General features: G+C 46.6%; 3 protein-coding genes across 3 annotated transcripts in view; all 3 read right to left on the minus strand.

The window, feature by feature from the left end:
• Positions 1–8,795: 8,795 nt before the first annotated feature.
• LOC129708903 (ras-related protein Rab-7L1-like) lies at positions 8,796–32,140 on the minus strand. Its single transcript, XM_055654956.1, has 5 exons — positions 31,903–32,140; positions 20,413–20,484; positions 15,556–15,737; positions 12,157–12,278; positions 8,796–11,204 (listed from the first exon to the last, which is right to left on the minus strand). Exons 1-5 carry the CDS (start codon positions 32,021–32,023, stop codon positions 11,087–11,089), a joined length of 615 nt encoding a protein of 204 aa, XP_055510931.1. The 5' UTR covers positions 32,024–32,140; the 3' UTR covers positions 8,796–11,086.
• A 13,870-nt stretch (positions 32,141–46,010) lies between these two features.
• Positions 46,011–84,333, minus strand: LOC129708904 (solute carrier family 41 member 1-like). The gene is made up of 11 exons (XM_055654957.1): positions 84,318–84,333; positions 82,551–83,302; positions 65,025–65,132; positions 61,746–61,817; positions 59,535–59,679; positions 56,822–56,968; positions 55,428–55,575; positions 52,210–52,289; positions 49,754–49,888; positions 47,745–47,893; positions 46,011–46,215 (listed from the first exon to the last, which is right to left on the minus strand). The coding sequence occupies exons 2-11, from the start codon at positions 82,962–82,964 to the stop codon at positions 46,030–46,032; spliced, it is 1,584 nt and encodes a 527-aa protein (XP_055510932.1). The 5' UTR covers positions 82,965–83,302; positions 84,318–84,333; the 3' UTR covers positions 46,011–46,029.
• Positions 84,334–121,136: 36,803 nt separating this feature from the next.
• The window catches only part of LOC129708905 (N-fatty-acyl-amino acid synthase/hydrolase PM20D1-like), a 68,804-nt gene continuing 45,761 nt past the window's right edge, over positions 121,137–144,179 (minus strand). The window contains exons 7-12 of the mRNA XM_055654959.1: positions 141,235–141,296; positions 139,354–139,432; positions 129,065–129,136; positions 127,156–127,321; positions 122,895–122,994; positions 121,137–122,397 (exon numbers count right to left, since the gene is read on the minus strand). Of these exons, the coding sequence (XP_055510934.1) occupies positions 122,307–122,397; positions 122,895–122,994; positions 127,156–127,321; positions 129,065–129,136; positions 139,354–139,432; positions 141,235–141,296 (570 nt within the window). The 3' untranslated portion in view covers positions 121,137–122,306. The remainder of the gene's footprint in view (positions 122,398–122,894; positions 122,995–127,155; positions 127,322–129,064; positions 129,137–139,353; positions 139,433–141,234; positions 141,297–144,179) is intronic.

Consider the following 144,179-nt stretch of genomic DNA (forward strand, 5'->3'; position numbering starts at 1 on the left):
TTTAGATGCATCAATCCCACAACTAATTCAATTACTTTAAGATGACATTACCATTGCCTTTTTTTCATGAAAAATAAACGTGAGGATACCAATCTGAAATGTTGCCTGTTCATTTCCCTCCACAGATGCAACCTAATCCATTGAGTTCCTCTAGCACTTTATGTTTTGCTCAAGATTCCTGCATCTGCAGTCTCTTGTACTCATATTTTAGTCGTTTGGTTGTAATGTTCCGATCAATTTGTGCCCTTTTATTGATGGCCATCATTTTCCACTTTTTTCGCCCGCAATGGTACAAAAACAAAATCGAGAGAAATTCAAGCATGCTTGGTTTTTAAGGATTGACAGCTGTATTACTCATACATTTGTTAGAAAAATCTCCATAATTATGGTTTCAGAGACTAGAGTCTTTCTTTAGACAGACAATAATAAATAAGTCAATGTGGTCATGTCATATAAACTGTGTTGGAAGATACAAATAGTGTTATTCGCGCATTGCGTGAATGGATCCAATGTACTCTTTGACAGCGGGGCCGAAACTTAATTGAACAGGTTTGCACAGATGTGAGCCCAGTACAAATCGTCTGCACAAGACAAGAATACAGTTTTGCCATCAGGCATAAATCCGTAAACAGGGCACTTGCAAGCTGGCTAGATAATGTAACTGCACACTTACATGTTGAACTGCAGGGTCTGCAACAGCTGAAATAAATAATGAAACTCTGGAACAGATGTACATAGGATCGAGTGATATCTTAAATCAGATGCGATTGCCAAATATTAATTCAGTTTTCATAACAATCAGGTTGAACACTACTCAGGACTCCCTGATGTTGCAGCGGCCTGACCCCGACAACAGGCCTGCTTCGCCTGCCGTACAACTGGGAACCTTGCCTGAAGTCCTGAGTTGCTATATTTAAGAGGGAGTTAGATGTGGCCCTTGTGGCTAAAGGGATCAGGGGGTATGGAGAGAAGGCAGGGATGGGATACCGAGTTGGATGATCAGCCATGATCATATTGGATGGCGGTGCAGGCTCGAAGGGCCGAATGGCCTACTCCTGCACATATTTTCTATGTTTTCGAAACCAGTCTCCTGCTCGTCCCCGAAAACTGAGAAGCAGAGGGTGGAGGTAGTCAATGATGGCGGCTGATGTTGGATAATGGGGCTGAAGATCCAGGACCTTACCTTCCACCCCCTCAAGGTCAGCTGCAGGAGGCATCACACCCCTCCCCCCGCCCCCCCAAACGAGGCACGAGGGCTGAAGGTGACCGGGCGAGGAGAGGGACGACAGTTCTTGGGATTAATCTGATGGAGGCGACAGCTGCAACGGGCCTCTTTCCCCGATGAAGCTACAGCAGCAGCGAAACTGGAGAATTGTCATCCAGTCGGGAAGAGTTCGGTAAGCGGACTCCACGAGCTGAAGCAAAAATAACCAAAGACGAAGCGTTAGATGCTGAGAGAGCAGCTCCCCTGCAAGTACCACCTGCCCAAGGCAGTGGTCAACTGGCCAGATAAGGCAGGAGGAGGAATGGGAATCGAGTTGGAAGATGTCGGATTGTGATCATCCGACCATTGACAGGATGAATGATGTCGGTGGGAAAAATGCATCTCTATTTTCCTTCTATTAATATTATGGTAATTTATCTAAGTTTTGCCCCGCCGGATAAAGGCTGCGGAGAACAAGGGGGCAACGACAGGCCCAGCAGCCAAAGAGTACAAAGACCTGTCGGCTGCCGAGAATGAAGACCCAACGGTCAGGAGCGGCGTGGAAGCTCTGAAGACTGGAGAGTCAAGGGGGGCAGCAACAAACACGAGGAGTGGACCGGTCGGAGAGGGACCGGGGTATTATCTCCAGTGCCTTCAAGAACGACTGCAGGAGGCGCCTCCCTGCCCCAGAAACATAGAGATGGTCGGTGGAGGAGAGAGACGTTGGGTCGGGCTTATCTGGATCAAGGGCGGTCCACGATTTCAAACACGTGGACTGGACTTTGCACTTTGGACTATTTGTGTTTTCTTTTTGTTTTACGTTAAGCGGAGTCAAAATTGTGGCAACTGCATTTGTGGTTGTGCAAAATAATTTGATTGTGCCGTGCATAGGTGATGACAAAGAACCAATGAACCATTTATGGCCAACTGCAGCTGGGACTGTGAACTAGTGCAAAACCTGGTGACTCTTGCTTATGGTCTCACTGGGCTGTTTCTGTAGATTCTGTACATAATCTGGGATTGTGTAGACAATAGACAATAGGTGCAGGTGCAGGGCATTTGGCCCTTCGAGCCAGCACCGCCATTCAATATGATCATGGCTGATCATCCACAATCATCCACAACCCCGTTCCTGCCTTCTCCGCATATCCCTTGACTCCTCTATCTTTAAGAGCTCTATCTAGTTCTCTCTTGAAAGCATCCAGAGAACCGGCCTCTATCATAAATATATGTATATGGGTGATTACGTAAATAAGGGTACCTACCTGTGACATGTGTGGCCAAATTTGAAAGTTATTAAATCATAATGAAAGGTAGACAAAATGCTGGAGAAACTCAGCGGGTGAGGCAGCACCTATGGAGTGAAGGATTAGGTGATGTTTCGGGTTGAGACCCTTCTTCAGATGGTAGCATTTTTGTCTACCTTCAATTTTTCCAGCATCTGCAGTTCTTTCTTCAACAAATCATAATGAAATATCACAACATTAAAAATGGGCCTATCAATGATCTTTTTGAGCTAATTTGTGATCAAAATTTGACCAAAATTGAATATTTGGGGAAAAAACAAGAAAACATTCATACATTTTTTTAATATACATAAATGAGAAAGAATATCGTAACCTTTCATCAAATTCGATGTTAATTTACCCAAAATGTACCCGGAAACAAGAGCATCTATGTAGACAGGAACGTACTTTCCACGAGACATGGCGTTACCTGGAACCTGATCATTTTCTTCGATTCACTTCTCTACAGTACACACACATTACAACGACATAGCACCAAGCAATGAAAGTTTCATGGAATCTTATAACCCTGTCCCACGGTACAAGTTCATTCCAAGAGCTCTCCCGAGTTTAAAAAACATCAAACTCGTGGTAAGCATGGAGAATGAACGTAGCGGGTATGTCGGAGCTCGGGGATGTCTCTTAGCCCTAACGACAGGTACTCGGGAAGACTCGCTAACAGCAGGTAAGCACGGGAAGACTCGTGAAGATTTTTCAACATGATGAAAAATATCCACGAGGGCCCCAAATACCGACGAGTGGCCATTACCGTAAATCTCCGAGTTCGAATCAGGGCAAACTCGGGAGAGCTCTTGGAATGAACTTGTACTATGGGACAGGGGTTTAGACAAATTAATAAAAATTATAGTAAACAAGCAACATTCACTAAAAAAAGAACTAAAAAGTGCAGAAAAATGTTGGCTTACCAATAAGAACACGCAAAGAACAGTGTTATTCAGAGAAGAGCGTATCCACAACGTGACCAATTGGACAAAGTCAAATTTATTCCTCACATGCATCCGAAGGTGCAGTGAAATGAATTTGCCAGCAGCGATACACTTAAAAAAAAAACACACAATACACAATAGAATTTAACACAAACATCCACCACAGCATTCTTCACTGTGGTGGAAGGCAACAAGGACACTGTCTCTTATACTGATTTCTAAGCGCCGTTACAAAATGTCCGCACGTAACCCACCACGAGGCACGAGATGCATCATGGTCATCATTACAATCGCGTTTGGATTTTATTTTTATTTATTTATTTTTTTTAAAATCGCGACGAGTGCATAAAAATAATTTATAGCATTGACGACGTCAAACAACGGAATGATACGTCAATAAAAATATTAAGTATTTCAATGGAAAGCTTAAACAAGAAATATAAACTAAAGAAACAATAAATATAAAAGCGGTTTCTCTGCATTTAAATCACATTTCACATGTGACCAAAGGGGCACTGCTACTTACGTTGTGCTGCAAAAACCTGGGGCATCAGAAAACCATCTCATCGGGTGAAGAAATGATAAAAATTCTAAGCATAAGGCAGACAAAAATGCTGGAGAAACTCAGCGGGTGAGGCAGCATCTATGGAGCGAAGGAATAGGTGACGATTCGGGTCGAGACCCTTCTTCAGACGGATGGGGGGGGGGGGGGGGGGGGGGCAGGAAGAAACAAAGACAGTGGGCTGTGGGAGAGCTGGGAAGGGGAGGGGAAGGAGGGAGAAAGCAAGGACTACCTGAAATTGAAGAAGTCAATGTTCATACCGCTGGGGTGTAAACTACCCAAGCGAAATATGAGGTGCTGCTCCTCCAATTTGCGGTGGGACTCACTCTGGCCATGGAGGAGGCCCAGGACAGAAAGGTTGTATACGGAATGGGAGGGGGAGGAGTTGAAGTGCTGAGTCACGAGATCGGGTTCGTAAATGCGAACTGTGCGGAGGTGTTGGGTGAAGCGATCGCCAAGCCTGCGCTTGTTCTCACCGATGTAGAGCAGTTGGCACCTAGACCAGCGGATGCAATAGATGAGGTTGGAGGAGGTGCTTTAAAAAAAAAATCATAAGCATAATTTCTGGTATAAATTAGCCTACGCATTTGATGAAATCCTCCTTGGAAAAATGTCACAAAAAAAGACAAGAAAACACATCTGATATTTTCCCCTGAAAACACACAGGGACACATCCGATATTTTTCTTTGTAAAAAGATTTATTTATTTTTGCTTCATCTCATTATTTTGGCTGTACACCATGATCTATACTACTTAAAGTACAGGATATAAAACAATGGGAATATTACATAAAAAAAGAGGAAAATAACCAGGAAGTTTAGATACATTCATTTTCACTGAGTGCTGTATTTATGGGACCACCCATCTGGCAATAATTCTACTGATCTGTATATAAAAAAGGAATTTCACTATACCTTGGTACACAGAATAATAAAGAAACATTGACCAATCTGCTCGTAGACATCTCATCTTTTATCATGATCTTTTATCTTTTATGCCACAGAAACTTATGAAATCCTCTCCAATAGTATCTTCTGGTGCAGGGCACTGGATGCATGCGAACACCACCATCTCCAGATTCTCCTCAGTCACACACTTGGTATGGCACTTTATTTGTCACGTGTACCGAGGTACAGTGAAATACATTTTTGTATACAGTTCAGTTCAAGTATCACTAGACACAAGCACTTGGATACATCTTAGATAAGCATCTCAGCTACAGTACAAGTGTACAGCAATAGTACAATGAGACAGTAGACAGCGTCGCCAGTTTGGTGCCATGTTCACACATCAACGTTGGGGCAAAGTCCTGACTACTCCCCACATAACATCACTGAGAGAATTGAAGGCAAGTCATCGTCATCTTATGGGAAATTGGGGAGTGAATGGGAATGGAAAAATATATTTTTAGAAAGTAGTGCTGGAACATAAAACACACGTTAATAGTACAGGGCCCACCATCAATTTTCCAGCACCTCCTTTAATCCAGACAAATTTACGATAGTGCACTTGAAATCCCCCCCTGGAATTGCCACCGAAAATGTGGCGCCTAAACCGGGTGAGGCTGCCGATCTCATTAGGACTTCCGTGCCGATCAGTGGATTACATTTTCCCCCTGCGGCCGGGGCTCTGGAACTCTCGTCCCGCTGAGGCCAGCAAATCCGTTCCCATTGCCGACTTCAGAGGCCGAATTTGCGGGCCGGTATCTCGGTTCCTTGGCGGACCGTTCCGGGTACCGTTGGACTCCTCTCGGAGGCTGCGACTTCTGTTGGTCGGGCAACACTTATAATCCGGAAAGGCTCTGAAACCAACGGTGTCAAAAAAAATTGATGGTGGACCCGTATGTAACCCGAATTGAAAATTGCATTTTAATTTTTTTTCATTCTAAAAATAAAAATGGAATCAAAGAACAAAGAAAGAGTGTGACACTGTTGAATGCACTGACACTATGTAGGATGCTTTTTACATGGGTTTTGTTTTGTATATTTATCTATTATGAATAAGTATTATTTCTGAAATTAAATAAAACTCGAATTGAAGAACAACATTTTATTTAAAGAGCAAGGAACAGACATGATAGATTAAATAAAAATGCTCTATTGAATACTCTTTTAACGTACACTTGAGATCTATATTGATGGCTTTCCCACAGCTGTGTAATTCAGCTCATTGCAATATTATATCGCCATTTGAATAAAAGAAACGATCAAAGGAATAATAAAAAAGTAAGCATGGATCGAAACGCGCTTGCTCACTCCTTTGTAGCAAATACAATCATGTTCATACTTATGTTACCAGACTGAAACGTATATCTTCTTGGAAGTTTTGTTTTTAAAAGAAAACATCAGAACTCAAGAGAAACCATGATTCCAGCACTTTTATGAACTGATTCTGGAACAATATGGCCTTTTTTTAATGTGTATGCAGCATATTCATAAACTGTCTTACCCATTTTGATAGTGCATTCACACACTGGGCTTCATTCCAAGATAAGCTTTCAATTTAGTAACTGTTCATTGTGGCCAACATCAGCCTTGCAGCAATTTAACAGGACAGACGACCAACAAATGGTCGCAACTTGTCAACACTTCAAGCAATTAAAAGATGAAATAGCATTCTCCACAGCTGCTGCCTTTTACTTCATTCTTAAAAGATAACTGATATCAAGTCAAGTCAAGTCAAGTTTATTTGTCACATACACATACGAGATGTGCAGTGAAATGAAAGTGGCAATGCTCGCGGACTTTTTGTGCAAAAGACAAACAACAAAACAACCAAACAAATTATAAACACAATCATAACACACATATTCTTTTACATAATAAATAATAGAAGGAAAAACGTTCTGTAGAGTTAGTCCCTGGTGAGAAAGGCGTTTACAGTCCGAATTGCCTCTGGGAAGAAATTTTAATTTATAACCGTTATAATAAAGCACCAAATCCATTTTTAAATGTTGTAATCGTATCAAAAATGTACCTTCATCTGAAGTATCTTCCAAATTTCTTCTCTTACCTGGTAATCTCTTCCAATGACAGGACATGTTAATTTCAGGAATCTGGATGCAAAAAGGCATACTCTGCCCAACGTAGCTATCTGAGAGTGATTAAGGCCCCACTACTAGGTATGTTGACCCAGGAGATATCACCGATATGGGATTGCTTACTCTTCCAATGAATTTGGCAGACTTTGCAGAAACTTTGTAGTTCTCCATTGATCGGAGGTCACGCTGGGCTTTGAAACCAACGATAAATTTCATCATCAATGCAGACACAAGAAACTGCAGATGCTGGAATCTTGAGCAAAGCACTGAAGTGCTGGAGTAACTCGGCAGGTTAGGCAGCATCTGTGGAGGGAATGGACAGACGACGTTTCGAGTCAGGACCCTTCTTCAGAGTGGAGTTCGGTGGAGAAAGCTGGAAAATGATACAGTTGGGAAGGGAGTGGATGGGGAGTTGATCGGCAGGTGGGTGAAATGACCAAGGCTAGATGTGAAAAGGTGACAAAATGGTGTCAGATAAGAAGGTAGGAGTGAAATGTGGAGCTGGAAAAGGGGATATGGGTGAAAGTGTTCAGTGGGGAGGGGAAAGAGGGGAGAGAAAGGGGAATATAGGTGCAGGCGATGAGCATATGGAGGAGGTGACATGAGCAGGGTGGCTAGGAGGAGGTGGAGGGAACGAGAAATGTACCCACCATCACCCTCCCCAAGCTGGCCATTTCACTTTCATCCGCCCTTTCTCTTCACCCATCCCCTTCTACATTCATCCTCCCCCCTGGCCTTATATTTCACTCCCTCCTCTTCTCCTTATCTGAGAAACTTGTCTCCTATTTTGCATCCGTGTCATATGGTTCGAACGGTGTTAAATTTGATTTAAACCACACAGCCAGACTATCTGCCTACTTCCTGTCATCAACTAAATCAGCTTCTTAGTTCATGCTACACCCAGACCCGTCACCTCTAAACTGGGCGCTGGGCGCTACCTCTTACATTCAAAACCCGAAACCCATGGCTTGTGTTCACAATTGCACAAATTTCCATTCCTGCTGGGTTTAAAAAAACTAAAAAAACTGGCCTAACATTAAATCCCAGAAAATTAAAGTCTTAGTTTAAAACTTTTCATTTTTGCTAATCCTTGCAGGGCCTCAACTCCTCCCCATGTCAAATAGCCACTACCTGGTCTCCAGCACATGTCGATTTACTCAAAGCCATTGAATTCACATTGTAAAATCAAAGGTCCCACTTCTTCTGCAGTTGTATAGGGCTCTGGTGAGACCATATCTGGAGTATTGTGTACAGTTTTGGTCTCCTAATTTGAGGAAGGTTATCCTTGTGATTGAAGCAGTGCAGCATAGGTTCACGAGATTGATCCCTGGGATGGCGGGGCTGTCATATGAGGAAAGATTGAAAAGACTAGGCTTGTATTCACTGGAGTTTAGAAGGATGAGGGGTTATTGTATAGAAACATATAAAATTATAAAAGGACTGGACAAGCTAGATGCAGGAAAAATGTTTCCAATGTTGGACCTATTTTCTATGTTTCTATGTCTCATCTTCGAAATGTGTTCCTTTTGCAGCCAAGTACCAAATCTAATGCTCCAAGGGAGTATTTTGGCACGTTAATGCTGCTGCATAAATATGAATGATTAAACTGCATCGATATTTCCTTGCAATTCATTTTTGCATACTATTCGCATACTGCACTTTCTTTCAAAGGAGAATAGCTAGTTTAATTACGGTTTATTAATTAATTTTAAGTTCAATCAAAATCTGCAACTCTTCCCCTGAAAGTTCATAAATTTGAATTAGAATATTTAAAATAAATTTTTATTTTCATACATATATTACATGTATTTGTCACATACAATGTAAAATCGCTACAAACATTTGACACATTTTTTTTGCTTTAAATTCAGTTATCAAAAAATAGGAAGACATTAATACATTTTTGGTCATATAAACGCGCAGTGCTCATGCAGTTTGAGATAAAGTCAGAAGCATTTCATCACTGACAAAGTCCTGAACAACACTATTACCTTGTAACCCCAGCATCGGTCTTTACAGTAACAGTGTTTACGATAAAAAGGGAAAGCTTGAATCAAAGTTTATCTATTGTTTGTCAAGCTGGAAGAGTTACATTCATGTTCAAATCACAAGGTGACCATAAACTGCAATGCTCTGTAACAAACTCCCCAGAGTAACAAACTATATTAGGCAAAATGAGGAAGGCTTGTGTTTGCCAACCTTTATCAAGGCAAATGCTACTCTACGTATGACGCCATTGTTAAGTGCACTCCAAAAAAAAATACTACACAGTCTGACCTCATCAATCTTTTCACACCTACAATAACCCATCTTTAAAGGAATTCCTCACTTCAAATGAAGCATAGCTACAAAACAACCAATAGCTTTTAATCCACGTCACTATTTTGTCACTCTACCCATTTTTTTTCTATTATACCCGCTACAAATGTTGACAGACCTATTTCCAAAGATTCGTTTTGCAGCAATATTTACTAGGAAATTGAAAATAATTTTACAGAGTATCTCAAATTGTGCCTTTGATTACTAAAATAATTCTTAAATGTCACCAAAGACTGCAGACATCAGGGGATATTGTACAATTGACGTACAACAGATCTTTTAGTATTACCTCTCTCTCACTTAAGTTTGGGAAGGGCTGGGAGAGGGGGAGAAGGCTCAAAGTGAATAATGCACATCTTGGCAGAATGACGTGCATGCAAGTGGGAATTTCAAAGATCACAAATTAATAAGCAATCCTTTTAAATACCGAAGTGCAAGGTCATCCCACAAATACCACAACATTTTATTCAAAATACTTAATGGGAGAGCATAAAAGGCATGATGGAAAACATCAGCAGCATTGAATTGTCCAAATTCACTAATACCAACTCACGCTCATATAGCTCGGTCTTTAACAATATATTCAGACTCTGAAAAAAAAAATTAAAGATTTGCAGATTTTCAAACAATATCTATCCTTTGGAATTATGGTGCAAAGCGAAATTTCAGTGCTCTCTATCTTTCAGTGCTGTTTATAAGATGATATACCGATTTCCACCGATACTGATGCCACCAGGCAGACCAGTACAATTAATCACACTTCCTAACAATTGAAAAATCACATTTTAAGTGCATAGGGTAATTACATTAAGATAAGCTGCCATAAACCATGGGATTGAGATGCTTCTTGCTTGAAGCAGCACTTGCATTTATAATTATACAAAAATGAATCCAGCTCGGTTGCAAACAAACGCGCCTCAGAAAAAGTGAACAGATTTGAAAGTGACTCAATGTGCAGGATTTTACCATGTCCATCACGTAGTTAAAGGAAACCAGTTTTCTAACCACTATTGGCCGATTGAAAAATGGACTCAATTAAATTTATTGCCTCATTACACAGTGGTAATAAAAGCTGGTGATAACATTTTAATCAAGTGGCTTGATTAAATCAAGATTTATCAAGTTTCCATGTCGTATATCGGATGTATATCTGCAAAGTCTTGTCCTATTTTAGTTTAACACATGAAGGTGTGGAAACATGAAACACTCAATCTGTACTGTAGGAAATGGGGATAGTAGAGAATGGTCAATTGCTTTGTACAAAATCCCAGAGATATTGGCACAATTATATTGATTTGCATAATGTCAATAGCCATTTACCATTTAAATACAAAACCTTTTAGCAGTTTTTTTTTCTCTTTCCCGAACATGGATCGATCACCGAAGGCAGGAGTTCAAACCATAATTAAAATTTTCTAACAGGAGCAATTCTTACATTAATAATACCGTCTGAGACAATACCTTTGGCAATGCCTGCCGGTGATGCAAACAATTATTCCAATTTTACATCTAAAATAATGTCACCAGGAAACTTTGAACTGAACATCTGGTAGAATGAGTCCACTAAGCAACTCAAAACTCACGTCAAGTCAGTAAAAAAAGTAGTTGGCGTTAACTTTCATGTTGGTTGAATGTTCAGAACTCCTTTGGTAACAAGGAGCAAACCAACTGCACTGGGAGTCTTGCAAGTAACAAATCCTCGCTGATATCGGACATGGATAGATTTTTCAACAGCACCCAGAATTCCAATGTTTTTCACTGGTCGGCACATTCTTAAGGTCAATGTAGTCCCCTTGGCTCTGTGTCAGAGTTCCCAAATTTGACATCAAGCACTTTACCAATACACTGCAACCCCAAATGGAATTTCATGTTATTGTTAAAGGTAACACTCACATCGACATAATAGCATGCAAACTTATGTTTGATTTAGTTTAGAGGTACAGCACAGAAAGAGGCCCTTTGCCCCCCCCACCCCCGAGTCCCCGCCAACCAGTTATCCCAGGACACTAGCACCATTCTACACACACTTGGGATGATTCAGTTTTTACCAAAGCCAATTAATCTACAAACCTGTATGTTTTATGGAACATGGGAGGAAACGCGAGCATCCCGGAGAAATGCCATGTGGTGAAAGGGGAGAACGTACAAACACCACACAGACAGCCCCCGTAGTCAGGATTGAACCTCTATAAGATCCCCCACCATCCTCCTGCGCTCCATGTAATAGAGACCCAGCCCACTCAACCTCTCCCTATAGCTCACACCCTCTAGTCCTGGCAACATCCTCGTAAATCCTTTCTGAACCCTTTCAAGCATGACAATATCTTTCCTATAACACGGTGCCCAGAACTGAACACAATATTCTAAATGCGGTCTCTCTCACCAACGTCTTATACAACTGCAACATGACCTCCCAACTTCTATACTCGATCCTCTGACTGATGAAGGCCAAAATGCCAAAAGCCTTTTTGACCACCTTACCTACCTGCAACTCGACCTTCAAGGAACCATGCACCTGTACTCCTAGATCCCTCTGCTCTACAACACTACCCAGAGGCCTACCACTCATCAGTTAGAGTGCAGTCCTGACCTCCCATCTACCTCATTGGGGACCTTTGAACTATCTTTAATCGGACTTTAATGTTATTTCTTGCTCTAAATGTTGTACCCATTATCCATTACCTGTACACTGTGGAAGGCTTGATGGTATCCATATATAGTCTTTCTTTGACTGGGATAGCATGCAACCACAAGCTTTTCACTGTATACGTGACAATAACAAATTAAACTAAATTACCTCATGGCTTGAGCAACATTCTTGTTTTGTTTCACGGAAGTTTCAAACCAACCAACAAAATGGTTCTCTTTACTGAAGATGTTTATCTCATCTCTGGTGATGGCCCATTCTGATAGGTCACACTGTTTCGAAGAGGAAACAAAAATAAGTTCCATATACAAATTCCATATAAAATACAAATTCAATATTCAAATTACATATAAAATTGCACCCAGAGGAATTACATATAAAATAGGGCAGCACGGTGGTGCAGCGGTAGAGTTGCTGCCTCACGGCGCCAGGAGACCCGGGTTCGATCCCAACTACGGAGTTTGTACATTCTCTCTGTGGGCCGCGTGGGTTTCCTCAGAGATCTTCAGTTTCCTCCCACACTAGTAGGTTAATTTGCATGGTGTGAATGTGAAATTGTCCCTAGTGTGTGTAGGATACTGTTAATGTGTGGGGACCGCTGGTTGCTGCGGACCGAAGGGCCTGTTTCCGCGCTGTATCTCTAAACTAAACCTGCAGTTTTGTGCATTTTTAAACACACATAATGACTATAATTCATGTATAAAATAACTATCGTCAAAGGGAAAAGTAGTCAAGAACAAAGTGACGGTTTAATTTGCTGATGGTTAAAATACCTATTTACAGAGACTGGGAAGGGACAAGTGTAATAAAGTCAAATTCAGTCCCAAAAGTCAAAACCAAAACTCAATTTACCCTGCCTGCAAATCTAAATGCAATTTGACTTTGCTGTATATTTAAAAACCTACCCTGGAAACATTTAAATTGTTGGCAATTTCAGTGCTTATGCTATTTACAATATTAGTCAATGATGAGGAGTTCCTCTCAGTGCAGGTAGCACCATCTGCTGGTTAATTTTTCACAAACCTTCTGCAAACAATCATTGGATTCTTGCCCAAAACACAAAATGCTGGAGTAGGGCACCGCAACTGCTGCTGCCTCACAGCGCTGGAGTCCCCAGTTCAATCCTGACCTTGGTTGCTTTCTATGTGAAGTTCGCAGGTGCACCCTGTAACCGTGTGGGTTTCCTCTGGGATCTGCCGTTTCCTCCCACATCCCAAATATGTGAGGGTTTGTAGGTTAATTGGCCCTCTGTTAATTGCCCACTAGTGTGTAGGGAGTGGATGCCTATTTCCTTAGCTCCATAATGCTGCTGCACCCGCTGAGTTTCTCCAGCATTTTTGTCTACCTACTGATAGAGCTTGTTTCTTTGTCAAAGATATCTTTTTTAAATTTATTTCAAAAATCCAATCGAAATTTTCTGATGTCTAAACAGCTTCAAGAGCAGTTGACCAGATCAATCACATCAAATAAAACACTCAGCTGAGTGCAGGAATGAATGGAAATGAATGTGCAAGAAAGTGATGAAGGTTAATTAGAAACACAAATCTGTACACATTGGAAAAGGTGCCATTGAAAATGTTTTAATGTTGAACCTGGATGATTGCCAAAAGCAGACTAATGGCTCTTGGGTGAATAATCTCCAATTAAAGGATAAGAAAACCACTCATGATATTATAGTTCAGCATTTAAACAACACTTTCTGTTAACATTACACGGTGGTGCAGTGGTGCAGCAGTTGAGCTGCTGCCATACAGCGCCAGAGAACCGGGTTCAATCCTGACCACAGGTGTTGTATGTACATTTTCCCTATGACCGCGTGGATATTCTCACGGTACGCCGGCTTCCTCTCATACTCCAAAGTCTGACAGGCTTGTAGGCTAATTGGCTTTGATAAAATTGTAAATTGTCCCTGATGGTAGTGGTACCATACAGGGTGATCGCTGGTCAACGCGGACTCAGTGAGCCCAAGGGCCTATTTCTGCATTGTTTCTCTAAAGTCTAAAGTTGAATGATTGTGGCAGAACATGACACAGATTCTTTAAATTGAAATACACACATTAACAGGTTATTTAATATTTAATTTAAAGTGGTGGTTTCCACACAATCCCATTGGGGGACAGAGGGTGGTTCCAAAGATTCTAGGGGATTCATGAGGATTTAATAAGTAATTTAGTTAGAAAGTTAAGAAAAAAAGATGAAACACTTTCAACAGTGTTAACTCCCCCAGCCAAAGGGCTGCTGCATACTTTGCAGAGCATAAATCATCTAAAAAGCTTGCAGAGCACTGTTTTAAAGGCCTGGATAACAAGCAGAAAGCTCAAGTTTTAATGAACAAGACATCAATGTTCTCTCTGTTCTGACATTTGTGGAATATCCTATTTTAGTTTAGAGATACAGCACGGAAACAGGCCCCTCGGCCCACCAAGTCTGTGCCGATCAATGATCCCCGCACACTAACACCATCCTACACATGCTACGGACAACTTACACTTTGACCGAAGTCATTTAACCTACAAACCTGTACATCTTTGGAGTGTGGGAGGAAACCAGAGCACCCGGAGAAAACCCACTCAGGTTACGGGGAGAACGTACAAACTCCGTACAGACAAGCACCCATAGTCAGGAACAAACCCGGGTCTCTGGCACCCTTGCCTCCTATCTGATGGTAGAAATTAAAAATCAACTGTATCTGATTTCGGAGTAGTATGCTCAGATGTAACAAGTGCTCTATAATTTACGGAAGATGGATTCTACTATTCTACTAAGTATTCTACTATGATTCTACTAAGTATAATAACAACAATCTGAGAGAAATTGGACTTTTTGTATGCATGATTTTTGAATCTTTGCTACTGTCAGCATGACAGTGCAGATCGGGGAGATATCAAGACAGGATAAATGAAAGGAAGGATGTTATGATTTCATTAATACTCATTGCAAGAAAAACAATTGCTGATTGCATTTTAGTCCAAATTGTTTGCAAGCCTCTTTAATGTCAACATAGTTTATATTACTTAATCATAAGATCAGAACATTTGTGTAGCTACACTATTAGGAACAAAATAACTCACAACCACCACCACAGATTTTCAGACTGATGAGATATTTTTTATAATTTTACTTTATAATTACAACACAAAGGTTGGTAGAACACAATGGCGCAGCGGTAGAGTTGCTGCCTTTCAGCACCAGAGATCTGGGTTCGATCCTGACTATCTGTGCTGTCTGTATGGAGTTTGCATGTTCTCCCTGTGACCGTGTGTGTTTTCTCCGGGTGCTCCGGTTTCCTCCCACACAAGGCGTGCAGCTTTGTAGGTTAATTGGCTTTGATAACATTGTCCATATTGCGTAGGATAGTGTTAGTGTATGGGGTGATCACTGGTTGCCCCGGACTCGGTGGGCCAAAGGGCCTGTGTCTACGTTGTATGTCTGAAGCCCAAAGTAAAGTCTAAAGATAAGCACACTTGGCTTCAGGGTTATTATGCATGAGACTGGCCAATATAAATCTGCTAAAGATACAAATGCGGCAGCATATATACTTCAGATCACCTTGTTTGCCAAGAGAACACATGGCACTGGGCTTCCATCCACCAAAGCAATTTTGTTGTCTAAATCGTGCTTCCACTTGAGGCAGCTGTGGAAGGTTGTTATATCCGTCACATCGAACATGATGATGCACGCCCCAGCATCTCTGTAATATAACCTGGTCATCGACGTAAATCGCTCTTGCCCTAAGAACACGTTAATTATTTATTTACTGAACCGTTTATTTACAATCGTCTCTACATCTACAAAATTGATGACTGAATTTTACCCGGTGATGATTCAGTTGATAAAAATGCAGGAAATTTAAGTACACATTTTTTTTTGCACCAATCCACTTCTAAGAACGTGCTTAGGCACAATTTTATGGTAGGATTAGAGAACCCCTACAACTCATCCATTCTGTTACTAATTGTAATGGATACCAAATTGAAAAATATTCAGTTGTCAAATACTAAACCTTTATCCACCTAGAGGGTGGAGGAGATAAAATGTTCAAGAAGGAACTGCAGATGCTGGAAAATCGAAGGTAGACAAAAATGCCGGAGAAACTCAGCGGGTGCGGCAGAAGAATTTTGGCCCGAAGCTTTGCCTTTTTTTCCGCTCCTGAGTTTCTCCAGCATTTATGTCTACCTTAGAGGGTGGAGGATACAAGGAATGAACTGCCAGAGGAGGTATTGTTTAAGGAAGATCTGCAGATGCTGGTAAATCGAAGGTAGCCACAAAATGCTATAGTAATTCAGCGGGTAATTAAATTAGAGTAATTAAAATTGAATTGAATCTGAATCTGGATGAGGCAGCATCTATGGAGAGAAGCAATTGGCAGTGTTTCGGGTCCAGACTGTTCTTCTGCCAGAGGAGGCAGATGAGGCAGGTACAATAAGCATTTAAAAGACTCTTGCACAGGTACATGGATAGGAGAGGTTTAGAAGGATGTGAGCCAAAACGCAGGCAAATGGGACCAGCTTAGATGGGGAAGAATGGTTGGGATTGAGACGTTGGACCAAAGGACCTCTTTCCACATTGTATAACTCTAGACTATTAATCCGTTACCCTATTTCACAGAGAGGCTTTTCAGTCGGGGTAGAAGTATTTTTCCTTGCCACAACATTCAGAGTGAAATACTACAATTCAATTTTTCAATTATGTTATCTATGCTGCAGAGCAGAATTGTTTAATTATTATTTTTTTTAATAGTCCTGCTCGCTCAATAATGCTTAATTAATAGTCTTTCTTCCATCATGACTGATGACTACAAAACATCCAGTTCCATTTGGAATTTCCCATTTAATGAATGTTTCCACGCTGTATCACTCTATCACTCTATAATGGAGGCATGCAGCAAGACCTGGAAATCATTTAAGTTGGCTGAAAAATGAAAAGTAAGATTTGCACTATACAAATGTCAAATATTAACCATCTCCAATAACATAATTCACAGCAAGTCTCCTTGGGATTCAGTGGCATAACCATGTAGCTTCAATGTTTCTGTGGGTCACCTAATAAATGCGGGCTGATTACATACATTAGGGTAAATGAACAGGTCAAAGGCTGGCTGTACTATAGTAACTTGCCTCAACTTCCCAAACCTTTCCATCATGCCCATGGCAGAAATTGGGAAAGTGGTGGAATATCATCCAAATTCAGTGCAGTTCATAAGTGATAGGAGCAGAATTTATGCCATATGGCCCATGAAGTTTACTCCGCCATTCAATCATGGCTAAAGGGCCTGTCCCACTGTACGAGGTAATTCAAAAGTTCTCCCGAGTTTCCCCTGATTCGAACTCGGAGAATTACGGTAATAGCTGCTCGTAGGTACTCAGGGCTCTCGTGGACATTTTTCAACATGTTGAAAAAACTTCACGAGCTTACCGTGTTTCCCGAGTACTTGCCGTTAGCGTTACGAGCCGCTAAGAGACGTCATGAGCTCCTACGTACCCGCTACGTACATTCTACATATACTTTTGTTGTTTTTTTAATTCGGGAGAGCTCTTGGGTAAACTCGTATAGTGGGACAGGCCCTTAATCTATCTTCTCCTCTTAACCCCATTCTCCTACCTTCTCCTCATAACCCCCGACACCTGTACTAATCAAGAATAAATCTATATCTGCCTTAAAAATACCCAATTACTTAGCCTCTTCAGCCTTCTGTGGCAATGAGTTCCACAGATTTGCTACAATTGCAACAATCGAGGTTCTCACCATCCACGCCAAAGCAGCTGGCCGAGTGGAACTCCATCGACCATTCTTCATGCATCATGTGATTGGCGGGGATGGTGGAATGTTCCATTGTAGCATCGAACAGAAAGATGGTGAGGATGTTGAGGCGAAAGAATCCCACTTCTCTGCAGCCACAATCGTTTTCCTTTCAACATCCTCACCAACTATCTTTCCAATGATACAATTGAATCTTCCTCCATCCCTGCCAATCACGATGCATGAACATTTTTACCACGTTTCTTTTGATTCATGTTCATCCCCTGGTTCTTGACCCTTCCAACTACTGTTTTATTGCTCGCTCTTTCTATTTTCTTCATGATTTTAAATAACTCCATTAGATCCCCTCATAACTTGCTCTGTTCCAAGCTCAACCTCTCCTGTCCAGCCACAGAATTGAAGTCTCCTAATTTAGGAATAATTTTAACAAGCCAGCATGCCTGGAGCATTTTTGTCATTTCAAAAATGGCACCCAGAACCGGACAGAATATTTGTGGCCGAATCAGTATTTTTAGGAAGCTCATTATAAAATGTCCTGTATTTCCACAGCCCAGATTAACATGCAGTCTCTTATCTACTTTCTCAGCCCGCTATGCCTCCTTTAATGAACTAGACATGCACAAACCAGATCTACATTTCATTTGCCATCCATCCATGAGAACTCCACTTTATCAATTGTTACCCTATTCAGAATCTCAACTACATATTTTGCAGAGGCCCCGGCAGTCTCTCATCTTCCCTGCTGAAGAATGATGTACAGTACCAGACTTGGCTCCATCTCCTTTTGTGGTCTCTGACTAATTCCAATTCCTCCCCTACATCACATTTCCTATTCACGTGCCCACTAAATATTTTTAGATATCCTTTTTGTGCGTGTTACCAGCCTTCTCGCATGATCCCTAGTATCTCCTTCTTTTAACTTCTCAGAACCTCCTGTAATCAGCTGTTTTTGTCTGTCTTGTTACGATCCTGTCATGTGAATATCATATATTCTTTCTTCTCTGCTTCATTTTACTTGTTTATTTTATTTTACTCGTTTTTTTTTGTTATCCAAGTTGTTCCAGCTTTAATTTCCATAACTTACTCTCTAATGGGAATGTACCCACATTGTAGCTGAATCTTTAAGGATGTCGTTATTTACATAGAGATTTTATTCCATCCCAATTTACTGAAGCCGGATCATCCGATAGAAATGAGTACTTCCCCAGTTGATTAATCTTACCTTGGAGTGTTCCTGTTTAAGAAAGAACTGCAGATGCTGGAAAAATCGAAGGTAGACAAAAATGCTGGAGAAACTCAGCGGGTGAGGCAGCATGCTACCATGGAGTGTTCCTTATCCATTTCCACATCTATTTGGAACCTCACAATATGACATAAATCAAGTACAAGGATCATGGAGTGGCACAGAGGCGCAGCGGTAGATTTACTGCCTTACTGCACCAGAGATCCGAGTTCGATCCTGACTACGGGTGTTGTCTGTACAGAGTTTTTACGCTCTCCCTGTGACAGCGTGCGTTTTCTCCGGTTTCCTCCCACACTCCGAAGACGTACAGGTTTGTAGGTTAATTGGCTTCAGTGAAGATTGTAAATTGTCCCCAGTGTGTAGGATAGTGCTAGTGTGCAGAGAATGCTGGTCGGCACGGACTCAGTGGGTCGAAAGATCTGTTTTCATGCTGTATCTCCAAACTGAACACACATTGATAATCCATGCACTTAACTTGGTTCATTTCTCAGAATAGAATTCAGGAATGCCACCATTTCTTTGGGCCACAAATGCTTTAATCAAGTTGTTCTATATGTTCTTCAGAAATCCCTTCCCCTCTTAGTTCCTCTTGCATGCTATCCCAGTTTTTATTTGAATCGTTAAAGTAATTTATTTACACTACTCTATGGCTTCATATGTTTTCCATAAGTGAAGAGTTGAGAACAATTGCCCTTCTATAATTAAAATTAATCTAAACTCAGCAATATGGGAGACAGAATAGGTCTGATACCGGACCTCACAGTAGAGGTAAAACATTCCATGACAAAAGTTAGCTATACATCTAAAAGGGAATTATTCGTTAATTAAAAGAAATGACTGAATGTTTGACGTCAGTGAAAATTGCTTGTAATATTGTATATTTTACACAAATTCCAGGCAGCTGGCCTGCATGGAACTTCCATTAAATATATACAAACTTCAAAAAAGTACTCCTTTTAAGTTTTATTTGTTTTTTTAACATTAATTTGAAACCAAATATAATTGCCACTGAGAGCAGCTATGCAAGGATACCAGCAGGTGACTTGTTTCACTTAAAACTATTTCCAAAATAAATTGTGGGATATTCAATGTGCACAATTTTATAAAGAGCATAACCTATTGACATGCTAAAGCGTAACTCAGCGGGACTGCAGAAGTCTCAATCAGAAGAAGGGTCTCGATCCTCAACGTCACCCATTCCTTCTCTCCAGAGATGCTGCCTGTCCCACTGAGTTACTCCAGCATTTTGTGTCCATCTTCGGTGTAAACCAGCATCTGAAGTTCCTTCCCACACATTATTGACATAGTAACATTCGATCAGGAGATCATTTCCATATGTAATAATTGAGTAACAACAACCCATTTGAAATATTTCTGGTTCAGAAACTGAAGTTGGCACTTACCTGCTATGTCCCAAAGCTGAAGTCGAACGGCCTCCGTGTCAGACCACTGTAAAGTTTTCAGAGCAAAGTCCACTGAAATCAATGAACAAAGTATAGTTATCAGTGTTTGTGAAGAGAAAACAAAAGATCTTTACAACAACATTCAATGATTTAGCCAGGATAAAATTAGGATTGCATCTGAACATCATTAGTTATTGTCTATTGAACAACAAAACACCCAGCCGAGAGATTTATTGATCCCCAATGAAGATCTTCCTCAAATCAGATATTTGTTGGCAGAGCATTTTGCAAAATAATGCAGGATGTTGGAAATCTGAAAGTAAAACAAAGTGCAGGATATCTTCAGGTCAGGCAGCATCTGAAGATCGATGACCTATCAACCGACAGCTCCTTGGATAAATGAAATAATCCACAATAAACGGCATTTCGTTTGGACCTCAAGGGGTCCAAATGACAATTAAATTGACTCTTGACTCTCTTGATTTTCCAGGGACTCCGGGTGTATCTTTATTGTCAGAGGGCAGTGCCAAACAATGGCAGTTTGATAGAGACCTTACTTTGCAGAAGTGCAAGGTCTACCCTCAAGTCAACAGGCAAATAATGGGCTGAAGCTCAGAATAAATGTAAAGCCTGTTCACACCGGGGGCAGTAGGGCATTTGGAAATTTTAATCGATTCACTTTTCAGGATGCAGGCACCACTGGCAAGGCAGTATATGTAACCTATATTTAGTTTCCCCCCCTTCCCCAAATATCATGGTTTGCTGTATCACTTCAGATGGGCCTGAAGTCAGAGAGGCCAGACCAGGCAAGAATTGCAGATGTCCTCTCTCAAAGTAGGTTAGAAAACCAGTTGTGTATTCTGATAACTTTGTAGCTATAGTGTTTAAGAAGGAACTGCAGAAGCTGGAAAATCGAAGGTAGACAAAAGTGCTGGAGAAACTCAGCGGGTGCAGCAGCATCTATGGAGCGAAGGAAACAGGCAATGTTTCAGCCCGAAACGTTGCCTATTTCCTTCGCTACATAGATGCTGCTGCACCCGTTGAGTTTCTCCAGCACTTTTGTCTAACTTTGTAGCCCTCACTGCAGACTGTTGAAATTCGAGATTATAAAGCAAATGTAAATTTCATCATCGGATTTAAACTTCGAAAGTTCTCTGTGTTATTCCAGGGTTCTAGATTACTACTGTGGGGCGGCACGGTGGCGCAGCGATAGAGTTGCTGCCTTCTTCTTAGGCTCCCTTCGGTCATGGCTGACCATGGGTGTCTCCAGGGTGCTATTCCCTATATGGAGGATGCCTGTGCGTGACTTTGTTTAACGTGGGGAGACTGGTGCACAGACAGCCACCCCACGGTCCTTGACAGATCTGGGTCAGAATCCAGTGCCGTGGAGTACAAGACGACCGGAGACCCTTTTTGCTGCAGCCTTCATCCGCCTTCCCAGCCGCTGTGACGCTCCACTAAGGTCAGCCATCATCCTCTGCCTGTTCCACCGTTGAGTTCTTGGTTGGATTGCTCTTTGTCAGAGATCTATCCGCCATGGGTGGCCCTACCAGGAGCATAGCTCCAGACGGCATAGCTCTCGGGATCTCAGGTCCACACAAGCTTCTCCACCACGACAAGGTGACAACCCACGGAGCTGCCTTACAGTGCCAGAAATCCGGGTTTGATCCTGGCTATGGGCACTGTCTGTATGGAGTTTGTATGTTCTCCACGTGACTGCGTGGGTTTTCTCTGGGTGCTCGTTTTCCTCCCACACTCCAAAGACGTACAAGTTTGTAGGTTAATTCAGTAAAACTTGTAAATTGTCCCAAAAGTGTCAGACAGTGTTAGTGCATGGCGATCGCTAGTTGGAGCGGATTCGATGGGTCGAAGGGTCTGTTTTCACGATGTATCTGTAAACTACTCTGGTAATTTAACCATTGCGCCATCACTTTAGTTAAGGAGTTATGTCATACTGAATTGAACTGGTTAGGCAGATAAGCCTTACTATGTTATTGTATACTTAATCTGATTCACTGGACAATCGCCAACGATGCACTTTCCAAAGTGCGACACATGAAATATTGTGCTTTTTAAAAAAGATACTCCCATAATAAGCACATAAATCTTGGAGGTGTTATGTAGATATCTCAAGTTGGAGACAATGTAGATATCTCCAATTTTTAAATACACTCAACATTCTGTTTCATAAGTTATGCACCCACCCTCCCCCTAACGATTTTATAAGATCACTCCTCATTCCTCTAAACGCTAAAGAATATCTATTTAAATTTATTTAGCTACAAAATTAAGAAATATGCTTGGCTAAGTTCCAGCGTATTGCACCATTTTCAAATGTTATGTACAAATGTATTTCCACACGAGAAATTGCGCATGGGAAATGATGGGGTGGATTTCTCTCTTTAGCAGACAGACAGACAGACAGACAGACAGACAGACAGACAGACAGACAGACAGACAGACAGACAGACACAAATTGACTGGGTAAAACAAAGGAGATATTAAAGATAGACACAAAATGCTGGAGTAGCTGATTTTACCAGGTATTATCATTGATAATTCCAGGGCGGCACAGTGGTATAGCTGCTATCTCACAGTGCCAGAGATTCGGACCTCGGGTGATGTCCGTGTGGAGTTTGCATGTTCTCCCTGTAACTGTGTGGGTTTCCTCCCGGTGCTCCGGTTTCATCCCACATCCCCAAAGACGTGCGGGTTTGTAGGTTAATTGGCTCTGTACATCGGCCCTAGGGTGTAAGGAGTGGATGAGAAAGTGGGCCTAATGTAGAATTAGTGTGAAGATAGACACAAAAAGCTGGAGTAACTCAGTGGGCCAGGCAGCATCTCTGGAGAAAATGAATAGGTGATGTTTTGGGTCGAGACCCATCCGGGTGGTGCCGTACAATGGCAGCCTCGCCAACAGCCTGTCTCGTCCTTTTCTATCTTTGTTGTTTTTAGTATGTTGTTAACTGTATGTTAATTGTATATTTAGCTTTGTATTATGTGGTTGTGGGAAACTTTTTTTAAATCTCTTTCCTCGACGGAGATGCGATTTTTTTCCCCCTATGTCGTATCTCCATCCACATTTCAGCCTAACATCGAGGAGCAGGCGGCCTCTTGCTGGATCGACTTTGGCAGCTCCAACCGCGGGAGCCCGCGGACTTAACATCGTGGAGCTGGCGGTCCCTTTGTCAGGGATCGACCTCGGGAGCTCCAACTGCGGGAGCTTGTAGACTTAACATCGTGGAGCTCGCGGTCCCTTGGTTAGGGGCCGACTTCGGGAGCTCCAAGCCGCAGGAACTTCCGGAGCTCCAAAACGCACAAGCTTTGATCGCCCCGATGCGGGAGCTTCGATCGCCAACTGCGGGAGCTTTGATCGCCCCGACTACGGATTGTTTGACTGTTCCGTTTGCGGGAGAACAAGGAGGGAAGAAGATAAGACATCATTGCCTTCCATTACAGTGAGGTATGTGGGCGAGCTGCTGTGGTGGATGTTTATGTTAACTTTTAGGTAAGTGTGTGTCTTGTTGCTTTTTTTCTGGAATGTCTATATGGCAAATCTAATTGCACTGTACCAATGGTAAACGTGGCAACAAAAGACCATTGAACCATTGATCTTTGTCTGAAGACCAGTATCTGCAGTTCCTTCCTACACAGAATTAGTGTGAGCAGGTGATCAATGGTCGGCATGGACTCAGTGTGTCGAAGGACTCGTTTTCCATGATATATCACTAAACTAAACTTTAAATACTGTTAAAAGTTTTTTCCTTAAATTAAGGTGCAACAATTCAATTCATTATAGGTCAATTCATTATAGCATTTTCATTATGTAACTAATGTGACCATATTTCACATTTAAAGGAGAACATAAAGACCCTGAGATTTTCAGTTTCAAAATGGCTCATGTCACTACAATACATGGTCAATATTTTGGTTCATGAACAATAATTCTAGATTGAGTTTAAATAAAGCAAACTAATTATTCAAGAAGCTCTTATGTGGGGCGCTGATCCTTGTTGAACAACAGTTTCAGCAGAATAAAATTTAAGTAAGCATACTCATCACACATATAATTCTGCTGTTCATGAGAAACAGTACATTTTTATTTGAAAACATATTCATTCTACCGTGGTGAATTATTAGCTGAAGCAGCTTCGGTTTTTGTTACTCACTGGACATCCTTGGCAATGAACCCACTCATTTCAAATCAGTTTTACTGTTTTTTCAAATGTTAAGGTTTTACCCTTTAATTGTAACCAGTCATTTTTATTAGACTTTACAAATCTCATTGTTGCCTTAACCACATCCTCAATCATTGCCACAACTTGGTGTAATCCATTTTGCTGCCCTCCCCACCATCATTGTTGTTCCATACGCTGATACCTTTTATATGCTTATAACTGAATTACATCTCCTATGACAACAAACATTCCAGACAATTAGTCTCATGGGGCTCATTAATATTTCCCTACACTTCCTGCAAACCTTATTCCCATTGGCACTTGGAAAACAATGTACAGATTAAATTAATATTTGAACATTTCCTTTTGCACAGCTCCTCGCCCACATTTTCACAAGTACGGTCATTAGTGCTTTAATTTCCATCACCAGCTGAAACACATATTATTTCCTTTTAATACACTAAATTATCACAGAAAATGCACCCAAACTTACCGGCACTGATTCTAGACTATACTGCAATATAAATGGTATCATTTACTCCTCCACTTGCCAAGCAAACAATCTGATAATCCCAAAACTGACACTGCTTTAAATTAATAATGGCAATAATGTTTGATATGCTGATGAGGGTTAAATTAGTGGAGAAATGTTTAAATGTTTTCCTGCTAATATTATAAGGAGTGCAGTGCACAATGAAATCTCAATTTTCGGCATAAACTCATACTCATTTGGTTTTCACACACTGCATTGAAACCGGCTATTCAGCCCAACCTGAAAGTAACAACACAAATAGATAGTATGGCAACGGCATATCGGTCGGGGCATTGAGTAAAAATGTCAGGAAGTCATGGTGCAGCATTGTAGAACTTTGGTTCGGCTGCTTTTGGGAGTATTGTGTGCTGTTCTGGTCGCCCAATTACAGAAAGGATGGGGAGAGATTGGATAGGGTGCAGAAGAGGTTTACCAAAAATGCTGCCTGGATTAGAAGGTATACAAGGGGAGGATGGACAAACTGGGATTGTTTTCTCCAGAATGTCAGATGTTGAGAGCAGATCTGATAGAAGTGTAAAAAATTACAATATGCATAGATATGGCAGACAATCACAACATTTTCCCTGGTTGGAAATGTCAAATACTAGAGAGCACAGCAGGGGCGGCACGGTGGAGCAGCGGCAGAGTTGCTGCCTTACAGTGCTTGTAGCACCAGAGACCCGGGTTCAATCCTGACTCCGGGTGCTGACTGTACAGAGTTTGTACGTTCTCCCCGTGACCGCGTGGGTTTTCTCCGAGATCTTTGGTTTCCTCCCGCACTTCAAAGACGTACAGGTTTGTAGGTTAATTGGCATGGTGTATGTGCAAATTGTCCCTAGTGTGTTTAGGATAGTGTTAATGTGCTGGTCAGCGCGGACTTGATGGGCCGAAGAGCATGTTTCCGCGCTGTATATCTCAACTAAACTAAAGCAAAGGCTTAAGGTGAGAGGGGCAAAGTTTAAAGGAGATGTGGGACAAATTTTATTAATAAAACAAAGATGCTTGGAATGTGTGGTCAGATATGGTATGAGTGTTCAAGAGACTTTTAAATAGACACATGGATATGTTCTATGAATGTGGATATGGAAGGATATGGATCACATGACAGAGGAGATAAATTAACTTGAGATCAAGTACAACATACTTCATCTGTCTGATGACCTGACGCCCACGGCCAACACCACAGCACTGGTCAAGAGAGCCCAGCAGCGACTACACCCTCTCCGAAGACTACGTAAAGCAGGTCTCCCCACTACACACCTACGGACTTTTTATAGGGGGACAATCGAGAGCACATTGACCTACGGCATCACTTCCTGGTTCGGGAGTTGCAAGGCGTACGAACGGCACCAACTAGACAGGATTGTGAAGACCGCCAGCAGGATTATTGGTGCTCCACTCCCTTTCCTGCTGGACATATACAGGAAGAGATGTATCAGCAGAGCCATCTCCATCATCAAAGACCTCTACCACCCATCGCATGACATTTTCTCCATCCTGCCATCTGGGAAGAGGTACAGGAGCATTAGCTGCAAAACCAGCAGGATGCTCCTCAGCTTCTTCCCACAGGCTATAAGACTGCTAAATGGACTTTGCCCCCTGCCAAAGTGTCGAGCACCAACCACCAACCTGGACACACTGCAGCAGAACCACTGCTGTGCCGCTGCCGATCGGAACGCCTGTTGAATGTTTAGTAGAGTGTTAAATTTGTTCATGATATATGTATTTTTACTTCTATTTATTTTTAATGCACACTGAATGGACACTGGTTGAGCAACGTTTTTTTGTTTCCTCTGGGTATGTGAATACTCAGGAAATGACAATAAAGATATACAATACAATACATGGACATTGTGGGCTAAAGGACTTGTTCCTGTGCTGTACCGGTCTATGTTCTAACATCTCTGCCAGTGATCACTCTTCCTCATTAATTCCGGTCTATAGCCCTCTCTGCTGCAGCATTTCAAGTAAGAATTTAATTGTTCTATCTGGGACATGTGACAATAACACTCTTGACTACTAATCTGGACAAATGCTGTCAGGACCCAGTCTGAACCACTCTCCCAGGCAATGTATTCCAAGTATGTATTACTCTATGGGCAAAGAAACTCTCCTTTCAAATCTCTTCCGCCTGACCGTAAACCTCATGTCTTCTAGTTTCATCTGATACGAGGAGAGATATCCTGCAGTCTATCCTATCTATTGCCCTCAATTTTATATACCTCAATCCTTTCACTTAACCTCCTCTGCTCCGAGACAGACCTAGCTCCTCTAGTCTCTCCTTATAATTAAACTACTCTTTTCCAGGCAATATCCTGCTGGTGTGCATCTCAGGGTCAAGCTATGAAGTGCAGCACGAGAAGTTTAAACTAAAATATTTTTTCATTAGTGAAGCACAGGAAAATGTTTCACAAAGCAGAGACTTGTACACAAGATTTATTTGGATGATAAGGGCACAAGACAGCCAATGCTGCTTTAAGCTCCTGTTCTTGTAATTTTTCTAAGATGACTGTGAACTATTCAAGAATAATTGTGTTCAACTCTATATTCACAATATACACTCCATACAAAGGATACACAAGGTTAACTAGATAATTGTTAATTTTGCTCCATTCCTACTGACCCAGCAATAACCCGAGGAAAGGTCCTGGACATGAGGATGTAATAGCATCTTAAATTCCTACAGTTCATTTATGATGCTGAAAGGCATTGACACCGAGTTAATTTTCAATATTCCTCTATTTCTTTTTCACACAAAGGGTAGTGGGTGTATGGAACAAGCTGCCAGAGGAAGTAGTTGAGGCAGAGGCTATCCCAACATTTAAGAAACAGATGGACAGGTACACGGATAGGACAGGTGTGGAGGGATATGGACCAAGCATGGGCAGGTGGGACTAGTGTAGCTGGGACACGTTGGCTGGTGTGGGCCGATTTCCACGCTGCATCACTCTTTGACTCTATCTTGCGGGAAAATACCACAAATTTAAAGACAACGCATTAGCCATGGAGTATGGCCCTTTGGCCCAATTTATCCATCCCAACCAAGATGCCCATTTAAGATAATCCCATTTCTCTGTGTCCTAGTATCCTACAGCCATTGTTCTTTTTGATCCTAACTGAACAAGCCTTATCGCACCTCAACAACCAAAGACCATCACCTCTTGCACTATCGCAAACTAGTTTTCTTCTTGATTTTACACCAATGTTGTTTTTGCGGTCTTTCTTCTGTTGTCTTGCATAATTTATGTTCTTGTGTGGTGTCTGAGTGTAGGTGCCGGTGGCGTTACAAGCACAGGCGTCTTTGTTCTCTGAGCAGCACAAAACCACTACTCATAAGCCACCTGAGATTCCATAAAAACAACAGAACGTAGACCATCATCCTCGACCTCGAGGGATAGCCACGACGTTACTGCAAACAAGATTTTCATTGCACCCGTGTCTAACTGTACTTGTACATATGACAATAAATGATTTATATCACTTTCTATGCAGGGGTGTCTTAAAACATAGGGGACAAGTTTATGGAAATAAGTGGGAAGTTTAGAGGGAATCGCAACAATATTTTTTTTCACTTGGAGAATGATCGGAGTCGGGACCATGTGCTAAAGGTTGAGACAGACTCTCATGCATTTCAGTATCTAGATGAGCAATTGAATTACCAAGGTAGACAAAAATGCTGGAGAAACTCAGCGGGTGAGGCAACATCTATGGAGCGAAGGAATAGGTGACGTTTCGGGTTGAGACCCGAAACGTCACCTATTCCCTCGCTTCATAGATGCTGCCTCACCCGCTGAGTTTCTCCAGCATTTTTGTCTACCTTCGATTTTTCCAGCATCTGCAGTTCTTTCTTAAACAATTTAATTTCCAAGGCATAGAAGGCTACAGAAGTGAGCAAAATAGGACGTTATAAATAGGTACTTGTTAATTGGCATACAAACATTCTGTCAAAGGTCCTACTATGCAATTCTACACACTAAATTTGAAGACAAAGTGGTCTAAAATACAAATTTTAATCATAACGTAACATTTACCCAACTAAGATAACTAATGCAAGGTTGGAAAAGTAATTCACATGGAATAGTTTTAAACAGTTGAGGAAAGTCTGTTCCCACTCGAAGAAGTGTTAAAAACTAAACAGACAATTGATTGAGAAAAGACAAGAGAGAGAGATTTTGGTCTTTGAATCAGTCACGTTGATGTTGAATATTATGCATATTTATTGTCATATGCACATACAGTGATCGCATGTACAATGAAATCCTTGTTTGCAGTGGCATCACAGGTGCCTGGACTCAGAAAACACACAACATAAATTGTACTAGAGGGTGGAAGAAATCAATTGAATAATTCTTAAGTGGGAATTGGAAATATATTGGAAAAGGAAATATTTGTAGGGCCCTGGTAAAAAGCATGGTATCAATTATCGGGCAATCACAGGGACAATGGATCAAGTAGGTATCCTCATCATAGAAACATAGAAAATAGGTGCAGGAGTAGGCCATTCGGCCCTTCAAGCCTGCACCGCCATTCAATATGATCATGGCTGATCATCCAACTCAGTATCCTGTACCTGCCTTCTCTCCATACCCCCTGATCCCTTTAGCCACAAGGGCCACATCTAACTCCCTCTTAAATATAGCCAATGAACTGGCCTCAACTACCTTCTGTGGCAGAGAATTCCAGAGATTCACCACTCTCTGTGTGAAAAATGTTTTTTTCATCTCGGTCCTAAAAGACTTCCCCCTTATCCTTAAATCACAGAAACTGACTTTCACTTCACATGGGTATTCTGCAGTGTATTGCTCGTGTATTTATGAACTTCAACTTTTGCACCATAAAACATTATTCATACAGTTTAGAACATGACAACAGTGACTAGGCTTTGAAAGTAATTGATTGCAAAACCCTGGGGAATGTCTAAAATGCACTTGATAAAAGCAAGAATTTGATTTAATTTAAAAGTATTAGTGTATTTTTAGACCCAACAAAGTAATACATGCCTAAATAACAACATCTTGTATATTTTACTTATAAAGATGAAGAAGGCTATTCAGCCCATCATTGCATGCTTCTCAGCCCAATATTCCCACTCTTCCACCAATAACCCCACTTCAATGGCACTTTTCCTTGCAACCATAGCTAAAGCAAAACTTGCCCTTTCTCTTCACCCCTTCCTATCATCCAGGGTCCCAAACTATAATTCCAGGTAAAGCAGTGATTCACTTTCACTTCCTCCAATCTAGTCAACTGCGCTTGCTGTTCACAACATGGTCTCCTCCAGATAGACACAAAATGCTACCGTAAACCAGCAGGACAGGCTGCATCTCTAGTGAACTTAAAAAAAAAAATTAACCCCCCCCCCCCAAATCTTCTGTACATACTCTCTCTGTCAATTCCCATTTACTCACTGACCAGATAACCTTGTTTGCAGCTCAACCCCACAGTCAGTCCGGTTTGACCAGAGGCATCTCATCTCCTCGGCCTCCCTGTAGCTTAAAGGATTGCTTCTCCACCAGTTCTGACAAAAGGGATTTGACCTGAATATTTTTACTGTCACTCTTCCCACATATGCTCCTTCCCACTGAATATTTCTAGCATTTTCTGATTTTATTTAATTTACACCATCTGTGGTTTCCTTTTAAACGTTTCCCTTCGCCTTATTTTCCTATATCCCTGCAATTAATTCTCTCTCACAAATGCCTGTCAGCAAGTACTGTAGCAACGTTTAAGAAACATTTAGACAGGTACATGGATAGGACAAGTTTAGGTGAATATGGGCCAAATGCAGGCAGGTGGGACTAATATGGACAGGCATGTTGGTCGGTGGTGGCAAGTTGGGCCGAAGGGCCTGTTTCCATGCTGCATGACTCTGGTTCTATAACTCCCCTTGTCTGTTTCTTTTTGCTATTAATCCACATAAAGCAGTAACTTAGAAGGCAACATCGATCAGTACAACACAAGAACAGATCCTTTAGCCCACAATATCTGTGCAGAACATGACACCAAGACCAACTCTTATCTGCCTCCACGTAATCCATATGCATATCCATGTGTCTTTCCAAAGTTTGTTAAATTATACAATCATATCTACCTCAACTTCGTCCCCCAGCAGCATGTTCCAGGCAGTCACCACCCTCTGTGTAGATGCTGCCATATGTCCATAGATGCTGCCTCACCAGCTGAGTTTCTCCAGCATTTTTGTCAACCTTGGATATTTCCAGCAAATGCTGTTCTTGCTTGAACAACCCTCGGTGTAAAAATAACTTGCCCACCCCCACATCTTTAAACTTTGCCCCTCTCAGCTTATTGCTCTGCCCCCTAGTATTTGATTTTTCAATGGTGGGGAAAAAGGTTCCGACAATAAGCAATCTACATATCCACACATCTTTTAGATGCGGGAATAAACCGGAGAGCCCTGAAGAAAGCCATGGAGAAAATTACAGACAGCAATCCACCCAACCTCTGACATTAATTGAGCGAGCGTCCCCCAAGTTGAGAGGCAGCAACACAGGCATTAATTCCAAACAAAAAACACTTTCAACTTTTCCCTCCCTTTTCATACAATTATCAATCTAGCAAGATAAATCTATCTTCACCCCACCTCCCACTGCAGAGCTCTATCAGCTCAAAAAAGTTACTTTTAACTCCCACAGCAAACTGGTAACCCCAAAGAGATATTGCTCCTCCATCTATGAGATTAGATCTATATCAACCTAATGAAAGACACTGTACGGATGTGCATGACTTGAGAGTTATATACAAGTATACACCTCCACTTACCTCCCACGGTGGACTTGTAATGTTTGCTGAAGCTGTCGTTGGTGTAACGATGCACAAGGGAGGTCTTGCCCACCGCACTGTCACCGATCACAAGCACCTTGAACAGGTAGTCCTTGGCCATGATGGTCTGGGGAGTGAACGACAGAGGCTCAGGCTCAATGAGGGAGGCAGACACTGAGGAGCAGGGAGGAAGAGAAGGAGGGAGGGAGGTTATGTAGGTTGGCTGCCGAGGAGGGAGGCTCAAGGATGGAGGGAGATTGGTGCACAGAGGAAGGTGGGCGACTTGCTGAAGGGGGGGGTGAATGGAGGGGCAGAGAGGAGAGGGATGGAGCAAGGGAGGTTCACCGAGGGAGGGGGGGGGGGGGTTCACTGGGGAAGGACGGCCACTCGCTGAGGGAGAGGGGGAAAGGTAGGAGGGTCACTCGCTGAGTGGATGGAGGATGGGCAGATGGAGAGGGCACAGAGAACACCCAGTGAGGGGTGAGGGAGTGAGGAGAAGGAAAGCGAGATACTTGATGAGGAAAGGAAGATGGAGGAAGACACACTGGAGGTAAAAAGGAGGGACGAAAACTCGGAGGGAGACTAAGAAGAGGGAGGGCGACCCTCACTGAGGGACGAAGACTCACTGAGGGAGATTGGCCGAGGGAGGGAGGGAGGGAGACTGGCTGAAGGAGGGAGGACAGTAGGAGGGGAGACTCGTTGAGGGAGCGAAGAGGGAGATCCGCTGAAGGACGAGGACTCACTGAGGGAGGGAAAGAAGGGGGAGGACCCTTTGATGGACGAGGACACGCCGAGGGAAGTGGACGCTGAGAGGGAGGGAGGGAGGGGAGGAGGGCGGCCCTCGGTGTGAGGAGAACTCACTGAGGGAGGAGAGACGGGCTGAGGGCGGCCCTCGGTGTGAGGGAGACTGGCTGAGGTAGGAGGGAACGAGGGGCGGCGTCGGTCTCGGCCCCGTGTTCGCCGCCCGCCCGCCCGCCGGGTCACATGACGCCCCCCCAGTGGCAATGCACCCTGGTAGTTGTAGTCAGACCGGACCTGCGCGGCCTAACCCCCCCCCCCACCACACCACGTGACCGGTGCACCACGGGAGTTGTAGTCCGAACGGACCTGCGCGGCCTAACCCCCCCCACCACCACCACACACGTGACCGGTGCACCACAGGAGTTGTAGTCCGACCGCACCTGCGCGGCCTAACCCCCCCCACCCACCACACACGTGACCGGTGCACCCTGGGAGTTGTAGTCCCACTCATATCCGCCCGCCCGACCAAAGCGGGACCATTGACTACACCTCCCAGAATGCAGCTCCCTCGCACAGTGCGCCCCCTGCCTCTCATTGCTGAGGTGACCTGTTGTCTTGTCTAACACATTTCATTGTGTACCCTTGACCCTGTGTTAACCTGCAGATGGCAAAGAAAACTGAACTGAACTGATGATCTCCAGAGATGCCGCCTTTTCCCGCTGAGTTGCTCCAGCTTTTTGTGTCTATCTTTGGTTTAGAAACATAGAAACATAGAAATTAGGTGCAGGAGTAGGCCATTCAGCCCTTCGAGCCTGCACCGCCATTCAATATGATCATGGCTGATCATCCAACTCAGTATCCCGTACCTGCCTTCTCTCCATACCCCCTGATCCCTTTAGCCACAAGGGCCACATCTAACACAGATAGCACAATGGGCTAAGAGTTCGGCTGGCGACCGGAAGGTAGCCGGTTCAAATCCCGCTTGGAGTGCATACTGTTGTGTCCTTGGGCAAGACACTTCACCCACCTTTGCCTGTAATGGAATGTAATTACGGCGGCAGGCGCGGGCACACCGCGACGCCCTGTGTCTCCCTTTCAAGGGAGATGCTAAAAATGCATTTCGTTGTCTCTGTACTGTACACTGACAATGACAATAAATTGAATCATTTCATTTTTCATTTTTTTTAACTCCCTCTTAAATATAGCCAATGAACTGTGGCCTCAACTACCTTATGTGGCAGAGAATTCCAGAGATTCACCACTCTCTGTGTAAAAAATGTTTTTCTCATCTTGGTCCTAAAAGATTTCCCCCTTATCCTTAAACTGTAACCCCTTGTTCTGGACTTCCCCAACATCGGGAACAATCTTCCTGCATCTAGCCTGTCCAACCCCTTAAGAATGTTGTAAGTTTCTATAAGATCCCCCCTCAATCTTCTAAATTCTAGTGAGTACAAGCCGAGTCTATCCAGTCTTTCTTCATATGAAAGTCCTGACATCCCAGGAATCAGTCTGGTGTCTGCCAGCCAGTTCTCTATCCACATCAATACTGAACAATGCTGAATACTTGAACAAACACCTGCAGTTCCTTTTTACACTGTTAATGAATTCCACAGATTCACCACCATTATGTATCTGTACACTGTATACAATGGTTCGTTTGTAATCATGTCTTGTCTTTATGCTGACTGGCTAGCACGCCACAAAAGCTTTTCACACACTGTACCTCGGTACACGTTACAATAAACCAAACTGAACTCTGACTAAAATTCCTCATCTCCTTTCTAAAGGAACGTCCTTTTATTCTGAGGCTGTGGCCTTTGGTCCTAGACTCTCCCACTAGTGGAAACATCCTCTCCACATCCACTCTTTCCACCCTATTCGGTAAGTTTCAATGAGGCCCCACCCTCCTCTTGGGAGATTGAAGGGTGACTTGCTGTCACCCCTATTGCAATGGGTTCTGCGGTGGTTGATAAGACCAATATGAGAACCACAAGCTGCCGCAGTTGGGGCAGGAGATGGCCGATGGGTGGAATGGGAAGTTGCGTACTTTATGTGGTAGTCTATTACTTAGATCTGGTTTCTGTGTGCTCCCAATGCCTGCATTCAAGGCTCTCAAAACCATCCCAATGCTCGTTCTCCACTTTGATGACAAGGGCCAGAGATTCCCAGGTATCTATGAAGGTGGTGCATTTCTTCAAGGCTTTAAGCACACCCTTGAATTTTATCTTTCGTCTGGTTAGCAATCCCTTCTCACGTCTACTCTTGGTTGTGCAACAGGTTGTACAACAAGGTGCGCAGGAGGGAAATGCAGATGCTGGTTATACGCTGAAGAGAGACACACAATGCTGGAGTAACTCAGTGGGACAGGTAGCATCTCTGGAGAGGAGGAATAGGTGACGTTTCGTGTCAGTCACCTCCTTCAGTACAGCAAGGGGCTCTGTGTGGAATGAGGGTAGACGAAAGTGCTGGAGAAACTCAGTGGGTGAGTCAGCATCTATGGAGCAAAGGAAATAGGCAACGTTTCGGGCCGAAACCCTTCTTCAGACTGAAGAAGGGTTCCAGCCCGAAACATTGCCTATTTCACTGAAGAAGGATTTCAGCCCGAAACGTTGCGTATTTCCTTCGCTCCATAGATGCGGCTGCACCCGCTGAGTTTCTCCAACACTTTTGTCTACCTTTGATTTTCCAGCATCGGCAGTTCCTTCTTAAACCCTGTGTGGAATGATTTTCTCCTGGGATATTGCCTCATCCTCTCTTTATATAATTCTACAAATATTAATCAAACTGTAGTATCACTTCAGGCCAGCTCTTCCCTCTGAAAGAGGAACATCGGTAGTGGGGAAACTGCTAGAGTCAGTTATTAAAGATGGGATAGCAGCACATTTAGAAAGTGGTGAAATCATTGGACAAAGTCAGCATGGATTTACGAAAGGTAAATCATGTCTGACGAATCTTATAGAATTTTTCGAGGATGTAACTAGTAGCGTGGATAGGGGAGAACCAGTGGATGTGGTGTATCTGGACTTCCAGAAGGCTTTCGACAAGGTCCCACATAAGAGATTAGTATACAAACTTAAAGCACATGGCATTGGGGGTTCAGTATTGATGTGGATAGAGAACTGGCTGGCAAACAGGAAGCAAAGAGTAGGAGTAAACGGGTCCTTTTCACAATGGCAGGCAGTGACTAGTGGGGTACCGCAAGGCTCAGTACTGGGACCCCAGATATTTACAATATATATTAATGATCTGGATGAGGGAATTGAAGGCAATATCTCCAAGTTTGCGGGTGACACTAAGCTGGGGGGCAGTGTTAGGTGTGAGGAGGATGCTAGGAGACTGCAAGGTGACTTGGATAGGCTGGGTGAGTGGGCAAATGTTTGGCAGATGCAGTTTAATGTGGATAAATGTGAGGTTATCCATTTTGGTGGCAAAAACGGGAAAGCAGATTATTATCTAAACGGTGGCCGATTGGGAAAGGGGGAGATGCAGCGAGACCTGGGTGTCATGGTACACCAGTCATTGAAGGTAGGCATGCAGGTGCAGCAGGCAGTAAAGAAAGCGAATGGCATGTTGGCTTTCATAGCAAGAGGATTTGAGTATAGGAGCAGGGAGGTTCTACTGCAGTTGTATAGGGTCTTGGTGAGACCACACCTGGAGTATTGCGTGCAGTTTTGGTCTACAAATCTGAGGAAGGACATTATTGCCATAGAGGGAGTGCAGAGAAGGTTCACCAGACTGATTCCTGGGATGTCAGGACTGTCTTATGAAGAAAGACTGGATAGACTTGGTTTATACTCTCTAGAGTTTAGGAGATTGAGAGGGGATCTTATAGAAACTTACAAAATTCTTAAGGGGTTGGACAGGCTAGATGCAGGAAGATTGTTCCCGATGTTGGGGAAGTCCAGGACAAGGGGTCACAGCTTAAGGATAAGGGGGAAATCCTTTAAAACCGAGATGAGGAGAACTTTTTTCACACAGAGAGTGGTGAATCTCTGGAACTCTCTGCCACAGAGGGTAGTTGAGGCCAGTTCATTGACTATATTTAAGAGGGAGTTAGATGTGGCCCTTGTGGCCAAGGGGATCAGAGGGTATGGAGAAAAGGCAGGTACGGGATACTGAGTTGGATGATCAGCCATGATCATATTAAATGGCGGTGCAGGCTCGAAGGGCCGAATGGCCTACTCCTGCACCTAATGTTTCTATGTTTCTATGAACCAGGCATGTGAACTAGAAACTCCCAAATAGCAGAATAGGAGAATATTTGTGGAAATCCCATTCTGGAGATTGATCCCGGTGAATTATGGGTTGCCCAAAGAGCAGATGTTCCAAAAATTGAAAATTCAGTAGCTCACAGGTTGGTAACAGTATCACATTATTTTGGTCAATGATTAGATTTTGCCCGAGGCAAATCTAATTGCAACATCATATTTGGCAAGCATACAATGGGCCTGTTTCCCTGTCACATGTCTCCATTTTCACTGACATAAGAAGAGTAGATAATAGTTTTTTTCCCCCTGAGCTTGTTCCAGGCTCCACACCAGACACACTGCATCCTCGCAACCACTCAAAAAGCAAAGGATCGCAGATGCTGGAAATCTGAACAAAAGATACAAATTGCTGGAAATTTGTATTTACTGGCAGGTCACGCTGTGATGAAACATGAAAAACATCAAGCAACTTAAAGATGAAAGTACACAAAAATGCTGGAGAAACTCAGCGGGTGCAGCAGCATCTATGGAGCGAAGGAAATAGGCAACGTTTCGGGCCGAAACGTTGCCTATTTCCTTCCCTCCATAGATGCTGCTGCACCCGCTGAGTTTCTCCAGCATTTTTGTGTACCTTCGATTTTCCAGCATCTGCAGTTCCTGCTTAAAAACTTAAAGATGAACACTGTTCCCCTGGTAGAGCTGCTGCCTCAGATCACTGTGCAAAGTCGGCTGCAGTCAAGTCAAGTTTATTTGTCACATACACATACAAGATATGCAGTGAAATGAAAGTGGCAATGCCTGCGGATTGTGCAAAAACAAAACAGAACAGAACCAGTATTTACATTTTAGAAAAAAAAGACACAACAGTAAATTAGTCCCTGGTGAGATAAGAGTTTACGGTCCTAATGGCCTGTGGGAAGAAACTCCGTCTCATCCTCTCCGTTTTGACAGCGTTTTGACAGCGGAGGCGCTTGCCTGACCGTAGCAGCTGGAACAGTCCGTTGCTGGGGTGGTAGGGGTGATAGGAGTTACCCCCAGGGACACAGAGGCGGTTGGGCGGGCGTGGGTTGGCGGGCTGAGCCTGTCGAGGGCGATGGAAGAGGCCCTGCAGTAGCCCGGGGCTTCAGCTGGATTGGGAGCCGCTGCAGTACATTGAGCATGTGGACTGGTCTTTGGACATTTTGTAAACTGGTGCTATTGATGATATTGATGCAAAATGTTATTGATGCAAAAATAATTTTACTGTACAGTGGACACATGACAATAAAACACCATTGAACCAAGAGACCAAGTTTGAACCTGACCTCCGGTGCTGTCCGTGTGGAGTTTGCATGGCAGAATGGGTTTTCTCTGGGTGCTCCAGTTTCTTCCCACATCTCAAACGTGGGTGAATTTGTAGGTGAGTTTGTTGGCTTCTGTATGTTGAGACGTGGGCGAGTTTGTAGGTTAATTGGCTTCTGTAAATGGCCCTAGTGTGTCGAGAGTAGATGTGAAAGTGATAATAACATAGAACGAGTGTGAATGGGTGATCGATTGTTAGTGGGGACTCGGCGATCCAAAAGGCCAGTTTTCAATCTGTATCTTTAAACTTAAGCTTTCTCCATAGATGCCCCCTGATCTGCTGAGTGCTTCCAGCATTCCTGTTTTTATCTCAGCTGCATGAAGATAGAAGTAACATTGAAACCATATAACCATATAACAAATCATAACAAAAGACACAAAGTGCTGGAGTAACTCAGCTGGTCTGGCAGCATCTCTGGAGGACATGGATGGGCAGCGTTTTAGGTCGGGACCTTTCTTCAGACATAAAGCATTGCCTACCCATATCCTCAAGAGAATTTGCCTGACTCACCGAGTTACTCCAGCACGTTGTGTCTTTTTTTTTTGTGAAGCAGAATCTTGAGTACGAAGGAACTGCAGATGCTGGTTTAAACCGAAGATAGACATCTGACCTGCTGAGTTACTCCAGGGCTTGTGTCCATCTACATAATATTGAGTGTTGTTTAATTTCTGACCATTTAAAAATGTTTCCTTATTCACTTTTCAAATGAAACCTTTTTTTTCACTTCCTCTCGAAGAAATTGACTCGTTGCCAAGGTACTTTCCGCACACTCTCGTCTGGTTAGGATTCAGATGTTACCCTTGCCTCGTGGTATCGCCAGCTGTGTTTGTGGGAAGTCGTGTAAGGGATAGATGATCAAAGTCTTATCTTGTCCAAAACAGACACAGCGTGCTGGAGTAACTCAGCAGGTCAGGCAGCATCTCTGGAGAACATGCTCTCTGGAGTAACATGCATTCATCTCTGAAATAACAAGCTGAGTTACTCCAGCACTTTTTTTGGTATAGACCCAGCATCTGCAGTTCCTTGTATCTTATTTTCCTGTCTGTCACGTTTCATAGACCATAGAACAATATTTGTGCCAAACATGATGCCAAGTTAAACTGATCTTATCATCATCTATATCTCTATTCCATGCCCTTCATTTAAAAGCCTTTAAAAGATTGGAAATGGTTAGTTTACAGCATCTTCAAAGTATAGAACGTTCCATATTTAATTAAAAACTTAAATTTTAAACAATTATCAATCAGATGACAGGCAGCCTGAAATAAACCGTCTTGGGAAGAGTTCTCAACACAAGACATCACCTATCCATGTTCTTCAGAGATGCTGCCTGACCCTCTGAGTTATTCCAGCACTTTGTCCTTTTTTTAAAACAAACCAAGTTGGGGCTACAAAACATATCGCAGCGCCAGAAACCCGGGTTCGATCTCGATCACGGGTGCAGTCTGTACGGAGTTTGCATGTTCTCCATGTGACCTGCGTGGGTTTTCACCGGGTGCTCCGGTTTCCTCCCACACTCCAAAGACGTGCAGGTTTGTAGGGTAATCGGCGTGGTATAAAATGTAAATTGTCCCTAGTGCGAGTAGGATAATGTTAGTGTACGGGGATCGCTGGTCGGCGCGGACTCGGTGGGCCGAGGGGCCCATTTCCTCGCCGTAGCTCTAAACTAAAGTTAAACACAGCAATTTCGACGCCAGAAACATTGTACCAAACGGGAAAATGACAAAGAGAAAATAATCACGAGACAAATGAATCAAAGGGAGTTTGTCATTGTATGACATTTTATTTTAGCAAATACAGAGACCCCAGGATGTTCACAACATCTTGGCAATTTAGAATATAAATATTCATTTTAGACATAATGTGCAGGAAATCGGGGGCAGAAAACGGAACAGAACAGGGTGAGTCCGGACAAATAGCCGTTCACAGTACAAGAATGAGGTTAGGATAAAACACGTCTGGCCTTAATACAAATATTGTTATTAGGATGCACTTTTTTTTTTTGCATTTTAGATCACATTCCACAATAACAAAATTATAATAAGTGCACATTGAAATCCCTACAACTGATCAGTTAAATGCTGATAAACTTGAGTTAATATTAAAACCCACTCCACAATTGCACAGACTTCATTTCAGTCTGGGTGCTTCAACGCTGTTGAGGCAGCAAATTCAACGCAGCCGTTGTGATTTTCTTATCTTCGGCTTGAAAAGCCACGGACAGTAAACCGGGATTATAGAGTGAAGGGCCTGTCCCACTTACGTGATTTTGTTTTCTGCGGCTTGCCGGGCACCTGCCATGGTCGCGACGGGTGGCCGAAAATTTCCAACATGTTGAAAATCCAGCGGCGATCAGAAAAAGGTACGCCTCTTTGGGTGACTGCTCACGACCCATACAGGCGTCACGTGTCAATATGTCGCGGGGGTGAAGCCTGTACGGCCGTGAGTAGTCGCCCAAAGAGTCGTGCCTTTTTCTGATCGCTGCTGGATTTTCAACATGTCGAACATTTTCAACAAACCTGCTGCAACCACGACAGGTGCCGACAAGTTGCCGAAAACAAAATTGTGTAGGTGGGACAGGCCCTTTCGGCTGGTACCTTGCTCCTCTGATATAGCAGTCACAAAGCCAAGGAGAGCAAAATACCCTAAAATAACTCGTAAAATATATTTCTGGTCTTGCCAAATGAAAATAATTAAAATCCTTCATAAAAATCATTTAATCTAGAATGTGCATTTCCACATAGAGATTCAAATTATTTAATACAAATTCATTAACAGTTATCAAAATATTTCTATACGCTACAGGTCGCTCCTTTTAAGTTAGAGCTACTAACAGCGCTCTTCAGGAAGGAGATACTGTTGCCACCATTTTATTTCTATAATTTGTTATTTAGATATGTGAAATGTGCAAATTTCAGTACAATTAATCTGTTCAGAAAATAAGAAAGTGTTACTGTGGTTTAATATATTTGTCCATTTAGTATGAACAGTCCAAATCAAATGGGAATTATGTGAAATGTATGAGCATCAAAACATTGGTTGCAATGATCCAAACTATGGCAAGCTAGCTGAAAGAAATTGCCTGGCATATTCCTTCAAATTTAAAAAAAGACACAAAGTGCTGGAGTAACTCAGCGGTTCAGGCAGCAAAATTTGTAGAGTGCGGATAGGTGACTTTTCGAATCGGGACCTTTCGAGATTGTTATTAAAGGCCCTGACCCGAAACGTCACAGGTCCACATTCTCCGGTGATGCTGCCTGACCTGCTGAGTTACTCCAGCACTTTTAGTGTCTTTCCCTGGTAAACCAACATTTGCAGTTCCTGGTTTCTACAATCTGGTCTTGGCATCTTGTTCACCACAGACATTTCAGGTCGGAATCCTTTTTCTGGTTGAGTTACTCCAGCAGTTTGTGCCTTTTATTTGTAAACCAGCATCTACAGTTCCACGTTTCCACCCTTCTGGAATATTCCTACCATGAGCTCAAGTAGGGTCTGTATCCAAACTGTGGTCTCAGCAATTGGGCAATGTGTTTATCAGTTCAAGGGGAGTGGATACCCAGTGAGAAATATATCCACACAGAGGACTGAGGACCTGCATTAGAAGCTCATGGATGGGATTGTAAGCCACAAGTCAGGTCAGTAACTCAGCGGGTCAGGCAGCATCTGCGGAAGGAAGGGAAAGACGATGTTTCGGGTTGGGGCCCTTCGTCAGAAGGAGGGTCTGAAGAAGGGTGCCCACTTGAAACGTCACCTATCCATTCCCTCCGCAGATTCCCCCTGACCCGCTGTGTCACTCCAGCATGTTGGCTTTTTCACTCAGGATTCCAGCATCTGCAGTTCCTTGCGTCTCTTTCTCTCTCTGCGCCTCGCAGCCTGACAAATGTTTCCAGCAGACAAAATGGACAAGAAGGAACTGCAGATGCCGGTTTACACGATGGACACAAAATGCTGGAGTAACTCCAGCGTCTCTGGAGAAAAGGAATGGGTGACGTTTTGGGTCGCGTCTGAAGAAGGGTTCCGACTCTAAACGTCACCTTGCACCGTATGTTTACAATTTCCTTTGCAGTAATCTTTGGGAGCTACAATAAAACAAAGTGCAATATAGAAAGGTGTCCAAAGGGACTCCAGTTGTACTCCCGCTAAATATATACGTTTCATCAGAGACCGAGATATCGGGATGCATCACAGCTTGGTTTGGGAACGGCTCCGTCCGAGACTGTAAGGACAGGAACGCAGTTTGCAGCCCAGTGGTATGAATATTGATTTCTCTCACTCGGGTAGCCCCGGCAATCACGCTCTCTATATCCGTCCCCCGCCCAAGTCACACCAGCTTCTCATTTTCACCCAACAGCTAACAATGACCCGTTTCCTTTATCATCGTTACATTTTTGCATATCTTTCATTCATTGTTCTTTATCTCTCCACATCACCGTCTATATCTCCCCTGATTTCCCTTATCCCTAGCCAGTCTGAAGAATGGTCTCGACCCGAAACATCACCCATTCCTTCTCTCCGGAGATGCTGCCTGTCCCGCTGAGTTACATCCAGCTTTTTGTGTCTATCTTCCCCTTCCATTGACACAATTTATACCTCACGCTGCCTCAGCAAGGCCAGCAGCATAATCAAGGACCAGTCGCACCCTGGCCACTCTCTCTTCTCCCCTCTCCCATCGGGCAAAATGGTACAGAAGTGTGAAACTGCACACCTCCAGACTCAGGGACAGGTTCTTCCCAGCCGTTGTCAGGCAACTGAACCATCCTACTGCAACCAGAGAGCGGTCCTGAGCTACTAACTATCTCATCCGGGACCCTCGGACTATCCGTTCCCGAAGATTGTTCCCGATGTTGGGGAAGTCCAGAACAAGGGGTCACAGTTTAAGGATAAGGGGGAAATCTTTTAGGACCGAGATGAGAAAAACATTTTTCACACAGAGAGTGGTGAATCTGTGGAATTCTCTTCCACAGAAGGTAGTTGAGGCCAGTTCATTGGCTATATTTAAGAGGGGGTTAGATTTGGCCCTTGTGGCTAAAGGGATCAGGGGGTATGGAGAGAAGGCAGGTACAGGATACCGAGTTGGATGATCAGCCATGATCATATTGAATGGCGGTGCAGGCTCGAAGGGCCGAATGGCCTACTCCTGCACATATTTTCTATGTTTCTATGTTTCTATTTTTCGTCAGGCATTACTGGCTTTACCTTGCACTAAACGTTATTCCCTTATCATGTATCTGAACGCTGTCAATGGCTTGATTGTAATCATGTATGATCTTTCCCCTGGCTGGTTAGCAACTAAAGCTTTTCACTGTACCTCGGTACACATGACATACATGGAACGCATAATCGTTGTCTCTGTACTGTACACTGACAATGACAATTAAATTGAAATTGAATCTGAATCTGAACTGCTTTACAATCTTGACCGTCTCTGATGAAGCATACTTTTTGCTAACTCTAGATCCATGAAGAAACATCTGCCCTTGCAGGTTCAATGATCAAAGGCGTTCAATCCACTGTCATTGGCAAAGAATACGGTTGACTAATGGTTTCAGTTCCTTTCGAAAGTGACAGTCAGTTTGTGGTACAATGTTTTGTGAAAAACATCCCTGTGTGAAAGAAAGTCTAAGAGCTTATAGACAGTTTAAGGAATTTTCTTAAAAGAAAAAGCAGCACTTCGGTCCTTCTTGGTGACAATGTGTTGCGAGACTCTAAGGGAGACGCACATTGAAACTAAATGCGTAGGAAGGAACTGCAGATGCTGGTTTACACCGAAGATAAGACACAAAATGTTGGAGTAACTCAGCGGGACAGGCAGCATCTCTGGATAGAAGGCTCTGAAGAAGGGTCTTGGCCCAAAATGTCACTCATTCCTTCTATCCAGAGATATTGCCTGTCCCGCTGAGTTCCTCCAGCATTTTGTGTCTGTACACACTGAGACCAGTTTGCTGCTGGGTTGAAATTTCAGAAGATCCACGAACCTTGTACAATAACCATCTCAACCTGGGTTAACAGAAAGGTGTACGACACAAATTGGCACTTATGATAAACAGCTGTCAAGTGAAGCAACAATTATTTTCCATGAGCAACTGGCAGCCACATCTGGCTTCAGACAGATGTTCCTGTGTTACTGGGCACTTTTTGGTTTAATGCCAAAATGTTCAGGATAAAATGTATATAGTCCTAAAATTCTACAATGAGACTAGATTAGAGAGTCTAGCCCAGCCAAAGGCATTAAGTGACTTTAAGAGAAATAAGTCTTTGGCGACTGCATTTACCACCACTGTTCGGAGTTGAATTCGCTTTCCTTCACTCAAAGCCTTGCCCTAATTTACCAGGCCACAGCAGTCGATGGCTTTCTACTCTGACACTGATGGGCTGGCAGGAGGAGAGAGAGAGAGAGAGAGAGAGAGAGAGAGAGAGAGAGAGAGAGAGAGAGAGAGAGAGGAGAGAGAGAGAGAGAGAGAGAGAGAGAGAGAGAGAGAGAGAGAGAGAGAGAGAGAGAGAGAGAGAGAGAGAGAGAGAGAGAGAGAGAGAGAGAGAGAGAGAGAGAGAGAGAGAGAGAGAGAGAGAGAGAGAGAGAGGAGAGAGAGAGAGAGAGAGAGAGCGCCAAGGTCCAAAGTGAAGCAGGTGCTCAGAAGAATTTTCCATTCACGCTGCTACAAATTCCTACATCAGATATCGATTCCAAACCATGATTCTAGTGTTACCTACGTCAAATTGATTGATTGAAAAATACAGCACGGAAACAGGCCCTTCGGCCCACCCACTGATCGCCCGTTCACACTAGTTCTACGTTATCCCACTTCCTCATCCACTCCCCAACACACTTGGGGGCAATTTACAGAAGGGCCAATTAACCCACAAGCCCGCACGTCTTTGGGACGTGGGAGGAAACGGGAGCACCCGGAGGAAACCCACGCAGCCATGGGGAGAACGCACAAACGGGCAGCCCCCGAGGTCAGGATCGAACCCGGGTCTCTGGCGCCGTGAGGCTGCGGCTATACCAGCTGCGCCACCGTGCCGCCCTGTGGGTGCCTGAAACACGCTGGCGGGGGTGGGTGGAGGAAGATACGACAGTGATGGTCAGGAACGAACCCGGGTCTCTGGCGCTGCTGGGCAGCGGGTCTGCCCGCTGCACCGCACCCATCTGGTAGGTTCGCACAAAACAAGAGGCAAGGAAAAAAAATTAAGGATATAGGCATTAATCTGTATATCTATATCTAAATCTATAGATATAAATGATACATTAAAGAATCTCACAGTATAGTTGATGCACAATGCTGATCATGCTTCGTGAATTCATTATTGTCCCGTCCATTAAAAAAAAAAGCTTCAAACAGACTTTCTACCCCGTTCCCCCTGATCACCCCCCCTCATCGATTTTCAACGGAGACACAGTGGGTTCCCTTTGGAAGATTGTTCGGTGCATTCCAGTAAAGAAAAAACCCACCACGTACTTCAAGTCCAAATAACAGGTCACATCTCCTCGCACAATAAAACATATTATCCACCGTTAATTTTGAATTAGCAGCTTCCAGTTCTGAAGTCAATGTCCAGTTTACCTTGCTGCAGGGTCCAGTTCCAACGCAGCAGGGAGTCCATTGCGATATCTCTTGATCAAGTAGTGTTTGCAGTGTCTTTAGGTATCTCTGGCGGTGGCTGCAATGGGGCTGCAGGTGAAGCAGCCTCCGCTGTGTAAAGTTTCATCAAACGCTATCTTCATTGAATTGCACTTTAAAAAAATTCTAATCCCCCCGCCCCCTCCTCTCTACATTTTTTTTTTTTAGAGGGGGGGGAGGGGGTAAAATAAGAGGGAGGACTTCTTTTTTTTTTTTCCCCTTAATCGCCGACGTCAGCATCTCGATCTCCGATCAACCAGAGGATGTGGAAGCTGAGGGCGAGGAATCCCGTCCCCAGCAAGTCTCCCAGTGCAGTCAGGTAAGGAATGGAGAAGTTGTCCGGGTCCATGCCTCGTCCCCACATCCAGTGGATCATCCAGTCAGCAACGTACAGCAGGATCAGTACCTGCGTCAGGACAAAAGAATGGAACGCTGTGGCTTTACAAGGCACCGGATCAGACCCCACTTGGAGTATTGTGAAGATGGACACAAAATGCTGGAGTATACTCAAGTACTGGAGAAACTCAGCGGGTGCAGCAGTATCTATGCAGCGAAGGAAATAGGCAACGTTTCGGGCCGAATCCCAAAGGGATTTGGCCCGAAACGTTACCTATTTCCTATGCCCTAGCTTTCATAGAAACATAGAAAATAGGTGCAGGAGTAGGCCATTCGGCCCTTCGAGCCTGCACTGTCATTCAATATGATCATGGCTGATCATCCAACTCAGTATCCTGTACCTGCTTTCTCTCCATACCCCCCTGATCCCTTTAGCCACATCCAACTCCCTCTTAAATATAGCCAATGAACTGTGGCCTCAACTACATTCTGTGGCAGAGAATTCCAGAGATTCACCACTCGCTGTGTAAAAAATGTTTTTCTCATCTCAGTCCTAAAAGATTTCCCCTTTATCCTTAAACTGTGACCCCTTGTTCTGGACTTCCCCAACATCAGGAACAATCTTCCTGCATCTAGCCTGTCCAACCCCTTAAGAATTTTGTAAGTTTCTATAAGATCCCCCCTCAATCTTCTAAATTCTAGCGAGTACAAGCCAAGTCTATCCAGTCTTTCTTCATATGAAAGTCCTGACATCCCAGGAATCAGTCTGGTGAACCTTCTCTGTACTCCCTCTATGGCAAGAATGTCCTTCCTCAGATTAGGAGACCAAAACTGTACGCAATACTCCAGGTGTGGTCTCACCAAGGCCCTGTACAACTGCAGTAGAACCTCCCTGCTCCTATACTCAAATCCTTTTGCTATGAATGCTAACATACCATTCGCTTTCTTCACTGACTGCTGCACCTGCATGCCTACTTACAATGACTGGTGAGAGGCAGCATCTCAGGATAAAAGGAATCGGTGACGATTTGGGTCAAGATCCTTCATCAGACTAAGGTCTGGAGAAGGTTCTCGACCCGAAACGTCACCTATTCCGGTACGGGTGCCAGGGGTTATGGGGCGAGTGGGGTTCAGAGGGAAAGATAGATCGGCCATGATTGAATGGTGGAGTAGACTTGAGGGGCCAAACGGCCTAATTCAGCTCCAATAACAAAGAATAAAATCGCACAACAAAGGACACAGAGTGCCCAAGCGATCACAGGGGGATCGTGCAATCTCCACACAGGCAGCACCCGTGGTCAATGGACAATAGGTGCGGGAGTAGGCCATTCTGCCCTTCGAGCCATTCAATGTGATCAGGACCAGTGTGGTCAGGAACGAGCCCGGGGTCTATGGCTCCCTCTGTGCTGTCTTACTTGTATTGTGTTCAAGTAGTCCAGGAACCCAAAAGTACAATCAAACTATTATAGAACCGAATTATAATAACTCACAACCCAACAGTCTACAGTGGGGTAGTTTGAGGTAACATTAACAGTCCAAATCAGACTCTAATTTGAAGGAAGCCCCCCGAGGCATTTCAAATGTAAATAAGGAACGTACTTGCAGTAGAGCAGCCATCATATAGAAGGCTATAAATATTGGCGTGAGTGTAGTGTGTCCCCCTTGCATGGAGTTGATGATGTACAGAAAGACCAGGTGCCCAGGAACGACGAGAAGAAACAAGACTCGCGATGACCTGGAATTCAAATCTGCGAACGAAAGAAAGAAACAAACCCTTACTCTCTGCAGCTGGCAGTGAGCACAATTCACCATGATGCTTTCATAAAACTAATCGCTGATCAGACGGTGGTAGAGAGTGCAGGGGATAAATTATTGGAGAATGATCTACAAGGTTGGACCAGAGTCAGGGTTTCCAATCCCATTTTGTGGGCGGCATGGCAGTGCAGGGGCCTCACAGCTCCAGATTTGATCCTGACCAGGGGTGCTGTCTGTACGGAGTTTGTACGTTCTCCCTGGGACCGTGTGAGTTTTCTCCGGGTGCTCCGGTTTCCTCCCACACTCCACAAACTGGAAGGTTTGTAGGTTAATTGGCTTCGGTAGAGATTGTAAATTGTCCCTAGTGTGTGTAGGATAGTGTTAGTGTACGGGGATCACTAGTTGGCATGGACTCAGTGGGCTGAAGGGCCCGTTACCTCAGTGTCATCTCTAAAGCAAAACGAGATGAAAATGCCAAACGTAAAGATGGATACATTGCTACAAAAGCCATCATTCGGGTAGGAATTTTATGGCTAATCTAATGAGAAACTACCGTGTGGAGAACTATAGTCCTCACTCTGCATTTTCCCCCTTTGCACGTTCTCCCTGTGACCGCGTGGGTTTCCTCCGGGTGCTCCGATTTCCTCCCACAACCCAAAGACGTGCGGGTTTGTAGGTTAATTGGCCCTCTGTAAGTTGCCCCCAGCGTGTAGCGAGTGGATACCGAAGTGGGATTACATAGAACTAGAGCAACCGTGGTCAGGATCGAACCCGGGTCTCCGGCGCTGTGAGGCAGCAACTCTGTTAGCGTGCCGCACATTATGAAGCGAGGATTTCTATGGAGGAAGCAAAACTATTCACCATCGTCACTTTGTGAAACTAACGGCCATTTTGGGATTTCCCAAAGTTCAACAAGGAAATCCCAAAGTTGCTGTTGCTGCTGCTCCAGTCTGTGATGGGGCCATTACACTGTCACTATTAGTCATGCTTCTCCCCTTGTTCCTCACAGCTCCGAACGGTTCCTCCAGGACCTCTGACCACAGGTCCAGCAACTAACCCATTTAAAAATCGTGTATGTATTTGCACTGTACAAAAATATACATTAAAAAAGTGTGCCCCTATCTATAAAAACACACACACACACGTGCATTCACGCATATAAATGCACTGTATATATATACAAATATGCGTGTATACACACACACAAATATATGTGTTATATATACACTTGTATACACAAATGTGTATATACACACACACACACATAAATATAAATGCATATAAAATATGTATACACACACATATATACATACACACTATATAAACAATATAGACAAAAATGCTGGAAAAACTATGGCAAGGCAGCGTCTATGGACGAAGGAATATGACATATAGGTCGAGACCCTTCCACACTCCAAAACAGACAAATCCACCTTCGATTTTTCCATAGACAGTTCTTGCTAGTGAGAAACTCAGCGGGTGAGGCAAGAAGATCACTGGAAAATATTTGGTTACGTTTCGGGTCGATGTGCAATTTAATTGCTGTGAGGCAACTAACCACACTATAGGTTGTGTTTAAGGAAGGACTGCAGATGCTGGAACAATCAAAGGTAGACAACAATGCTGGTGACATTTCAGGTGGAGACCCCCCCAGCATTTCTGTCCACCTTCGATTTTTCCAGCATTTGCAGTTCTTTCTTAAATAAATAAACGATAATAGTGTAAATTCAAAAAGAATGTCCCCAGGTCTGGAAGTTTGGAGGTTGTGGTGTTTAATAGCCTGACGGTTGTGGGGAAGAAGGTGGGCGTTACAGCTTTCAGGCCGGTCTACATTTACACCAAGGGGTTCTCACCGGGGCTGCAGAAGGTCCGGCAGGGACTGGGGCAGGTCTTGTGCATGTCCCCCGGCGTGGCACCCGGCACGGCAGACAGGTGGAGGTAGGTCGAGATCCTGCTGGCCTGCACCGCCACTAGGTTGCCGCCAACACCTGCGGAGAAACAACAAGAGGCCACACGTCAAACGCAGCACGGCGACACGTTCCCACTCACCCCGTAACTACTGCTTCATCAAAAGCTTCAGCCATTCAAACACTTCATCAAGCTTTGACACAACTCAAGGAACCTTTAAAAATATAACACACTTTGTAGATGGCGTAGTCAGCACAATAGCGCAGTGGTAGAGTTGGGATAATTGGGACACAGCTACCAGCCTTGGAGGGCATCGACCATACACTGCTGGAGAAACTCAGCCGGTGAGGCAACACCTATGGAGCGAAGGTATAGGTGACGTTTTGGGTCGAGAACCTTCCTCAGGAAGGCCGTCAGCATCCACAAAGACTCCTCACACCCTTGCAATCGTCTGTTCGAACTCCTACCTTCCGGCAGACGTTACAAGGCCTTCTACACCTGCACCTTCACCTTCACACTTAGGAACAGCTTCATCCCCAGAGCTATAGCTGCTCTGAACTGGCCCTGCTGAGTGCCCCCCCCCCCCCCCCCCCCCCCCCCCCCACCACCCCCCCCCCCTCCCACATGTATCTCCCTCGGATGGTCACGTCACACATCGACCCGGCACAGACCTATTTGCACTTTATACTGTTTTACTGGGGTTTTTTAATCTTGTTTCTCCGGGTGTCAAAATGTTTAGTTGATGAAGTTATTACATCGGATGGAAGCTGCATATCAAATCTCGTTGTACCTCTGTGCAATGACAATAAAAGATATATTATTATTATTATTGCTGCTTTACAGAGACAGACAGGGTTCAATCCTGACTACCGGCTGGATTGACTGAATATTTGTATTCTCTCCCTGGGAACACGTGGGTTTTCTCCGGGTGCTCCGGTTTCCGACCACATTCCGTTACTGTGGGAATTTGTAGGTTCATTGGCTTCTGTAAATTGTCCCGAGTGTGCAGGTGATCCTCTTTGATCTCTAGTTTAGTTTCTATTCAGTGATCCAATGTGAAAATAGCCCTTTGGCTGACCAGCTGGGCCCATTTCCACATCGGATTTCTCGTTTTGATCTCGTTTTCACACCTTAGGTAGACGCAAAATGATGGAGTGACTCAGCGGATCAGTCAGCATGCCTGGATAGTAGGAATGGCTGATATCTGGGGTTGAGACCCTTCTTTAGACCGAGTGTCAGGGGAGATAGGAAAGGGTAAGGTGTGAAAATGAGATATCAAAGAGGATAATCAATGGATGGTACACAAAAATGCTGGAGAAACTCAGCGGGTGCAGCAGCATCTATGGAGCGAAGGAAATAGGCAACGTTTCGGGACGAAACGTTGCCTATTTCCTTCGCTCCATAGATGCTGCTGCACCCGCTGAGTTTCTCCAGCATTTTTGTGTACCTTCGATTTTCCAGCATCTGCAGTTCCTTCTTAAACACTGTAGAATGGATAATTGTTAGCCGAGGGGAAGATTTAAGGGGCAGGAGCATCAGTGGAAAGGAACATAGAAACATAGTGTAAAAAAAATTCAAGCCAGCACCGCCATTGAATATCATCACGGCTGATAATCTAAGATCAGTACCCCGTTCTTGCTTTCTCCCCATATCCCTTGAGCCGTAAGAGCTAGATCTAATTCTCTCTTGAAAACACCCAGGGAAAGGACAGGCGATGTATCAGGTCGGGACCCTTCTTCCGATGGGAGAAAGGTCCCTGATTCGAAACGTCACCTATCCGTGTCCTCCACAGATGCTGCCAGACCCGCTGAGTTGCTCCAGCACTTTGTGTTTTGCTGAATGGGGAAAAAGATGTCTAGACTCGATGGCAGCAGTGAGCAGCATTCAGTACTGCTGCCATCTAGTCAATTCAGGTCAGGTTGGGGGGAGATCCCCCCCCGCCACGGGTACCATGTAATCCCGTGCTCCAGCTCCATGGTCGGATAGTCGGTGACTAAACCGTCTCCCCCACCTGGTTTGCCAGGTGAGGAGGGGGCTGTGGACCCCTAGCAGGAGCAAAAAAAAAAAGAGCTGTCAAAGGGCGGATGAGCTCCTGGTGAGCCAACGGCCATCCACTTCAGTAGACGTTGCGATCACTGTTGTACACGGCATTGTAAGGAACGATGACAAAGAACACACACACACCAAAATCCTATACTTCCAGCAGCGGAAGTCCACAGGAACTGGAACTGGAGGACAGAGATGTGTGGTGCGTCTGTCACCGTTCCCATCGGAAACCAACGCCACTGCGCCGCTAATGTTTTCAACTATGACGAATGAATGCTTCAGACTCAATAGTTTTTAGCACCACCAACCCCGAGCCTCAGAGTGCACGCGTTATAGGATAAATAAAAATACTTGCCATTGATAACTGGGGTGAAAACAGCAATCCCTGCAAAGTTTGGATCAGACACCGTTTTGTCCAAGATCAGCCCACCGACGCTGCAACATAATGACAGTACAGAGTTACAAACACGTATAGAAGAAGCCCGTGTGTTGGAAGGATGCTGGTTTACACCGAAGATAGACACATACTGCTGGAGAAGCTCAGCGGGACAGGCAGCATCTCCGATTCAGATTCAAACTTTATTGTCATTGTGCAGTGTACAAGTACAGAGATAACGAAATGCAGTTCACATCTCACCCAGAAGTGTGGACACAGAATAATGAAACAGTAAAATAGATATGTATATATAGTAGCAGTAGTGTAATGTAATTTCGGGGGGGGGGGGGGGGGGGGGGTGGGGGGGGGGGGGGGGGGGGGGGGGGGGGGGGGGGGGGGGGGGGGGGGGGGGGGGGGGAGATCAGTCACTGGGGGAAGAAGTGTGGGGGAGAAGAAGTGGGGGGGGGGGGGGGGTGACTGGCAATCAACAAGGTGCGGAGTTAAGTAGGGAAACAGCCGCAGGGAAGAAGCTGTTCCTGAACCTGCTGGTCCAGCAACGGAGAGTCCTGTAGCGCCTCCCAGATGGGAGGAGGGTAAACAGTCTGTGGTTGGGGTGAGAGCAGTCCTTGACGACGCTCTGGAGAGAAGGAATGGGTGACGTTTCAGGTCGAGAACCTTCTTCAGACTAAACAAGGGTCTTGCCCAAAACGTCATCCGTTCCTTCTCTCCAGCGATGCTGCCTGTCCGGCTGAGTTACTCCAGCATTTTGTGTCTGTCTTCTTCCCATATAAAAGACTAGTATGTTCAGCATCCCTTACAAGACGATGGAACAAGCTGCCAGAAGGCGTGGTGAGGCAGACATTTGGATGAGTACATGGACAGGAAAACGGGTTTCAAAAGGTTACGGGGAGAAGGCAGGAGAGTGGGATTGAGAAGGAAAAAGTAGATCCACCAGCCACCACCTCTGGCAGCATGCTCCAAGCACTCAACACACTCCCCCCAACTTGCCCCACACATCCCCTTGAAACTTTGCCTCTCTCACACTAAAGCTATGCCCTGTGATAATAAATATACATTTGACAAAGCTACACATGTGACAATATCGACTCCGACTACTTTTGAATGGTGGATGCAAAACAGATCTTATTGTATGGTTTTGATGAAAAGCGTGGGAGCTCCCCCTAGTGTCCAACGTAATATTTATTCCTCAATGAAGATCACTGTCAAAATATTTGGTTATTATTGCCTTGCTATGTGCAATTTAATTGCTGTGATTTCACAACTAACTACACTATAGGTTGTGTTTAAGGAGGGACTGCAGATGCTGGAACAATCAAAGGTAGACAACAATGCTGGAGAAACTCAGCGGGTAGCAACGTGTGGGCGGCACGGTGGCGCAGCGGGTAGAGTTACCGCCTCACAGCGCCAGAGACCCACCCCGGGTTCAATCCTGACAACGTGTGTTGTCTGCACAGAGTTTGCACGCTCTCCCCAATGACCGTGTGTGTTTTCTCCGGGTGCTCCGGTTTCCTCCCACACCCCAAAGTTGTACAGGTTTGTAGGTTAATTGACTTCTGTAAAAATTGTAAATTGTCCCGAGTATGCAGGATAGTGCTAGTGTGCGGGGTGATCGCTAGCCGGCACGGACTCGGTGGGCCGAAGGGCCTGTGTCTGCTGTAAAGCCCAAAGTATAATTTCGAAAAAAAGTGTGGGAGGTCCATTAGTGCCCCGGGCAAAATTTATTCGTCACTCAAAATGACTAATCAAAATATTGGGTTATTATCACACTGCTATGTGTGTATTGGTTGCTGATTCACTATTATAAAAAAATGATTACACCACAGGGCAGTAATTAATTGCCCGCAAAGTGCTCAGTACATGAGACATCGTGCTTAAGTATAGCATGACTTTATTGGATTGCATGTCTCTATGTACATATCTCTATAAAGTACAGTTGACTGTAGACAGTGGTACAAGCCAGGAGCAAAAAGTGTTTTATGGTCATGTTTCCTAAAATGAAGCAATGAAATCCTTACTTGCAGCAGCACAACAGGTATCCGCACACAGTACAGGCCCACCACAGATTTTACACAAACTACTTTGATCTGGACAATATGATGAGAGCCCACTTATAATCCCCATCAGTCCCCCTGAAGAAGTGCCGCCTAGGCTGGGCGCGGCAGTTGATCTCGACCTCATCGGGATTTCTACGGCTGATCTGCGGGTGGAATCTGCCCCCTGCGGCCGGGCTCTGGAACTCTGGCCCGACCAGAGCCGGCAGATCCGTTCCCATAGCCGACTTCCGAGGCAGACTTTGCGGGCCGGTGTCTTGGCTACCCGGCGGCCTAGGTGGAACGTTCCGGTACCGTTGGGACTCCTCTCGGAGGCCGTGACCTCTGTTGGCCCGGCAAAGTGGATAATCCAGAAAGGAGTCAATAGACAATAGACAATACGTGCAGGAGTAGGCCATTCGGCCCAACGAGCCAGCACCACCATTCAATGTGATCATGGCTGATCATCCCCAATCAGTACCCCGTTCCTGCTTTCTCCCCCATATCCCCTGACTCTGCTATCTTTAAGAGCCCTATCTAGCTCTCTCTTGAAAGCATCCAGTGAACCGGCCTCCACCGCCCTCTGAGGCAGAGAATTCCACAGACTCACCACTCTGTGAGAAAAAATGTTTCCTCGTCTCCGTTCTAAATGGCTTACTCCTTATTCTTAAACTGTGGCCCCTGGTTCTGGAATCCCCCAACATCGGGAACGTGTTTCCTGCCTCTAGCGTGTCCAAGCCCTTAACAATCTTATATGTTTCAATGAGATTCCCTCTCATCCTTCTAAACTCCAGAAGGAGTCAGAAGGAACTGCAGATGCTGGTTTATATTGAAGATAGACACAAATAGCTGGAGTAACTCAGCAGGTCAGGCAGCACCTCTGAAGAAAAGGAATGGGTGACGTTTCGGGTCTTCTTCAGACTGAAGTATTCCTTTCCTCCAGAGATGCTCCCTGACCCGCTGAGTTACTAGGCCTTTTGTATCCAACTTTGAAAGGCTCTGGAACTAAGGGTGCCGGAGAATCGGTGCGGGACCTATATTCAGCAGACACCTCAATAAACACCAGAAGGTTCAACAAAGGTTTCAAAATCTGCCAGTAGTGTAACTGTGAAGCCAGCAGGGGGCGCAAAGCTGGGCTGGTCATACCTGCTAATGGTCATGGCAATGATGACAGGCTCCCAGCCAGAGTACAAGACCTCTCGTGTAGCCGGGTTCTTCTTGGATATGATGATCCACAGTGGGGCCAGCACCACGAAGAAGGCGCAGACAAGCGGGTTGATGTAGGGGTGAGCCTCTGCAATCACACAAACCATTCAACTGTGTCAAACGCAGGGGGGAACATTCCCGACAGCGGGACAATCAACAACCACATATCCGAGAAAAGGCGAACATAGACACAAAAAGCTGGAGTAACTCAGCGGGACAGGCAGCATCTCTGGAGAGAAGGAATAGGTGGCGTTTCGGGTCGAGACCCTTCTTCAGTGCTGGCGTTGGAGAGGGTCCAGAGGAGGTTTACGAGAATAATTGGGTTATCATATGATGAGCGTTTGAAGGTACTGGGCCTCTACTCGCTGGAGTTTACAAGGATGAGTAAGGGGGGGGAGAAAACCAGGTCACGGTGGCGCAGCGGTAGAGTTGCTGGTTTATATTGGAGACCCAGCGTTGGAGACCCGGGTTCGATCCTGACTACGGGCGCTGTCTGTACGGAGTTTGTACGTTCTCTCCGCGGATTTTCTCCGAGATCTTCGGTTTCCTCCCACACTCCAACGACGTGCAGGTTTGTAGGTTGATTGGCTTGGTAAATGTAAAAATTGTCCCTAGCATGTGTGGGATAGTGTTAGTGTGCAGGGATCGCTGGTCGGTGCGGACTCGGTGGGCCGAAGGGCCGGTTTCCGCGCTGTATCTCTAAACTAAACTTACTGAATAGTGAAAGGCCTGGATATAGTGAATTTGAAGAGGATATTTCCACTAGTGGGAGAGGCCAGAAAGGACGAACCTTTAGAAAAGAGATGAGGAGGAATTTCTTTAGTCAGAAAGTGATGCCTCTAAATGGGTCCTATCCATGAACCAGTCTAAATGTTTCTTAAATGTTTAGTTTCAGTTCTGGTTAGTTTATTGTCTCATGTACCAAAGTGCAGTGAAAATTTTTTGATGCGTGCTATCCAGTCAGCAGAAAGACAATACATGATTACAATCAAGCCATCTACAGTGTATAGATACAAGATAAGGGGATAACGCTTAGTGCAAGGTAAAGCCGGCAAAGACCGATCAAGGATAGTCGGAGGTAGATAAAAATGGTGGAGAAACTCAGCGGGTGAGGTAGCATCTATGGAATAGGTGACGTTTCGGATTGAGATGCTGGAAAAATCAAAGGTAGACAAAAATGACCCGAAACGTCACCTGGAGTAACTCAAGTGTTTGGGCAGCATCGCTGGAGAATACGAACAGGTGACGTTTTGGCACTCCTTCAGACTCTGAGGGAGCAGCCAGGTAGATTGCGGCAAAAGTAAACAGCATTGCAGTTTTCCAGTACAACTTACTCAACTGTATGTAGAGACCCCAGCTGATTCCAGAGAGAAGTGCCAGGGTGATGAGATCGCCCAGACTAGCAGCAATGGGGGTGGCAACGTTATCAGGGTTTATGCCAATCTTCCTGGAGCCAATAATGACACCGACCATGATTACCCCTGCAGGAGGAAACCACAACATTCATGTTTGTGAAAAATTAACACCAGTCGGGAAACATAACTTCACTGGGAATTTCTAACCAAATGCCCCTGGACTGAACACTCCGCCACAGCCTCTAATTGTTCACAAGTGAGAGGAGCAGAATTAGGCCATTCGGCCCATCAGGTCTACTCCGCCATTCAAACATGACTGATCTACCTCACCCTGCCTAACCCCATTCTCCTGCATTCTCCCCATCACCACTGACACCCGTACTAATCAAAAATCTATCTATCTCTGCCTCTTCTAACCCACTATTCTAACTCCAGGTCCCACAGGTCGGCCGACTTGAGGTTACTGACTATCCAGCGGTCTAGGTTTAGGCTTAGGGGTGACCGCGCTTTTGCGGTTGCAGCACCTAGACTGTGGAACGGCATCCCTCTCCTCATCAGAACTGCCCCCTCCATCGACTCCTTTAAGACTCCAAACCTATTTCTACTCCCTAGCGTTTTTGAGCCCCTCGGAGGAGGCGGTGTAAACAGTTTATGTATGTATTGTTCGGTCTGTGTACCTTTGTATGTAGTACATTAGCAGCTGAACTGATGTACAGCACTTTGGTCAACGTGAGTTGTTTTTAAATGTGCTATACAAATACTATTGATAAAATTGATTTGATTGATTAAAAATATTGACTGGCTTGGCCTCCACAGCTGTCTGTGGCAAAGAATTCCATGGATTCACCACCTCTGACTAAAGACATTTTTGCTACTGAGCAAAGGACACGGTTACCAGGGAGATTTGTTGGCGTTTCACCACTAGCGCTGGGCACATTGGTCCAGTTGCCAATCACCTCGCTACCAGTGGCAGAAACTGTTACGTGTTGACCGGGATAAAAACCGATGATCATGTTACAGTCATTTACTAACTGCCTTCGGACGTGGTATCTCACCGTGATTTACAGACAATGGCTGCAGCCATTCAACCTGTGCAAGTCCCGCGTCATCGTTCGGCGTTCCCAATCTACCCGCCAACCCGTGACGTTCCTGGCCGGCAGGGATGCGCATGAGATGCCGACACACACGCACATCAGTGACCGTTTCTGGACGGTTCACACGGTCTCTCTTCAGCAGCTTCAGTAGTCACCACCAAGCGAGCCAAGCATAGAAACATAGAAAATAGGTGCAGGAGTAGGCCATTCAGCCCATCGAGCCTGCACCGCCATTCAATATGATCATGGCTGATCATCCAACTCAGTATCCTGTACTTGCCTTCTCTCCATACCCCCTGATACCTTTAGCCACAAGGACCACATCTAACTCCCTCTTAAATATAGCCAATGAACTGGCCTCAACTACCTTCTGTGGCAGAGAATTCCAGAGATTCACCACTCTGTGTGAAAAATGTTTTTTCATCTCGGTCCTAAAAGATTTCCCCCTTATCCTTAAACTGTGATCCCTTGTTCTGGACTTCCCCAACATCGGGAACAATCTTCCAGCATCTAGCCTGTCCAACCCCTTAAGAATTTTGTAAGTTTCTATAAGATCCCCCCCTCAATCTTCTAAATTCTAACGAGTACAAGCCAAATCTATCCAGTCTTTCTTCATATGAAAGTCCTGACATCCCAGGAATCAGTCTGGTGAACCTTCTCTGTACTCCCTCTATGGCAAGAATGTCTTTCCTCAGATTAGGAGACCAAAACTGTACGCAATACTCCAGATGTGTGTGAGATTCCGGTGCAGAATGAGTGATTGGTATCGATGAGGGCGTGAAGCAACTGGGCGTCACAGCGCCAGAGACCCGGTTTCAATGCTGACCATGGCTGCAGTCTGTACGGAGTTTGTGCGTTCTCCCTGCGACTGTGTGGGTTTTCCCCGGGTGCTCCGGTTTCCACCCACTCACCAAAGACGTACAGGTTTGTAGGTTAATTGGCTTCAGTGAAATTGTAAATTGTCCCTAGTGTGTAGGATAATGTTAGTGTATGGGGATCGCTGGTCGGCACGGACTCGGTGGGTCGAAGGGCCTGTTTCCGTGCTGTATAATTAAACTAAACTAAACATGAAGCAACAATACTGATAGAAGTTTACAAAGCCATGAGAGGCATTGACAAGGTAGGCAGTCAGAGCGGTCAAACCATTGAATTCTTGTGTGAAGTTAATCTTGCCCAGGGTGGTGAATCTGTGGGATTCATTGTCACAGAAGGCAGTGGAGGCCGATCAATGGTTATTTGTAAGGCGGCAATTGACAAATTCTTGATTAGTACGGGTGTCGGCAGTTATGGGGGAAAAGGCAGGAGAATGGGGTTGAGAGGGAAAGATAGGTCAGCCATGATTGAATGGCGGAGTAGACTTGATGGGTCGAATGGCCTAATTCTGCTCCTATAACTTATGAACAAAGAATAAAATTGCACAACAAAGGGCACAAAGTGCCCACGCGGTCACAGGGAGATCGCACAAGATCCGTGGTCAAGATCGAACCCGGGTCTCTGCACCTGATGGGCCAAATGGCCTAATTCTGCTCCGAGATCTTATGAGACCAACACGGAGAGTACTGGAAGAAATGCTAGGGTTCAGCTAGGTGTCACCTTACCCAATATGAGGGAAGCTATAAACGCCGTGGCCATGCTGCTGGCACAAAGAAGGAGAGCGTGCTCCAGTTGGAAATGGCCCTCGGGAATCCAACCAAACACTACAGCTGCCACCGACGCCAGGAATCCGACCACGGTGGCCTGGACCTAAAGGAAGAGAGCAAGAACCAGTGAGTTTATTATCATGTGTGCCGAGGTACAGTGAAGAGCGTTTGCTGCACGCTAACCAGTCAGCGGAAAGACAACACACAGTGTCAAGCCAAGTTTATTCGTCACCTACACATACGAGATGTGCAGTGAAATGAAAAGTGCTCGGGATTCGGCCCGTAAACGTTGCCTATTTCCTTCGCTCCATAGATGCTGCTGCACCCGCTGAGTTTCTCCAGCACTTTTGTCTACCTGTGTAGGATAGTGTTAATTTGCAGGGATCACTGTTCGGCGTGGACTCGGAGGGCCGGTTTCCGCGCTGTATTTCTAAATTATCTCCAAACCAAGAGGTTTAAAATGTGAAATTAGAGGAAGGGATAGAGGTGGGATGGAATGATGGGGACAGAGAGGAGGAGAAGCAGCAACAACTGGGAATGGGATTATGGGAGAAATGGGTTGGACACAAGGAAAAGAGGCGGGGAAAAATCTCTAACTTAAGTAACCCTTGCATCCCCTCTCCCCCAACCTTCCCCACCACTGGTCACACGACCAGCTTCTCTGTCATCCTGGTTAGTTACACTGTTTGTATCACTCATTGTCACCTTCTCCACAGCCAACAATGGACCACTGTGGGCTCCACCTTGATTATCGTTGCTGGCTTTGATTTGTCCTTTTGCACCTTTTCATATCACTCGTTTCCCTTTCCTCTGACTCAGTCTGAAGGGGGGGGGGGGTCTCGACCCAAAACGTCACCTATTCGTGTTCTCCAGAGATGATGCTACCTGTCCCGCTGAGTTACTCCAGCATTTTGTGTCTGTCGTCTGTGCCGCAGAGGAGCTGTGTTTACAGGAAGCTTTACATTCTGGGTTCACAAACTCACGCCCATATCAAGACCACGTGGGCAAGCATTTTTGTTTTTGTTCTCGATAGAAGGCCGGAACAGAACGCCCTGATGGTTTTTGGCAACAACAGAGAGAGTACCCTGACCACGGAACTGGATTCCAAAAACAAACCTAACAAAATAGCCATTTGCACAACCACATCCTGGCAATTATGGAGAGAAACAGATATTTTTCCAGCCGTTTGTGTGAAAAATAATTATGGACTCCAAGTCTACCGAAAGTGCAGATTCTGCACTTGAATTATCTGAACCCGATGATCTTATTTAACATACTCCAGAAACGTAGAGGATTATACTGAATTTCTTCCCCGTAGATTGTCACCTTGTCGTGGTGGAGAAGCTTGTGTGGTCCTGAGATCCTGAGAGCGATGCCGTCTGGAGCTACGATCCTGGTATACCATGCAGCTGTATCCTGACCCAGATCTGTCAAGGACCATGGAGTGGCTGTCTGTGCACCAGTCTCCCCACGTTTAGAGATATAGCGCAGAAACAGGCCCTTCGGCCCATCGAGTCCGCACCGGCCAGAAATCGCCCCGTACACTGGCACTATCCTACGCACTAGGGACAAATGACAATTTACAGAAGCCAATTAACTTACAAACCCGCAGGTCTTTGAGATGTGGGAGGAAAGTGGAGCACCCGGAGGAAGCCCACATGGTCGCAGGGAGAACGTGCAAACTCCACCCAGAAAGCACCCGTAGTCAGGATCGAATCTGGATCTCTGGTGCTGTAAGGTAAAGCACTGGGGCAGCACAGCTGGTAGAGTTGTTGCCTTACAGCACTTACAGCGCCAGAGACCCAGGTTCGACCCCGACTACAGGTACTTGTCAGTACGGAATTTGTACGTTCTCCCCGAGATCTGCGTAGGTTTTCTCTGAGAACTTTGGTTTCCACCCACACTCCAAAGGAGTATAGGTTTGTAGGTTAATTGGCTCGGTGTAAATTAAAAAATTGTTCCTCGTGTAGGATCGTGTTAATGTGCGGGGATCGCTGGTCGGTACGGAATCGGTGGGCCGAAAGGCCTGTTTCTGCGCTGTATCTCTAAACTAAAGCAATTACTCCTTTTGTTGGAAGAGTTAAGTGGATCGATAACACTGCCTATTCAAGACCTGCATGTTATTGTCCCATACCGATTATAGAGGAGATGCATCCAGGGGAGACTTACCTGAATCAGAGCCAGGTTCCCTGTGATCATCGTCCACTGCTCTGCTGCCGAATCCATCTGCCCGATGTTTGCCTGGTAAAGAAACAAGCAAACATAAATATTTAAAGCAAATCAAAAACAGATTTCGCACCAGCATAAGCTGCCACTGAATTACCCAGAAAACAAATATCACTTTGATATCACTTTTAGGTTTGGGGATGGTAGGTGAAAGGGGACTGAAGGATTGTAACGCAACAGGAACTTTGTGTAGATAGACACAAAGTGCTGGTGTGACGGGCCAGGCAACAGCTGTGGAGAATATCTACAGATGATGTTTCGGATCGAGAACCTTCTTCAGACCGAAGAGGGTCCCGACCCCAAACATCACCTATTCATGACCTCCAGAGATGCTGCCTGTCCCACCGAGTTACTCCAGTGCTTTTGTGTCCTTTTGACATTTGGACAGGTACATGGATTTAGAGGTTTAGTGGGATATGGGCCAAATGTGGGCAGGTGGGACTATTCTACATAGTTGGTCTACACCCATCAGTTGGCATGGGCAAGGTGGGCCGAAGGGCCTGTTTCCATGCTATATGAATATATGACGTGGAGACACAACAGGTTTAAAAGAAGCAAATGTTCTACATAATCCACTCTCTCCGCAAGCAATCTGTTCATATCAAAGTACAGAGTCTATAACCATAATGTGTAGGAAGGAACTGCAGATGCGGGTTGACACCAAAAATAGACACAAAATGCTGGAGTAACTCAGCGGGTCAGGCAGCATCTCTGGAGGAAAGGAATAGGTGACGTATATTGGGACAAAGACCCTTCTTCAGACTGGTGTCTACGGAAGGGTCTTGACCCGAAACGTCACCTATTCCATTTCTCCAGAGTTGCTGCCCGACCTCTCTGTGGCTGTAATGTTGGTCAAAGCCAAGCTGCTGACGTCACCCAGTATCAGGTCAAGAACACACACACACACACACACACGCCAAAAACAAAAGGTCAAAATAAACACTAGCCTCTGCTGCAAGAACAACATATTGAGAAAGCAGGGTGAAAGATCAGGGGCGAGGCACGGCTGAAGTGACACACGTTACTTGTTTAATCAAGGGTAATTTGCGGGATATGGGCGTTGCCAACAAGCCCAGTCATGGAGTTCCTACGCGGGCAGGCCTGGATAACGGACCTGCAGCAGCCTGGGGCTTACCTGGATCAGGTACTTCCAGCACGGACTTTGGACGGTTTCTTTATTATTTGCAAACGGTGCCAAAATAGGGCGAGTGTGCATTTGTGGGCTGCGCAGGGGAATTTCACTGTGGAAGCTTCAAGGTCCCACTTAGCGATTTTTTTCGGCGACTGCGAGCGTCAGTGACAGTCGCCGTGAAAACCGTCAAGTTGTACGACATACACGCTGACGTATGCTGAGCTGCGGGCGATGCCGGGCTAGGGTCAGGGCTAGGGTTAACCGGGCATCACCCGCAGGACAGCATACATCAGCGTGTGACAGGGCGCTATTTAGTTTAGAGATACAGGATTGAAACGGGCCCTTGGGCCCACTGAGGTGGAAAGTTGCCACGGTTTGCAGAGAGCCCATGTGGGAGAAACTAATGCAGACATCTGTGCTGTAGCAGGTCACGCTGACCGCAGAGCTCTCCCACACATGTACCCTTGTTGTGTACACTTGTTGTGTACACATAGAGATCCTGTGAGACTCTGTGCTGGCATTCAGATGTGGCCCAGTCATTGTAACTATTCCTCGCGGCGACACAACAATAAGGCAAATAAGGAATGCTGCATGCAACGATTCGCATAGTTGCTTTGGGTGGCTTTAATGTAAACAGGTTAAAGAAAAAGCATTTGACAGACCTTCCAATTCAACGCAAAGGTGCACTAATATCTTTGATATGCAAACTATTGCCTTAATTTGAATGTTTGGGTCAATTTGACATGAAACAAAATGAGGTACTGGGTAAAGGCAGCGACAAGTCCCTGGTTTTGCTCAGAGTATGCATTAGTTGCTTTGGACAGCAACTTTAAAGCTATGCCCTCCAGTCTTTAGTGTTCAAGAAGGAACTGCAGATGCTGGAAGATCGAAGGTACACAAAATTGCTGGAGAAACTCAGCGGGTGCAGCAGCATCTATGGAGCGAAGGAAATAGGCAACGTTTCAGGCTGAAACCCGAAGGGTTTCGGCCTGAAACGTTGCCTATTTCCTCCAGAAATGCTGCATGTCCCACTGATTACTCTTTCCTTCGCTCCATAGATGCTGCTGCACCCGCTGAGTTTCTCCAGCAATTTTGTGTACCCTCCAGTCCTTAGTTTAGTTTAGTTTAGAGATACAGCACGGAAACAGGCCCTTCGGCCGACCAGCGATCCCCGCACATTAACATCCACTGTGGACAATTTTTGCATTTACCAAGCCAATTAACCTACATTAAGCTACATTTTTGGGAATGTGGGAGGAAACCGAAGATCTTGGAGAAAACCCACGCAGGTCACGGGGAGAATATACAAACTCCGTTGGGATCGAACCCTGGTCTCCGGCGCTGCATTCGCTGTAAGGCAGCAACTCTACCGCTGCACCACCGTGCCTGCCCGTGAAATTCTTTGACACTTCCACCCTGTGGAAAAAGGTTCTGTGTCGACCCTATCTATGCCCCTCATCATTTTACATACTTGTATCATGTCTCCCCTCGACCTCTGGTGATCCAGAGAAAACAATCAAGTTTGACCAGTTCTCCGTATAGCGAAGACCCTCTAATTGTAATCGCAAAGATAGACACAAATTGCTAAATTAATTCAGCAGGTCTCTCTGGAGTAAAGGAATAGATGGTGTTTCAGTTCAGGATCCTTCTTCAGACTGACCCGAAACGTCACCCATCCTTTTTCCCCCCAGAGATGCTGCCTGACCTACTGAGTAACCCCACCACCACCCTTGCATAAATACACTAAGGTGAAGATGAACAAGAAGGTTGCACAGCGGTCGAGTTGCTATCCTGCAGTGCCAGAGACCCGGGTTTGCTCCTGACTACGGGCGCTTCTCTGTACATAGTTTGTTCGTTTTCCCCGTGACCTGCATGGATTTTCTCCACGATCTCCAGCTTCCTCCCACACTCCAGGTTTGTAGGTTAATTGGCTTCCGGTAAAAATAGTAAACTGTTCCTGGTGCGAGTAAGACAGTGATGGTATGCGGGGATCGCTGGTTGGTGCAGACTTGGTGGTCCGAAGCGCTTGTTTCCGTGCTGTATCTGTAAACTAAATTAAAAACGAAGTTGCATAAGGTTAGGCTACTCACCGCGGTGGAGAGTCTGGAAGCCAGGGTCATTTCCAAGTTACCCTTGAGACCGAGCAGAGCTGGGACGAGAATGAAAACCTCAGTCACCTCTTTAAATACACTCCAGTGCTGTAAGGGAAAAGAGAGGGTTGTAGTTCATTACTGGCACAGAGACATCACGTTCTACAGTTTTTTTATTTTTTAAACTGCTGTTTTTTTCCCCCTTTTTCCTTCCGCCCACAATATTTAACATGCAAAAGAATACGTGATTCTGTTCCATTCTGTTTGTAGTTTGTTTGATTGTTTTTTGCACAAAGCCAGCGAGCATTGCCACTTTTCATTTCACTGCACATCTCGTACGTGTATGTGACGAATAAACTTTGGACTTGACGCGATGGGTAATTCCTCAGCATCGACAGTTCTTCGGTTTTAGGATTGTTCAAGAAGGAACTGTAGATGCTGGAAAAAGCGAAGGTAGACAAAAATGCTGGAGAAACTCAGCGGGTGAGGCAGCATCTATGGAGCCAAGGAATAGGTGACGTTTCGGGTCACCCGAAACGTCACCTATTCCTTGGCTCCATAGATGCTGCCTCACCCGCTGAGTTTCTCCAGCATTTTTGTCTCCCTTCAGTCTTAAGATTAATTATTATACACGAAACGCAGGTAGCACCTCACGGTCCATTTAAAGTACGATCCACAAGAGCCACAAGAGACAGACGGTGCTTTTTAATAACCTTCTGAGAATGGATTCTACTTAGAAACATTGAAACTTAGAACGTAGGTGCAGGAGGAGGCCATTTGGCCCTTCGAGCCAGCACCAGCATTCATTGTGATCGTGGCTGATCGTCCCCAATCAACAAACCAGTGCCTGCCTTCTCCTCATACCCCTTGACTCCACTAGCCCCTAGAGCTCCATCTAACTCCCTCTTAAATCCATCCAGTGATTTGGCCTCCACTGGGCGGGGTGGAAGATTGCGACCTTCACGTGGTCCGCCCTCTTTCGACTAATGCAATCAACTCGACATGCACAAAAGGAAGATCAAATAGAACAAGTTGTCCAACAACTTTAGGCTGTGCAAGAAGAAGAAGCCTCCACTGGGCAAAAACATCACTTGGTATGTGTAGGAAGGAACTGCAGATGCTGGTTTACACCGAAGGTAGACACAGAATGCTGGAGTAACTCAGCGGGTCAGGCAGCATCTCTGGAAAGAAGGAATAAGCTACGTTTCGGGTCGAGACCCTTCTTCAGACTGGTGAGGAGATTTCGCAGTGGAACAGATGAATTGTGTGTGAAGGAACAGCATGTGCTGATCGGATGTTTTCGCAGCGGCGAAGCAGGCCTGCAGCCGCACATGGCTGCCAGCACTCCCCCGTGTCCCTCTTGGTTCTCTTGTTGAGGTGCAGATACAAAGCTTAGGGTGGCGCAGCGGTAGAGTTACTGCCTCAATTTGCCAGAGACCCAGGTTCCATCCTGACTATGGGTGCTGCCAGTAGGGAGTTTGTATGTTCTCCCTGTGACCACATGGGTTTCCTCTGGGTGCTCTGGTTTCCTCCCACACTCCAAAGACCTGCAGGTTTGTACGTTAATTGGCTTCTGTAATTTGCCCCGAGTGTGTAGAAGGACAGGGTACAGTGATCGTCGATCGGCACGGACAACGTTTCCACGCTGTATCTCTAAACTAAACTAAGCTTGTTTCTGTGCAGTGGAAAACATGACTTGCGGGGATAGCCGTCCTATTTAAAGAGTAATAATCTCAAACTCAATTACTCCGACAGCTGTTTAGAAAGATCTACCCAAGTCAGCCTTGTGCATCTTATTTCATTCTGCTGGCAACGAACCAAAGACATCCGAGGAAATCGAACGCCAGTGTTTGCAGCGGCAGGGTTGTGCGTTAGTAGGGAAGGCTGCAGGGAGTGGTGGATTCAGCCTGTTCCATCACGGGCACAGCCCTCCCCACCATCAAAAGCCTCAAGGAGTTGTCACCTACTGTCCAGCGTGGGTTTTCTCCGGGTGCTCCAGTTTCCTCCCACACTCCAAAGACATCCAGGTTGGTAGGCAAATTGGCTTGGTAAAAATAGGAAATTGTCCCCGGGGTGTAGGATCATGTTAGTGTACGGGGATCGCTGGTGGGCGCGGACTCGAGGGGCCGAAGGGCCTGTTTCCGCACCAAATCTCTAAAAACGTATGTTGTTTGGAGTTCCACCGACAACCAATTGGTTGAGTGGTTCCCCAATGCCAATCTCTCACTCAACGTCAACTAACTCAAGGAACTAGTGGTGGACTCCAGGCAGGGGAATACAGGAGACCACGTGCCAGTTTTCATTCAGTAGCAATGAGGAACTGCAGATGCTGGTTTACCAAAGAAAGACACAAAATGGCTGGAGTAACTCAGCAGGTCAGGCAGCACCTCTGGAGAACATGGACAGGTGACATTTCAGGTCGGGTCCTTCTTCCGATAGATTGTAGGGTCCCAACTTGAAATGTCACCCGTCTATGTTCTCCAGGGATGCTGCCTGACCTGCTGAGTTACTGCAACATATTGTGCCTTTCCCTCCCGTCCTTTCCCATCCCAGAAGCTGTCCCAATGATTTGTTTTTTGAATTTGTGATTGTATCTTTCTTCACCACCTCCTCACTCCCTGTTGGATTGCAACCTTGTCGTGGTCGGGGAGCTCGTGCGTCTCAGTGACCCCTAGAGCTACGCCAGCAGGAGATTCGTCTCCTGTTAGGATCTCCCATGCTGGACAGGTCGAAGGGTAAAGGTGAGACAAAGAGTGATCCACTGGTCCTCCAGGTTGGGGGTTGAGCACAGGGCCAACAACCCTGTCTCGTAAAACAAATCTGTTACGGAAACAGCAACTGAAGGAATTAACACTACTGAGTGGAGGATCTTCGTTGCTGCCCTACATGCCAGGAGGCAGAATAGGCAGTTACTAAGTAAGTCACCACCTCCTCTAGCAGTTCGAACCAAAGAACCACCAATCTTCGTGTCAAAAATCATAACTGTGACCTCCTTAAACCGTCTTTCCCCATCACCCGAAACCTGTGCCCTCTGGTTCTTGACCCCATAACTTCTGAACGTTTGAAAGATTCAGCCCATTGATCCACGCCGACCATCGATCACCCGTTCAGACTACTTCTATGTTATCCCACATTCCCACTCGCAACCCCTTGAGAGCAATTTATTGGCCAATTAATCTCCAAACCCACACGTCTTTGGGATATGGGAGGAAACTGGGCATTAAACAAGAATAAAACACGATCCTCCAGCATTTTGTGTCTATCTTCGGTATAAAATAAGATGGGATTGTTCCAAGGGCTAGTCGTGGCTCAATGGGTCGAGTGGCAATCAAGGAAAGATGAAATATAATATACCCCGAGCTTCAGAGTTTCTCCTCCATGTACATATCACGCAAGGACTGCCGCTGACAGCCTACTCCACTTAACGTCACCTACAATTGATATCGACATAAAGGAACAAAGGGCCACCAGTAACTGCTGTTACACAAAGTGAACCGCTTGATACTGTCACGCAACCTGCAATCCGAGGTCTCATCTGAGCAAGGGAAGCCCATTCAGCTCAAAACCCAGTTTCACCAACTCCCACCTCAGTGCAGGGAATGGATCTTGGTGGACATGGAGCAGTCCACCCCGCTCACTCCTTCCTCTCCCCGCTCCCACCCGGCAGAAGGTACAGAAGCTTGAAAGCGCACACCACAAAATTCCGGAACAGCTACTTCCCCTCTGTTATCAGGCTGGCGAATGGTCCTTCCATAAGCCAGGGTGCTGTCCGATTCACCTGGACATTGGGCTTTTGTCTAGGGAACTGTTGCGCTACAATGCTGAGAACTATCACAGCGCCAGAGACCCAGCTACAATCCTGACAGCAGGTGCTGACTATGCAATTTGCCCATTCTCCTTGCGACTGTGTGGATTTCCTCTGGGTGCGCCAGTTTCCTCCGACATCCCTAAGGCGTGCAAGTTAAATGGCTCCTGTAAATTGTTCCTAGTGTGTAGAATGGAATCAGTGCCTGGGTGATAGGTGGTCAGCACGGTCTCGAGGGGCTGAAGGGCCCGTTTCCATACTGTATCTCTACACTAATCTATATTCTGCACTGCATCTTCCCCTTTGCTCTACCTATTGTACTTGAGTTTAGTTTGATTGTTTTTCTACATTAATACTATACATAAATACAAAGAACTGCAGATGCTGGTTTACAAAACAAAAGGACACAATGTACTGGAGTAATTCAACGGGTCAGGAAGTGCCTCTGGAGGACATGGAAGGCAACGTTTTGGGTCAGGACCCTTCTTCAGACTGAGTGATAAGTGGATACAAGTAAGGGGGGATTTGATGGGCAGATGGGTGGACAAACAAAAGTGTTCCTAAGCACCTGATACTCTTGTTGTCCTGGTCAGACCGTTGAATGTTAAGCTCAGGAAGATAAAATCAGATCGAAAGCTGGCTCTGTCACATGAATTTCTTCACCTAGTTTTAGGCTTCCATTCAGCTTAGCTTAGGAATACAGTGTGGAAACAGGCCCTTCGGCCCACAGAGTCCGTGCCAGCCAGCGATCGCCCCAAACACCAGCACTGCCCGACACAATATGGACAATTTTACATTTATTCCAAGCCAAACCTGTATGTCTTTGGGAGTGTGAGAAGAAACCGGAGCACCCGGGGACAACCCACACGATCATAGGGAGAACGTACAAACTCCGTACAGACAAGCACCCGTAGTCAGGATCAAACCCGGGCCTCTGGCGTTGAGGCCGCTGCGCCACCGTGCCACCCTAAGCATTTCCAAAACAGGAAAAACAAATCAATTATGATTCAGTGCACCAGGTATGTATGTGCCACACTATACAGCACACCCAGCCACGTTGGGCAATGCCCGAACAAAGCAACCATTAGACGCCAGGGAGGAAACGCAGAGACCAACATTCCTATAACGTCCTTCATAACTCTTCCATTATGTCTGGGTGGGGCAGGCTTAGACTTTATTCCGAGGGCAGGAGAATGAGGGGTGATCTTATAGAGGCGTTTAAGATAACAAGGGGAACAGATATGGTAGATGCACAGAATCATTTACCCATAATAAGGAAATCAAGAACCAGAGGGTTAAACCATTGGTTTAAGGTGAGAGGGGAAAGATTTAATAGGAATCCAAGGGACATTTTTATTTTCCTCCCACTCAGAGTGTGGTGAGTGTATGGAACAAGCTGCCAGAGGAGGTAGTTGAGGCGGGTACTATAACAACATTTAAAAGACATTTGGATAGGAAAGTACCCAAAGATCCTTCTGTACATCAACGCAGTGTTGCTACTATCAGTGAGTTATGGACTTGGTCCACAAGATTTCTCTGTACATCAATGCTGTTTATGGGTCTTGCCGTTAGTCATAGTCCAATCCATTGAGCTCACAGCTTTGGGCACTGCCATGCTCCTGAGAATTAGAGGGCAGCACAGCACCGCAGCAGTAGAGTTGATGCCTTGCAGGGCCAGAGACCCGGGCTCGACCCTGACTATCTATAGGTGCTGCATGTTTGTACGTTCTCCCTGTGGCCACGTGGGTTTTCCCTGGGTGCTCCGGTTTCCTCCCACACTCCAAAGACATACAGGTTTCTTACCCATTTATAAAGTTATTAAGGGTCTTACCCTTAATAACTTTTCGTTTGACTCCTCCCATATCCTCCAAATACAAGGCGTAGCTACGGGCACGTGCATGGGCCCTAGCTATGCTTGCCTCTTTGTAGGGTACGTCGAACAATCCTTGTTCGAGGCAAACCGTGGCCCTATCGCCAAACTCTACCTCCGCTACATCGACGACTGCATTGGTGCTGCCACCTGCACCCGCACACAACTCACTGACTTCATCCATTTAACCACTAACTTCCATCCGGCACTCAAATGTCCAGCATTTTTGTCTACCTTCGATTTTCCAGCATCTGCAGTTCCTTCTTAAACACACAGGTTTGTAGGTTATTGGCTCCATTCAGACTGCCACTGTAGTTGGGATCGAACCCGGGTCACCGGTGCTGTCAAGCACCACTGTAAAGCACCTCTAATTACTATTGGAAGACACAAAATGCTGGAGTAATCAGTGGGACAGGCAGCATTTCTGGAGGAAATAGGCAACGTTTCAGGCCGAAACCCTTCGGGTTTCAGCCCGAAACGTTGCCTATTTCCTTCGCTCCATAGGTGCTGCTGCACCCGCAGAGTTTCTCCAGCATTTTTGTGTACCTTCGATTTTCCAGCATCTGCAGTTCCTTCTTAAACAGCATTTCTGGAGAGAAGGAATGGGTGACGTTGAGGTTCGAGATTCTGTTTCTGCTGCAGTCCCGCTGAGTTACCCTTTAGTGTGTCAACAGGTTTTGCTTTTTTATAAAATTGTGCACATTGAATATCCCACAATTTATTTTGGAAATAGTTCGAGGCCTTTCAGAGTTACTCCAGCATTTTGTGTCCATCTTCGATTTAAACCAGCATGTGCAGTTCCTTCCGGCACATTTTGTCTATTTATTATTATGCGTTTATAGCCTGCAAGGCTGCAGCAAGAAAACTTTTGTTCTGTTGCTGGTGTATATGACAACTATACATGCTCAAGACTAGTTCTATATTACGTGCTGCACTTTAGATTAGATTAGATTAGACTTTATTAATCCCCTTATTCAGGGGAAATTCAGATGTCCTTGCAGCACACTAACAAAAATACAACATAGCATTCAAGAAGAAATTCAACACCAAAACATCCCCCCACAGTGGAAACCACTGTGGGGGAAGGCACAAAGTCCAGTCCAGTTTACTCTGCTACAGTACCTTTCTAGGGGGGGGGGGATGACATTCTACTTTTCCCACCCTCGCGGCTTGGATCACCGCGACTAACGCGGGTGGTTCCCACTGCAACTGTCCACACTCAGCTGTTGGAACAGGAGTCAGTCCTGGGCAGACTTCCCCTGCCAATGGTGCGGCACATTCGGAGAGATTTGGCAGGCCGCCACCAGACTTACCGCATGCTGCGGACTGCGAGCCAGGAATGAAAGGTTCGAAAAGAAACCACACAAAACCACGAACAAGAACGACAAAAAAAACGCAGACGCTGCAAAGCCGAAATAAAACCCAGAGGGAAGTGGACAGGGGAGGTTTCCGAAGGTAGACAAAAATGCTGGAGAAACTCAGCGGGTGCAGTAGCATCTATGGAGCGAAGGAAATGGGCAACGTTTCGGGACGAAACGTTGCCCATTTCCTTCACTCCATAGATGCTGCTGCACCCGCTGAGTTTCTCCAGCATTTTTGTCTACCTTCGATTTTCCAGCATCTGCAGTTTCTTCTTAAACAGAGGAGGTTTCCGGTTGGGACCCTTCTTCAGACCGATAGAATAGAGCAGAGAACGGTTGAAGGGAGTTAAAGTGGCAGAAACAGTGGGGCAACAACCAGCAAGTGATCGGTGCACACACGTGGGACTGCATTGCTGACGTAACTCAGTGGGTCATGCAGCATCTCTGGAGAACATAAGTGGATAAAACCAAGAGAGGAATAGATCGGGTAGAGACTCTTGCTCAGAGTAGGTGAATCGAGGACCAGATGATATACGTTTAAGGTGAAGGGGAAAAGATTTAATAGGAATTTGAGGGGTAACTTTTTCCACACAAAGGGTGGTGGGTGTATGGAACAAGCTGCCAGAGGAGGTAGTTGAGGCTGGGACTATCCTATCGTTTAAGAAACAGTTAGACAAGTACTTGGATAGGACAGGTTTGGAGGGATATGGGCCAAATGCAAGCAGGTGGGACTAGTGTAGCTGGGACATGTTGGCCAATGTGGGCAAGTTTTGCCAAAGGGTCCCCAGTGTGTAGGATAGTGTTAGTGTGCAGGGATCGCTGGGCGCCTCGGACTTAGTGGGCTGCAGGGCCCGTTTCCACGCTGTATCTCTAAACTAAACTTTCTACGAGCCTTCTCCCCTTTACTGCATTAGTCTTTAGAATGGTCCCGACCCGAAATGTCGCCTGTCCACTGTGATTGCCGTGCCTTCATGGAGTTTGTTTGTTTGCTCAAGGCTCCGGCATCGAGGTTCGGGCCGAAACGTTGCCTATTTCCTTCGCTGCATAGATGCTGCTGCACCTGCTGAGTTTCTCCAGCACTTTTGTTTACCTCCGGCATCGATAGTCCTCGTGTTTCCCTTGTCCAACATGCAGTTTACATGGGGTGGATCCTTTTCTTCAACTCTTGGATAATTTTCCATGATACATTGTTAAAACAACAACTGCTGTGCTGCCCAGCAGTACTTAACTGAACTGGGCGGAGGAGCAAAGGAACAGAGGGCGGAGATTAAATAGCCTTAATCACACAGTGGAACTGTGCAGATGGTCAGGAAATTAAATTTGCTATTTGGCATTTTACACCACTGATAATCAACGTACAATCTGCCGGGAGATTTAAAAATTAAACCTTGGAGAAGCCTGGGAAACTTCATGCTTTCAATGGGGATTTAGTCCACAGATTTAGACTTTAGACCTTACCAGCGATCACCCTGTACACTATTTACAATTTTTATCGAAGCCAATTAACCTGTAAACCTGTACGTCTTTGGAGTGTGGGAGGAAACTGGAGTATCTGGAGAAAACCCACGCGGTCACTAGAAGAACGTACAAACTCCGTACAGACAGCACCCGTGGTCAGAATCGAACCCGGGTCTCTGGCGCTGTAATGCAGCAGCTCCAACGCTGTGCTACTGTGACTCTAAGATGAATTTCCAACAGAAAGATTAACGCTGCTCATGGCTGACTGGTTTACAGTCTCGTGAAAGTACATCTGCCAGTACGGTTTCTTCCCACACTCCAAAGTACATCAGGCTGCTTCTGGTACTTTGATTTACGTCATCAGCTCCTACAGTTCCATCAGGTTGAATTTAATAATCTCTGTCTCACCATATCCATGGTCCCTCAAGTACGACCCATTTGGCAACAAGGCCTTAGGCAGGTCAGAGATGGCAAAAGAAGGCAGACCTTCGAGAGTCAAGTGCAGGAAGGAACTGCAGATGCTGCTTTACACCGAAGATTGACACAAAATGCTGGAGTCACTCAGTGGAACATGCAGCATCTCTGGAGATGGAATGGGTGATGTTCCAGGTCGAGACCCTTCTTCAGACGGGTGTTAAGATATGTCTTAACACCCGTGATGCAGAAAAAATGTTCCTAATATTGGGGGAGTTCAGACCAGGGGTCACAGGTTAAGAATAAGGGGTAGGCCTTTTAGGACTGAGATGAGGAAAATGTTTTCACCCAGAGAGTTGTGAATCTGTGGAATTCTCTGCCTCAGAAGGTAGTGGAGGCCAATTCACTGGATGTATTCAAGAAAGTTGGATATAGCTCTTAGGCCTAACGGAATCAAGAGATATGGGGAGAAAGCTGGAACAGAGTACTAATTCTGGATGATCGGCCATGATCATATTGAATGGCTGTGCTGGCTTGAAGGCCGAATGGCCTACTCCTGCACCTATTTTTTATGTTTCTGTCTCGACCCAAGACGTCACCTATTCCTTCTCTCCAGAGATGCTGCCTGTCCCACTGAGCTAATCTTTTTTAGTCAAATATGTGATTAACATATGTATTGGGAACAGAACAATAGTATGTGTTTGCTGCAGTTTTACAGGGACATTAACAGAACAACATCGGCATGGTGGCACAGCGGCCGACCTGCTTCCTCACAACGCCAGAGACCCGGGATCAATCCCGACTACGGGTGCCGTCTGAACGGAGTTTGTACATTCCCTCTGTGACCGCGTGGGTTTTCACTGGGTGCTCTGGTTTCCATCCATATTCCAAAGCTGTGCAGTTTTGTCGGTTAATTGGCTTCTGTAAATTATCCCTAGTATGTAGGATAGTGCTAGTGTACGGGGATTGTGTACCGGCCGGTGTGCTAGTGTACGGGCCGGTGTGAACTCGGTGGGACAAAGGGCCTGTTTCCACACTATCTCTAAACTAGTCAGGGTTCACTACACGTTTAGGCTGAGATCAGGGTTGTACCTAGACAGTCATGTATTTTTGGAGTTACCAATTTTAGCAAGAATGGAGACAAATATTGTATGCTCAGATAGGCTTTATAAAATTCCAGTTATTCATTGAGCATGGAGTTCTTTCTGATCAAGGTTCATTCTTTGTTAAAGCAATAACACAACAAGCGATGTTGCATCCAACTGGACTTCCCCAGGGATTTTCCAATTGAAACTTCTAAAGGCAGTCTGAAGAAGGGTTGCGACCCAAAACATCACCTGTTCCTTTTCTTCAGAGATGCTGCCTGACCCGCTGAGTTACTCCAACTTTTTGTGGGTTTTTTTTCAATTGATCCGATAGATTTGCTTACATAAATACACTTAATAACGAATTAATTAATTCTGAATGCAGTGAGATATGTTCAGAATGTAACAACAACGTGCATGTCCAAATTCCTTGTTTCTTGACACTCACGGCACAGGAACAGGCCCTTCAGTCCGTGTTGTCGATACCAAACATGATGGCAAGAGCATCTTCTATCTAAAAGCCTCTTATTATATCTGCCTCCACCACCACCCTTGGCACACCTTGGCATTCCAGGCACCCGCCACACTCTGTGTAAAAAAAAAAAAAACCTTCCCCGCACATCTCCTTTAAACTTTGCCCCTCTCACCTTAAAGCGACGCCCTCTAATGTTTGATTCTTTGTTCCTGTGGAGAAGGTTCTGACTGTCTACCCAATCGATGCCTCACCCACAACCTCTGGCAGTTCAGAGAAAACAATCCAAATCAGTCCAACCTCTCCCTGTACGTAATACACTCTATTCCGGCCAGCATTCTAAAGGTTCAATGGTTCTTTATTAGTCACATACACCAATTGGTGTAGTGAAATGTGTATTGCTAATGCAGCACATAAAAAAGAAAACAACCTAACAATAATAAAGAAATTTAACATAATAAAAACTTCCCCCCACAATGCTTCCCACAGGTGAACACAATTGACATTAATGGAGCCCCTATTGTCAATTACAAAAGCATAATTGGAACTACAAAGATTGTGGAAAGACAAGTTTAAGGTTATGAATGGGTGGGACAAAGAAAAGAGCAGTTTTAAGTATTGCATAAAGATGAGCAACAAATATCAGCGTGCGTGCAATGCTCATGTCTTACCTATAAATAAATGGATTCAACAAAAATAAAATTAAGAGAGAAGACGATAGACAATAGGTGCAGGAGTAGGCCATTCGGCCCTTCGAGCCAGCCATTCAATGTGATCATGGCTGATTATCCATAATCAGTAGCATGTTCCTGCCTTCTCCCCATATCCTCCGACTCCGCTATCCTCAAGAGCTCTCTCTTGAAAGTATCCAGAGAACCGGCCTCCACCGCCCTCTGAGGCAGAGAATTCCACAGACTCACAACTCTGTGTGAAAAAGTGTTTCCTCGTCTCCGTTCTAAATGGCATGCCCCTTATTCTTAAACTGTGTGGCCCCAGTTCTGGACTTTCCCAACATCGGGAGCACGTTTCCTGCCTCTAGCGTGTCCAAACCCTTAATAATCCTATATGTTTCAATAAGGTCCCCTCTCATCCTTCTCCACTCCAGAGTGTTTATTCATGTTCGTGTGGTGCTGATGCAGCAGGGTCCACGTGCACTGGTAGATAAGATGGCTAAAGGTTGCTCCAGTTGAAGGGAAATAGAGAAACACGGAACTGCAGATGCTGGCTTACAAAACAAGTCAAAGTGCTCATTGAAGGTCAACATCACCATGAACAACATACTAAATAGTTTGCCTCCATTTTGTAACTTCATCCCTACACTACTCGCCAAGGGGGTTTATAGCCACTGGGACAGCAAACTATGGAATGTGGTTTTTTTTTAAGCTTTAGACACAAATTGAAGAGAAATAATTATGTTTTACTATAATATTCAGTCCATCTTGTTTGACAAGCTTTTCCTGTAAAGCTAGTTAAAATTGGAGCTGGAGGTGCAAATAGTTTGGATCCTGTTCAAAGGGTCTATCTGAAGTACATAACTTTCACGTGGTTGCTTGCAATTCATGATGAGAGAGCAGGAATTTGTTTCCCCGCATACTCTCCCTTTCCTCCCCCCACTGATCTGTGTAAGAAAGGGTAGGGAAGAACTGCAGAAGCTGCTTTACACCAAAGATAGACACACGAGGCTGGAGTAACAGCAGGACAGGCAACATCTCTAGAGAGAAGGAATGGGTGACGTTTCGGGTCGAGACCCTCATTCAGACTGAGAGTGAGGGGCTCTCTGACTCTCAGGCTGAAGAAGTGGTCTCGACCCGAAACATTATCTATTCCTTTTCTCCAGAGATGCTGCCTGAGTTACTCCAGCATTTTTGTGTGCAAGAAATTTGTGGGTTCAAATCTCAGCCTGGTGACCAAGCAGATTTTCTATTAGCTTTTTTTAGATTAGAGATACAGTCTGGAACCAGGCCCAGCTCAATTCCCCCCACCCCCCTCCAACTAAAATCAGTCTGAAAATGGGTCCTGACTTGAAACAATGCCTGGCTTCCCGACGGGCTGCGGCTGTGGACGGGGAACGCGGCCGGAGGCCTTTATCGAGGCGCCGCTGTCTCAATGCCTCCCGGATCATGGCGCAGAAGCTTGGGCCCGGGCCTCACGAGTCGGACAGAAGAGCCAGGCCTCGCGGATTGGAGTCTGGGTCGGCTGAGCGGCCGACTGAGCCCACTGCTGGGGCCCGGGTCGGCACCACAGAGGCGTGAATGGGACAGCGATGAGATCTCGGCGGCGGCAGTGGTGAAGCCTCGCGGGTCGACGAGAGCGTGGAAGACCAACAAGCGGGAAAGAACAATGGAGGGGAAGTGGGGAAGAACAATGGAGGACCCGGAATGGGGTGCCCCCCGTGAAGGAAGTCGGAGGAGAACAATGGACAATTGGGGAGGGTGGGAGAACAAAGGACAATGGAGACCCAGTGTGGGCGAACCGCTGGGGAGGGGTGGGGGAGGAAAGAACAAAAGGAGGAGCTGGCGTGCTTTGTAACTTTGTCAGCGCCGCAGGTAGCTGCTATTTGTATACATTAGGTATGCAAACAAAGAATGTGACTGTACCTAGACACAAAGTATTCCATTCCATTCCACTGATGCTGCCTGACTCGCTGAGTTACCTCAGCACTTTGTGCTTTCCTGAGTGCCGTAGTAAACTCTACATATCTTTAAACACACAATTCTAGGCTTTAAAACCCACACGTGGCGTTGCAACAGTGGACTAACCCACGCACAGTTGTTCCGTTCCTCAGCTGCCCGAGAGCAAAGTGCATATGAGGAATGCAAGGGAAATCAGTGAGCCATATATATATATATATTTCCCCACTGTCTTCTATATATACACATATACACTACCCACCCCAAATGCAAATTGGAGGAGCAGCACTTCATATTTTGTTTGGGCAGCTTACAACCCAGCTGTATGAATATTGATTTCTCTAACTTCAAGTAACCCTTGCATCCCTTCAATCCACTTAACAGCATTGAGTTAAGTGCTGGAGTAACTCAGCGGGTCAGGTAACATCGTCGGAGAAAATGGATAGAAGATGTTTTGGGTCGAGACTCTTCTTCAGACTTATTGTAATGGGATTGAGAAAAAAAAAGCTGAAAAGGGGGAGATGCTTTCAAGAGAGAGTTAGATGGAGCTCTTAAAGATAGCGGAGTTAAGGGATATGGGGAGAAGGCAGGAATGGGGTACTGATTGCAGATGATCAGCCATGTTCACAGTGAACGGCGGTGGTGGCTCAAAGGGCCGAATGGCCTACTCCTGCACATATTGTCTATTGAGGCAGGAAAAAGCGTGGCAGGTGAGGAGGCAGAAGGGTGGAACAAAGGCCAGAGATGAGTGTGAGACAGTTTTGAAGAGTTGCTGATTGTGAAGCCAGGTGGAGGAGGAAGAAGGGTCTCAACCCAAAACGCCACCTATTCCCTTTCTCCAGAGATGCTGCCTGACCCGCTGAGTTATGCCAGCTTTGTGTGTGTGTCTGTCTTTTGGAGGGAACTACAGATGCATTCCTGCATGCTGCAATGACTTTGCCCAAAGAATAACAAACCCTGAAGAAAGCAGGTTTTATTGGAACTTTGTTGGAGTCCCATGGAACACATTAATACACAATGCCCCATTTACAAACATGAGGCAGCTTATAACAGCAAAATATGTTATCCCTGCAAGGGCTGCCTGGTTTAAACCCGCTAATGTAAGAGCATGGTTCCTGTCCTACATATAATGCCAGCCACGTGGAAGACAGGAATCGGATAAAGATGCAAATGGAAAAAATATATAGCACAAAGGTGAGGGGCAGGACATTTTTATTGAATGGAAAACCTTGGTGAGAGCTTGCACAGTGAGTGAGATGGGGAGCTTCGGCACTGCTAATTCCAAATGGACTAATTCACTGCCTAAAGGGCAACACCGCGGGTCAGGCATCATCTCTGGAGAAAAGGAATTAGAGACATAGTGTGGAAACTGAGTCATAGTGTGGAAACAGTCCCTTCGGTTCAACTTGCCCAACATGTCCCATCTACACTAGTCCCACTTGCCTGCGTTTGGCCCATATCCCTCCAAACATGTCCTGTCTAATTGCTTCTTAATTGCGATAGTTCCTTCCTCAACTACATCCTCCAGCAGCCCATTCTATACACTCGCCACCCTATGTGTGAAAATGTTACCCCTCAGATTCCTATAAAATCTTTTCCCCCCTCACCGTAAACCTATGTCCTCTGGTCCTCGATTCCCCCTACTCTGGGCAAGACCCGATCTATTCCTCTCATGATTTTGTACACCGCTATAAGATCGCCCCTCATCCACCTGCGCTCCAAGGAATAGAGTCCCAGCCTGCTCAACCTCTCCCTATAACTCAGCCCCTCGGATCCTGGCAACATCCTTGTAAATCTTCCGCAGAGATGGAATTGGTGACATTTCAGGTCAGAATCCATCTTCAGACTGAAAGGCAAAGTAGGGTCCATCTCTATCTTTCAGCCTGAGGAAGGGTTTAGTTTAGTTTAGAGATACAGCGCGGAAACTGGCCCTTAGGTCCAGAGTTTGCGCCGACCAGCGATCCCTGTACATTAACACTATCCTACACACACTGGGGACAACTTACATTTATACTAAGCCAATTCACTTACAAATCTGCACACATTTGGAGTGTGGGAAGAAACCGAAGATCTCGGAGAAAACCCACGCGGTCATGGGGAGAACGTACAAACTTCGTACAGACAGCGCCCGTAGTCAGGATCGAGACCGGGTCTCTGGCGCTGCAAGGCAGTAGCTCTCACCGCTATGCCACCGTGCCGCCCTAAATATCAGCTATTCCTATTCTCCAGAGATGCTGCCTGACCCACTGAGTTACTCCAGCACTTGTCTATCTTTAATATAAACCAGCACCTGCAGTTCCTTCCTACTTATTTCCATGCCGTTCCACTTTTTCCTCATTGTGTAAAATGTAGACACAAAATCTGCACTAAGATTTTGTATTAATCCATCAGGAAAGTTACAAATCAGAGCTTTCTCTCTTTTCAAATGCGATTATATATAATGCACATAAATCTGGAGCCAGTTTTATGCAATGCCATATGCTTCTGACTAATTTCCATTTTAGTTAGATTGAGTTCGAAGCTTAACCAACAACCTGTCATGGACCGACCACATCCAGGAAGTCACACCGACAGCTCGACTCCCTGCAGAAACTCAGCACAGAACCAGTGACTCTTACAAACTTCTACAGACGCACCATGGAAAGCATAATGCTGGGCTGCGTCACAGCTTGGTTTGGGAACAACTCTGCCCAAGACCGCAAGAAATTGCAGAGAGTTGTGGATGTAGCCCAGTCCATCACACAGACCAGACTCCTCACCATTGACTCCATCTACACTTCACTCTACCTCGGGAAAGCACCCGGTCATTCCTTCTTCCCCCGGTTCCTGTCTGACAGAAGGTACAGAAGCTTGAAAGCGCGCACCACCAGCCTCATGAACACCTGTTATCAGGCATCTGAACGGCCCTTCTATAACCTAGGGTGCTGACTGATTGATCTCTACCCCATTGCGGACATTGGACTTTGTCTCTGGAACTGATGCGCTACAATGCGGAGGACTACATTCTGCGTAAGAAAGAACAGCAGATGCTGGTTTAAATTGAAGGGAGACACAAAATGCTGGAGTAACTCAGCGGGTGAGGCAGCGTCTCCAGAGAGAAGGAATAGGCAACGTTTCTGGGCTTGACCAGAACGTCGGCCATTCCTTCACTCCAGAGGACTATATAACTGCACTCTGTATCTTCCCCTTTGCTCTATCTATTGTGCTTGAGATTGACTTGATTGTATTTAATTCTAGTGTTATCCAATTTGTTTGGACAGCATGCAAAACAAAGCTTATCCTTGTACCTCGGTACATGTGACAATAATAAATCTTAACATCCCCCATAAAACAGGAACAATCACAGGATCTTCCTGAGGGCATAAAAATCAGCTGCTGTGATGCTCTGAATGCACAATGCTGGGGCGTGTGTATCAGCTGCCAAAACATCAGACAATGCCAAGGCCTCTGGAAGTTCGTAGTGGAGGATGTTACACAGAGTAGTGGGGAGAACCCTGAGGGAGTATTTCCATGTCCTACCCACAACTTTTGGCTTTGGGGGTGCCAAACGCTTAGGTCGATGACTCTCAGCAATGGCCCAAGAAAGCACACCAACGCCTCGTCTTCCTTTGAAGTCCGAGGCAGTTCAGCATGTCCCCAACATCTCTCACCAACTTCCTGAGATGCGGCGTAAAAATAATTTTATCGGGATGCATCACAGCACGGTTTGGAAACAGCTCCATCCAAGACCGCAAGAAATTGCAGAGAATTGTGGACACAGCCCAGACCATCACGCAAACCAACCTTCCTTCCTTCCATTGACTCCATCTACACTTCACGCTGCCTCAGTAAGATCACCAGCATAATCAAGGACGAGTCTCACACCAGACACTTCCCCTCTCACATCAAGTACAGAACCGTGAAACACACACCTCGGGACAGTTTCTTTTCCCAACTGTTATCAGGCAACTGAACCGTCCTATCACCAACTAGAGCGCAGTCCTGACCTCCCATCCACCTCATTGGAGACCCTCGGACTATCTTTAATCAGACGTTATCTTGCACTAAATGCAATTCCCTTTATCCTGTATCTGTATTCTGTGGATGGCTCAATTGTAATCATCATGTTCGGCTGTTTGGATAGCATGCAACAAAAAAAGCTTTTCACTGTACCTCGGTACACGTGACAATAAACTGAACTCTCTTACCTGCACTATATCACGAACTAGAGAGCGGTCCTGACCTACTCTCTACCTCATTGGAGACCCTCGGACTATCTTTAATGGCACTTCATTGGATTTTATCTTGTATTAATCATACTTCCCTCTATCCTGCATCTGTACGCTACTGACAGCTTAAATGTAATCATATATAGTTTTTCCGCTGACTGGATAGCACGCAACAATAAAAAACCTTTCACTGCACACATGACAATAAACTGAACACCCTTACCTGCACTATATCCAAGACCATGCCAGCAGCCACTGTTCCAAAGCCTGCCAGCAGGAATGGGAAGACAACCTGTAGTCCTATGGAGAAAGAGGTCTCTTTGAGGGAATCTGCAGCACGACTGGGGTTGCTGCTAATGTCATCGCTGTCGATACTTTGACTGCCATTCTCCAGAAGGGCGTCTTCTTCCCTCAAACCCTTGGCGTTGGCCCGGGAGTCCCTCACCACAACCTCCGTCCTCTCAAGCTGCCCCCTCTCCTCCGTTAGATAGTCTGAACCTTCTCTCTCCACCAGCTCCTTGGATGAGCTTGGGGTTATGGAAACGGTAAAGTCATCAGAGTTTGCATCAATGGGATAGGCATTTCCATTGACCTGGTAGACCGAGCCGACCTCTTTCTGTTCTGTGGAAGTAGACATGATGTTTTCACAATCTTCGGGACATCATAATGTTTAATTTCCTCAAGTCTGTTTCAACAAAAAAGCCTCTCTCACCCCCTTCCCAATATTTCGGTCTCAGTAGTTTCACGGCTGGCAAATTGAACTAGAAGACGTTGGGTGTGTGATAAAGATCCTTTCCAGCCTCTTGCCCTGCAGATGTGGTCGGTAGAGCTGCAGTCCCGCTAGATTTCAACGTCATTCCCCGAGTCCCGTCCCATCAAGGAAGTGTGCCATATCTTCAACACGTGGCAGGGGGAAGAAAAAAGTTCCAAATTAATAATAGCGAGGGCAAACAGTCGGACGTCGACAAGTTGACGCTGCGAATGGAATAGAGAGGCACGTTAAACAATCGCTTACAAGTAATAAACTTTCAAGCAAACGCGAGGGAGAGCTTTTTATTTGTGACTCTCTACCTCCCACGCGTCCAAGACCTGCATGTTTACCCAATGTCTAATTTTTTAAAAAACTGCATTACTGAATGAAGAAGGGTCTCGACCCGAAATATTCACCTATTCCTTCTTGCCCGAGATGCTGCTGCCTGTCCCGTTGAGTTACTCCATTTTTTTTTTATTGAAGGCGGATTTAACAAACACACAGGAGATAGACACAAAAAGCTGGTGCAACTCAGCGGGACGGGCAACGTCTCTAGAGAGAAGGAATGGGCGACGTTTCAGGTCGAGACCCATCTTCAGACACAATCTCTCCCGGAAAAAAATACCCCCAGCTTCAAGCGTCGCCTGTGCTGTCAGATTCAAGCTTGTGCAGTAATAAACTCCTTGGATCAAATTTCACAACTCACACACAATTAATTCTTAAATACTTTCACACTAATTATTTCCTATTACAACTGCCATGTTCTAAAATCAATCAGATTCCCAATAATTTTGTTTTGCAGCCAATCTCTGCCAAAACTTTTTATTTTTCTGCTTTTGCATAATTCCTCAAATCTGTGTTCAAAACAATTCTGATTTTCAAATATTCCTCTAAAAGCTATCTATCCCACGCAACCCCTGCATTTAAACCCTCAAACTAGCCCAGGAATCCCTTAACAATTTTCTTTAAAGACCACGCTGTAAATTATAGTAGATTTCTGAAGCAGTCGCCCAGATATTGTGTAGAATGTCCTTTAATATTTTGCACTCAGACAGTAAGTCTCCTCACAAAATATTGCACATAATGCATCATTGCACATAGATAGATTATTTTATATTATATTATACAGATATATTATTGCATATAGATGTATTATTTCACCACCACGTCTCTGAAAACTCCTCTGGGCAACTTGGACTTAGTGTCCAAGCCATGCCACATACATCTCTGGCACTTTACCCTGTCAGTGACTGGAGCCTCCGTCCTCTCTGCACTTCTGGCCGGGAGTCTCGCTGCTCCAGCCGGGTTTTACCCTCGCTTGCCCCCTCCCCTGTACCCTCCCCCCTCCCTCTGTCTCCCCTCCCTTCCTCTCCGTCATCCCCTCTCCTGTGTGCACCACTCCCTCCCTTCCTCTCCCGTCGAGCCCTCGTCGATGTGCAGCCTTCCCCTCCTCCTCCCCGCTTAGATGTCACCCCTCTCCTGCCCCTCCCGTCTCTCCCTCTCCCCTCTCCCCCTCCTTCTCCCCCCCTCCTCCCCTCCTCCCCCCTCACTCCCCCCTCCTCTCCCTTGTCCCCTCCCCCTCCCCCCTCCCCTCTCCCCCCCCTCCCCTCTCCCTCCCTCCTCCTCCCCCCTCTCTCTCCCTCACTCCCCTCCCTCCTCTCTCCACTCCCCCCCTCACTCTTCCCCCTCCCCCCTCCTCTCCCCTCACTCCCCCCCCTCCCCCTCTCCCCCCTCCTCTCCCCTCACCCCCCTCCTCTCCCCTCACCCCCCCCCCCTCCTCTCCTCCTCCCCCCTCTCCCCTCTCCCCCCCTCCTCTCCTCCACTCCCTCCCCCCTCCTCTCCTCTCCCCTCCCTCCCCTCCTCCTCCCTCCTCCCCTCCTCTCCCCTCCCCCCCCTCCTCTCCCCTCCCCTCCTCTACCCCCTCACTCCCCCCCCCCTCCCTCTCTCCCCTCCCTCCCCCCCCTCCTCTCCCTCACTCCCCCCCTCCCTCTCTCCCCTCCCTCCCCCCTCCTCTCTCCTCACTCCCCCCTCTCTCCCCTCCTCCCTCTCCTCTCCCCTCCCTCCCCCCCTCTCCCCCTCCCCTCCTCCTCCCCCTCCTCCCCTCCTCTCCTCCCTCCCCTCTCCTCTCCCCCCCTCCTCCCCCCCCCCCTCCCTCTCCCCTCCTCCCTCTCTCCCCTCACTCCCCCCTCCTCTCCCCTCACTCCCCCCTCCTCTCTCCCCCTCCCGTCCTCCCTCCTCACTCCCCCCTCCTCTCTCCTTCCCTCTCCCTCCTCCCCCCTCTCCCCTCCTCTCTTCCCTCTCCTCCTCCCCTCCTCCTCTCCCCCCCCCCCTCATCTCCCTCACTCCCCTCCTCTCCCCCTCCGCCCTCCCCTGTCCCCCCCCCTCCTCTCCCCTCCTCCTCCCCCCTCACTCGGCCCCCCCTCCCTCGCCTCTCCCCACTTCCTCTCCCCCCCCTCCGGCCCCGGTCCCCTCCCCCCCCTTCCCTCCTCTCCCCTCCTCTCCCCCTCCTCTCTCCCCCCCTCCCTCTCCTCACTCCCCACTCCCTCCTCTCCTCTCCTCATCCCGGCTCTCCCTCACTCCCCGCCTCGATGGTCCTCCATCCCCCCCCCTCGCTTCCCCCCCTCCATCTCCCCTCACCCCCCCCCCCTCCTCTCCCGGGACTCCGCCGTTGCACTGACTCACTCCCTCCGACCACTCAGAGGTCTCCCCCCCTCCCCGTCCTCCTCCCCCCCCCCCCCCGCTCTCCCCTCCCGCCACGTCCTGCGTCATTGACTCTCTCCTCTGTTGACCAATCAACAGCCTCTCCGGTCCGGGGATGGAGGGGCGGGAGCAGGAAACATCACCGCCCACATGCGCGTGACGGACATGGCGACTGACCAACCAGAGCCTGAGGTCCAGCCCTCGGGCCCCTCCTCCCCGGGCTAGGTGATCCCGCTGCATCTCTTCACCCATATTACCTGAGGCCGGCCATTCCGTCCCCCTCACCCCCCACCCTCCTCTCTCACGGCCCCTCCCCTCCCGCCCCCTCATCACCCTCGGCCTCCTCTCCCCGCCTCCCCCGGACCCCCTCACTGACCCTCCCCCCTCCCTCTCGGACCGGTCCTCCCTGGACTCCTCTCCCCCCTCGTCTGCCTCAGACAGACGGAATGTTGGCCATCCCCTGCCCTCTCTTCCCCCCATCACCCCCCCTCTCACCCCCCCCTCCCAGAGCCTCACCCCCCTCCCCCTCCCCCCCCCTCCTCTCCTCTCACCTCCCCCCCTCCCCCTCCCCCCCCCCCCCCCCCCCCCCCCCCCCCCCCCCCCCCCCCCCCCCCCCCCCCCCCCCCCCCCCCCCCCCCCCCCCCCCCCCCCCCCCCCCCCCCCCCCCCTCCCTCTCCCCCCCCCTCCCCCCCCTCCCCCCCCCCCCCCTCTCCCCCCCCCCCTCCCCCTCCCCTCCCTCCCTCTCACCCCCTCCCCTCTCCCCTCCCCCCCCTCCCTCCCTCTCACCTCCCCTCCCCCCTCTCACCCCCCCCCCACCCTCACTCCCCCCCCCCCTCCCCCTCTCTCCACCCCTCTCCACCCCCCCTCTCTATCTCTCTCTCCCTCCCTCCCTCTCTCCCCCTCTCTATCCCCCTCTCTCCCTCTATCTATCTCTCCATCTCTCTCTACCCCTCTATCTATCCCCCTCTCCCCCCCTCCCTCTCTCCCCCCCTCTCCCCTCTCACCCCCCCCTCCCCCCCCTCCCCCTCCCTCTCACCCCCCCCTCCCCTCTCCCCCCCCTCCCCCCCCACCCCCCCTCCCCCCCCACCACCCCTCCCTCCCTCCCCCCTCCTCCCTCCCCTCCATCCCTCCACCCCCCCTCTCCCCCCCCCTCCCTCTCACCCCCCCCCTCCCTCTCTCCCCTCTCCCTCACCCCCCCCCTCCCCTCACCCCACCCCCTCCTCTCACCCTCCCCTCCCTCTCCCCTGAACCCTCCTCCCTCCCCCCCATTCCTCCACTCCCCCCCTCCCCCCCCCCCCTCCCCCCCCCTCCCCCCCCCCTCCCCCCCCCCCCCCTCCTCCCCCCCCCCCCCTCCCCCCCCCCCCCCCCACCTCCCCCTCTCCCCCCCCCCCCCCCTCCCCCCTCCACCTCTCCCCCTCCCTCTCACCCCCCCCCCACCTCCCACCTCATCTCTCCCCCCCTCCCCTCTCACCCCCCCCCTCTCACCCCCCCCTCCCTCCCCTCCCCCCTCCCCCCTCTTCACCTCCCCCCCTCTCCCTCTCACCTCCCCCCCCCCTCTCACCCCCCCCTCCCCTCTCCCCCCCCCTCCCTCTCATCCCCCCCCCTCCCTCTCCCCCCCCCTCCCTCTCCTCCCCCCCCCTCTCTCTCCCCCCCCCCCCCTCTCACCCCCCCCTCCCTCTCACCCCCCCCCCCCTCACCCCCCCCCCCTCCCTCATCCCCCCCCTCCCTCTCACCCCCCCATCCCTCTCCACCCCCCCCCCCTCCCTTCACCCCCCCCCTCTCACCTCCCCCCCCCTCCCTCACCCCCCCCCTCCCCCCCCTCCCCCCCCCTCCTCCCTTCCCCCCCCTCCCTCTCCCCCCCCCCCCCTGCCCCCCCCTCCCCCACCCTCCCCCCTCCCCCTCCTCCCTCCCTCCCCCCCCCCCCCCCCCCCCCCCCCCCCCTCCCCCCTCCACCCCCCTCCCCCTCACCCCCACCCCCCCTCCCCCCCCTCTCCTCCCCCTCACCTCCCCTCTCCCCCCACTTCTCCCTCCACCCCCATCCCTCTCACCACCCCCATCCCTCTCACCCCCTGATCCCTCTCCCCCCCCCCCCCCCCCCCCCCCAATCCTCTCACCCTCTGACTAAAGAAATTCCTCCTCAACTCCTTCCTAAAGGAACGTCCTTTAATTCTGAGGCTGTGCCCTTTGGTCCTGGACTCTCACACCAGTGGAAACATCCTCTCCACATCCACAATAACCAAGCCTTTCACTATTCGGTAAGTTTCAGTGAGGTCCCCTCCTTATCCTTCTAATCTCCAGTGAGTACAAGCCCATATGCCAACCCACTCATTCCTGGGATTATTCTTGTAAAACTCCTCTGGACCCTCTCCAGAGCCAGCACATCCTTCCTCAGATACGGGGCCATATGTTTCTGGTTGGGACCCTTCCTCAAACTGGAATTCGTAAATTCAGAGGGTTGCGGTGAGGAGTAAGGACACCAGCCCCACCTGTCAATGACCCCTTCTTACCTGGGCCCACCTATCATTTGTGTAGGAAGGAACTGCAGATGACTGAGGATACACACAAAATGCTGGAGTAAGTCTGCGGAACAGGCAGCATCTCTGGAGAGAAGGAATGGGTGATGTTTTGGGTCTCGAGACCCTACTTCAGACCGGAAGGGCTGTCACTGATCAGCTCCAGCCCCACCCTTTCCCCAGGCAGTGAAGAAACCATCTGGTCTCCCCCTTATAGCAAAAGGATCTGATCATAGGAGCAGGGAGGGCGGACAGCAGTCGTACAGGGTCTTTGTGAGAACCCACCTGGAGTATTGCGTACAGTTTTGGTCTCCAAACTGAGTTCCCCCAGCATTGCCATATAGAGGGAGTGCAGAGAAGGTTCGGCCCAACTTGCCCTGGGATGTCAGGACTGTCTTATGAAGAAAGACTGGATAGACTTGCCTTTATTTGGCCCAGATCCCTCTAAATTTAGGAGATTGAGAGGGGATCTTATAGAAACTTACAAAATTCTTAAGGGGTTGGACAGGCTAGATGCAGGAAGATTGCTCCCGATGTTGGGGAAGTTTAGGACAAGGGGTCACAGCTTAAGGATAAGGGGGAAATCCTTTAAAACCGAGATGAGAAGAACTTTCTTCACACAGAGAGTGGTGAATCTCTGGAACTCTCTGCCACAGAGGGTAGTCGAGGCCAGTTTATTGGCTATATTTAAGAGGTAGTTAGATGTGGCCCTTGTGGCTAAGGGGATCAGAGGGTATGGAGAGAAGGCAGGTACGGGATACTGAGTTGGATGATCAGCCATGATCATATTGAATGGCGGTGCAGGCTCGAAGGGCCGAATGGCCTACTCCTGCACCTAATTTCTATGTTTCTATGTTTCTCCCCTCTACTCCATCAGTCTGAAGAAGTCTAACTCGAAACATTATTTGTCCATTTCCCTCCAGAGATGTTGCTTGACCCACTGAGTTCCCCCAGCAGTCATACAGCATAGAAACAGACCCTTCGGCCCAACTTGCCCACATAGACCTACATGTCCCATCTACACTATTCCCACTTGCCTGCATTTGGCCCAGATCCCTCTAAACCTGTCCTATCCATGTACCTGCCTAATTGCTTCTTAAGCGTTGCGATAGTCCCTGCCTCGGGTACCTCCCTCCCGCAGCTCATTCCATACACCCACTACCCTTTATATGAAAACGTTACCCCTCACATTCCTATAAATACTTCCGTCAAGGTTCCATCAATTCAACCTTTACCATGTCTAGCAATGTGGTAATTAGCTTAATTGACAGGATAATCATTGGCTGATTTAAGAGTATATGTTGGTTTTATAAAATGAGCTTTGTAAAGTTAGAAACATAGAAAAACAGGTGCAGGAGTAGGCCATTCGGCCCTTCGAGCCAGCACCAGCATTTAATATGATTATGACTGATCTTCTAAAATCAGTACCCCATTCCTGCTTTTTCCCCATATCCCTTGATTATTTTAGACCAGAGCTAAATGTAACTCTGTCTTGAAAAGATCCAGTGAATTTGCCTCCACTGCCTTCTGTGGCAGAGAATTCCACAGATTCACAACTCTCTGGGTGAAAACATTTTCCATCATCTCAGTCCTAAATGGCCTACCCATTATTCTTAAACTGGTTCAGGACTCCCCCAACCTCGGGAACTTTTTTCCTGCATCTAGCCTGTCTAAAAATGTTTATATGTTTTATTAGATCCCTTCTCATCCTTGTAAATTCCAGTCAATTTTAACCAGGTCGCCTTTCCGAGTTATTTAAGGCCATGACACCTTAATCGCAGTCCCTTGACTTGTTTGGGCAATCCCAAATGTATCGCCATGGTTTCTCTTTCCCTCGCTATCAAGTAGCCTCGGCTTTAAATACATCCAGATATTAGATCAGGGTGTTCCCCAGTAATGTTCCCTGCAGTCAAATGGGATTACCTTGTGTATCCAAACACAAGCAAAGCCAGGCACTTGGGGAGGGACAAACTTAAAACAATCTAGCTTTTAGTTTTAGAGATACAATGTAGAAATAGTTTGGTTCAGTTTATTGCCACTTTTACCGAGGTACAGTGAAAAGCTATTTGTTTTCAGCGGAAAGACAATACATGATTATAATCGAGCCATTTATGGCGTACAGATACACGATAAGGGAATAATGTTTAGTGCAAGATAAAGCCAGTAAAGTCTGATCAAAGATAGTCCGAGATTCACCGACAGGCCTACTAGTTCTATCCTACACACTTGGGACAATTTACAAAAGCTAATTAAACCAGAGCACAGGAAGAACATACCAACTCCTTATAGACAGCACTCGTAATCAGGATTGAACCCGTGTCCCTGGCGCTGTGAGGCAACAACTCTACTGCTGCACCACTGTGCCGCCAACAGAAAATTAACATACTAAGCATAATAATTGGGCTAAAATCAGAGTGTCTATGATCTGATTGCCTGTATCACGAAAGGACACAAAGTACTGGAGTAACTCAGCGGATCAGGCAGCATCTCTGGAGAACATGGATAGGGTGACGTTTCGGGTCGAGGTGTTGCCAGACCTGCTTAGTTACTCCAGCACTTTGTGTCCTTTTGTGTATTAACCAGCAACTACAGTTCCTGGTTTCTACATTTGGCCGGCATCCTAAATGATGGAAGTGGCTCGGGTTGTAGTGTACGAATTGATTGTAGTCTAATGAGAATTCCTGGATTCTTATAAAGTTCAATAAACCACAAGTATGTCTGCAGAAGTATTGGTAAACGCGGCGTAAAATTGGATTATTAAGCCCGTTAGGCCAGATACCTGGATAGGAAAGGTTTGGAGGGATAGAGTGGATGTGGGGAGGATGTTTCCACTGGTAGGAGAGTCTAGGACCAGATCAGCGTAAAATGACGTAGAAAGGAGATGAGGAGGAATTTCTATAACCAGAAGGTGGTTAATCTGTGGAATTCATTGCCAAAGAAGGCTGTGGAGGCCGAGAATGGATATTTTTAAGGCAGAGATGGATAGATTCTTGATTAGTATGGGTGTTATGGGGAGAAGGCAGGAGAATGGGGTTGAGAGGGAGAGATAGATCAACTATCGAATTTCACTGTACATGTGACAATATACTGACCTTGAACCTTGATTGATGGATCAAGTAGATGGGCCGAATGGCCTAATTCTGCTCCTATCACTTATGAGCTTCTCAAAGAGTTGTGACAAACAAATTGATTATTCGTAAGACCATGTTGATTCTTCTTGATTGTCTTATGATTTTTTAATCATTCGACTATCCCCTCCTTAACTATGATTTCCAGCATCTTTTCATAACAAATGTCTATCCAGGCCGTTCACTATTCAGTAAGTTTCAATGAGGCATCCCCTCATCCTTCTAAACTCCACCAAGTACAAGCCAAGTGCCGTCAAACGCTCATCATAGGTCAACCCACACATTCCTGGGATCGTTCTCGTAGACCTCCTCTGGATCCTCTCCAGTGCCAGACCTCCACCTATCCTTCCTCAGATACAGGGCCCAAAATGGTCTGACCAGCGCTTTGTAAAGCCTCAGCATTATAAAGCCTCAGGAAAGGTAATAATCAGGATAGGTTATGGGTCAGAGGAGGTAGTTGTGGCAGGAACTATAATGACATTTAAAAAATAGTTGGACAGGTACAGGGATAGGAACGGTTTAGAGGGTTTGGGCCAAATGCAGGCAAATTGGACTTCCTTTGATGGGGAAATTGGTTGGCATGGAAGAGTTGGGCCGAAGAGCCTGTTTCCATGCTGTTTGACTATACATGAATCCCAAAAGGGGACTGGAATGGGGTTAATACAGTATATTACCATGGACAGGAGAGTGGTTGGCTAGCAGAAAACAACAACATTCCACGTATCTTGGTACACTAGACAATTATAGATCATTACTAAAACCAAATAGATTTGGTATAAATGGGACATTTTTGGAATGTTGGTGATATTCTCAGCAGGTCTCAGGGTGTCAACTAACACGACCTCCCTGGTAAAGAAGGCTCAACAACGGCTTAACTTCCCAAGATCACTAAGGAAAGTCAACTTGCCGCAACATTCTACCGTTGCTCCATAGAGAGTGCCCTGACATGGCATCCTGGTGTGGCACGGCAACCGTTCTGCGGCTGACGAGAAGGCTCTGCGGAGAGTCGTCAACACAGCCCAGAAGTTCACCAACACACATTCACCTGCCCTGGAAGAGATCTATGGCTCTCGTTGCCTGCGGACTCAGGCATCACGCATCCTCACCTGTTTGCCCTTCTGCCCTCAGGAAAGGGCACAGGTCCATCAAATCACACACCACAAGATTAACAAACAATTTCTACCCCAAGGCCTTCAATACTCTTAACTCTGCACTGATCGCACACCTGCCATAGCCAATATTTTGTACTGCCACAACACTATACTGAGAAACATGGCACATTATGACTCAACAAGATTTTTCTTGCAGTTTTCACTGTCGTTATTTATTTATCTGATACGTTGGAGCTCCGTTTGGGCAGTGCGCCTGAAATTTCAATGTATGTATTTACAATGACAATAGATCATATTTATTATTATTATCATTTACCAGGGTGCCTCACTGGTCAGTATTGGGCCCGTAACAATTCACAATCTGTTTAGTTTAGTTTATTATTGATACGTGTACCAAGGTACAGTGAAAAGCTTTTGTTACGTGCTACCCACTCAAGGAAAAGACTATAGTTTAGTTTAGTTTAGAGATACAGCGTGGAAACAGTGCCTTCAGCCCACCGAATCCGTGCCGACCAACAGTCACCTGTACGCTAGTTCTATCCAACACACTAGGGACAATTTAAGGAAGGTTGAGCTAATCTTGGAAGCAATGCTAAGAAGGTTCACTGGATTGGGATGAAGGGGCTGAAGTGAGGAGAGAGGTTCAGCAGTTGGCTCGATGCTCACTGGAGTCCAGAAGAAAGAGTGGTTATTTTAATGAAACGTAGAAAGCAGGGCGGCACAGTGGCGCAGCTGGTAGAGCCACTGCCTCACAGCACAGCGCCTGAGACCCGGGTTTCATCCACACCTCGGGTGCTGTCTGTGTGGAGTTTGCACGTTCTCCTTTTGACCGTGTGATTTTTCTCCAGGTGCTCTGGTTTCCTCCCAGTTTACAAAGACATGCAGGTTTGTAGGTTGATTGACCTCTGCAAAAAAATTGCCCCTTGTAAAGTTGCCCCTAGTGTGTAGTGAGTGGCAGAGCAAATGGTATAACATAGAACTAGTGAGGATGGTCGGCATGGACTCAGTGGGCCGAAGGGCTTGTTTCTTTAAATCTTTAAACTAAACTAAACTGAATTAAACTGCACAAAGACTCTGAAGGATGGATGTTGAGAGGATATTTGCATGATTCTTCAAACCTCGACCTCTTCATCCCAAGCAAGTGAACCATCTTGGCCACAGTTTTGGCATAAAGGACACTCATTTCAGATGGAGCTAAAGAGGAATTTCTTGTTCATAAGGTCACAAGTCTTTGGAATTAGCTTCTCCGAAGTACAGTGGAGGCAGAGTCATATTGAGGGTGCAGATTGACAAGCAAGAATAGATTGGACATTGTGGAACGTGTGTTGAAGCCAAAACTGGATCTGATGGAATAGTTGAAGTGGGTCCAAGCCTGATTGTCTTTGAAATATTCTTAGTTCAGCCATAGTGCAAAAAGAAGCATTGAAACAAATTAATTTTAATTTAAAGATATATCGTTGAATTCTACACCCTGTCATATTTCAAATTAACTCAATTCATCATAAATGTAACTTTTCTCATCTCATTTAGCTTTTGAGTTTTTGCACGCTCTGACTGTGACCACATGGGTTTTCTCCGGGTGCTCCGGTTTCCTCCCACATTCCAAAGACGTGCGGGTCTATAGGTTAATTGGCCCACTGTAAATTTCCCTGAGTGGACGAGAAAGTGGGAGAACTGATGGGCAAAGTGGATTGGTGCAAGAATGATTCTTTTTTATTGCTAAAACTGAGGCAATAATGGAAAGTTCTATTCTGGCCATCAGACAGGAAGCACGCCTGGTTAAGCAGGGACCTCCATTTTGTAACCATCTGAACATGACTAACCACAAATTGCCACTGCCTGGGTTCACATGGGTTCAGCATTCATTCCCAAAGGATAGTAAATAATCAGAGCAGGACATTTCAGCTGGACTTTGCTTCCACATTGTTGCCCACCAACCAACCAAAACACATATTAAAGCAGCTTTCTTGGTAATGTTTTAACAATGCGGTAACCTCTTTGTAAAATATTATTTGAACATCACCAGGGCATCAGATTAGACTTACAACATTCTTAAGGGGTTGGACAGGCTAGATGCAGGAAGATTGTTCCCGATGTTGGGGAAGTCCAGAACAAGAGGTCACAGTTTAAGGATAAGGGGGAAATCTTTTAGGACCGAGATGAGGAAAACATTTTTCACACAGATGGTGGTGAATCTGTGGAATCCTCTGCCACAGAAGGTAGTTGAGGCCACAGTTCATTGGCTATATTTAAGAGGGAGTTAGATGTGGCCCTTGTGGCTAAAGGGATCAGGGGGTATGGAGAGAAAGCAGGTACAGGATACTGAGTTGGATGATCAGCCATGATCATATTGAATGGCGGTGCAGGCTCAAAGGGCCGAATGGCCTACTCCTGCACCTATTGTCTATGTTTCTATGAATGTACCCCACAGTTTTCTGTTTGGTTTCAGGTTGGTTAAATTAAGTACAAAGATACACCAAGTGCTGGAAGGCAAGAAGAACTTGTTCCAAAGGAATTCTGCTCGCCTGGTTTGATTTAGGCTTGTTAGTTTTCATCTGATGCCTTCTGATTCTTAAATAACCGATGAGTTAAATAACATTAGTTACCCATATTGACTCTCTGCATTCCAGAGGTCACATGCTTTCTCAGTCTTCATTTGGATTTGGAAGGCAGACATTTTGAATTTCTTTACTCAGGCTATTGTTCATAAGTTCATCGGTTTAGTTTATAGTCACGTGTACCGAGGTACAGTGAAAAGCTTGTGTTGCGTGCTCTCCAGTCAGCAGAAAGACAATACATGATTACAATCGAGCCGCTACAGTGTATAGATACATGATAAGGGAATAACGTTTAGTGCAAGGCTAAGCCAGCAAAGTCTGATCAAGGATAATCCGAGGGTCGCCAATGAGGTAGATGGTAGTTTGGCACTTTTATATATTAAAGGAGCAGAATTCGGCCCATCAAGTCGTTCAATCATGGCTGACCTAGCTTTCTCTCTCAACCCCATTCTCCTGCCTTCTCCCCATAATTCCTGACACCCGCACGAACTAAGAATCTGTCAATCTCTGCCATAGAAATATCTATTGACTTGGCCTCCACAGCCGTGTGTGGTATGAATTCCACAGATTCACCACCCTCTGGCGAAATAAATTCATGGTGAGCTGCAGATGGAGGTTAATGGAAGGGAGGTTGGTTTGTGTGATGATCTGGGCTCCTCTGGAGAATGGAGGTCTCCGGAGATGCTGCCTGATCCTCTGAGTTACTTCAGCATTTTGTGTCTTTCTAAGAAGATCTTTTAGACATTAACTCTTTTCGATCTTCCTACCTATTGATGAAGTGGCAAAATTGTAATTTGCAAAATCGAGAAGTGTCACAAAATCAAATTTTCCTACGATGCTTTTGTTATTCTTTATTTTTGACCTGGGTTTTGTTGGCAAAGTAAATGCTCATTGTTCCTCACAAACTATTCACTGGAGTTTGTATCGCATTCAAATACACTGTGAACCTTTTCATTGTGAACATTGTCTCAATCCAACAACTCCTCCCCTACCTCCAAGTTCTCAAATGGGATAAAGTATGAGAAATATAAGCAATGGAGTTAGGAAATCTCCCTCTATTCATGCAGACGACGGGGATAACACAGAACCAGTGTGAATGGGTGATAGATAATAGACAATAGGTGCAGGAGTAGGCCATTCGGCCCTTCGAGCCAGCACTGCCATTCACTGTGATCATGGCTGATCATCCGCAGTCAGTACCCGTTCCTGCTTTCTCCCCTGACTCCGCTATCTGCAAGAGCTCTATCTAACTCTCTCTTGAAAGCATCCAGAGAATTGGCCTCCACTGCCTGCTGAGGCAGCGAATTCCACAGATTCACGACTCTCTGGGTGAAAAAGTGTTTCCTCGTCTCCGTTCTAAATGGCCTACCCCTTAATCTCAAACTGTGGCCCCTGGTTCTGGACTCCCCCAACATCGGGAACACGTTTCCTGCCTCAACGGTGGTTTATTATCATGTGCAGGTTCTATCCCAAGATGGGTGCATGGAAACAAGACAGGTTTAGAGGGATATGGGCCAAAGACCAGCTGGTGGTACGAGTGTAGATAGGGTATATTGGTCGGTGTGGGCAAGTTGGGTCGAATGGGCCTGTTTTCACACTGTATGACTCCATGACTTAGTGTACCAAGGTCTAGTGAAATTCCTTTTTTCGTGTCGTTCAGTAAAATAATTGCTACATTTAAGTACAATGCTAGATTAAGTACGGAATATATAGAAACAGCCCGCTGAGTCCACATTCAAGAGTCGCCAGGTTTTGGTGCCATGGAAACATAGAAAATAGGTGCAGGAGTAGGCCTTTTGGCCCTTCCAGCCAGTACAGCCATTCAATATGATTATGGCTGATCATCCAAAATCAGTACCCCGTTCCTTCTTGCTCCCCCATATCCCTTGATTCCATTAGCTCTATCTAAGTCGCTCTTGAAAACATCCAGTGAATTGGCCTCCACCACCTTCTGTGGCAGAGAATTCCACAGATTCACAACTCTCTGGGTGAAAAAGTTTTTCCTCATCTCAGTCCTAAATTCTTAAACTGCGACCCCTGGTTCTGGACTCCCCCAACATTGGGGACATGTTTGCCTGTCCAATCCCGTAAGAATTTTAGGGATATTTTAGGCCATTTTCACATTCCCAGCTGCCAGTTGGCCATAAAGGCCCGTTGCAGCCATCGCCTCCGTCCGGTTCATCCCGTGACCCCGTCACCCCTCTCCTTGCCCAGCCACCTTCATCCTTTGTGCCCGGGGGATGATCTATACCATTCTTGAGGGCGCGGATGGGCTTGGTGGGCTGAAGGGCCTGTTTCCACGCTGTAACTTTCGATCTCTCATTGAAAGCTTTGAAACTCAGCCCCAAGTCCAAAGCAATCACATAGCTAAAAAGTTTTAAAAAAATACAGCCATGGTTTGGTTTTGTTTCTGAATTTTAAAATAGTATTTAAATGGTTCAATGATGTTTTTATTATCAAATGTGCGAAGTAGATCTACATCTCCGAATAAAGGTTTGAACATTTCTCTTTTAAGGGGCCTTCTCTCCTATTTCTACTTTCCACTTTTTCTTCTTTTATATACACACTTCACGCTTTTCTATTCTCTACCATCTATTTTTCCTCTTTTTCCCCTTTCTATTGTTTTCTTTTTCTTGTCTTGCTTACTTCCTTCTCAAAACATAAAACTAGAGGTTGTACATAGAATGGATTACGGTATGACATAGTGGGCACCTAAAATAAGGTCCCACTGTACTGGTTTGTACTGTATTTGTACTTCTAATAAAAAAACAACAATAAACAAATTAAATGTGCAAAGTGTAAACACAGTGCCTTACAAATAGTCCATTAGAGAATCACCATACCCCCGATCCCTGATTAGGAAGTGTACAGTAATAGTTTACCGTTCCCGCATGCACGAGGAGCCATATTTTGGTGCCGTTTTCAAATTCCACGCTCCAGTGGAGCAGCGGTAGAGTTGTTGCCTCACAGCGCCAGAGACCCGGGTTCGATCCTGACTACGGGTGCTGCCTGTACGGAGTTTGTACATTCTCCCCGTGACCTGCGTGGGTTTGCTCCAAGATCTTCGGTTTCCTCCCACAATCCAAAGACGTACAGGTTTGTAGGTTAATTGGCTTGGTATCAATGTAAAATTGTCCCCAGTGTGTGTAGGGTAGTGTTAGTGTGCGGGGATCGCTGGTCGGTGTGGACTCGGTGGGGAATTAGGGCCTGTTTCCGGCTGGATCTCTAGACTAAACTAAACTGAAAGTTCTTCTGAGCGGTGCCCGTTCCAGGCAAGTCCCAGGATGATGCTGGGCCGCCAGCCGTCGCCTTCCTTGGACACCACCATGTCCCTCTCCTCACCCGTCCACCTTTGTTCCCCGGGGGGGGGGGGGGGACTCCCGCAGCCGACCTCGAGGGCACGGTGGGCCAGACCCTGGTTCTGTTACAGAAGAACATTGAAGCAGACAAAATGTGTAGGAAGGAACTGCAGATGTTGGTTTAAACCGAAGAGAGACACAAAAAGCTCAGCAAGACAGGCAGCATAGAGTGATACAGTGTGGAAACAGGCCCTTTGGCCTAACTTGCCCACACCGACCAACATGTCCCACCTGCCTGCGTTTGGTCCATATCCCTCCAAACCTGTCCTATCCATGTACCTGTCTAACTGTTTCTTAAACGTTGGGATAGTTCCAGCCTCAACTACCTCTTCTGGCAGCTTGTTCCATACACCCACCACTCTTTGTGTGAAAAAGTTATCTCTCAGATTCCTATTAAATCTTTTCCCCTTCACCTTGAACCTATGTCCTCTGGTCCACGAATCCTCCACTCTGGGCAAGAGATTCTGTGCATCCCTGGAGAAAAGGAATAGGTGACGTTTTGGGTCGAGACCCTTCTTCAGATTGGAAGGAACTAATGCACCGGTCTACACTGTTTGAACTTGCCAGAATTTGTGTTAGAATGGCGGGTGGCTTGCCCCATTAGATACCTATTCCTTTTCCCCAGAGATGCTGTCTGACCCGCTGAGTTACTCCAGCTTTTTGTGTCGAACATCGAAGCAGTTTTGTTAGCCAGCTCGTATTGGATACTTGGACTGTAAACTGCATTCGATGTTACAGTTATTGTGCAAAGCTGTTATCTCCGAAGGTTACTTGTAACAAAATAACACTTCCTCTTAAGCCTGTATTCATAACTTTAAGGCTTGGGAACATGCATTGTGTAGATGTCAGGTGCTGACAGAGTCAGGCTTAGCTGTGTCACAAAATGCTGGAGTAACTCAGCGGGACAGGCAGCATCTCTGGAGAGAAGGAATGGTTGACGTTTCGGGTCGAGACCCTTCTTCAGACTTGTGTTTAGTTTAGATATAGTCTACCTTCGGTTTAAACCAGCATCTGCAGTTCCTTCCTACAACCCATTCCTTCTAGGAAACTAGAGCCTACACACACTAGGGACAATTTACAAGTATACCTAGTCAATTAGCCTACAAACCAGTACGTCTTTGGAGGAAACTGGAGCATCCAGAGGAAACCCATGCAAAAGTCACAGGGAGAACTTGCAAACTCCACACAGACAGCACCCGTGGTCACAATCGCAGGAGCTATCAGCTGCGCAACTGTGCTGCCCTTAAAGCATTTCATGGTGGACATATCATGAAATGTCCAGCAACAACAAAAGTTTGCATTTGTGTAGCCTCCTAAGTGCAGAACGACGGCCCAAGTCACGAAGATCTCCGCAAAGGGCAGCCTCCCAGAGAACATTGACTAACTTATTCTGGTGGGGCAATGGGCTGTGACTCATTGACACTGTGAGCATTCGCAATCTCTGTGGAGGTGTCACGCACTCTGCTCACAAACACAATTAGCAGCCTTCTCAGAAATGGCCAATAGATAACCTGAGCCAACCGCATGTCGCTCTTACTAAGTAAAGATCTGGATTACAAAATGTGTTGAAAGGAAAGTCTAAGCCAAAAATAGACACACAAAAAGCTGGAGTAAGTCAGCGTGTCAGGCAGCATCTCTGGAGAAAAAGCAATAGGTGACGTTTCGGGTCGAGACTCTTCGTCACACTGAGAGTCTAGGGAAAGGGAAATGAGAGATAGAGACAGTGATATGGAGGGATTTGTTCTATAACTCTACATCACCGTCCACATCTCTGGTTTCCCTTTCCCCTGACTCTCAGTCGAAAGAGACTCAGGGGTCTCAACTCGAAACGTCACCTGTTCTTTTTCTACATTAAATTAACAAAGTTAGACACAAAGTTGGACACTGGAGTAACGCAGTGGGGCAAGCAGTGTTTCATGGAAATATAGTCTGGAGGAGCAGGGCGGCACGGTGGTGCAGCGGTAGAGTCACTGCCTTACAGCATCAGGGACCCGGGTTCAATCCTGACTTCGGGTGCTGTCCCTACGGAGTTTGTTCATTCTCACTGTGACCCGCGTGAGTTTCCTCTGGGTGCTCCAGTTTCCACCCACATTGCAAAGATGTGCAGGTTTGTAGATTAATGGGCTTGGTATCATCGTAAATTGTCTCTAGTGTGTTTTGGAAACATAGAAAATAGGTGCAGGAGTAGGCCATTTGGCCCTTCGAGCACCGCCATTCAATATGATCATGGCTGATCATCCAACTGAGTATCCCGTACCTGCCTTCTCTCCATACCCCCTGATCCCTTTAGTCACAAGGGATCCCATCTAACTCCCTCTTAAATGTAGCCAATGAACTGGCCTCAACTACCTTCTGTGGCAGACAATTACAGAGATTCACCACTCTCTGCGTGAAAAATATTTTTCTCATCTCGGTCCTAAAAGATTTCCCCCTTATCCTTAAACTGTGACCCCTCGTTCTGGACTTCCCCAACATCGGGAACAATCTTCCTGCATCTAGCCTGTCCAACCCCTTAAGAACCTGTCCAACCCCTTAAGAATTTTGTAAGTTTCTATAAGATCCCCCCTCAATCTTCTAAATTCTAGCGAGTACAAGCCGAGTCTATCCAGTCTTTCTTCATATGAAAGTCCTGACATCCCAGGAATCAGATTGGTGAACCTTCTCTGTACTCCGTCTATGGCAAGAATGTCTTTCCTCAGATTAGGAGACCAAAACTGCACGCAATACTCCAGGTGTGGTCTCACCAAGACCCTGTACAACTGCAGTAGAACCTCCCTGCTCCTATACTCAAATCGTTGGTGTACGGGGATCGCTGGTCGACGGGGACTCGGTGGGCCGAATGGCCTGTTTCCAGGCTGTATCTAAACTAAACTAAACTAAATGTAACGTTGTTTCTTTGTAACATTGGTGCTATCACCTAAAGCACATGGCATTGGGGGTTCAGTATTGATGTGGATAGAGAACTGACTGGCAAACAGGAAGCAAAGAGTAGGAGTAAACGGGTCCTTTTCACAATGGCAGGCAGTGACTAGTGGGGTACCGCAAGGCTCAGTGCTGGGACCCCAGCTATTTACAATATATATTAATGATCTGGATGAGGGAATTGAGGGCAATATCTCCAAGTTTGCGGATGACATTAAGCTGGGGGGCAGTGTTAGCTGTGAGGAGGATGCTAGGTGACTGCAAGGTGACTTGGATAGGCTGGGTGAGCGGGAAAATGTTTAACAGATGCAGGATAATGTGGATACATGTGAGGCTACCCATTTTGTTGGCAAAAACAGGAACGCAGACTATTATCTAAATGGTGGCCGACTAGGAAAAGGGGAGATGCAGCGAGACCTGGGTGTCATGGTACACCAGTCATTGAAAGTAGGCATGCAGGTGCAGCAGGCAGTGAAGAAAGCGAATGGTATATTAGCTTTCATAGCAAAAAAAGGATTTGAGTATAGGAGCAGGGAGGTTCTACTGCAGTTGTACAGGGTCTTGGTGAGACCACACCTGGAGTATGCGTACAGTTTTGGTCTCCAAATCTGAGGAAGGACATTATTGCCATAGAGGGAGTGCAGAGAAGGTTCACCAGACTGATTCCTGGGATGTCAGGACTGTCTTATGAAGAAAGGAAGAAAGACTGGATAGACTTGGTTTATACTCTCTAGAATTTAGGAGATTGAGAGGGAATCTTATAGAAACTTACAAAATTCTTAAGGGGTTGGACAAGCTAGATGCAGGAAGATTGCTCCCGATGTTGGGGAAGTCCAGGACAAGGGGTCACAGCTTAAGGATAAGGGGGAAATCCTTTAAAACTGAGATGAGAAGAACTTTTTTCACACAGAGAGTGGTGAATCTCTGTAACTCTCTGCCACAGAGGGTAGAGGCCAGTTCATTGGCTATATTTAAGAGGGAGTTAGATGTGACCCTTGTGGCTAAAGGGATCAGGGGATATGGAGAGAAGGCATGTATAGGATACTGAGTTGGATGATCAGCCATGATCATATTGAATGGCGGTGCAGGCTCGAAGGGCCGAATGGCCTACTCCTGCACCTAATTTCTATGTTTCTATTGAGCAGGAAATTTAAATTTTAAAACACTTTTGAAAAAGAGAATAATGCCACTAAATGGAGGATGAAAATCACAATCTAATATGATGGTAACTTTTTAATCAGAAAGCCACCATCTACCTCTGTAGCTTCATGGTCAATGCGAGTTATTCCATCCAAATACTGAGGACATTCTTGGCCGTGATTATTTTGGCAGGCCTTGCAGTTTCAAAATAGGTTCTGTGATTATGCAGGGGGAAGTGGAAGTATTAAGGAAGTCACTATGAGAAATAGAAAAATATGATAAATTTAAGACTGTTTACTGAAGCATTGTATCATTGCCAGAAACACGACATGACTCAGGCGAGATAGCAGGTGGATTTAACAAGTACTCGACAATAGCACAAGTCTGACCACCCGGCCCGCTGAGTTACTCCAGCATTTTGTGTACGTCTTCGGTGTACACCAGCACCTGCAGTTCCTTCCTACAGATTTATCAGTCTGTGCTTGACGTGGGTTTGTGTAGTACCGATCAGTTACTGACTTTGTGTAGGACATCAGAACAAGAGGATTAAGGTGTCTGTGGACTGAGAGAAAGCCTGGTGCCTGTTTCTGCTTAAGAGTCAGAGCGCACTGGTTTGAATTAGCCACATTTGTTGACTCTCAGTTTAAAATGCAGATTCTTCAGGGAAGGGACTGCATTATTTTGCGTTAATATTTTCTTTGCATGCCAATGGTATTTCTGCTGTGCTCTACACTCTGAAAAGGTTCAGATGTGGTGGGAATGATAATCTGCCCGTGTTTCTATCAACGCCACAGTTTTTGCCAGCTCACAATGGCAGTGGGCCATTAAAGAGCCCAATTTAGATCTGCAGAGAAGCTCTACGAGACTGTTGCCAGGGGCGGCACGGTGGCACAGCGGTAGAGTCACTGCCTCACAACGTCAGAGACCCGGGTTAGATCCTGACCACGGGCGCTGCCTGTACGGAGTTTGCACGTTCTCCCTGGGATTGCGTGGGTTTTCTCTGGGCGCTCCGGTTTCCTCCCACACTCCAAAGGCATTCAGGTTAATTGGCTTCAGCAAAATTGTAAACTGTCCCTAGTATGTGTAGGGTAGTGTTATGCCCCTGTCCCACTTAGGAAACCTGAACGGAAACCTCTGGAGACTTTGCGCCCCACCCAAGGTTTCCGTGCGGTTCCCGGAGGTTCCCAGAGGTTTTTGTCAGTCTCCTTACTTGCTCCCGGAGGTTGCAGGTGGTTGCCGAAGGTTGCAGGTAGTGACCTGCAACCTTCAGCAACCACCTGCAACCTCCGGGAACCGCACGGAAACCTTGGGTGGGGCGCAAAGTCTCCAGAGGTTTCCGTTCAGGTTTCCTAAGTGGGACAGGGGCATTAGTGTAACAGGGATCGCTGATTGGCATGAACTTGATGTCTGTTTCCGCGCTGTGTCTCCAAACTAAACTAAACTAAACTATCAACTTGAGGGGCTGAGCTGCAGGGAAGGGTTTGGATTTTTCCTTGTTTGTTCTCTTTGTCCTATCACCAGCTCCCCCCTCATCTTCTCTGCGCCTCAACTCAATCCTGCCTTTATCTCGCCAATCCAACCCCCGCCCTGGAAATTCCTTTATAGCCCTTCAACCTTTGTTTTTGTGTCATAGAGTCATAGAGTGATACATTGTGGAAACAGGCCCTTCGGCCCAAACATGTCCCAGCTACACTCGTCCCACCTGCCTGCGCTTGGTCCATATCCCTCCAAACCTGTCCCGTCCATGTACCTGTCTAACTGTTTCTTAAACGATGGGATAGTCCCAGCCTCAACTACCTCCTCTGGAAGCTTGTTCCATACACCCACCACCCTTTGTGTGAAAGTTACCCCTCGGATTCCAATTAAATCTTTTCCACTTCACCTTGAACCTGTGTCCTCTGGTCCTCGATTCCCCTGCTCTGGGCAAGAGACTCTGTGCGTCTACCCGATCTATTCCTCTCATGATTTTGTACACCCCTATAAGACCACCCCACATCCTGCTGCGCTCCAAGGAATAGAGACCCAGCCAACTCAACCTCTCCCTGTAGCTCACACCCTCTAGTCCTGACAACATCCTTGTAAATCTTATTCGAACCCTTTCAAGTTGACAATATCTTTCCTATAACACGGTGCCCAGAACTCTACACAATATTCTAAATGCAGTCTCAACAGCGTCGTATACAACTGCAACATGACCTCCCAACTTCTATACTCAATCCTCTGACTGATGAAGGCCAATGTGCCAATAGCCTTTTTGCCCACCTTATGTACCTGCGATTCGACCTTTAAGGAACCATGCACTCCGAGATCTTTAAACTTTAAACCTTAGAGAAACAGCGTAGAAAGAGGCACTTTGGCCACTGGGTCTCTGGCGTGGTCAGGCAGTAACACTACCGCTGCGCCACCGTGACGCCCTGATTGAAATATACAGCATGGAACCAGGGACTTTGGCCCAACTAGGGGAATCAAAAACCAGAGGACATCAGTTTAAAGTGAAGGGGGAAAGGTTTAATAGGAACGTGAGGGGTAACTTCTTTACACAAAGGGTGGTGGGTGTATGGAACAAGCTGCCGGAGGAGGTAGTTGAGGCAGATCCTATTGCAACGTTAAGAAACATTTAGACAGGTACATGGATAGGAGGTTTGGAGGGATATGCACCAAATACAAGCAGGTGGGACTAATGTAGACGGGCATGTTGGTCCAAAGGACCTGTTTCCATGCTGTATGACCCCATGATGCCCATCCCATTTGCCATGTCCCAAAGACATGTTAATTGGCATTTTTGAAGAAAGACGTGCAGGTTTGTAGGTTAATTGGCCCTCTGCAAATGGCCTCTAGTGTGTAGGGAGTGGATGAGAAAGTGGGATAATGTAGGATTAGTGTGAACGGGTTATCGCTGGTCGGCATGGATTTGTTTCCATGCTGTATCTCTAAACTAAACTAAACGTTGAACTGAAACACATTGATAACTGCACGGTGGACAGCATCGGACGTATGGGCCGAAGGGCCTCTCTCTCTGTGTTGTGTGACCCTACGACTCTGTAGATGAAACCATTGAAAGAGTGCAGAAACAACTCAGCTCGTATAAGTGGTTTGACTGCTAGTCCTTCATTTATGAATCCAGACATGGGGGGGGGGAACTCATATTGGGGGGAATGACATTGGTTAGTAAATAGGAAGTCACAAAGGAAACAAAGCCACACATGTTTCCTCCATGAGGTTGAGATTTAAATAAAAGTTCTATTTTTGAGTGCCTGAAATGAAAATAGTTCCGGAAGCTACTGTTTGGGATATTCTGCAGGTGTAAGAATGTGGACAAAAATCACACGTCAGTGATACTCTGACAATCTGGCATCGACAAGACTTTTGAACATGGATAGAATATAGACAATAGACAATAGGTGCAGGAGTAGGCCATTCGGCCCTTCGAGCCAGCACCGTCATTCAGTGTGATCATGGCTGATCATCCCCAATCAGTACCCCGTTCCTGCCTACTCTCCATATCCCCTGACTCCGCTATCCCTCAGAGGTCTATCTAAAGCAGTGGTTCCCAACCTTTTTTTGGCCATGCCCCACCTAATCACCTCTAAAATCCTGATGCCCCACCCCCCCCCATGTGGTGATATATAATTCTTATCATTTAAAAAGTGAACTCCGTTTCAGCTGAAGAAGCTTAAAACGCCAATACCTTGGTTTAAACAAGCTTCAAAAGAACATGGCATCCATGAAAAAGAAAAATGAAATAAACAAAAGTTAAAGTTCTGAGCAAGAAATTACTAAAAAATTGTTAAAAAAAAGAAAAAAACATTAGGTGGAAATTGCCCCCCTTAAAAATCAAATTGCCCCCCTGTGGGGCGTACGCCCCACGTTGGGAACCACTGATCTGAAGCCACTGTCCCACTTCCCCGAGTTACTCACGAATTCTCCTGAGTTTTCCCCTTGATTCAAACCCGGAGATGCCGGCCGTCGGTGCTCGGGGCTATTTGTTTAACTCGTGGACATTTTTCATCCTGCTGAAAAAACGTCCCGACTTACCTGATGCCCTGAGTACCTACAGCTGGCATAACGAGCTGCTACAAAATATCCACGGACTCCTCCGGACTTGCTACGGACTAGCTACGGACATTCTCCGAGTTTGAATCAAGGGGAAAACTCGGGAGAATTTGTGAGTAGCTCGGGAAAGTGGGACAGGTGCTTAACTCTCTCTTGAGAGCATCCAGAGAACCGGCCTCCACCGCCCTCTGAGGCAGAGAATTCCACAGATTCACACTCACAACTCTCTGTGTGAAAAAGTGTTTCCTCATCTCCGTTCTAAATGGCTTGCCCCTTATTCTTAACCTACGGCCCCTGGTTCTGGACTCCCCCAACATCGAGAACATGTTTCCTGTCTCTAGTGTGCCCAAACCGCGTACTAGTCAGTGGATCTGGGTGGTGGAGGAACTGAAGGAGATTCACATTAGGCAGGAATCTGCCTGTAGAACAGCACTGCGCAGTAACTGGCTCTTTGGCCCATTATGTCCGTGCTAAACATGACACCTTTAAACTAATCTCCGCTGCCTGCACATTAACCACATCTAACCGTTGGCTACAAATCCATGCAACACTTTGGCGCTGTGGTAGAGTTGCTGTCTCACAGCGCCAGAGACCCGGGTGCTGTCTGTACAGAGTTTGTACGTTCTCCCCGTGACCCGGGAGGGTTTTCTTTGCGTGCTCCAGTTTCCTCCCACACGCCACAGACGTACAGGTTAATTGGCTTCCTAATGTGTAGGATAGTGCTAGTGTACGGGATGATCGCTGGTCGGCGTGGACTCGGTGAGCTGAAGGGCCTACAGTAGAGTCTCGAGCCGAAACGTTACCTCTCCATGTTCTCCAGCGATGCCGCATGACCCGCTGGGTTACTCCAGCACTTTACGTCCCTTGCAAGATTCAGGCATTGCCATTTCCTTGTGTCTCCATTAAATCGCTTCTCTCTGTACGGTGGCATGTATTTAGTTCCCAGCAATTTATATACAAGTAAGCAGTTTAAGTCTTTGACAATATAAATGTTCTTCCTTGTCCAGATGCATTCTTGTATACGTGTGTATAATGACATCTATTAGAAAATGAATGAGAAAATACAGGAAGACACTTGTATACAGGAAAGGTCTGGGAACTCTGGACTAAGCTAGTCATTTCCTCTCAACACATTTAAGTTATTAGAGTGTGGGCGGCTCAGTGGCACAGCTGGCAGGGAATTGGATTCGATCCTGACCTTGGCAGCTGTCAGCGTGGAGTTTGCACGTTATTCCCGAGACCACGTGGGTTTCCTCCGGGTGCTCCTGGTTTCCTCCCACATCCCAAAGACGTGCGGGCGTGTAGGTTAATTGACAATGAACTTGAAGCCAATGATTAGTTCCATTTTTTCTTTGTTTTTTTTTTGTATCAAAATTAGACAATAGACAATAGGTGCAGGAGTAGGCCATTTGGCCCTTCGAGCCAGCACCGCCATTCAATGTAATCATGGCTGATCATCCCCAATCAGTTCCTGCCTTCTCCCCATATCCCCAGACTGGGGTTGGACAGGCTAGATGCAGGAAGATTGTTCCCGATGTTGGGGAAGTCCAGAGCAAGGGGTCACAGTTTAAGGATAAGGGGGAAGTCTTTTAGGACCGAGATGAGAAAAACATATTTCACACAGAGAGTGGTGAATCTGTGGAATTCTCTGCCACAGAAGGTGGTTGAGGCCACACAGTTCATTGGCTATATTTAAGAGGCAGTTAGATGTTAGACCAAATCGTGGCTAAGGGGATCAGGGGGTATGGAGAGAAGGCAGGTACGGGATACTGAGTTGGATGATCAGCCATGATCATATTGAATGGCGGTGCAGGCTCGAAGGGCCGAATGGCCTCTACTCCTGCACCTATTGTCTATGTTTCTATAATGAAGAAGTTGTTCTTAGATTCTCACAATCCACTTGGCTGGAATTCATCTCCGAAGCTGACCGGACCTAATAAGTCAGCCCCGATAATCCATTTGTTTGAGCTCAAACCCACTGCAACGTAGGTACAAGTCAACTAAACTGTTAATGACTGAAAGCCAAGCCGGACTTTCTCCAATCTTTAACACAATCTTTCCTCTTGTGAAATAGCAAGTTAGTTTTACCATTAGACTTCCAGTCGCTTTGATTTATGTCTTCTTGCAGGAATTTTGAAAAAAAAGACGTTCTCTCGGTGAAGGTGAATCATCTTCTTTCGTGTGGCATGTAGGACAACTTGTTCTATTTGATCTTCTGTTTGTGCACGTCTAGTTGAATGCATTAGTCGAAACAGGGCGGACCACGTGAAGGTTGCAATCTTCCACCCCAAGGTGAATAGGAAAGGAAAGGATTTAATAGGAATCTGAGGTAGATAAAAATGCTGGAGAAACTCAGCGGGTGTGGCAGCATCTATGGAGCGAAGGAATAGGTAAAGTTTCGGGTCGAGACCCGGAAGGAAGTATCTATGGAGCGAAGGAATAGGTGACGTTTCGGGTCGAGACCCTTCCGGGTCTCGACCCGAAACGTCACCTATTCCTTCGCTCCATAGATGCTGCCTCACCCACTGAGTTTCTCCAGCATTTTTGTCTACCTACATATTTGTTTAGTTGCTTTGGGTGGCTTTGGGTATACTTTCTCTCCAGAGATGCTGCCTGACCTGCCTATCCTGAATTACTTTGGCAACTAGTGTCTATCTTTGCGATTACAATTAGAGGGTCTTAGATATACGGGGAGATGGTCAAACTTTCTCTGGATCACCAGAGGTTGAGGGGAGACATCACAGAAGTATATAAAATGATGAGAGGCATAGATAGGGTCGACAGTCAGAACCTTTTTCTGCAGGGTGGAAATGTCAAAGACCAGAGGGCATAGCTTTAAGGTTTCTGCCCAAAGCTACTAATGCATACTCTGAGCAAAGCTAGGGTCTTGTCACTGCTTTTAACCCAGTACTTCATTTTGTTTCATGTCAAAATGACCCAAACATTCGAATTAGGGCAATAGTTTGAACATCAAAGATATAAGTACACTCTTGCATTGAATTGGTAACCTATTTACATTAAAGTCACCCAAAGCAACTAAACAAATATGTAGGTAGACAAAAATGCTGGAGAAACTCAGCGGGTGAGGCAGCATCTATGGAGCGAAGGAATAGGTGACGTTTCAGGGTCAAGACCCTTCTACTGTAGACAGAAAATGTTGGAGAAACTCAGCGGGTGAGGCAGCATCTATGGAGCGAAAGAACCCCATAGATGCTGCCTCACCCGCTGAGTTTCTCCAGCATTTTTGTCTACCTTCCATTTTTTCCAGCATCTGCAGTTCCTTCTTAAACATAGGGATCTGAGGGGTAACTTTTTCGCACAAAGTATGGTGGGTGTATGGAACAAGCTGCCAGAGGAGGTAGTTGAGGCTGGGACTATCCCAACGTTTAAGAAACAATTAGACAGGTACATGGATAGGACAGGTTTGGAGGGATATAGACCAAATGCAGGCAGGTGGGACTTATGTAGCTGGGACATGTTGGCCGGTGTGGGCAAGTTGGGCCGAAGGGCCTGTTTCCACACTGTATCACTCTATGACTCGATAATGGATTAAATGATCCCAGTACTGATCTAATTACCCGAAGTTTAAATCAGAATGATTTAAGGATCATTGTGTGCAGTTTTGGTCCCCTAATTTGAGGAAGGACATTCTTGCTATTGAGGGAGTGCAGCGTAGGTTTACAAAGTTAATTCCCGGGATGGCGGGACTGTCATATGCTGAGAGAATGGAGTGGCTGGGCTTATACATTCTTGAGTTTAGAAGGATGAGAGGATATCTTATTGAAACATATAAGATTGATAAGGGTTTGGACACGCTGGAGACAGGAAACATGTTGGGGGAGTTCAGGACCAGGGGCCACAGTTTAAGAATAAGGGGAAAGCCATTTAGAACGGAGACAAGGAAACACTTTTTCTCACAGAGAGTTGTGAGTCTGTGGAATTCTCTGCATCAGAGGGCGGTGGAGGCAGGTTCTCTGGATGCTTTCAAGAGAGAGCTAGATAGGGCTCTTAAAGATAGTGGAGTCAAGGGATATGGGGAAAAGGCAGGAATAGGGTACTGATTGGGGATGATCAGCCATGATCATATTGAATGGCGGTGCTGGCTCGAAGGGCCGAATGGCCTACTCCTGCACCTATTGTCTATTGTCTAGTGTCTATGACTCCATGACTCTATTTGGTTGTTCAGTTGGTTCGGTTGCCTGATAAGAAACTGAAGGAGGAATGGAAGGAGCTGTCTGTACGGAGTTTGTACGTTCCCCCATGACCGCGTGGTTTCTCGTGTGATCCGGTTTCCTCCCACACTCCAAAGACGTACACTGTCTTCGGTAAAAATTGTAAATTGTCCCTAGTGTGTCGGATGGTGCTAGTGTACAGTGATAGCTGGTCGGTGCGGACTCGTTGGGCCAAAGGGCCTGTTCCCACTCTGTATCTCCAAACTGAAATAAACAAAGTGCTGAAGTAACTCAACAGACCAGTCAGCATCTGTGGTGGACATGGCAAGATGACGTTTTAGGTTAGACTTTTCACCAGCCTTCAGACTTCTAGTCTACTCCGCCATTCAATCATGGCTAATCTATCTTTCCCTCTCAACTCTATTCATGGGCCCACAGCAGAAGCGTCCACGTCACGGGAATGGAAACTGGAAGTATCCTGAGCTAATACTCTCTAGAATTTAGGAGATTGAGAGGGGATCTTATAGAAACTTACAAAATTCTTAAGGGGTTGGACAGGCTAGATGCAGGAAGATTGTTCCCCGATGTTAGGGAAGTCCAGACAAGGGGTCACAGCTTAAGGATAAGGGGCAAATACTTAAAAACGCAGATGAGAAGAACTTTTTTTCACGCAGAGAGTGGTGAATCTCTGGAACTCTCTGCCACAGAGGGTAGTTGAGGCCAGTTCATTGGCTATATTTAAGAGGGAGTTAGACTGGCCCTATGTGAGCTAAGAGGATCACCAGGTCTATTGAGAGAAGGCAGGTACGGGATACTGAGTTGGATGATCAGCCATGATCATATTGAATGGCGGTGCAGGCTCGAAGGGCCGAATGGCCTACTCCTGCACCTAATTTCTATGTTTCTATGTCTATGTTTCCCAGCTGTTATCAGGCAACTGAACCATCCTACCACAACCAGAGAGCAGTGGTGAACTACTATCTACCTCACTGGTGACCCTCAGACCTCCTTTGATCAGACTTTACCGTGCACTAAACATTATCCCCTTATCATGTATCTGTACACTTTGTAATGCTCGATTGTAATCATGTCTTTCCGCTGACTGGTTCGCAGGCAACAAAAGCTTTTCACTGTACCTCGGTCTTTTGGGACCGAGATGAGAAAAACTTTTTTCACAGAGTTCTCTGCCACAGAAGGTAGTTGAGGCCACAGTTCATTGGCTATATTTAAGAGGGAGTTAGATGTGGCCCTTGTGGCTAAAGGGATCAGGGGGCATGGAGAGAAGGCAGGTACAGGACACTGAGTTGGATGATCAGCCATGATCATATTGAATGGCGGTGCAGGCTCAAAGGGCCGAATGGCCTCTACTTCTGCACCTATTTTCTATGTTTCTATGGTACACGTGACAAGCAGTAAACTGAACAATAAGCTAGCCAGAGAAGCTGCCAGTCCCGCTGAGATACTCCAGCACATTGTATCTTTTTGCGTATTTGTCTTTGGTCATTGTTGCTCGGGGTTAAGGTTGTCAGGCGTTGAGTGGGAAGAGAATGAGTGTCTAATACTGTAGCTATTTAGCACCAAAGGTGATCTAATGCCACGGTTAATTAGCACCAAAGATGATCTTCTCACCCATGCCACTAATATCCTGTCCAAGTAATCCTTATAGTTTCCTTTTAACGTACTGTTCATTTTTAAGCACTTTTTTTTCTGTAACCTCGTCCAATTCTGAGAATGGATTTTACAACGCTGTTGAATGATTGACGCTTCTCATCGGAAGCTCTCTGACCTCTTGAGTTCTGGTCCCCTGAACTGATGAATCATACAACACACGGTAACGTCTTGCATCACCCTTGAGATGGTTAAACTCTGGCTAAATATTTACGCTTGCAGATGACCAAGGGTCTGTCGGCAGGTTAAAGCGGATCCAAAAGTCAAAAGAAGACATTTTGTACTCACACTGCCTTACATTTCGTAATCTCAGTCTGAAGAAGGGTTTCGATTGAATGGCGGAGTAGACTCGATGGGGCCGAATGGAATAATTCTGAAGAGTTCTGAGTGAATTCTGAAGAAGAATGGTCTCGACCCGAAACACCACCAATTCCTCCTCTCCAGAGATGCTGGCTGGCCCGCTGAGTTACTCTGGCATTTTTGTGTCTATCTTCGATGTAAACCAGCATCTACAGTTCCTTCCTACTCATAATTTTGTCACCCATATTCAGGTTTTCGAAGGCTTCGCCGACGCAAAGATTGGTAACGCAAAGATGATGTGTAACGCAGAAAAAGCTCTTTCACTGAAGGAAGGTTGAATGCTACGTTCAAGTTCAAGTGAGTTTATTGTCATGTGTCCCTTATAGGACAATGAAATTCTTGCTTTGCTTCAGCACAACAGAACATAGTAGGCATTGACTACAAAACAGATCAGTGTGTCCATATACCATGACATAAATATATACACACATGAATAAATAAACTGGTAAAGTGCAAATAACAGATAATGGGTTATTAATAATCAGAGTTTTGACCGAGCCAGGTTTAATAGCCTGATGTTCTATGAGTAGAATTAGGCTATTTGGTCTCTCAAGTCTACTCTGCCATTCAATCTTGGCTAATCTATCTTTCCCTCTCAATTCCATTCATCCTTCAGTTTCTTCCCAGCTGTTATCAGCCAACAGAACCATCCTACCCCAACCAGGGAGCAGCGCTGAACTACTATCTACCTCATTGGTGACCCTTGGACTTCCTTTCATCGGACTTTACTGGCTTTACCTTGCACCAGACGTTAGTCCCTTATCATGTATCTGTACACTGTGGGCGGCTCGATTGTAATCATGTATTGTCTTTCCGCTGACTGGTTAGCACGCAACAAAATCAGGTTTATACTCTCTAGAGTTTAGGAGATTGAGAGGGGATCTTATAGAAACTTACAAAATTCTTAAGGGGTTGGACAGGCTAGATAGATGCAGGAAGATTGTTCCCGATGTTAGGGAAGTCTAGGACAAGGGGTCACAGCTTAAGGATAAGGGGGAAATCTTTTAAAACTGAGATGAGAAGAACTTTTTTCACACAGAGAGTGGTGAATCTCTGGAACTCTCTGCCACAGAGGGTAGTTGGGGCCAGTTCATTGGCTATATTTAAGAGGGAGTTAGATGTGGCCCTTGTGGCCAAGGGGATCAGAGGGTATGGAGAGAAGGCAGGTACGTGATACTGAGTTGGATGATCAGCCATGATCATATTGAATGGCGGTGCAGGCTCGAAGGGCCGAATGGCCTACTCCTGCACCTAATTTCTATGTTTCTATGTATTGTCTTTCCGCTGACTGGTTAGCACGCAACAAAAGCTTTTCACTGTACCTCGGTACACGTGACAAAGACTAAACTGAACAATAAACGAAGCTGAACTGAACTCCTGCCTTCTCCCCATGACCCCTAAAACCCGTACTAATTAAGAATCAAGTTTCCCTAAGCAATCAGTCCTGACTGCACCAGGGAAATAGAGTCATGGAGTTGTGCGGCTCGTAAACAGGCCCTTCCATCCAACTCTTCCATCGGACCAGTGCCTACAATGGTTAAATGGAAGAGATTGATTCTATGTCTCGAAACATATCAGATTGTCAAGGTAAACAAAAATGCTGGAGAAACTCAGCGGGTGCAGCAGCATCTATGGAGCATCTATTCCAGCATCTGCAGTTCCTTCTTAAACACATGAGATTGTTAATGGCTGGGACACGCTGGAGGCAGGAAACATGTTCCCGATGTTGGGGGAGTCCAGAACCAGGGGCCACACAGTTTAAGAATAAGGGGTAAGCCATTTAGAACGGAGACGAGGAAACACTTTTTCTCACAGAGAGTGGTGAGTCTGTGGAATTCTCTGCCTCAGAGGGCGGTGGAGGCCGGTTCTCTGGATGCTTTCAAGAGATAAGGGCTAGATAGGGCTCTTAAAGATAGCGGAGTCAGGGGATATGGGGCGAAGGCAGGAACGGGGTACTGATTGGGGATGATCAGCCATGATCACATTGAATGGCGGTGCTGCCTCGAAGGGCCGAATGGCCTACTCCTGCACCTATTGTCTATTGTCAAGTGTGTCCCTGCCAACATCCATGTCCATGCACTCTCACCCGACTCAGGGGCAGGGTTCCACCACGCTGAGGTCACTGAGCCTGTGAGGGGATCTCCTGAGAATATTGATTTCTCTAACTTCAAGTACCGCTTGCATCTCCTCTCTCTCTCTCTCCGTCCCTCCCCCACCCGTCATTGTACTCAATTCAAAGTCGTCTTGTTGAGACTCGTTTGCACCTAGCAATGGCCCTGCCTCCTTTATCTTCATTACTTTCGTACACATCTTTCATTCCCTTGTTCTATTTATTTAAGAAAGAACTGCAGATGCTGGAAAAATCGAAGGTAGACAAAAAGCCGGAGAAACTCAGAGGGTGAGGAAGAGACCCGGAAGGGTCTCGACCCGAAACGTCACCTATTCCTTCGCTCCATAGATGCAGCCTCACCCGCTGAGTTTCCAGAAGGGTCTCGACCCAAAACGTCGCCTATTCCTTCGCTCCATAGATGCAGCCTCACCCGCTGAGTTTCCAGAAGGGTCGAGACCTGAAACGTCACCTATTCCTTCGCTCCATAGATGCTGCCTCACCCGCTGAGTTTCTCCAGCTTTTTGTCTACATTGATTTGGTCTACATCACCATCTATATCATTAGTTTCCCTTTCCCCCTGACGCTCAGTCTAAAGAAGGGTCTCGATCCGAAACGTAACCAGTTCCTTTTCTCCAGAGATGCTGCCTGTCCCGCTGAGTTACTCCAGAGGAATCGACCCCCTGAAGAATCTGGCTTGGCTTCTGATTTGGATTAGTGATTCTCGTTTCATGGAAGGTTGCATTTAATAAGTAAAAGAAACATTCTGCTTGTGTAAGCTCGGCACTAACAAGCGGATTATACTGAAACCAGTCTCATGCTGTGACTGCCAGTTATTGCGAAGAGATTGCCAGGAACATACCAACCGCCTTGCTTGCACAGCTAATGCTTCCAGGTCAAGTCTGAGAAAAGACATTCTTGCCATAGAGGGAGTACGGAGAAGGTTCACCAGACTGATTCCTGGGATGTCAGGACTTTCATATGAAGAAAGACTGGATAGACTCGGCTTGTACTCGCTGGAATTTAGAAGATTGAGGGGGGATCTTATAGAAACTTACAAAATTCTTAAGGGGTTGGACAGGCTAGATGCAGGAAGATTGTTCCCGATGTTGGGGGAGTCCAGGACAAGGGATCACAGTTTAAGGATAAAGGGGAAATCCTTTAGGACCGAGATGAGAAAAACATTTTTCACACAGAGAGTGGTGAATCTGTGGAACTCTTTGCCACAGAAGGTAGTTGAGGCCACAGTTCATTGGCTATATTTAAGAGGGATGTCTTTCCTCAGATTAGGAGACCAAAACTGTACGCAATACTCCAGGTGTGGTCTCACCAAGACCCTGTACAACTGATCATCTAATTCAGTATCCTGTACCTGCCTTCTCTCCATACCCCCTGATCTCTTTAGCCACAAGGGCCACATCTAACTCCCTCTTAAATATAGCCAATGAACTGGCCTCAACTACCTTCTGTGGCAGAGAATCCCACAGATTCACCACTCTCTGTGTGTGAAAAATGGTTTTCTCATCTCGGTCCTAAAAGACTTGCATGTCTTTGGGATGTGGGAGGAAACCAGAGCACCCGGAGAAAACCCACGCGGTCACGGGGAAAACGTGCAAACTCATTGCACAGACAACACCTGAGGCCAGGATCGAACCCGGGTCTGTGATGCTGTGAGTCAGTAGCTCTATCCGCTGTGCCAGATGGAGGTTGGTCACGTTTTAAGTTGCTTCAATGTGCTTGTGATACTGATATCAGCCACTGGAGGTCAGTACAATGCTGTCCTTCATTTCAATGTCCTGTGTTCTCTGTCCCCCCTCTATTCCAAGGCTCCCCCTACACCTCTCTGGAGAATCTCTGGAATTCTCTCTCTCCCGCAGAAGGTAGTTGAGGCCACAGTTCATTGACTATATTTAAGAGGGAGTTCGATGTGGCCCTTGTGGCTAAAGGGATCAGGGGGTATGGAGAGAAGGCAGGTACAGGATACTGAGTTGGATGATCAGCCATGATCATATTGAATGGCGGTGCAGGCTCGAAGGGCCGAATGGCCTACTCCTGCACCTAATTTCTATGTTCCTATGTTTCCAAACATAATTGATCATCAACTCAGATTTGAAGAAGGGTCTTGACCCGAAACGTCGCCTATTTCCTTCGCTCCATTTAGTTTTGCCAATAGACTGCTAGTCGCTTGGATTTCTGTCCTCTTGCAGGAAATTTGAAAAAAGACGTCCCCTCGGTGAAGGTGGATGTGAAGGTGAAGGGGATACGATTTGGAAAGTGATCTGTACCTGAGTTGATGGTAGACAAAAATGCCGGACAAACTCAGTGGGTGAGGCAGCATCTATGGAACGAAGGAATAGGTGACGTTTCGGGTCGAGACCCTTCCGGGTCTCGACCCGAAACGTCACCTATTCCTTCGCTCCATAGATGCTGCCTCACCCTTAAGGGTCTCGACCCGAAAAACGTCCTTCGCTCCATAGATGCTGCCTCACCCGCTGAGTTTCTCCAGCATTTTTGTCTACCATCAACTCAGGTACAGATCACTTTCCAAATGCACACACTATAGCTTTACCCACTCAGCAGTTTTGCCGGATGCTCCACTAGTCACCAGACCACCAGCAAAATCAAGGACCAGTCTCACCCCGGCCACTCCCTCTTCTCCCCTCTCCCATCAGTCAGGAGGAACAGAAGTGTGTGTGTAAGTACTCAGTTAAAATGACATTAAAGTAAATACTGAATACCTCGAGATGAGAGAGGAAGCCGGAGCACACGGGAGAAACCCAGGTGGTTACAGGGAGAACATGCAAACTCCACACAGACAGCACCCGAGGTCAGGATCGAACCTGGGTCTCTGGTGATAGGGGGTAGCAGCTTTACAAGCGGTGCCACCGTGCCGCTTACACCACTAAATCATCTTTGGGGAGGGTGGTAGGAAACCAAAGCACCCGGGGCTAGAATCCCATGGTCAAAAAAGGAGAACGGGCAAACTCCACACAGACATTAAACCCAGGATCACTGGCGCTGAGTGTAGTGGCCATTTGGCCTGTTTTGCATGTCATTGTGGATGGCATGTTCCTTTAAATTTTAGACTGCCCGTTATAATGTGGGTGGGATTTTATGTGTGTCTTGGGGCGTGTTTATGCAGCTTAACTGCTTGAGTGGTAGTTTAGTTGGTGATTCGTTTTGGACAGGAGAGGGAGAAGGTTTATCCTTCGACCAGTCAAGCCATGTCAAGCAGGTCAAGCATGTCAAGCCTCATGTGAAGAAGAAGACACGAGGAGTTTTCTAGTATCTGAAGCAATGCGCTGGAGTTCGAAGAAGATTGCTGGAACAAGTCGGAAAACCTTGGATGTATCTTACTGTTTTATATCTACAATAAAGAAAATATTCATTAAAAGACTGTGTGCTGAAGCTTTATGAAAGTAGAAGCTCTGAAAGTCTCTGAGGCAGCTTGCATGCGTACCGAAGATATTCCCCTTATCCCCTCTCACCCAATTAGTGGCTAGGGAGTTAATTTCCTGAAAGATCTGAAAAATCTGCCGCTACACTGAGTGGCAGCAGTTCTACCTGCTGCACCACTGTGTGGCACAACAAACTACCTTAAAACTTTAGAGACACAGCTGTGATGCATACCCTTCAGCTCACCGAGCCTGAGCCGACCATCGATCACCCCGTACATCAGCACTATTCTACATAGCGGGGGCAATTTAAAATTTTACCGAAGCCAATTAACTTACAAACCTGCATGTCTTTGGGAATGTGGGAGGAAACCGGATCACCCGGTGAAAAACCCACGTGGTCACAGGGAGAACGTGCAAACTCCGCACAGACAGGATGGAACCCGGGTCTCTGGCGCCGCGAGGCAGCAACTCTACCGCTGCGCCACCGTGCCGCCCCGACAGGGAGGTTTTCAATATTTACATGAAATAACCTGCTGAACGAAACATTAGACTCAACCACCTCCCATTTTGTAACAAAACCAATGGCATTAAATGACAGGATCCTCAAAGACTTTATTTCAAAGACCAACTCAAACACGTATAAATACTTGTCTTTATTATGTCAATAAAGTTAATACAGATCTGACAAGGGATAGTCTTCTGTATACTGGCCTCAAAAATATTCCCCTTGGCAGAAAAGCATCAAATCTAGCAATATAATTTATATAAGGAAGATATTTAAATACACACCAACTTCGGTCAATAAAATAGTATATTATAAATAGTAGAGAAAAATGCTTTGATAAATATTAAACCATGAAATCTACATCACCCAAATGGTATTGAATGATAAGCAGGTGGTGGCTTGCCTGTGGTCATTTAAACCATCATATAATAGTCCTAGAGTCATAAAGGCCCTTCTGCCCACCTTGCCCTTGCCCACCAAGATGCTTCATCTACACTAGTCCCCCCCCCCCCCCCCCTGCCTGCGTTTGACCCACATCCCTCCAAACCTTTCCAGTCCATGTACCTTTCCGAAAACCTTTTAAATTTTGTTATAGTCCCTGCCTCAACTACCTCCTCTGGCAGCTCGTTCAATACTTCTTCTGCCCTTGTATAGGGCTCTGGTGAGACCACATCTGGCGTATTGTGTACAGTTTTGGATTCCTAATTTGAGGAAGGACATCCTTGTGATTGAGGCAGTGCAGCGTAGGTTCACAAGATTGATCCCTGGGATGGCCGGACTGTCATATGAGGAAAGATTGAAAAGACTAGGCTTGTATTCACTGGAGTTTAGAAGGATGAGGGGGGGGGGGGGGGATCTTATAGAAACATATAAAAATTATAAAACAAAAGGACTGGACAAGCTAGATGCAGGAAAAATGTTCCCAATGTTGGGCGAGTCCAGAACTAGGGGCCACAGTCTTAGAATAAAGGGGAGGTCATTTAAGACTGAGGTGAGAAAAAACTTTTTCACCCAGAGAGCTGTGAATTTATGGAATTCCCTGCCACAGAGGGCAGTGGAGGCCAAGTCACTGGATGGATTTGAGAGAGAGTTAGATAGAGCTCTAGGGGCTAGTGGAGTCAAGGGATATGGGGAGAAGGCAGGCACGGGTTATTGATAGGGGACGATCAGCCATGATCACAATGAATGGCAGTGCTGGCTCGAAGGGCCGGGTGGCCTCCTCCTGCACCTATTGCCTATGTTTCTATATACCCGCCACCCTCTGTGTAGAAAAAGTTGCCCCTCAGGTTCCCATTAAATCTTTCCCCTCTCACCTTAAACCTACTGATTCTAGATTCTCCTCATCTGGGTACAATACTCTGTGCATTTACCCTATCTATTCTCCTCATGATCTAATGCAGGGTCTCCAGGGAATAAAGCCCTGGCCTGCTAACCTGTTCCTACAGCTCAGGCCCTCAAGTCCTGGCAACATCCTCGTAAATCTTCTCTGCACTATTTACAACTTATTTGTATAGCTGGGTGCCCATGGTCAAACCTTTATTGCTCCTTAAACTATGGAGACATATTACACTCAACTCTGGAGTTATATGTACTTAGGATAAGGTATAAGGTAATGGGTCTATACCACTCAGGCGTTTTTTTAGGCGACTGTCATAGTCATAGAAACATAGAAAATAGGTGCAGGAGTAGGCCATTCGGCCCTTCGAGCCTGCACCGCCATTCAATATGATCATGGCTGATCATCCAACTCAGTATCCTGTACCTGCCTTCTCTCCATATCCCCTGATCCCTTTAGCAACAAGGGCCACATCTAACTCCATCTTAAATATAGTCAATGAACTGTGGCCTCAACTACCTTCTGTGGCAGAGAATTCCACAGATTCAACACTCTCTGTGCAAAAAATGATTTTCTCATCTCGGTCCTAAAAGACTTCCCCCTTGTCCTTAAACTGTGACCCCTTGTCCTGGACTCCCCCAACATCGGGAACAATCTTCCTGCATCTAGCCTGTCCAACCCCTTTAGAATTTTGTAAGCTTCTATAAGATCCCCCTTCAATCTTCTAAATTCTAGCGAGTACAAGCCAAGTCTTTCTTCATATGAAAGTCCTGCCATGCCAGGAATCAATCTCATCTCGGTCGGTCCTAAGGGATTTCTGCTTGATCCTTAAACTGTGACCCCTTGTCCTGGACTAACCCAACATCGGGGAAGTCGTAGCAGGTTACCGAAAAAACCGTGACTGGACCCCCCCCTCCCCCCAACGACAATGTCTACAGCAACCTATCACCTAGTCGACGTCAAGCTACCGGCAACCAGCGACCCATTAGGACGTCCACCTATGACCACACCTACGTCCACCACAAGCTACGACAAGCTACGACCCTGTTGGCAACAACTGAGGACAATTCAATCGCCGGTACCTGTCGCCGGTTGACGTGGGTAGTCGCCAATGGAATTCATTGGTCAGCATCGGCGACTACCTACGTAACTATGGCGACTACCAACGTCACCCTGGCGACTACCTACGTCACCCTGGCGACTACCTACGTCACCCTGGCGACTACCTACGTCACCCTGGCGACAACCTACGTCACCCTGGCGACTACCTACGTCACCCTGGCGACAACCTACGTCACCCTGGCGACAACCAACGTCACCCTGGCGACAACCAACGTCACCCTGGCGACAACCTACGTCACCCTGGCGACAACCTACGACGAGCCAACTGTTGCCGACCGTCGCTGAAAAGTTTGAAACATTTCAAAATCCAGTGGCGACCAGAAAAAAGGTCCGACTCTGTGGGCGACTGAGGAGACCGTACAGGTGACCATGTGGTGACAGCCTAGACGCCTATAGTCGCCTAAAAAAATCACCTAAGTGGGACAGGGGCATAACTCCTTGGACAAGGTTGATTTCTATATCTGAAAGACGCTGGTGGGCCAGTTGGGTTTTTATGCCAATCCAGTTGTTCTGTGGTCCCTGTCACTGAGTGGGGATAAATATTTCAACTCTAGATTATAGAGTTATTGACTATTGACTCGGTTGTCTATTGAAGGGACTGTTTCCATAATGTATCCCTTAACTCTAGTCACCTATCCATGTTCTCCAGAGATGCTGCCTGACCCGCTGAGCTACTCCAGCACTCCGTGTCTGTCTTTGTAAACCAGGGTGCTTGTATTCCATGCACCAGGCCACCAAATGCTCTCAACATTCCCACTTGTGTTCAGCCTCTCACCTGCTTAACTAAAGCCGCAGTGTTTCTGAATCCGTTTGTTGGGGATGATGGATGAGGTGATCTGGTGCATAGCTTGATGTGTGGGTACTGCATTGACGGGCAGAGAATGCTTTCATCTGCCATTTAACTGGCCACAGGTTGCCACTTCACCCTTTGTCACTATCAAACCAGTGAGGGAGAGAATTATCTACTAGCTAGCTTAGTGAGATCTTTGTTTCCCGCTGTGCCATGCGGTGGAAAATCTCAAGATTGCATAGTTCCATGATCATCTGTCCATCCCTTCTCTGCCCATCCCAGCGACTAGGAGTCAGAGTTCTGTATAAAACGGAAGTAAAACTGAACAACATCTTCATAGCCCCGTACAGATAATCTCTCATTGGCACCGTGTACCCTGAAAGGAAGAATAAGATGCAATTAAAAAATAATATCAAATATAATTTCACGTAATTCGCAGGGCGGCACGCTGGCGCAGCAGGGAGAGTCTCTGCCTCGCAGCGCCAGAGACCCGGGTTCGATCCTGACTACGGGTGCTGTCTATCCGGAGTTTGCACGTTCTCCCCAAGACCTGTGTGGGTTTTCACCGAGAGCTTCTGTTTCCTCCCGCACTCCAAAGGCCCCGGTTCGATCCCAACTACGGGTGCTGTCTGTCTGGAGTTTGCATGTTCTCCCCGTGACCTGTGTGGGTTTTCTCCTGGATCCCCAGTTTCCTCCCACACTCCAATGACGCGCAGGTTTGTAGGTCAATTGGCTGTGGTAAAATTGTAAATTGTCCCTCTGGTGTGTAGGATAGTGTCAGTGTGCGGGGATCGCTGGTCGGCACAGGCTCGGTGGGCCGAAGGGCCTGTTTCCGCGCTGTATCTCTTAACTAAACTAAAGTAAACTTCTTACCGAGAAATGTCTTCCTCCCCCAAGATCATTGGGGTGAATCGGTAGAGTTCTGTGGTGATGTTGCGGTAATGTTTGGTGTCTGTGCTTGCTGTGCAGAGACCTGGATGTAAATCAGGGGGGAAAATGTCAGTAAGTACTGTGGGTGGCAACGCAAAATACTTTCTGTAGACTTTACAGTTTTAGACTTGAAACATTTTACTCTCTCCGGAGACGTCTGCGCTGCTGAGCTGTTGAAAAATGTTCTGTTCTTGTTTTAGATTTCCTGTATCCGTGCATTATTTTGCATTTTGATAGAAATACACTTTTTTTATTGATCTTCAATTTGTCCCATGCTGTATGTCCACCAAATGGTGAAGATTATCTTGTGCTGGGCGGTAAGTTTGACGCTAGTTGTTGACATGTGTAATCTTTGATAAAGTTTATCATTTTAATTTGAGAAGCATGAAACACAGTGATGCAGTCTGGTCAGAGTGTAATCATGATTGTAATCACGTGGTCGATTGTATTTATGATTGAAATCACGTTGTCGATTGTAATCATGATTGTAATCACGTGGTCAATTGTAATCATGATTGTAATCACGTGGTCGTTTGTAATCATGATTGTAATCACGTGGTTGATTGTTATCATGATTGTAATCACGTGGTCGATTGTAATCATGATTGTAATCACGTGGTCGATTGTAATCATGATTGTAATCACGTGGTCGTTTGTAATCATGATTGTAATCACGTGGTCGATTGTAATCATTGTAATCACATGGTCAATTGTAATCAAGATTGAAATCACGTTGTCGATTGTAATCATGATTGTAATCACGTGGTCAATTATAATTATGATTGAAATCACGTTGTCGATTGTAATCATGATTGTAATCACGTGGTTGATAGTAATCATGATTGTAATCACGTGGTTAATTGTAATCATGTAATGTCCGAAGACGGGTCTTGATCCGAAACGTCACCCATTCCTTCTCTCCAGAGATGCTGCCTGACCCGCAGAGTTACTCCAGCTTTTTGTGTCTATCTTCGATTTAAACCAGCATCTGCAGTTCCTTCCTGCACACCTTGTCTCTGTTCACTGCTTAGCACACAACAAAAGCTTTTCATTATAACTTGGTACATGTGACAATAAATTAAACTGACACTGGTCGCGACCAAATCGTCACCTGTCCATTTTCTCTAGAGATGCTGCCTGATCCGCTGAGTATCTCCAGCATTTTGTGTGTATCTTTGGCACGGTGGCACAGCTGGTAGAGCTGCTGCCTCACAGCACCGGAGACACGGGTTCGATCCTGACTACGGGTGCTTTCTGTACGGAGTTTGCACGTTCTCTCTGTGACCGCGTGGCTTTTCTCCGGGTGCTCCAGTTTCCTCCCCACATCCCATAGACGTGCGGGTTTGTAAGTTAATTGGCCCTCTGCAAATTGCCTCTCGTGTGTAGGGAGCGGATGGGATAATGAGTTTTGGGTCTGAAGAGAGGGGTCCCGACCCAAAATGTCGCCCAGCCGTGTTCTGCAGAGACACGGCCCGACCCACTGAGTTACTCCAGCTCTTGGTGGGGTTTTTTTGGAAGAATTTAGGAATGTTACATGGACATATGGCAACATAGTCGACCAGTGGAAAATACAGAGTTGTGGTAAATATGACACATTACACAAGTATGGGTCCCACAGTGGCTCAACGTTAGAGTTGCTACCTTACAGCCCCAGAGACCCGGGTTCAATCCTGACCATGGGTGCTGTCTTTCTGGAGTTTGTACGTTCTCCCCGTGACCTGCGCTGGTTTACTCCAGATGCTCCGGTTTCCTCCCACACTCCAAAGACGGACAGGATTGCAGGTCGATTGGCTTCGGTCAAAAATTGTAAATTGTCCCTAGTGTGTGCGGGATAGTGTTAGTGTGCGGGGATCGCTGGTCGGCACGGACTGGGTGGGCCGAAGGGCCTGTTTCCGCACTGTATCTCTAAAGTAAAGTCAACTAAAACTGCAAAATACCTTTTTGGTTCGACAATTATGTTTGTAGAGTGGGCGGGGAAGTGACAGTTGCCATTTAATGCAATCAAAAACACTTCAGGTGTTTAAACAAGGAAGACAAATTCATAATGACACGGTCAACAATGTTACATAATATCCAAAGATATTTTTCGATGCAAGACAAAAGACAAATAAGAAAATATTTAGCGAGTAAAGAAACTAGGTTCGAGTTGACATAAGAGATTTGGGCAGTCATAAAGCCATACGGTGTGGAAACAGGCCCTTCGGCCCAACATGCCCTTGCCGACCATCATATCCCATCTACACTAGTACCACCTGCCTACATTTGTACCTGTCCAAGTGTCTTTTAACGATTGTGAGAGTATCTGGCTCAACTACCCCCTCTGGCCATTTGTTCAGTGCGGAAACAGGCCCTTCGACCCACCCAGTCCGTGCCGACCTGCTGCCCTCTGGAAGGCGCTATAGGTGCATCAAATCCAGGACAAATAGACTCAGGAATAGTTGTTTTCCGAAAATTATAACTACTCTTAATTCAAATTCACACATGCACTGACTTCACAGCCCAACACCCGGACTTCCATCTGTATATATGTATATAGCGCCGCAGAATTGTGCACCTATCCCCCCCTTCCCCTCTTCTCCCTTCTGTTTTTGTTTTTCTGTCTGTTGTTATTTGTACTAAATTATATGTATGCACTGAGTACGAGCAGCTTTTAATTTCATTGTACATGTATAGTGACAATAAATGGCATATCTATATCATATCTATCTATCTTGTTCCATCCACCTACCACCCTCTGTGTAAAGAACATTGGAACAATACGTGTAGAAAGGACCAGGATGTGTACAAACATCTGTCTCATCTGGAGACGTGAAAGCTGCCAAGAATAACACAAGCACGAGAGAATTCCTGTCTGAATCTCTCTATCACCTTCCACCCTGTAGAGAGCATTTATGTTCGGGCTTAAAATTTCAGTGTCAGATTGACTGCAAGAATTGTGATGGCTGTATAATGTCAATAAGCTGGAAAGAGTGCCCTCGACTCCATCCAAGGACCCAAGCAGTCGTTCCAGGTGAGGCAGAGGTTCACCTGCACCTCCTCCAACCTCATCTATTGCATCCGCTGCTCTAGGTGTCAGCTGCTCTACATCGGTGAGACCAAGCACAGGCTTGGCGATCGCTTCGCCCAACACCTCCGCACAGTTCGCAATAACCAACCTGATCTCCCGGTGGCTCAGCACTTCCACACCCCCTCCCATTCCAAATCCGACCTTTCTGTCCTGGGCCTCCTCCATGGCCAGAGTAAGTCCCACCGCAAATTGGAGGAGCAGCACCTCAGATTTCGCTTGGGTAGTTTACACCCCAGCGGTATGAACATTGACTTCTCCAATTTCAGGTAGTCCCTGCTTTCTCCCTTCTTCCCCTCCCCTTCCCAGCTCCCCCACACAGCCCACTGTCTCCGCCTCTTCCTTTCCACTTCCCCCACCGCCCCCCCCACCCCCACATCAGCCTGAAGAAGGGTCGCGACCCGAAACGTCGCCTATTCCTTCGCTCCTCACCCGCTGAGTTTCTCCAACATTTTTGTCTACCTTAAATTTTCCCAGCATCTGCAGTTCTTTCTTAAACAGAAATGATTCACAAGTGTGTTACTGGGACTAAAGACAGATACACAATGTTGGAGTAACTCAGCGGGTCAGGCAGCATCTCTGGAGAAAAGGAATAGGTGACGTTTCAAGTCGAGACCCTTCTTCAGAGTCAGGAGAAAGGGTGATGAGAGATATAGATAGTGATTTAGAGAGATAAAGAACAAAGGAATTAAAGATATGATAAAGGAGTTCAAGAAGGAACTGCAGATGCTGGAGGGAAGGATATGTTAAAGGAAACAGGCCATGTTGGCTGTGGACTAGTAGAACTAGTATGAAGAAGGGCCTCGACCCAAAACGTCACCCACACCTCCTCTCCAGAGATGCTGCCTGTCCTGCTGAGTTACTCCAGCATTTTTGTGTACCTTCGATCTTCTGAAGAAGGGTTTCGGCCCGAAACGTCGCCTATTTCCTTTGCTCCATAGATGCTGCTGCACCCGCTGAGTTTCTCCAGCATTTTTGTGTACCTTCGATCTTCCAGCATCTGCAGTTCCTTCTTGAATACTCCAGCATTTTGTTGTCTATGAATGGGTGGTTGATGGTCGGTGCAGACTCGATGGGCTGAAGGGCCTGATTCCACTCTGTATCTCTAAACTAAACAAAAGTGCAATGGGAACTCTTTACCTGGAGTAATGACCGCCTCAGGAAATATGTTGCCAATTGTCCCTTTGATCAGCTGATAGCCAAATGCATCGTCTGCATAGGAACTCATTGGGATCGGAGGATCGGACTGGAGAACTTCAATCTTAACCCGTTGATCCGATATAATGTGCTGGACTTGCTGGAGAAGCTGAGGGGAGAGTTAAATGAAACACAATTCAGAGAGAACGATCGACTGGTCGACAACAATCCCTCACAGAGTTGACTGTACCTCAAACATTCCTCCCGACTGGTGCGAGTCAGAGAGTCATACAGCATGGAAATGGGCCCTTCGGCACAACTTGCCCATGCTGACCATCTACACCAAGTCCCACGCCCATATTTGGCCCATATCCCTCTGAGCCCATCCTATCCATGTACTGTCCAAACCCTTAATAATCTTACATGTTTCAATAAGATGCCCTCTCATCCTTCTATATTTAAGAGGGAGTTAGATGTGGCCCTTGTGGCTGAGGGGATCAGGGGGTATGGAGAGAAGGCAGGTACGGGATACTGAGTTGGATGATCAGCCATGATCATATTGAATGGCGTTGCAGGCTCGAAGGGCCGAATGGCCTCTACTCCTGCACCTATTTTCTATGTTTCTATGAAAGTTAGGGCATAGGAAATAGGTAACGTTTCGGGCCGAACCCCTTCGGGATTCGGCCCGAAACGTTGCCTATTTCCTTCGCTCCATAGCTATTGCTGCACTACTGAGTCGGATGATCAGCCATGATCATATTGAATGGCGGTGCAGGCTCGAAGGGCCGAATGGCCTCTACTCCTGCACCTATTTTCTATGTTTCTATGAAAGTTAGGGCATAGGAAATAGGTAACGTTTCGGGCCGAACCCCTTCGGGATTCGGCCCGAAACGTTGCCAATTTCCTTCGCTCCATAGCTACTGCTGCACTACTGAGTCGGATGATCAGCCATGATCATATTGAATGGCGGTGCAGGCTCGAAGGGCCGAATGGCCTCTACTCCTGCACCTATTTTCTATGTTTCTATGTTTCTAAACTCCAGAGTACACAAGCCCAGCCGCTCCATTCTCTCAGCATACGAGGTCTTGGAGAGCAACTTTAGAAATAATGGCCATGGGATCTGTGATGACAGTGCATTGGAAGGAAGGGACGTCTGACACATTGCAGCCTCCTCTCAGTGTCACCCAGACTTTCATGCTCAACACTAAAGATGGGAGATAGACTCAAAAAGCTGGAGTGACTCAGCGGGTCAGGCAGCATCTCTGGAGAGAAGGAATGGGTGACGATTTGGGTCAGAACCCTTCTTCAGATTGGGAATCAGGGGACAGGAAAACTAGAGGAGCTAGTCGAGGCAGGGACTCATAAGCTCATGTGATAGGAGCAGCAATAGGCCATTCGGCCCATCAAGTTTATTCTGCCATTCAATCATAATAATAATATAATAATAATCTTATTTATATAGCACATTTTCAGTCAACTTGCATTGACCCCAAAGTGCTTCACATAATTACATTACATTACACACAGGCAAAGGTGGGTGAAGTGTCTTGCCCCAAGGACACAACGACAGTATGCACTCCAAGCGGGATTCGAACCGGCTACCTTCCGGTCGCCAGCCGAACACTTAGCCCATTGTGCCATCTGTCGGCTAATCTATCTCTCCCTCTCAACCCCATTCTCCCCGCAACCCCTGACACCCGTAGTAATCAAGCGTCTATCTATCTCTGCCTTAAAAATACCCAATGACTTGGCCTCCACAGCCGTCTGTGGCAATGAATTCCAAAGATTCCGCCACCCTCTGAAATGGTACAAAAGAAGAATTGAAACTGGCATCAGAGTCGGGGAGTGGAATACTAATTGCCTCTCTCTATCTGACAGCGTTTCGAGTTGGCTAAATGGTTGCTGGGAATACCTCTTCCAGCCTGTGGGCCGGGTGGAGCCGGAAGTTCACAGTCGCTCGGGCAGAGGAAGCAATCACGTTTGCCTGAATGGAAACAACAAAAATAAAATGAAGAAAATATTGAAAATTATTCAACACGTTCCCTCTTCAACTTCACACCTGCATCACCCAGACTAGGGCAAAGCTGTGAGCTGCAGGGCCACACTCCCCACCATTGACTCCATCTACACTCCACCATAGACTTGTCCCACCCCGGCCATTCCCCCTTCCCCCTGCTCCGCTAGGCAGCAGATAAAGAGGCTTGAAAGCTCGCACACCACCGGACTCAGGAACAGCTTCTTCCCCTCTGTGTACTTTAGTTTAGAGATACAGCATGGAAACTGGCCCTTCGGCCCATCGAGTCCGCACTGACCAACGATCCCCGCACATTAACACTACCCTACACAATTTTACATTGACACCAAGCCAATGAACCTACAAACCTGCACGTCTTTGGAGTGTGGGAGGAAACCGAAGATCTCGGTGAAAACCCACGCAGGTCACGGGGAGAATGTACAAACTCCGTACAGACAGCGCCCGTAGTCAGGATCGAACCCGGGTCGCTGGCGCTGTGAGGCAGTAGCTCTACCACTGTGCCACCCTGTTATTAGGCTTCTGAACGGTCCTTCCATAATCAAGGGCACTGTCCGATTCACCTCTACGCCATTGCTGACATTGGACTTGGTCTCTGGAACTGATGCGCTACGATGATGCGCTGAGAACTATATTCTGCACTCTGTATCTTCCCCTTTGCTCCACCTATTGTACGTCTGAGATATTGTGAACTGCAGATGGAGTCTGGTCTGTGTGACCCACAACTCTCTGTCATTTCTTGCGGTCTTGGGCAGAGTTATTAAATTATATTCTGCATTCTGTATCTTCCTCTTTGCTCTATCTATTGCATTTCAGTTTAACGTGATTATATCTATAAATGGTATATCCTATCTGTCTGCATAGCATGCAAAACACTGCAGATAGACACAGAATGCCGCAGTTACTCAGTGAGTCAGGCAGCAACTCTGGAGCAAAGGAATTGTTTAGTTAGGATGGGAACTACACTCGCCCCCCTGCAGGAACTATACATCAGGAGGTGCAACTCCAGGGCCAACAATATCATGGGAGACCCCTTCCACCCCTGCAACAGACTGTTCCAGCTGCTACGGTCAGGCAAACGCCTCCGTTGCCATGCGGTGAGAACGGAGAGGTTGAGAAGGAGTTTCTTCCCAGAGGCCATTCGGACTGTAAACTCCTATCTCACCAGGGACTAACTCTACTGAACGTTTTTCCTTCCAATATTTAATATGTAAAAGAATATGTGTGTCTTTATGCGTTCAAGAAGGAACTGCAGATGCTGGAAAATCGAAGGTACGCAAAAATGCTGGAGAAACTCAGCGGGTGCAGCAGCATCTATGGAGCGAAGGAAATAGGTGACGTTTCGGGCCGAAACCCTTCTTCAGAATAGTATAAATAGTCTGAAGAAGGGTTTCGGCCCGAAACGTCACATATTTCCTTCGCTCCATAGATGCTGCTGCACCCGCTGAGTTTCTCCAGCATTTCTGTCTACCTGTGTGTGTTTATGATTGTGTTTGTAGTTTGTTTGTTTGTCTTTTTGCACAAAGTCCGCGAGCATCGCCACTTTCCATTTCGCCGCACATCTCGTGTGTGTGTGTGACGAATAGACTTGACTTGACTTGACTTGCTACACGTGGCAATGAGAAATCATCTGACCGTGAACTAGCGACGGTAACTGCAGTACCACTAGCCTGCAGCTGGTGGAGATACAGAGCCATGACGGCCATTATACCTTACAGGTCTGGATCATACAACCAAGATCGTGAGATGTTTCTCAGTCACCACCTCCCTCCCTCCCCCCCATCTGGCCTGCACCAGTCAATGAGCAAGTATTCCCTCAACGTTAAGTGTAGCCAAAGTGCTTTACATTTGTTATAAGACTAGTATAAACAAACAAACTACATACATATATACATATAGCCCTTGCTCAGAGGACGTCAGGAAAGGCTTGGGAGGAGAGATAAGATTTTAGTCTAGACTTAAAGGAGTCGATGGAGGGGGCAGTTCTGATGGGAAGGGGGACGCTGCTGTTCCACAGTCTAGGAGCTGCAACCGCAAAGGCACGGTCTGGTCGCCCCTGAGCTTATGTCTAGACCGCGGGATATTCAGCAGCCCCAAGTCGGCCGATCTGAGGGGCCTGGAGGTGGAGTGGTGGGTGAGAAGACTTTTAATGTAGGAGGGGGCAAGCCCATTGAGGGCTTTGTAGACATGGAGGATGGTCTTGAAATGTATACGGGAGCCAGTGGAGAGAGGCCAGGATCGGGGTGATGTGGTCCCTTTATCGGGTGCCCGTCAGGAGTCTCGCTGCGGTGTTGTAGGTAGTTGAGGCCACAGTTCATTGGCTATATTTAAGAGGGAGTTAGATGTGGCCCTTGTGGCTAAAGGGACCAGGGGGTATGGAGAGAAGGCAGGTACAGGATACTGAGTTGGATGATCAGCCATGATCATATTGAATGGCGGTGCAGGCTCGAAGGGCCGAATGGCCTCTACTCCTGCATCTATTTTTTATGTTTCTATGAAGATAGACCCAAAAAGCTGGAGTAACTCAGCGGGACAGGCAGCATCTCTGGAGAGAAGGAGGATCTCGACCGGAATGTCACCCATTCCTTCTCTCCAGAGATTATCCCTGTCTTGCTTAGTTGCTCCTGCATTTTGTGTTTATCCTTCCAACTTTAGTTGGTCCAGACTCCAGTCCTAAACTTGGTGGGGGAGGGGGGGTGTTTTAGGTTTGGAGAAACAAGGAACTGCAGCTGCTGGTTAAAAGGATACCAAATGCTGGAGTAACAGAGTGAGTCAGGCAGCATCTCTGGTTTCGGGTTGAGACCCTTCTTCCCAGAACGTCACCGATCTCAGTTCTCCAGAGATGCAGCCGGACCCGCTGAGTTACTCCGGCAATTTGTGTTCAGGTTAGTTTTGTTTCGTTCAGTTTCGAGATACAGTGTTTCCAACAGGCCCTTCGGCCCACCGAGTCCGTGCCGACCGGCTAGTTTTGGTTACTAGTTCTATCCCACACACTAGAATAGAATAGTTTCTTTATTGTCATTGTAACATGAACCATGTACAATGAAATTTAAAAATGTCAGCCAGTCAGTGCACCATTCAAACATTTCTAAAAGCTAACGATACATACAAGGTAAAATATTAAAAGATAAACAACTAAAATAAATATCACGAAAATAGCACGCATAAACACCCAACCCTCCATCCTTCTGTCGATTTCACAGTGTACCACAGTCCCTTAGTATGTCTCGCCCCTGCGTTCCTTGGCGGCTACATTTAGTGCTTTTATAGCAGTGGGGTAAAAACTGTTTTTTAGTCTGTTCGTCCTTGTCCTTGTAGATCTGTACCATCTGCCTGACGGCAACAGTTCAAACAGGGAGTGTCCGGGGTGGGAAATGTCCTTTATGATACTCTGGGATTTTTTGGTGCAGCGGGAACTGTGTAGGTCCTCCAAGGTAAGGAGAGGGCAGCCGACAATCCTCTGGGCGTTGTCAATGGCCCTCTGGAGCGCTTTCCTCTGAGCCGCTGTGCAGCTGGTGTACCACACGCATACACAGTATGTTAGTATGCTCTCAATGGAGCACCGATAAAAGGACAGCAGCAGTCTCTGAGTGATGTTATTCTTCCTGAGCACCCTCAGGAAGTGCAGTCTCTGCTGGACCTTTTTCAGCAGCGCAGTGGTGTTCACGCTCCACGTCAGGTCCTCCTCAATATGGATTCCCAGGAAGCGGAAATCCGCCGCCCTCTCCACACAGTCCCCTCTGATAGTCAATGGTACACACTAGGGCCAATGTACAGATTTATAAGTAACCCTCAAACCCGCACGTCTTTGGGATGTAGGAGGGGGGGGGGGAAGCAAGAGCACCCGGAGGAAACCCACTCGGTCGTGGGGAGAACGTGCAAACTCCGTACAGACAGCACCCGCAGTCAGGAACGATCCTGGGTCTCCGGCGCTGTGAGGCGGCAACTCTACCGCTGCTCCACCCTGCAGCGCTGTGTGTGTTTTTGGGTTAATTTGATTCAGAATAATTATTGTTACATGTGAAGGTTTGTTTTGCATGTTTGTCAAACAGATGAGATAATACTGTACATAAGTAGAGTCATAGGGCGATCCAGTGTGGGAACAGGCCCTTCCACCTAACCTGCCCACACCGGCCAACATGTCCCAGCTACTGTAGTCCCACCTGCCTGCGTTTGGTCCGTATCCCATCAAACCCGTCCTGCATATCCATGTGTACGAAGGAACTGCAGATGCCGGTTTAACCCGAAGATAGACACAAAATGCTGGAGTAACTCAGCGGGCACAGGCAGCATCTCTGCAGAGAAGGAATGGGCGCCGTTTCGGGTGGAGACGTCCCATCCATGTACCTGTCTAACTAGTTTCCATCAAGTTCAACAGGTGGAGCAAAGGGAAAGATGCAGAGTGCAGAGCATAGTTCACAGCCTAGTTTAAGAAGGAACTGCAGATGCCGGAAAATCGAAGGTAGACAAAAATGCTGGGGAAACTCAGCGGGTGAGGCAGCATCTATGGAGCGAAGGAAATAGGCGACGCCTATTTCCTTCGCTCCATAGATGCTGCCTCACCCGCTGAGTTTCGCCAGCATTTTTGTCAACCCTAGTTCTCAGCATTTTTGGTCCCCTAATTTGAGGAAGGACATTTTTGCTATTGAGGGAGTGCAGCGTGGGTTTACAAGGTTAATTCCCGGGATGGCGGGACTGTCATATGCTGAGAGAATGAAGCGGCTGGGCTTGTACACTCTGGAGTTTAGAAGGATGAGAGGATATCTCATTGAAACATATAAGATTGTTAAGGGTTTGTATGTATGTTTCTATGTATCTAAGTTTGGACACGCTGGAGGCAGGAAACATGTTCCTGATGTTGGGGGAGTCCAGAACCACAGTTGAAGAATAAGGAGTAAGCCATTTAGAACGGAGACGAGGAAACATTTTTTCTCACAGAGAGTTGTAAATCTGTGGAATTCTCTGCCTCAGAGGGCGGTGGAGGCCGGTTCTCTGGATGCTTTCAAGAGAGAGCTAGATAGGGCTCTTAAAGATAGTGGAGTCAGGGGATATGGGAAGAAGGCAGGAACCGGGGTACTGATTGTGGATGATCAAGCCATGATCACATGGTGAATCTCTGGAACTCTCTGCCACAGAGGGTAGTCGAGGCCACAGTTCATTGGCTATATTTAAGAGGGAGTTAGATGTGGCCCTTGTGGCTAAGGGGATCAGGGGGTATGGAGAGAAGGCAGGTACGGGATACTGAGTTGGATGATCAGCCATGATCATATTGAATGGCGGTGCAGGTTCGAAGGGCCGAATGGCCTACTCCTGCACCTAATTTAAAACAAAAAAAACATTGAATGGCGGTGCTGGCTCGAAGGGCCGAATGGCCTACTCCTGCACCTATTGTCTATTGTCTATTGTAGCGCGTCAGGTTCCTCAGGGTTTAGGTCCGATGTGAATGTAACTGAGACTGCAGGAGTGGGGGAGAAAGGCTTGGACATGGGGCCCAGTATTAGTGTGCAGGTACCAGTTTGCCTTGCAGAGGCTAGTTTTTTTTGCAGGGATTTTGCATGCTTACGACATTCTGCATCACGCATTCTGCGGCAATGCAAAGTCTAACCTCCTCGCTGCCAATATCACAGAGCAGCAGGAGCTCGATACAAGAGCAGAATAATAACATTGAAATGAATTCTGGGCTTCTGCCAATACTGCCCAAGCAAGGGACCTATATTTCCTGACTCCCTCCATTCTCTCTTCTCCCCTCTCAGCGAAAGAAAGCACATCAGCGCCTCTACACCCCGAGAGTCGGTATGTCAAGGCGGACTCTCTCGAACGTCTACAGGTGCACAGTAGAGAGCATGCTGACCGGTTGCATCGTGGCTTGGTTCGGCAACTTGAGCGCCCAGGAGCGGAAAAGGCTGCAAAAAGTAGTAAACACTGCCTGGGCCATCATCGGCTCTGACCTCCCCACCATCGAGGGGATCTGTCGCAGTCGCTGCCTCAAAAAGGCTGCCAGCATCATCAAGGACCCACACTATCCTGGCCACACACTCATCTCCCCGCTACCATCAGGTAGAAGGTACAGGAGCCTGAATTCTGGTACATCCAGGTTCAGGAATAGCTACTTCCCCACAGCAATTCAGGCTAATAAACTCACCATCAAACAAACTCTGAACTATATCTGACAGCACATGCCACCAGATTCAGGGACAGTTTCGTCCTCACTGTGATCAGTCCATGGGTGGTTCTCTCATTAAGTCGATCTTCCAACCTAGCTCACTGCGGCCATTGCGGTTTGTAAATTTATCTGCACTTTCTCTGTAACTTTAACGCTGTGTAACACTTAGTGTCGCCAACTTCCTCACTCCCAAATAAGGGCCAAAAGGGTCAAAATACGGGTCAAATTCCCGACGGCAATTCGTTGACCGACTGGGCTGTGGCTGGGTGAATGATGAGTTGGCCCCGGGTGCTGGACTACACGCAAAGCCCAGCCGGCGGGGCCAGCTCAGGAGTTTTGGCCCGGGGGGGGGGCGCGCGCAATGTCTGGCGCCCCGTCCAACTCATGAACCGATGATCGGCCGTGAGAAGGAGGGGATGTGGTGGTGGTGGTGTGGGCGGTAAGCGAAGGTCCGAAGGTCGGACAGCTGACCGGGCTGCCGACCAACCGACGGGGCCACGGGCGAGGCTCTGCTGCTGCACTCCACGGGCTGCACTACGTCGGGACGGGTGAGGCGGGGGCCGGACGACCCGACAGTCCCCTCGACCCGAGTAGTAGCGGTCAAATACGGGACAAGGGCGGTCCCGTACGGGACAAACCAATGTAGCCCCAATATACGGGATGTCCCGGCTAATATGGGACCATTGGCAACATGAGTAACATCACATTCTGTGCTCCAGTTGCAGAACTTGTTGTTCTTGTGCGTGACTCAGTTGCAATCATGTGTAGCACAATGTGACTGGACAGCACGCAAGCAACGTATTTCATTGTATCTTGCTGCTTGCGACAATAATATACACATACCAATACTATCTCTCTTTCTCTCTCACTCTCACTCTTACTCTCACTCTCACTCTCACTCTCTCTCTCACCCTCTCCTCTCTCTCTCCCCTCTCTTAACCCCCCTTTCCTCTCTCCCAATCTCTCTCCCTGTCTCTCCCCCTTCTCCCCTCTTTCCCTCCCCTCTCTCTCTCTCTCCCTCTCTCTCTCTCTCATTCCCTCTCTCTCTCCTCTCTCCCTCTCTCTCCTATCTCTCCCCCCCCTCCCCTCTCTCCTCTCCCTCTCTCCCCTCTCTACCTCCTCTCTCTCCCCCCCCACCCTCTCTCTCTCCCCCCCTCACACTCTCTCTCTCTCTCACCCTCTCCCCCCTTCTCCTCCTCTCTCCCCCCCCCTCTCTCTCTCCTCCCCCCCCCCCCCCCCCCCCTCTCTCTATATCTCTGACTGGTGCTGAACAATAAACCAGGGTTAAATGCTCTGGGCCACGTAGTTCAGTGTACTGTCCCGTGTATCGAGTGAGGTCCAGTGAAAAGCGTTGTTGCGTGCTAACCAGTCAGTGGATCAACATTGCATGATTACAATCGAGCCTCTTGCAGTGTACAGATACACGATATGTTCTCCCTCACAATGGGCAATATAGATTTAGACTTTACCCGACTTTAGACTTTACAGATACAGGGTGGAAACAGGCCCTTCAGCCCACTGAGTCCGTGCCGACCAGCGATCCCCGCACACTAAACACTATCCTACACACAAGGGCCAATTTTCAATTTTACCAAGCCAATTAACCTGGAGTGTGGGAGGAAACTGGAACACCCGGAGAAAACCCACATGGTCACGGGGAGAACATGCAAACTCCGTACAGACAGCGCCCGTGGTCAGGATCGAACCCGGGTCTCAGGCGCCTTGAGGCAGCAACTCTACCGCTGTGACACCGTGTCTAATGTCTGAAGTACTTAGGGGCGGCACGGTGGCGCAGCGGTAGAGTTGCTGCCTCACAGCGCCAGAGACCCGGGTTCCTTCCTGACCACGGGCGCTGTCTGTACGGAGTTTGCACGTTCTCCCCGTGATCTGCGTGGGTTTTCTCCGGGTGCTCCGGTTTCCTCCCACACTCCAGGGACGTACAGGTTTGTATGCTCAGTGACTTTGGTAAAAAATTGTAAATTGTCCCGTGTGTGTGTGTGTGTGTGTGTGTGTGTGTGTGTGTGTGTGTGTGTGTGTGTGTGTGTGTGTGTGTGGTGTGTGTGTGTGGTGTGTGTGTGGTGTGTGTGTGTGTGTGTGTGTGTGTGTGTGGGGGTGTGGGGGTGTGATAGTGTTAGTGCGCGGGGATCGCTGGTCGGCACGGACCCGGTGGGCCGAGTGGCCAGTCTCTGCGCTGTATCAAGCACCCCCTAAACTAAACCTCTTGCCTTTTAACCCCGTTGCCCCTTTAACATAGACATTGGGCTCTGACATCAATGCCAGCACAAGGCCCCCAGGTTTGGATTCTTGAAATTCCAAATGCCATCAAAACACATGCGGACTGGATTAACATTGGCATGTTATTTACAGATGCAGCAGAATTTGCAGGACTGAATCTAATTGGATTATTATGATATCCTGAGCCAGCACATTCTTCTTCAGATGTGGTGCTGAAAATTAGTCACAATTTTCCAAATGCTGCCTGACCAGCGCCTTATAGAGCCTTATATATAAGCCCTCTCAAAATAAATGCTTGCCACATTTTGTGTTTATCTTCAGTGTAAACTAGCACCTGCAGTTCCTTCCTGTGCAGGTTTGTAGGTTAATTGGCTTTGGTAAAATTGTCCCTAGTGTGTAGGATAGTGCTAGTGTACGGGGTGATCGCTGGTCAGCATGGACTCGGTGGGAAGAAGGGCCTGTTTCCACGCTGTATCTCTAAAAAATACAGCGGAGCAGACATTTATTTGTTTGACTACGTTACTCTGAATGGATTCCATTCATATCCAGGAACGTTATGTTTGTTTATTGGACGAATTGGTGTTGGAACTAGTCCAAGAGAGGCCAGCGAACACACTGCTGGTGTAGAATGAATTGCAACAGAACTAATGTGGAAAGAGAGAGAGAGAGAGAGAGAGAGTGAGTTCCTTCAGCTGTCAGCTCGTTCTGTGTGGTTGCAAGTGAAAGTACTCTTTGCCAGAACTTTTTCAGAATTTTAGAAAGGAAATGGGGAGGAACCTCTTTAGTCAGAGGGTAGTTAATCTGTGGATTAGGCCAAGTCAGTGGATATTACGCCAAGCCAGTGATAATTAAATCCTTGAATTGAACGGGTGTTAAGTCAAGTCAAGTCAAGTCACATTTATTTTTATAGCACATTTAAAAAACAACTCTCGTTGGCCAAAGTGCTTTACATTTGTTATAAGACTAGTATAAACAAACAAACTACATACATATATACATATAGCCCTCGCTCAGTGGACGTCAGGAAAGGCTTGGGAGTAGAGATAAGATTTTAGTCTAGACTTACAAGAGTCGATGGAGGGGGCAGTTCTGATGGGAAGGGGGATGCTGCTGTTCCACAGTCTAGGAGCTGCAACCGCAAAAGCGCGGTCGGTCGCCCCTGAGCTTATGCCTAGACCGCGGGATATTCAGCAGCCCCAAGTTGGCCGATCTGAGGGGCCTGGAGGTGGAGTGGTGGGTGAGAAGACTTTTAATGTAGGAGGGGGCAAGCCCATTGAGGGCTTTGTAGACATGGAGGAGGGTCTTGAAATGTATACGGGAGCCAGTGGAGAGAGGCCGGGATCGGGGTGATGTGGTCCCTTTATCGGGTGCCCGTCAGGAGTCTCGCTGCGGCGTTGTAGGTAGTTGAGGCCACAGTGCATTGGCTATATTTAAGCGGGAGTTAGATGTGGCCCTTGTGGATAAAGGGATCAGGGGGTATGGCGAGAAGGCAGGTACAGGATACTGAGTTGGATGATCAGCCATGATCATATTGAATGGCGGTGCAGGCTCGAAGGGCCGAATGGCCTACTCCTGCACCTATTTTTTATGTTTCTATTCCCGGCACAGACATATTTGCACTTTAGACTGTTTTACTGTTCTTTTAAAATCATGTTTCTCAGGGTATCTAAATCTAAATTTCATAGTTGTTGAAGTTATGACATCGGATGGAAGCTGCATGCCCACAATAAAATATATTATTATTATGAATAATTCTGTAATAATTTCCAACCTTAATCCCAGCATGGAACTCCGTCACTGCGGTGGTAGTTCTCACAAGACTGTTGGTCGATGGTTTTTTCTCTAACATCCTGTGAAGAGATACAGACAGAGGCTGGTCATTGCCAGCTCTGCGATGAATGTTCCACTTGCTGGCATCTCCACCAGCGCAACAAAGCGTTAACAAACCATCATTCCATTCATTTTACCCTTTCCTATCCTTTCCGTTAGCACGCAACGAAAGCGCAAACTGAAACGGAAAACACGTTCATCAGCATAGGAGTGATGACCATTTCATAGCAAAGACTTGTCCCTGTCCCACCCCGGTCAACCCCTCCTTCTCCCCGCTCCCGTCCGGCATGAGGTACAGAAGCTTGAAAGCGCGCACCACCAGACTCAGGAACAGCTTCTTCCCCTCTGTGTCCTTCCATAAACTAGGGTACTGTCCGATTCACCTCTACCCCATTGCGGACATTGGACTTTATCTCTGGAACTGATGTGCTGCTATATTCTGCACTCAGTATCATCTCCTTTGCTTGACCTATTGGACTTAAGTTTGACTTGATTGCATTGATGTACAGTATTTTCTGATCTGATTGAATAGCAAAACAAAGCTTTTCACTGTACCTCGGTACATGTGACAGGAATAAACATATACCTAATATCCAACTGTAACAGTTCTGTCCAGAACCAGGGGCCACACACACGGTTTAAGGATAAGGGGTAAGCCTTTTAGAACGGAGACGAGGAAACACTTTTTCACACAGAGAGTGACGAGTCTGTGGAATTCTCTGCCTCAGAGGGTGGTGGAGTCCGGTTCTCTGGATGCTTTCAAGAGAGTTAGATAGGGCTCTTAAAGATAGCGGAGTCCTAGACATAGACATAAACATAGACAATAGGTGCAGGAGTAGGCCATTCGGCCCTTCGAACCTGCACCGCAATTCAATATGATCACGGCTGATCATCCAACTCAGTATCCTGTACCTGCCTTCTTTCCATACCCCCTGATCCTTTAGCCACAAGGGCCACATCTAACTCCCTCTTAAATATAGCCAATGAACTGTGGCCTCAACTACCTTCTGCGGCAGAGAATTCCAGAGATTCACCACCAGTCAGGGGATATGGGGAGAAGGCAGGAACGGGTGACTGATTGGGGATGATCAGCCATGATCACATTGAATGGGGGTGCTGGCTCGAAGGGCCGAATGGCCTACCCATGCACCTGTTGTCTATTGTCTAAATTTAAAGCTACCCCTCCCCCATCCAAGTTGCACCAGTTTCTCGTTTTCACCCAATGGCCGGTCTCCTTCATCATCGTTACTTTATTTGCATATCTTTCATCCATTGTTCTTTATCTCTCGACATCACCGTCTATATCGCTCGTTTCCCTCATCCCTAACCAATCGAAGAAGGGTCTCGGCCCGAAACGTCACCCATTCCTTCGCTCCATAGATGCTGCCTGTCCCGCTGAGTTAATCCAGCTTTTTGTGTCTATCTAAGGTTCAGAGGGATATGGACCAACGTGGGCAGGTGGGACAGTATAGATGGGGGCATCTGGATTGGATTGGGAAAGTTGGGCAGAAGGGCCTTTGTGGCATGACTCCATGACTCTAATACCGTTCCAAGTTAACCCCATGTGCTTTTCTGGACCTTTGGCTGATTTACAGATAACAGAGTGATTCATTAAGAGGTCTAAGGTAGACAAAAATGCTGGAGAAACTCAGCAGGTGAGGCAGCATCTATGGAGCGAAGGAATATATTCACCTATTTCCTTCGCTCCATAGATGCTGCCTCAGCCGCTGAGTTTCTCCAGCATTTTTGTCCACCTTCGATTTTTCCAGCATCGGCAGTTCTTTCTTAAACATTAATACGTCGGTTTCAGTCATTTGCTTACCTGCTGATCAATGGGCCAAACAGCCACAGGTTCGCCATGACCATATTCAGAGGGAATGAAAGCTGTAAAAAGATAATTTTAAAAATCATGTTTCCCGAGATTCTTAAGTGACAGACACATTCTCCAAACGCTCCCCATCTCATCAACCTCCCTTTGTCGCAACAGTTCATTATTTCTAGGAGCAGAATTAGGCCATTCGGCCCATCACGTCTAATCTGCCATTCAATCATGGCTAATCGATCTTTCCCTCTCAACCCCACTCTCCTGCCTTCTCCCCATAACCCCTGACAGCCGAACTAATCAAAAATCTATCAATCTGAACCTTAGAAATCACCAAAAAGATCTTTTTTTTCCTTCGCTCCATAGATGCTGCCGCACCCGCCGGGTTTCTCCAGCACTTTTGTCTGCCTTCGATTTTTTCAGCATCTGCAGTTTCTTCTTAAACAAATTCCATTGACTTGGCCTCCACCACTGCCCGTGGCAATGAATTCCACAGATTCACCACATTCTGACTGAAGATATTCCTACTCATCTCCTTTCTAAAAGTACGTCCTATTATTCTGCATAGAAACATAGAAACATAGAAATTAGGTGCAGGAGTAGGCCATTCGGCCCTTCGAGCCAGCATTGCCATTCAATATGATCATGGCTGATCATCCAACTCAGTATCCCGTACCTGCCTTCTCTCCATACCCTCTGATCCCCTTAGCCACAAGGGCCACATCTAACTCCCTCTTAAATATAGCCAATGAACTGGCCTCAACTATCCTCTGTGGCAGAGAGTTCCAGAGATTCACCACTCTCTGTGTGAAAAAGGTTCTTCTCATCTCGGTTTTAAAGGATTTCCCCCTTATCCTTAAACTATGACCCCTTGTCCTGGACTTCCCCAATCTATGACCTCTGGTCCTGGACTCTCCCACTAGTGGAAACATCCTCTCCACATCCACTCTATCCCTAACTTGAGGAAGGACATTCTTGCTATTGAGGGAGTGCAGTGTAGGTTTACAAGGTTAATTCCCAGGATGGCAGGACTGTCATATGCTGAGAGAATGGAGCGGCTGGGCTTGTACACTGGAGTTTAGAACGATTAGAGGGGATTTCATTGAAACATATAAAATTGTTAAGGGTTTGGACACACTAGAGGCAGGAAACGTGTTCCCGATGTTGGGGGAGTCCAGAACCAGGGGCCACACACAGTTTTAAGAACAAGCCATTTACAACGGAGATGAGGAGACTCTTTTTCTCACAGAGAGTGGTGATCTGTGGAATTCTCTGCCTCAGAGGGCGGTGGAGGCAGGTTCTCTGGATACTTTCAAGAGAGAGCTAGACAGGTCTCTTAAAAATAGCGGAGTCAGGGGATATGGGGAGGAGGCTGGAACGGGGTACCTCTGGGTGGAAATGTTTTTCCGACACTTTCCCTGCACCATACACTAGCACTGCCCCACACACTGGGCAGAATTTACAATTTATCAGGTTAATTAACCCACAAACTGGCACGTCTTTGGGAACGAGGGAGGAACCTGGAGCACCCGGGGAAAACCCACACGATCACAGTGGGGGGGGGGAAGGTACTAACTCCGTACAGGCAGCACCTGTAAAGCACCAATTCTACCGCTGAGGCACTGTGCTGCTGAACCAAGCATTAGCAGTGGCGTGTAGACAAAAGGCAACGTTGCCTATTTCCCTCGCTCCATAGATGCTGCTGCACCCGCTGAGTTTCTCCAGCACTTTTGTCTACCTTCAATTTTCCAGCATCTGAAGTTCCTTCTTAAACATTAGCGGTGGTGCGACTTGTTTGTGCGATGGACTGGGCTGCGTCCACGACTCTCTTGCTATATATTGTCGGGCTATGGGGAGAAGGCAGGAACGGGGTACTGATTGGGGATGATCAACCTTGATCACATTGAATGGTGGCGCTGGCTCGAAGGGCCGAATGGCCTACTCCTGCACCTGTTGTCCATTATCTATAAACCCATTGTGCTGGAATGGGCTCAAATGTTCAGATCTAAATGTTTTTGTATTGCAGTTGTGGTTACACTCATTTATTTATGAATGATTAAAACCACACTTTAATGCTTTGGGCAGCCCATTACAATCCTACGCCGCACACACAATATGTAGCATATTGCCACATGACAAGTGGAGATATGATCTTGAAGGGAAACTCTTGGCTTAGACTGCATACAAGGCCGTGTGTAAACAGGCCAACATTTCCAAAGCATTTGGATCTGAAACAATAGAAGCAGCTGCTTTCTATAATCCTCGACCAGAAATTGGCAACATGTGTAAAGAATGGAAAAACATGAAAGCAATGGGAAAAATGTTCATCAACATGGCACTGAGATGTTTCACTGAGGAGACCTGTTGCTGCCTTGCTGGAGGTTAGTTATTATGGGCCTGTTCGACTTAGGCGACTCTTTAGGTGACTGCCAGGGACTAGTTTTAATGGAATTCACCTACGTCAACCTATCACAACAAAAATTGTCACCTCTGTCTCCTGTAGTTGCTCAAACAAATTGCCTAAGTGCGACAGGCCCATAATAATTCTGTGTTTAAGAGGGAACTGCAGATGCTGGAGAATCGAAGGTTACACAAAAAAGCTGGAGAAACTCAGCGGGTGCAGCAGCATCTAGATGCTGCTGCACCCGCTGAGTTTCTCCAGCTTTTTTGTGTAACCCATAATAATTCTGATTCAGCTTGTTAGTTTTCGACGTTAGGGATATGACGCGGAAACAGGCCCTTCGGCCCATCGATCATCCCGACCAATGACCAATGCGCCGACCAATGGTCACCCCGTACATTAAGCCCATGTCCCACTTAGGAGACCTAAACAGCAACCTCTGGTGACCTTGCCCGCCACCACAAAAATAAATCAAGCTGGAGGTGACCCGCAACCTCCCACCACCTCCCACGCATGTGTTGAAAACCTTCCTCCACTATGAAGA

This window comes from Leucoraja erinacea, chromosome 24, assembly GCF_028641065.1.
Source record: "Leucoraja erinacea ecotype New England chromosome 24, Leri_hhj_1, whole genome shotgun sequence".
Classification (NCBI taxonomy): domain Eukaryota; kingdom Metazoa; phylum Chordata; class Chondrichthyes; order Rajiformes; family Rajidae; genus Leucoraja; species Leucoraja erinaceus.

Bases quoted from the DNA above. Each gene is read 5' to 3' on its own strand.
- LOC129708904 (XM_055654957.1), bottom strand. From the start codon at position 82,964: ATGTCTACTTCCACAGAACAGAAAGAGGTCGGCTCGGTCTACCAGGTC. The intron at 65,133-82,550 runs GTAAGGGTGTTC...TTTCCCTTACAG, and splicing joins TGGTCTTGGATATAGTGCAG to CACTGGAGTGTATTTAAAGA. The intron at 55,576-56,821 runs GTAAGTTGTACT...GTGTGATTGCAG, and splicing joins GGGTCTCTACATACAGTTGA to AGGCTCACCCCTACATCAAC.
- LOC129708903 (XM_055654956.1), bottom strand. From the start codon at position 32,023: ATGGCCAAGGACTACCTGTTCAAGGTGCTTGTGATCGGTGACAGTGCG. The intron at 15,738-20,412 runs GTAAGTGCCAAC...ACGTGTTCTTAG, and splicing joins TCAGCTTTGGGACATAGCAG to GGCAAGAGCGATTTACGTCG. The intron at 12,279-15,555 runs GTGATCTGAAGT...TCTTCGAAACAG, and splicing joins GTGTTCTCTTGGCAAACAAG to TGTGACCTATCAGAATGGGC.